At 51.0% G+C, this 136,978-nt stretch overlaps 9 protein-coding genes across 25 annotated transcripts in view; 5 read left to right on the plus strand and 4 right to left on the minus strand.

Annotated features, from left to right (window-relative positions):
• MRPL11 (mitochondrial ribosomal protein L11) overlaps positions 1 to 2,214 on the minus strand; it is a 3,048-nt gene extending 834 nt beyond the window's left edge. Inside the window, exons 1-4 of one of the 2 annotated variants that reach the window (XM_036859170.1) lie at positions 1,866 to 2,100; positions 1,395 to 1,490; positions 877 to 970; positions 633 to 792 (exon numbers count right to left, since the gene is read on the minus strand). In XM_036859170.1, coding sequence (XP_036715065.1) covers positions 633 to 792; positions 877 to 970; positions 1,395 to 1,490; positions 1,866 to 1,988 — 473 coding nt within the window. In that variant the 5' untranslated portion in view covers positions 1,989 to 2,100. Of the gene's footprint in view, positions 1 to 632; positions 793 to 876; positions 971 to 1,394; positions 1,491 to 1,865 lie in introns of both variants that reach the window. The other variant, XM_036859171.1, reaches the window with a different exon arrangement.
• A 17,059-nt stretch (positions 2,215 to 19,273) lies between these two features.
• PELI3 (pellino E3 ubiquitin protein ligase family member 3) lies at positions 19,274 to 28,881 on the plus strand. Of its 6 annotated transcripts, none has more exons than XM_036859310.1 (8): positions 19,274 to 19,415; positions 20,558 to 20,710; positions 21,252 to 21,323; positions 23,426 to 23,555; positions 24,151 to 24,252; positions 25,050 to 25,244; positions 25,562 to 25,750; positions 27,113 to 28,123. In XM_036859310.1, exons 2-8 carry the CDS (start codon positions 20,559 to 20,561, stop codon positions 27,680 to 27,682), a joined length of 1,410 nt encoding a protein of 469 aa, XP_036715205.1. In that variant the 5' UTR covers positions 19,274 to 19,415; position 20,558; the 3' UTR covers positions 27,683 to 28,123. The 6 variants fall into 6 exon arrangements, with proteins under 6 accessions (XP_036715205.1, XP_036715209.1, XP_036715208.1 ...); XM_036859311.1 differs by lacking the exon at positions 19,274 to 19,415 and adding an exon at positions 19,569 to 19,664 and having other exon boundaries at positions 27,113 to 28,877; XM_036859314.1 differs by lacking the exon at positions 25,562 to 25,750 and having other exon boundaries at positions 27,113 to 28,881.
• A 2,756-nt stretch (positions 28,882 to 31,637) lies between these two features.
• DPP3 (dipeptidyl peptidase 3) lies at positions 31,638 to 64,817 on the plus strand. 9 transcript variants are annotated; one of them, XM_036859298.1, is made up of 18 exons: positions 31,638 to 31,929; positions 33,118 to 33,395; positions 41,545 to 41,634; positions 42,214 to 42,376; positions 42,958 to 43,032; positions 43,658 to 43,751; positions 47,509 to 47,639; positions 47,749 to 47,879; positions 47,955 to 48,013; positions 50,505 to 50,699; positions 50,918 to 51,030; positions 51,395 to 51,487; positions 52,957 to 53,019; positions 53,119 to 53,243; positions 53,366 to 53,486; positions 54,960 to 55,139; positions 61,880 to 62,042; positions 64,269 to 64,809. In XM_036859298.1, exons 1-18 carry the CDS (start codon positions 31,768 to 31,770, stop codon positions 64,439 to 64,441), a joined length of 2,409 nt encoding a protein of 802 aa, XP_036715193.1. In that variant the 5' UTR covers positions 31,638 to 31,767; the 3' UTR covers positions 64,442 to 64,809. The 9 variants fall into 9 exon arrangements, with proteins under 9 accessions (XP_036715193.1, XP_036715194.1, XP_036715195.1 ...); XM_036859299.1 differs by having other exon boundaries at positions 33,121 to 33,395; XM_036859301.1 differs by having other exon boundaries at positions 31,798 to 31,929; positions 33,121 to 33,395; positions 42,239 to 42,376; positions 64,269 to 64,817.
• A 700-nt stretch (positions 64,818 to 65,517) lies between these two features.
• Positions 65,518 to 83,655, plus strand: BBS1 (Bardet-Biedl syndrome 1). Of its 2 annotated transcripts, none has more exons than XM_036859309.1 (17): positions 65,518 to 65,579; positions 65,930 to 66,003; positions 66,119 to 66,153; positions 68,831 to 69,103; positions 69,219 to 69,265; positions 69,407 to 69,445; positions 69,568 to 69,640; positions 71,603 to 71,734; positions 72,579 to 72,685; positions 74,072 to 74,192; positions 74,369 to 74,527; positions 75,631 to 75,700; positions 76,288 to 76,446; positions 78,928 to 79,061; positions 80,100 to 80,234; positions 81,048 to 81,134; positions 81,368 to 83,655. In XM_036859309.1, exons 1-17 carry the CDS (start codon positions 65,533 to 65,535, stop codon positions 81,452 to 81,454), a joined length of 1,779 nt encoding a protein of 592 aa, XP_036715204.1. In that variant the 5' UTR covers positions 65,518 to 65,532; the 3' UTR covers positions 81,455 to 83,655. The 2 variants fall into 2 exon arrangements, with proteins under 2 accessions (XP_036715204.1, XP_036715202.1); XM_036859307.1 differs by having other exon boundaries at positions 65,533 to 65,579; positions 65,927 to 66,003.
• A 5,008-nt stretch (positions 83,656 to 88,663) lies between these two features.
• Positions 88,664 to 94,378, minus strand: ZDHHC24 (zinc finger DHHC-type containing 24). The gene is made up of 3 exons (XM_036859316.1): positions 94,032 to 94,378; positions 92,570 to 92,847; positions 88,664 to 89,272 (listed from the first exon to the last, which is right to left on the minus strand). Exons 1-3 carry the CDS (start codon positions 94,310 to 94,312, stop codon positions 88,977 to 88,979), a joined length of 855 nt encoding a protein of 284 aa, XP_036715211.1. The 5' UTR covers positions 94,313 to 94,378; the 3' UTR covers positions 88,664 to 88,976.
• Positions 94,379 to 95,186: 808 nt separating this feature from the next.
• On the plus strand, positions 95,187 to 108,255 carry ACTN3 (actinin alpha 3). The gene is made up of 21 exons (XM_036860970.1): positions 95,187 to 95,393; positions 98,968 to 99,082; positions 99,261 to 99,380; positions 99,683 to 99,769; positions 99,851 to 99,938; positions 100,415 to 100,493; positions 100,582 to 100,663; positions 101,409 to 101,494; positions 101,814 to 101,906; positions 102,371 to 102,601; positions 102,727 to 102,874; positions 103,905 to 104,055; positions 104,619 to 104,727; positions 104,824 to 104,964; positions 105,224 to 105,406; positions 106,087 to 106,221; positions 106,317 to 106,496; positions 106,920 to 107,066; positions 107,162 to 107,227; positions 107,723 to 107,881; positions 107,964 to 108,255. Exons 1-21 carry the CDS (start codon positions 95,244 to 95,246, stop codon positions 108,120 to 108,122), a joined length of 2,709 nt encoding a protein of 902 aa, XP_036716865.1. The 5' UTR covers positions 95,187 to 95,243; the 3' UTR covers positions 108,123 to 108,255.
• A 139-nt stretch (positions 108,256 to 108,394) lies between these two features.
• On the minus strand, positions 108,395 to 113,483 carry CTSF (cathepsin F). 2 transcript variants are annotated; one of them, XM_036860971.1, is made up of 14 exons: positions 113,143 to 113,482; positions 112,780 to 112,878; positions 112,379 to 112,463; positions 112,226 to 112,287; positions 112,024 to 112,099; positions 111,337 to 111,450; positions 111,081 to 111,226; positions 110,902 to 110,998; positions 110,741 to 110,821; positions 109,819 to 109,938; positions 109,674 to 109,738; positions 109,490 to 109,580; positions 109,022 to 109,080; positions 108,395 to 108,942 (listed from the first exon to the last, which is right to left on the minus strand). In XM_036860971.1, exons 1-14 carry the CDS (start codon positions 113,353 to 113,355, stop codon positions 108,868 to 108,870), a joined length of 1,383 nt encoding a protein of 460 aa, XP_036716866.1. In that variant the 5' UTR covers positions 113,356 to 113,482; the 3' UTR covers positions 108,395 to 108,867. The 2 variants fall into 2 exon arrangements, with proteins under 2 accessions (XP_036716866.1, XP_036716868.1); XM_036860973.1 differs by having other exon boundaries at positions 108,400 to 108,942; positions 111,337 to 111,447; positions 113,143 to 113,483.
• A 9,725-nt stretch (positions 113,484 to 123,208) lies between these two features.
• CCDC87 (coiled-coil domain containing 87) lies at positions 123,209 to 134,394 on the minus strand. The gene is made up of 2 exons (XM_036861202.1): positions 131,157 to 134,394; positions 123,209 to 123,257 (listed from the first exon to the last, which is right to left on the minus strand). Exon 1 carries the CDS (start codon positions 134,373 to 134,375, stop codon positions 131,733 to 131,735), a length of 2,643 nt encoding a protein of 880 aa, XP_036717097.1. The 5' UTR covers positions 134,376 to 134,394; the 3' UTR covers positions 123,209 to 123,257; positions 131,157 to 131,732.
• Positions 134,395 to 134,549: 155 nt separating this feature from the next.
• The window catches only part of CCS (copper chaperone for superoxide dismutase), a 13,326-nt gene continuing 10,897 nt past the window's right edge, over positions 134,550 to 136,978 (plus strand). Inside the window, exons 1-2 of the mRNA XM_036861811.1 lie at positions 134,550 to 134,686; positions 135,009 to 135,081. Of these exons, the coding sequence (XP_036717706.1) occupies positions 134,648 to 134,686; positions 135,009 to 135,081 (112 nt within the window). The 5' untranslated portion in view covers positions 134,550 to 134,647. The remainder of the gene's footprint in view (positions 134,687 to 135,008; positions 135,082 to 136,978) is intronic.

The following is a 136,978-nucleotide window of genomic DNA, read 5'->3' on the forward strand; positions in this document are numbered from 1 at the left end:
CGAAGCCCCATGAGGGGGCCTGCTGTTGGCCTCAGGATCAAGTCTGAATTTGAGAATCAACTAGTCCCTGTTTGGCTCACGTCCTACTATGTCCCATTCTGCCTCTAGTATTATATACCCAGATCACACTGAACTTCTTTGCTCCATTCCTTCACCTTACATCCTTCACAGGGACTTTTCTACTTCTCGGAACGCTTGCCCCAGTCCTTGACCTCACTTCCCAGGGCTCTGCTTAGATGTCAACTGCTCTGCAAAGCCTTTATTGACACACCAGGCAACCTACTCCCTGTTCTGAAGATACCTGTAGTTCCTTTTATCAGCACTGACCACCTGGCAGTATACTGCTCCATTTACGGATCTGCCTCCATCTCTGGACTGTGAGTTCCTTAGAAAGCAAGGTCAAGCATGGCTACCTCCTTCCTAGCTGCATCCAGCGTCCAGAACAATGCCTAACACATGATAGGTACTTAACAAGTATATTCCAAATGAATGAATGAGGCTCCCCACTCCCAAGAATCTAAGATCCATTAACTCAGAAGCTGACTCTCCCACTCACTGGGCCCTCAGCTTTGTCCCAGAGTCAAGAACTTTCCAGGCCCTCCCCTCACACTGAGCTTCCCCCGGAAACTCACTCCTTCACCACACGAATGCCCAGGGAACGGGCAGAGCCAATGACAGAGCGGACAACAGAGGACAGGGGCACATCCTGCAGGGCGAAGGCGTCATCCTGAGCTTTGACACGGGCGATCTCATACACGTGCTTCAGTGTCACTAGGCCTGCCACCTCTTTCCCTGGGAGCAAGGAACAAATAGCCCTTCAGGTGTCACTGCTTCCTTCCAGAGCCCAGAAACCCGGATGCCCACCCTGCCCCTTACCTGTGTGCCGGGCCCCCTTCTCAATCCCAGCAGCTGCCTTCAGGAAGTAGGAAACAGTGGGTTGGCCAATTTTGATTTCAAATGTCCTGTCAGGCTGAACGGAAAAAAGAAACATGAGAATCTTTCTTCCCACCTCCCCCAACCCCTGCTGCCCCAGCCCAGGGAACTTCTAACTTCCTGTACCCCCATTCCCTCAGCTCACTTTCCTTCCCTTTAACTGACAACAAAACCACAGAAGAAACAAATCTGCAACAAACATCCCTGTCCCTTCTATTCCAGGTCCAACTCTGCTCTGGAAGCCCCAGCAAGTTGGAGGGACAAAGGAAAGATCTGCAATACGGCAGCGCGGGTTCAGGAAAGATATGACCTAGTCTCTACGGTATAAATGGGGAAAGTGGGGCCGGGTAACAGGAAAACACTTGCCCCAAGTTATGAGCAGAGTAGCAACCCCAGGTGACCAGCTCCAGGGCCTGGGGAGAATGAGAAGGAAACCGGGGATCAGAGTCCCGACTCCTCACCTTCACAAAAATCTTGGTAGGCAGAGGAATGCCTTCTTTGATGTCCTTGGTCTTCTCGTTGAACTCCTTACAGAACTGGTTGATGGAAACGCCTCGCTGTGAGGGAGGCATAGGGGTCAGCGTGAGGAGGAAGGGACGGCTTCCTTTCCCCCGGAGGCTCCATCCATTCTCTCCTCCGTCTTCACTTCCCTAAGCTCCCATTCTCTTTTCTCTATCCAGATCCAACTACCATTTTATGTGCCAGATGATTCGTATGTTTCATGCCTCTCTATCCTTACAACAGCTCGTTGACGAAGAACAGAGAAAGCTGAACTTCGAAGAGGCTGTGTAACTAACCCAAGCACATAAAACGTGTGGGCAGCAGAGCCGCGTTTTGAACCGAGGCCGCCCTGGCCCAGCCCGCACCCGCCACCCGCGTACTAGCTCCCACCCTCCAACGCCTCCCACGCCAGGTTCCCGCCGCGGCTGCACCTGACCCAGGACGGGGCCTAGTGGGGGCCCGGGCATGGCCTGGCCTGCCCGCACGATGGTCCGGATCACGCCGCCGGCCTCGGGCTTCCGGAGGGCCCGAGTGGCCCGGCTTAGCTTCGACATGAGGCGGAGTTCCCGGCCTTAGTTCATCTCAAGTCCACAGCAAGAGCTAAGGCTCCCGGCGCCGCCACCTTGGGTTAAAGGTCAAGGGTCCTCACGTTAGGGTAAGGCAGATGAAGCCAACAAATAGCGTTGATTCAGTGCTTCCGCTCTCCAACCAGTAAGACAAGGAGGTTGAGATGAAGCGGAAAAAACTTTTAACTTGCTGCCTTAAGATTGAGGAAGGACCCGAATGTCTCAGATACACAAGTTCCTCCTGGAGAGCACACAGGCAGTGCCTCAGACAGCTAAACTGGCAGGTGGCCCTTAATATCCGCACTGCATTGTGGGTATGGTAGTTTTGACCGCGTATGCGACTCCCACAGCTTGCTATGTCCTGGGGCGCCATCTGCTGGACATGGTGATAATCCCTGGGTTGGAAAATAGCTTAGAGCTCCTTTTTAGGAGTGGGGATCTCTTCACTTTCTGAGCCTGTTTCTTCACCTGTTGTTGAAAGGGAAGATGGTTAAGAGTACGGACCTTGGAAGTAAACTGCCTGGTTGCTTGTCTTGCTGGCTGTGAACTTGATCAACTTATTTAATTTATGCTCAGTTTCCCCCTCTGTACAAGGAGGATTACAATAGGTAGTACCTACCCCTGGGATTGTTGTGAGGATTGAGTCAGCAAAGTGCTTTAGAACAATACCTGACACCTAGTCAGCACGTGCTCTTCACTGTACAATAAGGACAAAACCTTGCAGAGCTCTGTGAGGCTTAAGAGGCCCAGAACGTAGTTGATACATCACCTGTGTCCAATAAAATAAGCCAGCATCTTATTATTATTGTTGTTATTATTATTTTTAGCATTTGCTACATGTCAGGCACTGTGCTAAGAGCATTATTATCTCATTTAATCCTCACAATGGCATGAGGTAAATTGTTTTATTATATACCCCCCTTTACAAATGAGAAATTGAGGCACAAAAAGAGGCCCTAAAACACCTACCCTGTATGTGGCAGGGCTGGGAAAGAAATATGAGATTATCTGATTCTAGACCTTGTTCTGTTTACCACAAGTCTGTACTGCTGTAATCCCTGGTTAAATGATATAATCCATGTAAAATGATATGATCCATGTAAAACCACACTGTAAACTGTGAGACACATAAACTTTTTATTCTGCCTTCGCATTGGACTCCCACTAAGTAAATGTGATTGCTCCTGTCTCTGAAGTCTATCAGGTTCTTATAACGCTCAGCCTCATTACCCTTCTCAAGACTCTGGAACCAAGAAGGCTCTTTGATTTACTAGCTGTAAAACCTGGGGCACAGTAATTAACCTCCCCGTGCTTCCATTTCCTCACTAGTAACATGGGGCTGAATATAGTACCTACCTCACAGGAAATTAGTTAATTCAGGTAAAGCACATAGAAGAGGGCTTGGCCCAGAGCAAGCCAAGCTGGGTAGGATGTATCTCTGGGTGCCCCACATCACCCACCCTATATTTACAAATTGATTTACAAATAAAGAAATAAATCCTTCCTGAATGAAGGAATCAGGAAGCAAATGGGCATGGCAGGTGCTCAGGGAGCCAAGAATGTGGCCTGGCACAAATTGGGCTTCATTGGGTGCAATTTCCACTTCCTGTCAATGAAAGGACAGTTTTGATTATTCCAGCTCTTACGGATTATAAGGAAGCAACTCCCTAGTCTGCGTTTGGATATGTGGGAGGCCAGAGTGTTCAGTGGCGAAGATGAGCCCGGACAGGTGAGTGAGGACCCGATCTCACAGGCCTTGCCAGCTTGCTAAGGAGTGCAGGCTGTGCAGTAGGAAGCCATTGAAGAATGTTAAGTATTTGCATCATATTTGCATTTTGAAAAGGTGACCCTGGCTTGGATGTGTAGAGGGATTGGAGGAGAGCAGGGATTGGATGCAGTGAGACCCATTAGGTCAGGGCAGTAAGATGGTGCAGAGATAATGGTAGCTTGGGACCAATCCAAGAGATACTTAGAATATAGAGTTTATTTTAGTCAACAAATGCTTGTGTAGTATGAAGTGTGTTCATCTTTATGAAGAGTATCTCATTTTAAAAAAAATAAATTTATTTATCTATTTATTTTTGGCTGCGTTGTGTCTTCGTTGCTGCACGCGGGCTTTCTCTAGTTGCGGTGAATGGGGGCTGCTCTTCATTGCGGTGTGCGGGCTTCTCATTGCAGTGGCTTCTCTTGTTGCGGAACATGGGCTCTAGGCGCATGGACTTCAGTAGTTGTGGCACAGGGCTCAGTAGTTGTGGCACACGGGCTTAGTTGCTCCGCGGCATGTGGGATCTTCCCGGACCAGGGCTCGAACCCTTGTCCCCTGCATTGGCAGGCAGATTCTTAACCACTGTGCCACCAGGGAAGTCCAAGAGTAACTCATTTAAATCTCATTGCAATCCTATGAGGTATAGGTGCTATTATTATGCCCACTTTATAATGAGGAAAATGAATCACAGAGAGGTTAAGTTACTTTTCCAAACTTACACTGCTAGAAAGTGGCAGTGTCAGGATTTGAACCCAGACTGTTTGGCTCTAAGGATTCGTGCACTTGACCATTCCCTAGGCTGCCACACAAATCAGCAGAAGTTAGTGCTTGATGGGTAATTTGTGGAAGGAGGGGGAGAGAAGCATCACAAGTGATGCCCGGAATTCTGGTCTGAATAATCATGCAAATGAATGATTAGGCCTTTCACTTTTAACGCTGGAGACACAGGAGTTGTAGGTTCAGGTAGAAGACAATGAGTTGAGTTTGGGTGTGTCTGTGTGACACCCATCTGAAGGGTATGATCTGGGAGAGAAGCAGACAGGAACACTGGCCTCTGTAACACAGAGACTGGTAGTCTTTGAGGCCAGGGCCAGGAGTGAGATTGCCTGGGGTGGAGAGAAGAGACGACAAGAGAACTCGCATTTAAAGAGTGAAAAGAAGAGTGACTTCCTCATCAGTCCAGCGGTTAAGACTCCTCACTTCCACTGCAGGGGGTACAGATTCGATCCCTGGTCGGGGAACTAAGTAAGATCCCATATGCTGCGTGGTGCGGCCAAAGATTTTTTAAAAATAAATACAACAAAATAAAGAGTGAAGGGACTTCCCTGGTGGCACAGTGGTTAAGATTCCGCCTGCCAATGCAGGGGACACGAGTTCGAGCCCTGGTCCGGGAAGATCCCACATGTCGCGGAGCCACTAAGCCTGTGCGCCACAACTACTGAGCCTGCGCTCTAGAGCCTGCGCTCTGCAACAAGAGAAGCCACCGCAATGAGAAGTCCACACACCACAACGAAGAGTAGCCCCCACTCATTGCAACTAGAGAAAAGCCTATACGCAGCAACGAAGACCCAACACAGCCAAAAAATAAATAAATTAATTAAAATAAATAAAAAAATAAAGAGTGAAAAGAAGAGAAGAAGTGAGCAAAGGAAACGGAGAAGGAGCAGTTACAGAGTTGGGAGGAAGAGCTGGAGACTGAGGCATCCCTGCAGCTGCAGGAGAAGAGTCAGAGAAAAAGGAAATGAGAAAGTGGAGATCAAGCTAAAACTGAGCCTGTATCCCACGGAAAATGGAAAAGCCTGGACAAAATATTTGTGGGTGGGGGCTTTGCAGACCCCCAAAGTACACAGTATCAAAGATTCACTGGGCTGCAAGAGGAAAGAGGAAAGAGGGATAGAGTGACAAGTAGAGGGATGTAGAAGGTCCCAGCTGGAAAAGCCCATAGCCTGCTTCTCAGGTGGGTTAATGAATCCCAGAAAAGCAGGTGAGGGCAGGAGTAGGGGGTGGCTACTCCCATTCCCTAGGGAAGCAGCAAGACCCGGGGAGGGAGCGGCTGTGCAGTGACCACGGAAGGCTTGGCAGAAATGCCTGTGTCCTTGTGTGGCAGAAAAGCTCCTATGCTTTGAAGCATGACAGGAAGAGAGCAGGAAGCCACCAGTCCTGCAGGCAAAGGCTGACAATGTAGAGGCCTTCTCAGGGTGCGGGTCCCGTCAGGCCATCTCAATGGGGACCTGTGTGAACAGACAGCATTGGGTGCCGAGTGCATCCTGCTGGGGGAAAGGGAAGGGATTCTGAATTTCCATCAATGGAAACAGAGATGTAGTTGAGTTAAAGAAAAGTAAAGTTCTGCATTTTACACGCAGGAAGTATGGACCGAGATCTGTACCTGTCACACACAAACAACGCTTGGCGCCATGCCTGGTACCCTGGGGGCGCCCAGGGGCATCGTGGAGGAGCAGCCAGGGAAGGGGGAAGGCAGAGAGAGAAGGAGTTGGCTGGGCTCCCTTCAACTTTTTTTTTTTTCCTTTTTTCTTTTATTTGGCCACACGGCGCAGCTTGAGGGATCTTAGTTCCCTGACCAGGGATCGAACCCGGTCCCCTGGCAGTGAGAGCACGAACTCCTAACCACTGGACTGTCAGGGAATTGCCAGGGCTCCCGTCAACTTTGATTGCAGACGTGGGGCGTTAGGGACCTAGAACTACCCGCACAGAGTCCACCCCCTCCCTAAGGCCCCACATTCAAATTGTCCGCAAGTCCCGCCCACTTATGTCCCTACAGCTTCCACCGATTCTGCCATCCCCTCTGTGGCTGCCCAGAGAGTAGGGCTGACAGCCAGGTTCTCACTCTCCCGACACACACACACACACTTCTCGCCAGCTATGTGAATTCAGGCAAGTCCCTTCACCTCTCTGGGCCTCAGTTTTCTCAACTGTGAAATAAGAATAATGAAGATACCTACCAGACAGGACCGTTGAGAGAATTCAGTGAGATTAGCCAGGTTGGGTGCTTAGCTCAGGCTGGCACAGGGCCTATGGTAAGCACTCTATGGAAGTTAACGATTATTATTGTCAGTTTCAGCCTTCATCTTTCCTGGGCTGGATGCTCTATGGGCCCCTCTATGGGCTCTCTGCCTCCATTCTTGCCCCTCCAATCTAGCCTCTCCAACTTGGCCCTTGTGTAAAGCTTGTCATTGGCACCTACAGCTTCTTTTCCCTACAGTGTAGCTCTCCGTCCATCTGAGACACTCATTAAAATGCATCTTCCTGGGATTCTCCATCCAGGGGTACCTGTACTTTTCACAGAGCCCAGGGGACCCTGCTGAGACTCCTTACCCTACAAGCTAAAGTCTACACTTGTTGGTGTAGATGGGATTCAAGGCCCCACTAACCTCTCTAACCTGCTGCTCCCTACCTCACACCTACCATCCAGTCACACCAGTGAGCACACTCTTCCCTGTCACCCTGTGCCCTCCTGTCTGTGCATATACCTACCTGGATACTCTTTCTCCCCTTTTCTTCTTGGCTCCCTCTGCCTGCCTCCACCTCAGGAAGGTGACTGTTATGGGATGAATTATCTCCCCCTGAAAGTAATATGTTCCAAGCCTAACCCCCACTACCTCAAAATGTGACTGTATATGGAAACAGGGCCTTTAAAGGGGTGATTAAGTCAAAATGAGGCCATAATCCAATCTGACTGGTGTCCTTTAAGAGGAAATTTGGACACGTAGAGAGACAGCAGGGATGCGTGTGCAGAGAAAAGACCATGTGAAGACGCAGGGAGAAGGGGGCCACCTGTAAGTCATGGGGGGAGGCCTCAGGAGAAACCAGACCTGCTGACCTCTTGCTCTTAAGCAGGGCTTATTTCAAACTAGGGTTGTGACCTACAGGTGGGTTATGAAATTGATTTTGTGAGTTCAACCAGCATTTTTAACAAAAAAGAACAAAACAGAAAATAGCAGAGTACATCACACGGAGTAAAGGTACGTACTATCTCATGGAACCTGTGTTTCCCTTGTGTGTGTGTTGGGCCACAATGAAAATGTATTTCTTTTCTTTTTTTTTTTTTTTAAAGTTAGTTGTAACTCATTTTCTTTTTCTTGGCCTCGCTGTTCCCCTACCAGGGATCACACCCAGGCCCCGGGCCAGTGGAAGCGCAGAGTCCTAACCACTGGACCGCCAGGGAATTCCTGAAAATGTATTTCTTACTTGCTCATGGCCAAAATATATAGAAAGTCATTGCAGTGGTCTGGATGACCCTCAAAAATAATGTCGCGCCTTGTTCATTTCTGTGTTTCTGCTGCAAAATAAACTAAGGCATATTAAAATTTTTAAGAGTTTATTTGAGCATAATATCATTCAAATTGGGCAGCATCCAATCTAGCAGATAGAAAGGAGCTCAGAGCAGCAGTACAAAATGAAGGACTTCTATAGGCAGAAGGGAGCAGGAACAAGGAGGTTATAGGAGGCAAAAAAGTGGGTTGGTTATTGCAAGGTCACCTTCCTTTAGGGGACGGCAGGGATCTATCAGGGGTCTCACTAGTGCTGATCAGGTGATTTCTGTTGACTGGTTTAAGATTCTGGGAGAGTGGATATTGTAATTAAGTCTGGTGATGTGAGACTTAGCATAAGTGACTCCACTTTGGGCCTGTTGTCTTGTTTTTCAAACAAGTCCAATGCCCGACCTAGCACCTGGCAGGTCTATGTGGTTAGGTCTTTGGGAAATACTTGTGGGGCAAATGCAACGATCCTTGCGTATATTACCTCCTCTACTTTGGTTACCAGAGAGTAGGTTCTTGTCTCGTCACAGAAAGAATTCAGAGATGAGACGCGGAGGCCAACAAAGCAAAGCGAGGATTTATTAAGCAATAGTACACTCTCAGGAGGGAGAGCAGGCAGGCTCAGGCCAGCAGCTGCCCTGAGTTTCTTTGGCAAGCTGGTTATACGGGGTGTGAAAATGACTGGGCAGAATATTCACTGAGTAGGGAGGGGTTTTGGTTCATATTGCCTGAATTTCATCCCAGTTCCACCTTCCCAAGGGGAGGAGGGATTTTTACCCTTATTTGGTCTTGATCGGAAGTGTCATGGTGTCTTCATGGGTACTTCTTGGTGCAACACAGGTGTCATGGTGTGTGATGGGTACTTCTTATTTGCAAGGCTAATTTTATTGTAATGAGGGGATAGTGAGCAAAAGGTTACATTCAGATGCCGGAGATTCTCTCTTTCTTTGTTGGCCTCTAGGACCCCTGTCATTCACAAGATACACGGTTTCTGGACCTGGCCTCTGCTCCCCTTTCTCTGTTCATATCTAGCTAACTGCCTGCTCAAATACTTCCACCTCTGTGACCCTAGTCTCAGCACCAAAATCTTTCACCTGGATGAGAACAGCCTCCAACAGGTGTCTGCTTCCACTTTGGCTCCTCGGCAGGCCCTCCTTCAGCAGCCAAAAGGGGTCTTAAAAGCTTGTTAGGTTTTGTCACCCCAAAGTCATCATGCCACTCACCTACTCCAGTGACTTCTCACTGGAACCCAACTGAAATCCTAATTCCTTATCTGCCCTATAAGGCCCTTCTCCTCCCTCCCTCCCTCATTCCACTCCAGCCACACTGACCTCCTTGTTCTTTGTGATACTGTGATTTATGATGAGGAATATATACAATCGCCCCTCAGCATCCACGGGGATTGGTTTCAGGCCCCCTCCACCCTACCTCACCCTCCCCTCCGCGGATACCAAAATCCAAGGATGTTCAAGTCTCTTATACAAAATGGCATAGTGTTTGCATATAGCGTACACACATCCTCCCATATACTTTAACTTACTTATAGTACCTAATACAATGTAAATGCTATGTAAGTAGTTGTAAATACAATGTAAATATTATATAAATAGTTGCTGGTGCAAGGCTAATTTAAGTTTTGCTTTTTGGAACTTTCTGGAATTTCTAAAAAAAAATACTTTCAGCTCCAGATTCGCTGAATCCGTGGATGTGGAATCCAGGTAGGTCTTTGTCCCTGTTCCTGGTACAGAGCTCCTAAAACCCTTGGAATTTCCTAAGTGATAAAAGCCATAAAGGTGAAAGGAGAGTCTTTTGTTATTCATAATAATCCCCTTTCAACAACTGGTGACTTTATGTTAATGAGGTGATTTTCTGAAAACCCCTAGGTAACCATAGGATAGGGACTGGTTGCCAGGGAGACCAACCATGTGACTAGAGGATTGGAACTTTCAGACCCATCCCCCAACCTCTGACCTCTGGGTAGGGGAAAAGGGATAAAGAGTTGACTTAATCACTGATAGCCAATGATTTAATCAATCATGCCTACTTAATGAAGCCTGCATAAAACTCCAAAAGGACAGGGTTCTGAGAACTTCCTGTTGGTGAACGTGTGAAGCTGCTGGGAGGGTCTTGTCCCTGGAAACTCCATGGCCCATCCCCATACCTTGCCCTGTGCAATCTCTTCCTTCTGGCTGTTCATTTGTACCCTTTGAAATATTCTTTGTAATAAACTGCAATCATATAAGTAAACTGTTTTCCTGAGTTATGTGAGCAGTTTTAGCAAATGATGGAACCCAAGGAGTAGGTTGTGGAAACTTTTTATTTTTTTAAGTTTTTTTTTTTGGAATTTTTGAATTTTATTTTATTTTTTTATACAGCAGGTTCTTATTAGTCATCAATTTTATACACATCAGTGTATACATGTCAATCCCAATCTCCCAATTCAACCCACCCCCTCCCACCCCCCCTTCCACTTTCCCCCCTTGGTGTCCATACATTTGTTCTCTACATCTGTGTCTCAATTTCTGCCCTGCAAACCGGTTCATCTGTACCATATTTCTAGGTTCCACATATATGTGTTAATATAAGATATTTGTTTTTCTCTTTCTGACTTACTTCACTCTGTATGACAGTCTCTAGATCCATCCACATCTCTACAAATGACCCAATTTCATTCCTTTTTATGGCTGAGTAATATTCCATTGTATATATGTATATGTATATATGTATATATGTATACATGTATATATGTATATACCACATCTTCTTTATCCATTTGTCTGTCAGTGGGCATTTAGGTTCCTTCCATGACCTGGCTATTGTAAATAGTGCTGCAATGAACATTGGGGTGCATGTATCTTTTTGAATTATGGTTTTCTCTGGGTATACGCCCAGCAGTGGGATTGCTGGGTCATATGGTAATTTTATTTTTAGTTTTTTAAGGAACCTCCATACTGTTCTCCATAGTGGCTGTATCAATTTACATTCCCACCAACAGTGCAAGAGGGTTCCCTTTTCTCCACACCCTCTCCAGCATTTGTTGTTTATAGATTTTCTGATGATGCCCATTCTGACTGGTGTGAGGTGATACCTCACTGTAGTTTTGATTTGCATTTCTCTAATAATTAGTGATGTTGAGCAGCTTTTCATGTGCTTCTTGGCCATCTGTATGTCTTCTCTGGAGAAATGTCTATTTAGGTCTTCCACCCATTTTTGGATTGGGTTGTTTGTTTTTTTAATATTGAGCTGTTTATATATTTTGGAGATTAATTCTTTGTCCATTGATTCATTAGCAAATATTTTCTCCCATTCTGAGGGTTGTCTTTTCGTCTTGTTTGTAGTTTATTTTGCTTTGCAAAAGCTTTTAAGTTTCATTAGGTCCCATTTGTTTATTTGTGTTTTTATTTTCATTACTCTAGGAGGTGGATCAAAGAAGATCTTGCTGTGATTTATGTCAAAGAGCGTTCTTCCTATGTTTTCCTCTAAGAGTTTTATAGTGTCCAGTCTTACATTTAGGTCTCTAATCTATTTTGAGTTTATTTTTGTGTGTGGTGTTAGGGAGTGTTCTAATTTCATTCTTTTACATGTAGTTGTCCAGTTTTCCCAGCACCACTTATTGAAGAGACTGTCTTTTCTCCATTGTATAGCCTTGCCTCGTTTGTCACAGATTAGTTGACCACAGGTGTGTGGGTTTATCTATGGGCTTTCTATCCTGTTCCATTGATCTATATTTCTGTTTTTGTGCCAGTACCATATTGTCTTGATTAGTGTAGCTTTGTACCACAGTCTGAAGCTAGGGAGTCTGATTCCTCCAGCTCCGTTTTCCTCCCTCAAGACTGCTTTGGCTATTAGGGGTCTTTTGTGTCTCCATACAAATTTTAAGATTTTTTTGTTCTAGTTCTGTAAAAAATGCCACTGGTAATTTGATAGGGATGGCATTGAATCTGTAGATTGCTTTGGGTAATATAGTCATTTTCACAATATTGATTCTTCCAATCCAAGAACATGGTATATCTCTCTGTCTGTTTGTGTCATCTTTGATTTCTTTCATCAGTGTCTTATAGTTTTCTGCATACAGGTCTTTTGTCTCCCTAGGTAGGTTTATTCCTAGGTATTTTATTCTTTTTGTTGCAATGGTGAATGGGATTGTTTCCTTAATTTCTCTTTCTGATCTTTCGTTGTTAGTGTATAGGAATGCAAGAGATTTCTGTACATTAATTTTGTATCCTGCAACTTTACCAAATTCATTGATTAGCTCTAGTAGTTTTCTGGTGGCATCTTTAGGATTCTCTATGTATAGTATCATGTCATCTGCAAACAGTGACAGTTTTACTTCTTCTTTTCCAATTTGTATTCCTTTTACTTCTTTTTCTTCTCTGATTGCCGTGGCTAGGACTTCCAAAACTATGTTGAATAATAGTGGTGAGAATGGACATCCTTGTCTTGTTCCTGATCTTAGAGGAAATGCTTTCAGTTTTTCACCATTGAGAATGATGTTTGCTGTGGGTTTGTCATATTTGGCCTTTATTATGTTGAGGTAGGTTCCCTCTATGCCCACTTTCTGGAGAGTTTTTATCATAAATGGGTGTTGAATTATGTCAAAAGTTTTTTCTGCATCTATTGAGATGATCATATGGTTTTTATTCTTCAAATTGTTAATATGGTGTATCACATTGATTGATTTGTGTATATTGAAGAATCCTTGCATCCCTGGGATAAATCCCACTTGATCATGGTGTATGATCCTTTTAATGTGTTGTTGGATTCCGTTTGCTAGTATTTTGTTGACGATTTTTGCATCTATATTCATCAGTGATGTTGGTCTGTAATTTTCTTTTTTTGTAGTATCTTTGTCTGGTTTTGGTATCAGGGTGATGGTGGCCTCATAGAATGAGTTTGGGAGTGTTCCTTCCTCTGCAATTTTTTGGAAGAGTTTGAGAAGGATGGGTGTTAGCTCTTCTCTAAATGTTTGGTAGAATTCACCTGTGAAGTCATCCAGTCCTGGACTTTTGTTTGTTGGAAGATTTTGAATCATACTTTCAATTTCATTACTTGTGATTGGTCTGTTCATATTTTCTATTTCTTCCTGGTTCAGTCTTGGAAGCTTATACCTTTCTAAGAATTTGTCCATTTCTTCCAGGTTGTCCATTTTATTGGCATAGAGTTGCTTGTAGTAGTCTCTTAGGATGTTCTGTATTTCTGTGGTGTCTGTTGTAACTTCTCCTTTTTCATTTTTAATTTTATTGATTTGAGTCCTCTCACTCCTTTTCTTAATGAGTCTGGCTAATGGTTTATCAATTTTGTTTATCTTCTCAAATAACCAGATTTTAGTTTTATTGATCTTTGTTATTGTTTTCTTTGTTTCTATTTCATTTATTTCTGTTCTGATCTTTATGATTTCTTGCCTTCTACTAACTTTGGGTTTCGTTTGTTCTTCTTTCTCTAGTTCCTTTAGGTGTAAAGTTAGATTGTTTATTTGAGATTTTTCTTGTTTCTTGAGGTAGGCTTGGATTGCTATAAACTTCCCTCTTAGAACTGCTTTTGCTGCATCCCATAGGTTTTGGATTGTCGTGTTTTCATTGTAATTTGTCTCTAGGTATTTTTTGATTTCCTCTTTGATTTCTTCAGTGATCTCTTGGTTATTTAGTAACGTATTGTTTAGCCTCCATGTGTTTGTGTTTTTTGCGATTTTTTCCCTGTAATTGATTTCTAATCTCATAGCATTGCGGTCGGAAAAGATGCTTGATATGATTTCAGTTTTCTTAAATTTACCGAAGCTTGATCTGTGACCCAAGATGTGATCTATCCTGGAGAATGTTCCGTGTGCACTTGAGAAGAAAGTGTAACCTGCTGTTTTTGGATGGAATGTCCTATAAATATCAATTAAATCTATCTGGTCTATTGTGCCATTTAAAGCTTGTGTTTCTTTATTAATTTTCTGCCTGGATGATCTGTCCATTGGTGTAAGTGAGGTGTTAAAGTCCCCCGCTATTATTGTGTTACTGTCGATTTCCTCTTTTATAGCTGTTAGCAGTTGCCTTATGTATTGAGGTGCTCCTATGTTGGGTGCATATATATTTATAATTGTTATATCTTCTTCTTGGATTGATCCCTTGATCATTGTGTAGTGTCCTTGTCTCTTGTAACATTCTTTATTTTAAAGTCTATTTTATCTGATATGAGTATTGCTACTCCAGCTTTCTTTTGATTTCCTTTTGCATGGAATATCTTTTTCCATCCCCTCACTTTCAGTCTGTATGTGTCCCTAGGTCTGAAGTGGGTCTCTTGTAGATAGCATATATATGGGTCTTGTTTTTGTATCCATTCAGCGAGACTGTGTCTTTTGGTTGGAGTATTTAATCCATTCACGTTTAAGGAAATTATCGATATGTATGTTCCTATTACCTTTTTCTGTTCATTGTGGTGCATGGGCCTCTCATTGTGGTAGCTTCTCTCATTGTGGAGCACAGGTTCTGGGTGCACGGGCTTCAGTAGTTGTGGCACGTGGGCTTCAGTAGTTGTGGCTCATGGGCTCTAGAGTGCAGGCTCAGTAGTTGTGGCGCACCAGCTCAGTTGCTCCGCGGCATGTGAGGTCTTCCCGGACCAGGACTCAAACCCATGTCCCCTGCACTGGCAGGTGGATTCTTAACCACTGCGCCACCAGGGACACCCCTGAACCAACTCATCTTATTTTTAACATTTTTATTATAAAATACAATAAACAAACCAAAAGCTCATACAACATAAATGTACAGCTTAACAAACATTAGACGAGCACTCAGGTGAGTGTCACTCTGTCAAGACACCAAACAGCAATTGGACAGCACCCCAGACAGCACCCCGGAGCGCCCGCTCTTCTCCTTCCAGCCTGATTTTCATGGTGTTAACTTCCTTGCCTTTCTAATTAGTTTTACCACCAAAGTAAGCATCTTGAACTGACATAGCTTAGTTTGGACTATTTTTGAGATTTATATCAATATAATTATAGAGTATGATTATATAATTAATATAATCAATATAATTATATAATTATAGAGTATGAATTCTGCTGTTTAGCTTCTTTTGCTCAATGTTATGTTGGGGTTTTTTTGCTTGTTTTGTTTTGTTCTATTTTGTTCTTTTTTAGTAAAAGCTGTATTGAGATATAATTCACATATCATACAATTCACCAATGTAAAGTGTACAGCTTAGTGGTTTTTGGTATGTTCATGGATACATGTAACCATCACCACAGTCAATTTTGGAACATTTTCATTACCTCAAAGAGAAACTCATACACTTTAGCTATCACCCCTCATTCCACCATCCCTCCCTGGCTAAATAAGCACTAATCCACTTTCTGTCTATAGATTTTCCTATTCTGATATTTCTTATAAATGAAACCATACAATATGCAGTGTTTTGTGACTGACTTCTTTCACTTAGCATAATGTTTTCAAGGTTGTAGCATATATCAGTACTTTGTTCCTTTTTATGGCTGAATAATATTCCATTGTATAGATATACTACATTTTGTTTATCCATTCAACAATTGATGAACACTTGGGTTGTCCACGTTTTGGCTATTATGAATAATGCTACCATAAACATGTGTGTAAAAGTTTTTGTGTGGACATATGTTTTCATTTCTCTTGGGCCTATCCCTAGGAGTGGAATTGCTGGGTCACATGGTAACTATGTTTAACTGTCGGAAGCAATGCTGGACTACTTTCCCAAGTGACTGCAGCATTTTACAATCCCACAATCAGTGTGTGAGGGTGCCGATTTCCCCACATCCTGACAACACCTGCCTGTTTTTTTTCCTAGTCTATGTGTCATTCTTTCCTGTAGGAAACTGAAGATTTTAGATAATATATTGTGGCACCTTGGCATTCGCCACCCCCCAAGGGCTTACTATTGTTATTTGCTTGTTTAGTGACTGGGTGGATTATTTTAGTGAAGTCCATCCCCCTTTCCCACAGCCTGAGTTTAAAGCCTCTGTCCTTGGTCCTCAGTTTGCATGCCCGCCCGCAGTCACCTGGGATGACAGTGAGTTGGGTAGAGCTCTCCTTGACTGACTCTTTCCCTGACCACAACCAGCTGTTAAACTCCACTCATTGCCAGCTGAGTTCTCTATTGTTTTCAACAATGTCCTAGAACATAAATTGTTCCACAAGCTGATCCAATCAAGTTTGGACTCTGAAGGAATAGGGTTTTGATCCCTAAATCTATCTGAGGGGTCTGTCTTTTCCCAGCCCCATGCTTCTATCTACAACAAGGCCTCAAAGGCACAGCTCAGCATCTTAGCTCTTCCTTATCCATTCCTCTGTAAATCTCTTAGCCCAGAAAGAGTCTGTTGTTGGTTTGTTTGTTCGTTTGTTTGTTTTCAACATCCTTTCTCCACTAGATGCACAAATATTCTTCCAAACTTTTTATGCCACCCCTATCTCTGGGCACTTGAACCCAAGAATTGAAGAAATACAGGCTGTATCTTGTTCCTTTCTTTGTCCCCTTTTTAAAAAGCAATAGGGTCGGGACTTCCCTGGTGGCACAGTGGTTAAGAATCCACCTGCCAATGCAGGGGACACAGGTTTGAGCCCTGGTCCGGGAAGATCCCACATGCCACGGAGCAACTAAGCCGGTGCGCCACAACTACTGAGCCTGCATGCTGCAACTACTGAAGCCCACATGCCTAGAGCCCGTGCTCTGCAACAAGAGAAGCCACCACAATGAGAAGCCCGCACACCGCAGCAAAGATTAGCCCCCGCTCGCCTAAGACCCAACGCAGCCAAAAAAAAGAAGCAATAGGGTCAAGATCTAGATTGAAGAGAGAAGGGAAGGGCTGAACAAAAAGGTTTTCAAAACAATACTGCACATTTTTATCCCACTTCAGGAAGGTACTATTATTATTCCCATTTTATAAATACAGGAAGTGACGCCTAGAGAGATTAAGAAGCTGGAGTTCTTTTTTTTTTTTTTAATATTTATTTATTTATTTGGCTGCACCGGGTCTTAGTTGCAGCACGCAGGATCTTTTAGTTGCGGCATGTGGGATCTGGTTCCCTGACCAGGGATCAAACCCAGGCCCCCCTGCATTGGGAGCACGGAGCCTTTGCCACTGGACCACAAGGGAAGTTCCGAAGCTGGAGTTCTTAGGACAGAGCATGGGCCTTAGAGCCAGAAGCCAAGGCTGGGACTTGAGAATCTGTGTCTGTTGGTGGTGTTCCAACTCACCCTTCCTCTCCCTGACCTGGACAATGCAATGCTTCAATCAGGCTCATCACATGCTCCCAGAGGTCCCTCCTGGTCTGACTGTACCCACCATGCAGCTCTAAGCCCAGTGCTCTACCACAGGAGAAATCTCTGCCTCCTGGGACAAAGACTTGCAACCTCTCTTAGCCCTTCCTGCAGTCTGGTGTCAGGTCGTAGCACGGGGGCTCTGGTCAAACGTCAGTTCCATACTTGCCTGGCTGTGTAACCTGGCTGCCCCCCACCTCCAGCCTCACTTTTCTCATCTGTAAACTGGGAATTCTAATAGTAATTCAGTACATGTTCACAGAGGGCCTGCTCTGGCAGAAAATGTGCTGGAAGCTGGGAGTGCAAAGGGGAGTAAGACTGTCCCAGTGTCCCTGTGTCCTATTATGGCTGTGCATACCTGGCATGCAGGTGGGCATACTGTAGGCAGTCAGGGATGGAAGCTACCCTGTGGTGCAGGATTTGTATGCCCTGCTGCCGGCAGCTCAGCAGTCCAGCCTGCCCTGTGGTGGCCTCTCAGGGAGTTTCTCTTTGATTAATGAGTGATTTTGTCCTCAAAGGGTGTGCTGTCAGCTGCTTTCTTGTTTCATCTGGCTGCTGGGGCCCCAGAACAGTTGGCAAAGCAGTTGGTATCTTGGACTATTTTTAGGTGGCAGAGTTAGTGGTGTGTGTGGATGTGGTGGGGCCCAGGAGGAGTCGTGGAGACTGGCAGCTTCATAAGCAACAAGTTGGGGAGACGGAGGGGAAGTGTGTCCCCTCTCAGGAATGTGTGGGCAAACTTTCACTTATCCTTCTTGATTGGGGCCAAAGGTGGCCTCCTCTGTGCAGCCTTCCTTGATTTCCTCAATAAAACATGCACTCCAAAGATGCAAATTAAAGGTCCACCCTCTGGGCTTCCCCCAGCTCTTGGTTGTAGTCCCAAACAGACCAAGAGATAATGAGCTCTAGGGATCTTATCTGATGCATCTCTGGGTCTCTCTGGCTCTGCACCTCTGAGTGCTGTCCAGCCTTCCCAAGTCATAACAAGAAGGTATAGAAGTTAGGAGTCCAGACTTTGGAGTCACATAGCTGAGATCCACTCTTGGGCCCTTTCTAGGAAAATAACCACGACCAAGTCAGGTTCCTAAATCTCTGTTTTCTCATCTGTAAAATGGGTGATTATAGTGCCTGTCTCCCAAGAATTAAAGGGCTTATTTTGTTCAAAGCACAGCACATAGCACCTGGCACAGACTGACAGACGAAATCTCTTGCAAGCCCAGGACCGGAGGGGACTGCAAACCCCAAAATGTTCCCATCCCCTTTGCGGCATCTCAGGTGGTGTGTGTAAGCTGGCGGGAGAGAGGGAGGTGTTCCTAGACACCTGGGGGGCCCAGAGTCAGCCGGAGGTTGCACAGCGAGAAAGCAACCGAGCTTGTGGGGGGAAGGCAGGTCTGCGACTGGAGTCAAACGCGGCGGCTTTCCTCTGCCTTCCTGCTGACGCACACCCCCTCCTCCGCCTCCTCTAGTATTTTCCTTCTATCTCCTTCCCGCCCCTGCCTCTCTCCTCTAATTCCGCGGCTTCCCCATCTGGGAGGCGAGTTCTCGGGCAGGAGGTGGAGAGTCCCTGGCCTAAGGTGGGGAAAGGGGCCTCCAGCCCAGTGGGAAAGTCCCAGACCGCGGTGGGGGAGGGGGCGCCAGGGTCTCAAGGAGAACCCGGGAGTCCCCAGAAATGAGGGCGGGGTCAGGGGAGCCCGAACTGGGGGAGGGGTCTCGTAGACTACCTGAGAGTCCCGGAGCTGGCGAAGTTGGGCGGGGGCGTTCCCAAAATAGAGTGGTGGGCGGGGCTTCCAAGGGCCTGAAGGCGGGGCCCTATAAGGGGCGTGGTCTCTTGAGAAAGGGCGGGGCTCCGCCGACTGGGGAAGAGCTTCGCCGCAAGAGGCGGGGTCTTGAGTGGGGGCGGGGGCTTCCACGGGGCGGGGCATAAGCACAGGGGGCGGAGCGTGGCTGTTGGCCCCCGTACCCCTCCCCCGGCTCCGGGTGTCTCCGTGACGAGGCAGCGCGGAGCCGCCGCGGGCCGGGCCCATCCCGCCGCAGCAGCCCCAGGGCCGAGCAGGAGCGAGGCGCCGAGGGAGCGGCGCCGAGCGGGGGCCGGAGCGCGGCCAGGTGAGGCCGCCGGGGCGGAGTGGGCGGGGGCTTCGCCGGGCGGGCCCCAGCGGACGCTGGGGGCGTGTTTGAGTGTCTGGGTGTCAGGGGTACTTGGTCTGAGGGCGGGCGCCTGTGGCTCTTTGCGCGATCGCGCCTGCTGTCGCGGGTCGAGGGTGGGCTCTGCGCCCGTCCGGGCACTGCCCGCGGGGCTCGGGTTGTGCTGGACTGTGTGTGTGAGCTCGCGTGTTTGTGTGGAGGGGCCGCCGGGTATGTATCTGCGTATGCGCTGGGCTGTCATTGTGCCTGCCCCGGGCGCGGGGCGCCGGCCTGCCCCGGCGCAGTACCTACTGCGCTGGGATGTTTTCCAAACAGGCTTCCTGCGGGGACTGGCTCTGCTGCAGCCCGAGCGGGAGGGGGGAGCGCCGCCCCCACAGGCCTCCAGAGACCCGGGCGGCCCGGGGACTGCAGACTGACACCTGAGGGAGGGAGGGGGGTGCGCCAGGGAGGGGTCCAGAGGCCTGCCCGCAGGGCGAGGACAAGATGGGGAGACTGGGGCAGGTGGATGGGGAGGTAGAGGTGGCCAGACAGGCGGAGACGGGGAGGAGCGTGGGTAGAGAGATGGCGAAAAGGACAGCGGCGGGGACAGAGAGTCACTGAGAAAACAGACAGACAGACAGAGGCCTAGACCAGCAAAGGGGAAGAAAGATTAAGATGGACAGGTAGATTCCAAAAACCTGACAGAAGTGTTACTCAGGGGTCCCGGCGCTGAGAGCCAAACCCAGGAACTGAGTGAAGGATGAGCAGTAAGGGCCCCCAACTCCTGGGGTGACTTTCTTCCAAGCACATCCCAGACTGAGGTCCTGGCCAAAAAGAAGCTTCTGGCCGCCCCAAGTTGGTCCATCCCTCTGCCCCTGCCAAATATTCTGACCCTCTGTGCAGCCCCACCCTCTTGGTTCCATCCCATCCATCTCCCTTCCCTGGTATCCCAGCAACCCTGTCAGTTTAGGGGAGGCAGAAGTGAAGTGGTTGCCATAGCAACAGAGTGGGTGAAAGGTCACTCTGTTGTTAGCCTAGGTGGCCTGCAGCAGGCTGGAGCTGGCATTGAGGGAGCTGGGGTGGGAGGCTGCAAAGCTCTTTTTCTCCTCTCCCACTCTGCCCAGAATGGTGTTGGAAGGAAACCCTGAAGTGGGCTCCCCCCGAACCTCAGACCTCCAGCACCTGGAGAACCAGGGCTCTTGTGTCCTCTCTTCTCCCGGTGAAGATGCACAGCCAGGGGAGGAGCCCATCAAGTATGGTGAACTCATCGTTCTGGGGTGAGCCTCCCTGGTCCAGGTGGGGTGGGGCACCAGGCACCCCACAGGACAGCCAGACCAAGGGCCCCGGCTCTCCCCACTTAGGGCCTTCTGCTGTTTGTCCCTCCTCACCTTCCCAGCTGAGAGACAAAGTTGACCAAGCCCACCTCAATTCATAATTGTTATTTTATCTTCCCATTTTTCATAAATTACTGAGACAACTCTAACTGCCCACCCACGTTTCTGAGCAGAAGAAAGTAACACCAGCTGCCTTTCATAAAGCACCTAGTGTGTGTAGTCTGAGGTGAAGAACTCTGCTTCTCCAGCAAAACTGCTTAGTTCAAATCCTGCCTCTGCAAGTTGCTTTACTTCCCTGTGCCTCTGTTTTCCCATTTCCCAATAGGAATGCTAATAATAATACCTCAGAGGGTTGTCGGAAGGAATGAATGAGGTGATTTCTGTAAAGCATGTAGGACAGTGCCTGGCACGCACCAAGTGTTCTGGGAGGCAGGCCTGTGCCGAGCCCTTTCATGGACGTTATTTCATTTCAATCTTCACAAAGATGCTGTGAGGAAGGAGGTGAGGAAACCGAGGCTCAGAGAGGGGAAGTGACTGGCCCAAGGGCACACAGCTGGTAAGTGGCAGGGCTGGGATTTGGACCCAGGGCTTTTTACTCTAGGTCTAGTGAACTTTTGCTAAGCTACAGCTGACCCTCACGCTACAGATGAGGAAACTGAGGCCAGGAGAGAGGAAGAGACATGAGTTGGTGGCTGAGTAGAGCTCATCCCTTCCTGGTCTTCACCTGACCAGGATCTCTGCACCACCCACCTAGCTCTTGCCCCAGGCACAGATTCCTCTCCTTCCTCCCTGGTCTGTACCTCCTTTTGGCCTCTCTCTCTACCCCGAAGAAAGTATCTGATAAGCTATGTTATCACTGTGATGATTATTTAGAAATAATAATGGCTACTGTTTGTTGACATGTATATGCCATGTACTTTTTTTTTCAGTAATAATAATAATAATAGCTAACATTACCAAGGGCTTGCTATATATATGCCAAACTCTGTGCCAAGCATTTTAAAATGCTTTATCTCCTTTAGTTCTCACAATGAACCTGTGAGGTAGGTCCTGATAAATTAGCCCCATTTTACAGAGGTCATATGATAAGCGGAAAAGCCAGAATTTAAGCCAGGCCCGTCTGAGGCCCCAGCCTGTGTCCTGAACTGTCCCACCCCCCATATGTGGGAAGAGCTTACGAGGGCAAAAGTGATGCCCCTCTCAGGGGTGCTTGCATTTGAAAAGCAGCTGCTTCGGAATTCCCTGGTGGTCCAGTGGTTTGGACTCCACACTTTCCAAAAAAAAAAAAAAAAAGTAGCTGCTCGATGTCCCAAAGGAAGAGCTGGCATTGCAGCTGAGGGTGAGGCCACTGATGAGGGAGAGCTCAGACCTAAGGGGACAGGCCCTCTTGACTGCCATTTGTTCTCTGCAGGGCAGTGAAGCCCCACACTGGCTGGACATCAGAGCCACCTGGCGAGCACATTGGAAAATACCCATTAACAGGCCCATCCCAAACCTACAGAATCAGAATCTCCATGTGTGGGGCCGGGGAAGATTCTGATTCAAGTGGTCCTCGGCTGTATTTGCCAGCTATTCATCCTTTTCACTCCTTGCCACCAAACCTTCCATGGCTCCCCACTGCTTATGGAATAAAGTCTGGAATCCTCAGCCTGGTGTTCAGGGCCCTCCCACCAAGTTCATTTTCCCCTGCTGCACTTTACCACCCAGGTCATCACTCTCTGATCTCACCAAACCCTTCCAGCCTCAGGACCTTTGCTCAGGGTGAGCCCTCCCTACAGAAAGTCTTCTGCAGAAGAGGCTGGAGTCAGACAGACCCGAGTTCAAATCTAGACTTTTCCCATTGACTAGCCTGGGACCTCAGGCAAGCCATTTTATCTCCCTGAGCCTGTTTTCCTCATTCGTAAAATGAGAAGAAAGATACTTGCCTGGCAGGACGCTGCACACGTTCCATTAGGTAATTAATAATGTGAAACACCAGGAACACGGGAGGCTCCGGTACATGGCAGCGATCAAGGTTATGACTCACTCCATCTTTGCCTTCCACAATCATTCCCTCTGGACAAGAGCTGGAAAGGAAGGTAGAAATTTGATGTGTGTGGCGATATGGAGGTAGTGGCATTGTGGGTCTGTTGTTTTCTTTCATTCTGGTTTCCGGTAGTACTTGTGATATAATTAATGACAGTTTGCTAAAGGTGAATCCTTTCTAGTTCTTCCAGGCCCAGTATGGGTGTCCCCTCTCTTAGAAACCTGATCCTGGGGCCAGAACTCCCTTCTCCTGTCTCTGGGCCTGGGGCATACTTGGCTTGTGCCTGGATCATGGCAGGTGGCACCCAGGTTCCTTGAAAAACTTAGGGCACAGAACTGACCGTGGTGTGTCGCTATACCATGCCAGCACCTGGCACCTGGCCAGGCATGGTTCAAGAGTCCAGAAGACCCTGGTTAATTGGATGCAAGGCCTTTTGAGGATATTCTGACCCCCCACCCCACTCCCCGAAGGCCCCAGTTTGATACAGCAGGGTCTTCTAGTTGTGCGTGGTTCTAGGGCTTGTCTATTAAGGTAGGATCTGCCCAGAAGTTGGCAGTTCCTCCTAGTCTCTCAGGGGCTCACTTTCTCTCTCTCTCCCTGCAACCCTTTCTTCTTAACCCTCACATCCACAGCTACAATGGGTGTCTGGCAAGTGGGGACAAGGGCCGCCGCCGAAGCCGCCTGGCACTGAGCCGCCGGCCACACGCCAACGGAGTGAAGCCGGACGTCATGCACCACATCTCCACACCGCTTGTGTCCAAGGCAAGCAGCTTGTCCTAGCAGTCCTGGGTGCTGGTCTTCCCAGTCCTACCTGCCCACAGCCCCGCTGGAGCAGGGGAGCCCACTGTGTCTTCACTCACTGCCCCAGAGAAATGGTGCTGGTGGGAGATCCCTTGCCATGTGTTACAGTCTGCAAAGTATTTCCTTGACCACCAGACCCCATCCATTGGATGGAAGTGGTCAGCATCATTTTAGAGGCGGCCAAGGCTCAGAGAGGGGATGTGACAGTCACACAGCAATGACAAAGGAAAGGCCTTTGGCTGCAGAGGGTTTGGGTTAGAATTCGGGCTCTGCTGTTTCCAGCTGTTAGACCTTAGGCCAGTTTCTTCTCCTCTGGGAGCTGCAGTTCCCTCAACTGTAAAACAGGAATGATAACCATGCCTCCCTCGGGTGGCTTTAGGGATCAAATAAGGTAACGTGTGTAAAGTGCCAGCTGCACAATACACCCTCTGCAGAGGGTGGAACTGCCCCTTCCCTAGGAGTGGCCACTGGGCCTTGGGCTCCAGCTTCTGGCTTAGAGGCTCACCCTTCTCCTGGCCACATGCCTGGGAAAGTGACTTCTCCTTTCTGTCACCAGGCACTGAGCAACCGTGGCCAGCACAGCATCTCGTACACACTGTCCCGGAGCCACTCGGTCATAGTCGAGTACACACATGACAGTGACACAGACATGTTCCAGGTATGCTCGGGCGCCTCCACAAGCCTTGGCCACTGGACCACCAGGCCTGGACGCTCAGCTCTGCAGGTGTTCCAGGGGGTGGCTCGTGGCCACGGGGCAGGTACTTTGTGTCCTCAGTGCAGTGGACCACTCTTCAGAGGAGGAAGCAGGATACCCCAGTGAGGGCTGTTGACTTCCAAGTCACACAGGAAGTCAGTGGCTGGATCAAGATTCAAACCCAAGCCTGGAGTCCCACCTGCGGGAGGCATACAGTTTAGGAGTTCAGAGTGTGTTGTGAGAGTCGTACTGCCTGGCTTCTGCTCCCAGCTCTGTCAGTTAGTAGCTGGATGACTTTGGGCAAGAGTCGCTTAACCTCTCTGGGCCTCGGTTTCCTCATCTGTAAAGTGGGGCCCATTATAGTCCCACCCCAGGGCATCGTTGGGAAGATTAACTGAGATATTGCACACGAAATGCTTAACATGATATATAGTAAATATTTATCAAAAATTCACTATTTTCTACTAACATTTGAACATTCCCAGACTATGGGTGTCAGTTACCCGTTCACTGTTCTCTCCGCAAATCAGCTAGTTTTTAATTGAGTGGGGTGCTTCCAGGAACTGGGGGGAAGACAGAGAAGGAGAAACACAGACACCAGTGATTGGATGTGGGGACCCCCAGGGAGCTGGGATGGTGCTGTCCCCTCCTTGTTTGGTGACCCTGCACACAGAGCAGCTGCTGGGAACCCTGGGATGGGAAGCCCGCAGGATTGACCTGTGCACACGGCATTCCTGTGCCTGCCCTCCCCTCCCTCACAGATTGGCCGCTCCACGGAGAACATGATCGACTTTGTGGTAACAGACACGTCCCCTGGAGGAGGGGCTGCCGAGGGCCCCTCTGCCCAGAGCACCATCTCCCGCTATGCCTGCCGCATCCTTTGTGACCGCCGGCCGCCCTATACCTCCCGCATCTATGCCGCTGGCTTCGATGCCTCCAGCAACATCTTCCTTGGAGTGAGTGAGCCCCCCGGGCAGGGACCAGCACTACATCTGACAGTGAGCCGAGGGGTAGGCTGGGGAGGGGCAGCATCCTGGGGTGATGGACCAGCCTGCAGTAATCATAACCATGACCTATGCAGGGATTAGCAACCCCACTTAACAAATGAGCAAAGCGAGGCTCAGAGAGGTCAGGTGACGCCCAAGGTCATGCAGCGCCAATTCTAGTCCTCTCCGGGCCACCTCTGAGCTCGAGGGTAGAGGGGCAGCACTCCTGGCTCGCAGCCTGCTGGGGGCCACTCGGGGATGTGATCTGATCCCACGTGTGGTCCCAGGAGCGGGCAGCCAAATGGCGGACCCCTGACGGCCTGATGGACGGCTTAACCACCAACGGGGTCCTGGTGATGCACCCAGCAGGCGGCTTCTCTGAGGACTCGGCCCCGGGTGTCTGGCGGGAGATCTCGGTCTGTGGGAATGTATATACTCTGAGGGACAGCCGCTCGGCACAGCAGCGGGGGAAGCTGGTAGGTGGCCTGTCCACCCTCCTCCCCACCCCCTCATCCTTCCTGGGTCCTCCCAATCTCCCCTTCCCCCTTCTCAAGCCAGGACAGATGATCTCCAGTCCTGCAGCACAAGGGATCCCCAACAGGGTCCATCTGGGGACACGTGCCACTTGCACCACAGAGGGAACCAGACCAGCATCTCCAAGTGTAGCCCACATACTGCCGGAGGTCCCTAGGGTGATGTGAAGTGGCACCCACACCAACACACCGTGCAGTACCAAGTGGCTTTGAGGATGCCAGCAGCTGAAAAATTCACACCCTCCTATGAGGGTGACACTTGGCCTGTGTGTGAGCAGTTTGTAGCCTGAAGTGTTGGCAGTTTGTAACATGTCTGTCACGTTCGCACGGGTTTAGCTTTATTCTCTCCCAGCAAGAAGGGGCCTTGGAGTAGTTCTGACACAGGTGACAGTGAACGCTCCATGTGGTACAGATCAGAGAACTAATGTTAGGAGCTGGGAGAGTCCTAGAGAGACATAGGGGCTTGCCCAATGTCATGTGGCGAAGATCCTCAAATGGGCCACGCAGAGCTTTTCCCAGGTATGAGCACCTCGGGCAAGGAGATTCCAAACCTCGAGGGAAAGCATGGCTTATCTTTCCAGAGCATCAATTCTATTGGGAGATCTGGGGAAACATTATTTTTTAAAATTATGCTTTTGAACGTTTCACTAGGACACACTTATTGAGCACCTACTATGTTCTGGGCACCATTCCAAGTGTTTACATTGATTCATGAGAACCACTTGCTATACAGGGAAGTAAAATCCATCTTGAGGGTAAGGAAATTAAGACACAGAGAGGATAAGTTACTTGACCAGGGACACAGAGTTAGTAAATGCTGAGGCCAGCATTCACACCCAGACGATCTAGTGCTAGAGTCCTTGCTTTTAACCTCAGCCCTTAGGACCCCTGCTTTGGGCTAAGTCCCCAGTGTTTTGGACAGAGGAGTTTCTGGCCTCTGCCATTAGGGGAGAGCCTGGGAAAATGTTTTAGAAAACTCCCATTTTGGTCCAGGCCTTCTGATTTGACAGATGAGGTGACCAAGCCCCACGTTCCACTGAGTATAAGGAATGGTGCCTGCCTGGGACCACTTGCCTCCCCTCCCACGCGGCTTCTCAGTCTTTTCTGCTCCTCTGCCCCAGCCCTCCCCCCTCCTCAGCCCCAGTCCAACCCCCTCCTCTGACCCAGCCAGCCCCACGGGTCCAGAGTGCTCTCTCTAGGGAGGTTCAGTGGGATGGATGGGTGGCTTGACTGGGGTCATGGAGGCCCAGGGGCAGGGGGTTCAGGAGCCTCTTGGGCAATAAGGCTCCTCTGCTGCCCTTGCAGGTGGAAAACGAGTCCAACGTGCTGCAGGACGGCTCCCTCATTGACCTGTGTGGAGCCACGCTGCTGTGGCGCACGCCGGCGGGGCTGCTGCGGGCGCCCACGCTGAAGCAGCTGGAGGCCCAGAGGCAGGAGGCGAATGCGGCGCGGCCCCAGTGTCCCGTGGGCCTCAGCACCCTCGCCTTCCCCAGCCCGGCCCGTGGCCGCACGGCACCCGACAAGCAGCAGCCCTGGGTCTATGTCCGCTGTGGCCATGTCCACGGCTACCACGGCTGGGGCTGCCGGCGTGAGCGGGGCCCCCAGGAGCGCGAGTGTCCTCTCTGCCGCCTCGTGGGGCCCTACGTGCCCCTGTGGCTCGGCCAGGAGGCCGGCCTCTGCCTGGACCCCGGGCCGCCCAGCCACGCCTTCGCACCCTGTGGCCACGTCTGCTCTGAGAAGACTGCCCGCTACTGGGCTCAGACGCCACTGCCCCATGGCACCCACGCTTTCCACGCTGCTTGTCCCTTTTGCGGGGCCTGGCTCACTGGCGAGCATGGCTGTGTCCGCCTCATTTTCCAGGGGCCGCTGGACTAGGCTCCCTGGGGGCCCCCTGCTGCCGCGCCCGCCTGCCCACCCAGGTCCCCCACCTCCTGCAGCCCAGAGGGAGCTCTGCATGTGGGACTCTACCTGCTGGCACATCGCCACACCAGATGGACGCGTTGGATGGGTGGTGCCCTTTCCCTCTTAACTCTGGCTCCAAAGGGGGGTCTCTGGGACCCCTACCTTGGTCAGAATGATGGGGCCTCAGCACCAGCTCTGTCCCAGGCTGATGGAGGGAGGCTCACCCCTATGCCCTGGCCCTTCCTGGGGCATCCCACATCATGCCGCCTACACTGTGCCCCTGGGGGAATGAAGGGGCCATGGGCCCCTGACCCCCAGCTTAGGCTGGCTGTGCCCTGAGCCTGCCAACCCAGTTCCAGATAATCACCCTGCTGCTGCCCTGGGTTCCTCTATAAACCTTGCTGCTCAGCTGCCCTCACAAATCCCTTGTGTCCTGCATGCGTGCAACGCCTCCAGCCCCTAAGGGAGTGCCAGGTGGGCGGCAGGCTGGGACCGACATCTGCGGATACCCACTGTGGGCTGGACTCCTTTGCCAAGTGGGATCTGGGGACACAGAGACAGTCAGACCTGGTTCCCTGCCTGGCAGAGTTCACAGTCTAGTGGATGACAGACCAATTACTGAAGGACAGCATGGCTTCCTGTGCGCTAGGATCAGAGAATCATCAGGGGCTGTGAAGCTGGTCTCACCGGAGGGTAGAAAAGTGAGGAGTGAGAGAGGCTTCACTGAGGAAGTGCATAAGGGCTCCGCCTCGTTGGACTGCTGGGAATCCCCGCAGGAAGGATCCACAGGAAGTCGGGGGGTACTTAAGGCAGAAGGGAGGCCGAGCACAGGCTCAGGTGCAAGTATGCAGGGAAATGAGTGAGACGTTCAGAGTGGCTGGAGCACGGGCTTCAGGGGGCAGAAAGGTGGCTGGAACGAGATGTTGGCGCCATGCTGACAGGGAAGGTGCTGGGTGAAAGCTCCGATCCTCATTTCTGGACAGTCAGGAGTTGAGCGGGGGCTGGGGGGTGGGGAGAGGACTCGTGGTTCCAGAGTGTTGGCTGTGACACAAGGGCTACCATCACCGAATGCCCACTATGTGCCCCGCACTGTGTGTGCCCCGCACTGTGCTAATGGTAATAATAACTATGTTCATTGAGCACTCACCAGGCACTAGGCTCTGCTTCTCAGAGGTTTTGTTATTTAATCCTCCCAGTAACCCAGGGAGGGAGGTGTTACCATTTCTGTTTACAGGGAGATTAAAACACATGCTCCAAGTCACACAGCTGGGAAGTGGCCAAGTCAGATTCGAATCCACAGCTGCCTGCCTGGCCTCAGAGCCTGCCCTCTCCTCCATCACACTGGGCTGCTTTCCTTGGACAGGGATGGGAGGGGTCTGGAGGGCAACCCAGGCAAGGGGAACAGCATGGGCAAAGGTGTGGCAGGGAAGATGCTTGACGACCAATGAGGTGGGTGTGGAGGAGGCAGAAAAGAGGAATGAGGGGTGGGAATGTTGGGCCAGGAAAGTGCTCTGGCTTGGGCTGCGGTCTGGTGGGCTTTGGTTGCCATAGAGGCCAAGTCTGAACTGGATCCCTATTCATCTTGGCTAAGTGTCACCTCTTCCTGAGAGCCAAGGCAAGCTCGGGGTGCTGCTGGGATTGCCCCAGAGCTTTTCTGGGGCAAACAAGCTGGAAAGACAGGTAGATGGAGGTTCTGGAAATAGAAAAATCTGAAGAAGAGGCTCTGAGTACCAGCCTGACCTGGGCATCATCCCCAGTGGAAAACAGAGCCTTAGGGAGTACAGATTCCAAGGGGAGGGACCTGCCCTAATCCACACGGCCGGCTGGAACCACAGAGACCAGACCTGGGACTGTTGAGAGGAGAGAGGGCACTTGCTGGTGGTGAGAGGAGGATGGGATCAGACTCTTGCTTCCAGAGCATCACACTGTCACAGAGGGGGAGCCCAGATGGGGATGCTGGGGTGGGCTTGGGAGCATTGCAACTCCTACGCGCACACACACACACACACACAGCCAGAGCAGTAAGAATCCAACTCTTTCCAGTTCTGTCTTCTCTTTTGAGAACCAAACGGGGGAACACTTCCATGCCATTTCTGTCAGGGAACCTCAGACTCTCTAGGAGGAGAGGCAAGCAAAAGGCACAGGTGCCACACGAGGGAGAACTCAGAGGTGTTGGTGGAGGGGGTCAGACAGCCCTGGTCTTGGTTCAGCTCTACCCCTTTCCAACTCTTGGAGCCTCAGTCTCCTTAGCTGTTAAATGGAATAACAGTCCCTGTGTTGCCAGGTGGTTGTGAATGTGTGGAGGACACCTGTAACATAGTATGTACTTAATATTACTTCCTCACCTACTCCTTCTTCATTCCTGTGGGCAAGAGCCAAGGCTGGGGATGGTCATGACTCCAGGGAGTGGACTGCTGCATGTGATACTGTGTGTATGTGTGTGTGTGTGTGTGTGTGTGTGTGTGTGTGTGTGTTGGGACAGGTGGAGGGGACACTGTGGTGGAAGGCTAGACCCCAGTTCAGGGACACCTGAGGACTTCCTGGGTGGCCTCAGGGAAGTCAATGAATCCATCAGCCTCCATTTCCCCATATGTGCAATAGGTAAAATGATATCCTATCTCAGGGTTTTTGCAAGAATTAAATGGGATCCTCCATGTCAAGCTGCTAGCACAGACCTTCAGGAAGTGCTCATATTAGCTGTGAAGATAAAAATGCAGCTTGGTTGGGGGTTTCCCAGGAGTACTGGGATCTTTCCTTGGCCTGAGCTGCCCACTGGTGTCCATGCACGGCACTTCCTTCTTTATCTGTGTACATTTCAACCTCTCCCAAGTCAAGGAAGACTTTACACGCATGTTAAAGACAATGAAAATCGAGGCACAGGGAAGAAGAGTGATTTTCTAAGGACATAGACCAATTTATTGAGTTCCTCCCTATAATGATAATCACCATCAGAGTCAACAGTTCGCACCGCTGTGCCAAGCAGGGCCTTGGGCACTTTTTGTGAATGAGAAACTGGTGCCAGTGGTGGGCAGCTGCTGCTCTGGGCCTAGACACAGGTGTGGCCAAGGCTGGCAAGGAGGGTATCCCCTCTCCTCCACCCCTCTCTGCACAACACTAGGGGGCAGCACTACCCTGTCAACACTTTACTGAAGCCTACAACATCCCTCTGAGTAAAGACGATTTTTAGCCTGGTTCTCTGGCTGAGGAAGCCAAGACTCAGAGAGGTAAAGTGTCCCACTCAAGGACACACAGCCAGTAGGCAGGGGAGGCCTGACTGGACCGTAGATGGCCTGGCTCTGCTCCACCTCTGACTTGGGACCCTCACCATGTTCCCCACTTCGCCCAGGCTGGGCGCTTGGCCCTTCCACATGCCATTCCCTGCCCAGGCCATCCTCCTGTGAGTCTCTCCAGACATCCAAGGCTCGGCTCTGCCCTGGACAGCCTTTTGGGGTCGCAGGCGGCTTTCTCATCCGTCAGGAACCGGCAAGCACTGGGGAACTGCCAGGACCCTCGCCCCTTTGTGCTGAGGAAACTGAGGCTCGAAGATACTCAGCTGCAGCCCCCCCATCAGGCCCACGGTGAGTCGGTAGCGGTGCAGGGAAGCACTTGGGGGCGTTTCTCCGCGCCCCCCACACGGTAGGACCATGTCAGCCCTGGCAGGAGCCCGCTCACCTGTAGCCTCGATTCCCTGCACGAAGGGTTTTGCAGTCTCGGAAGAGTCCGCCCCCTGGCCCTCGACTCCATCGAGGAAGGACGACATCACTCCCGCGGTGCAGGTTCCCCCATACAAAACTGAGGTCGGGGGACTGGGAAAAACCCCAAAGGAGAGCGGAGGTCAGGACTGTGTGGGTGGAATCCCTGGTGCTCTGGCCGTGACAGCCACGCCGCCCCGCCTGGACTCGGGGTCCCTTGTCAGCCCCGTCTGCCGGGACTAGGCCGCCACCGGCCAGGCCACTGAGGTTCCTGACCCCCGCGCGGGCGCCACCTGCCGACAAAAGACCAAGGCCGCAGGGGCAGTTCTGCTAACGACCCCGTGGTGCCTGGGGCCGGGAGCCGGCATGCCGGCGAAGCTCGCCTCGGCGCGCCTATTGGCTGGAGGCGATGCCCGTCCGGGCCCCGAGGCCCGGCAATTGGCTGGTGGGGGCGGAGTTCGCGGAGCCCCAATGAATGGGGGGAGCCGGAAGCAGGAAGTGAGTTTGCGATCGGAGCAGCTGCTGCAGGTGAGGTGAGGCGCGGCGCCCGGGTTTCGGGGTCACAGTGTGTCACCCTCGGGGGACAGGGCGAGTCTGGGCCGAGCGCAAGATCATTCTCTTTCTGCCCCCCCATCCCGTACCCCTGCCAAATTCATCGCGGCCCTGAGGCCAAGGAATGCTCCAGGCAGCAAAGGGTTAACACTCCTTTCAGAACCCAGGGGATTGTGCTGTTGGGGAGCAGCATCGGGAGGGGCGGGGGAGGTTGGAAACTCATTCCTAGTAAGAGAGGGCTTTGTGGAGTATACTCTGGGTTGGGAGACACCCGGATCCCAACCGGGCAGTGAGACCTTCGGTAAGTTGCTTGGCCTCAATCTCCCTAACTGTAAAATGAGTTTTCTCCCAACTCTGAACTTCTGTAGCTAGGGTAGCTCCCCTGGCCCAGTACAGGGAGAGGACAGGAGGACGGAGGACCGAAGAAAAGGCAGAGGGCTGAGGGTGGGACAGATCCTGGGATCAGTGCGAGGGGAAGAGTTCAGGGAAAATCATTTACTGCTGTAGGTACATTCCATTCGATTGGAGTGACCTTGTGACCTCGTGACCTCATCTAATTTGCATACCCACCCGGTGAGGTTGGGGATACTATCAATCTCATCTTACAGAGGCCATAATGGAGGGGCAGAAAAGTAAAACAATTGACTTGATATTAAGAGTCTGGGGCTGAGCCAGGATTGGAACCTGGGTCTTCCAACTGGGACTTTGTCCTTATGAACACAGTGGTGGGCAGAACTGAAGAACCTGCAGGGTAATTCTGAAGGAGGAGGCTAGGAGGTCAGAGAAGGAGGAGGGGAGGAGTGAGGCCTGGGGCTGGGAGTCCAGAGATGCAGATCTCTGCTTCTGACCTCTCCCTTGTGTTACTAGGCAAAGCTCTAGCCTCTCTGGACCTGTTTCCCCAACTGTAATACTAGGCAGTTGGATTCAATCTTTAAGTTTGAGAGGCCACGGGCCAAACATTGCCTACCAGAATATTTTGTAATCTCCTTGGGTGAGTCACCTAACCGTCTCTGAGCCTCAGTTAGCATATCTGGTGCATGGGTACAATGGTATTCCCTTCCTCATGGACTTTGGAGAGGATTAAATCAGACTGTGAGAGTACAGAGTCAGGTGTGCAGTTGGCGTGCGATAAATGATGGCTGTGATCATGGTGATGGTTCTCAGCAGGGCCCATGGCGGACACCCAGTACATCCTCCCCAATGACATCGGCGTGTCTAGCCTGGACTGCCGCGAGGCCTTCCGCCTGCTGTTACCCACAGAGCGCCTCTATGCCCACCACCTGTCACGGGCTGCCTGGTATGGAGGCCTGGCCGTGCTGCTGCAGACCTCCCCTGAGGCCCCCTACATCTATGCCTTGCTCAGCCGCCTCTTCCGTGCGCAGGACCCCGACCAGCTGCGCCAGCATGCCCTGGCTGAGGGCCTTACCGAGGAGGAATATCAGGTCAGTTCTCTCAGGCCAACCTGCATTTCCTGAGTGGCTTCTGGGTGTGAGGGGCCAGGAAGCAGGGGTACAAAGGACTTTCTGTCTCTTTGCATTAGATGAAAGGTTTCAAACACAGGGACATCACCTCCTGGAGCTTCAGTCTTCTCATCTGCAAGATATGCATGAGGGTAGTCTGTACCTCTTAGGGTTGTAGTGACCTGACGCCAGATAAGTGGTGGCTGCTGTGATTATAACAAGGGCTGTGGAGTAAAGGAAACAGCCGTGGAGATTCGGAGGCGGTAGAGGAATGAGTCCAGTGTAGGAATCAGGAGGTCTGCGTTCTAGACCATATCTTCCTCTACCGTGTTGTGTGTCCCTGGGCAGAATGTTCTACCTGTCCCCTTGTTTTTGTCTGTCTGTGGGTCTGTTGGCCAAGGAATACATTAATGCATTCTTAATGCATTACAGCAATGCAGAAAGACACAAAACAAAACAAAAAGATCATTTGTTCTCAGTGCCCTCCCCAGAGGTAACCACTGAAGATGGTGGGATATATAACCTTTTCAGTCCTCTGTCTGTATTGCATACCTGTACATGTACATATGCACATGTATTAGTTCCTTATTTTCTCTTTTACATATGAGATCACATTCTATGTATTCTTATGAGTTCTGCTTTTTTCACTGAACACCATGTCTTGGGGAACTTACATGGGGTACATATAAATCCACCTCATTCTTTTTTATTGGCTGTGAAGCATTCCACAGCAATGTACACTATAATCAATTTAATCTTTATTGATGGACATTTAGGTTTTTCTCTACTCTTCTTACAAACAATACCACGATGAGTATACTTATGCACATGTGTGAGTAGGATCTAGTTGTAGAAGTAGAATTGCTGGGTCAAAGGCTCTGTACATTGGCAATTGATTGGTGCTGTTAAATCATCATCTGAAAAAGCTTCACCAAGAATGTATGAGGATATGGTCTGTCTTTCTATATGTAAAATAAAGGGATTGGATTGCTTATCTCTGCGCTGAGGCCCAGGCTGTTTCTTCTACGTTTTTTTGAACTTTGAGTAATCACATCCCATCTCTAGGCCTTGATTTACTCATTAAAAGAGCTAATAGCTGGGGAAGTGCTTATTAAAGGAAAAGTGCTACCCAAGTATTCATTATTTTCAGTGGGATTCTTTTGTTTGTAAGTAACAGAAACCCACCTCAAGTTGGCTTAAATGAAGAAAAAGAAAAAGAACCTTGACTCCCAGTCTGGTCTGGCGTGTAAGGAACTTAGATGTTGCCCATCTGTTCTAACAACAAGTAAAAAGCTGAAGAAATTGAAAAATCAACAACTCTTCTTAGATCCTTAAGAGAAGTGAGGTCACAGGGCAAACTGCTGCCCCCAAAATTGGAGAGACAGACAGGCAGGTACAGAGAATCACAACATACCAGAGCAAAAATTCATGAGCAGAAACCTCCACAGAACCAGTGCTGGGGTAGGAAAACCTGAACTGTAACTGATGAATTGCTGGAGGCTCAGTGTGGACAATTCTAAGAGTTAAAAACTCCAAGGGGACCCAGTCATTAGGGGGGCCCACAGTTTGGGGGATTTTACCTCCAGGAGCTTGACCTGGTTCTCATAATGAATTTCCGAGAAAAAGTCCCTCATGCTCCTCACAGGAGGAGAGGAAAAGGAACCATTTTTGAAATATGCTAGAACATTCAGTTCTTCCTAACATGGTCTGCCCTCAGGAGAAACTGTTTAACCAGAACCAAACCTGCTAGGGTTTTATCAGAGCCTAACTGATCTGGAAGAAGGGAAATACCCAACTCCATAGCTCTGACCATCTATCCCACCTAAGAGGAGTGGTGGGAACATGGGACTGAGAAGCACATGTGAAGTTCATAGTCCAGCAGCAAAGGCTCACTAAAGGACTGAGACCTAATCATGGGACTCTAGAATGCTTCCCCTGCCCCCACACCTTACCATCACCTTAATAAAGGCCTATTTATGACAGTTTCTTTTACCTAGCACATCATGTCTGGCTATCAAGAAAAAAATTCCAAAACATTCTTAAAGGCAAAAAACACAGCTTGAAGAGACAGAGCAAGTATCAGAACCAGACTCAGATATGGCAGGGATGTTGGACTTATCAGACCAGGAATTAAAACAACTATGACTAATATTCTAAGGGTGCTAATGGATAAAGTAAACAGCATGCAAGAACAGATGGGCAGTTTGGGATTAACATATATACACTACTATATATAAAATAGGTAAACAACAAGGACCTATTGTATAGCACAGGGAACTATACTCAGTATCTTGTAATAACCTATAATAGAAAAGAATCTGAACAAGAATACATATATAGATATATACATATAGATATATACATATATATATCTGAATCACTTTGCTGTATACTTGAAACTAACACAATATTGTAAATTAACTATATTTCAATTAAAAAAAAAAAGAACAGATGGGCAATGTAGGCAGGGAGATGGAAATTCCAACAAAGATCCAAAAAGTGCTAGAGATCAAAAAAACACTAATAGAAGTGAAGGACACATTTGATGGGCTTATTAGTAGACTTGACATAGCAGAGGAAAGAATCTCTGAGCTTGAGGGTATCTCAATAGAAACTCCGAAACTGAAAAGCAAAGAGAAAAAAGACTGAAGAAAACAGAATAGGATATCTAAGAACTGGGACAACTATAAGCAGTGTAACATATATATAGTGATAAAGCCAGAAGAAGAAAGAAAGAAACAGAAGAAATATCTGAAATAATAATGACTGAGAATTTACCCAAATTGATGTCAGATACCAAACCACAGATCCAGGAAATTCAGAGAACACCAAGTAGGATAGTAAGTGCAAAACAAAAAAGAAAAACAAACAAAACCTACATGTAGGCATATCATGTTTAAACTACAGAAAATCAAAGAGAAAGAAAAAGTCCTGAAAGAACCCAGAAGGAAAAATTATCCACAGAGGCACAAAGATAAGAATTACATCTGACCTTTCAGAAATCACGCAAGCAAGACGAGTGGACTGAAATATTTACAGTGTTGAGATAAAAAGCCACCAACCTAGAATTCTGTACCCTGTGAAATTATCCTTCAAAAGTGAAGTGGAAATAAAGACTTTCTCAGACAAACAAAAATTGAGGGAATGTGTTGCCAGTAGACCTGCTTTGCAGGAAATGTTAAAAGAAGTTCTTTAGAGAGAAGGAAAGTGATATAGGTCAGAAACTCAGATATACAGTAAAAAAAGGAAAAGCATTGGAGAAGGAATAAGTGAAGGTAAAATAAAAACTTTTATTTTTCTTATTCTTAATTGATCTCAGAGATAACAGTTTGTCCAAAATAATAATAGCAGCAACATATCCAACTATGTGTGCTTATGTGTACATGTATGTATATGCTTATGTATGCTTATGTAGAAGTGAAATGAATGACAGAAGTGGTATGAGGGAGGGGAGGCAAGAATTAGGATTATTTTGTTATTATAAGGTACTCAAACTGCCCATGAAGTGGACTTGAATTAGTTGTAAATGTATATTGCAAACTCAACCACTGAAAAAAATAGAAAAAGAAGTACAACTGATATGCTAAGAAAGGAGAGAAAATGGAATCACATTAAAACGCTCAGTTAAAACCACGGAAGGCAGAAAAAGAATGGAAGACAGGTACCAGCATGGTCGGGTTCTGGTGAAAGCCCTCTTCTGGGTTGCAGACTGCTGACTTCTCATTGTGTTTTCACATGCTGGATCATTTGAGCTGGCTCTCTGGGATCTCTTTTGTAGGGGCACTAATGTCAATGAGGAGGGCTATGCCCTCATGATCTAATCTCCTCCCAAAGGCCCCGTCTCCTAATACCATGGCCTTGGAGGTTAGGTTTCAACATACTGATTTTGGAGGGACACAAACATTCAGATCATAGCAATCGATAAACCTCTACCAGGCTAACTAAGAAAAAAAAGTGAGAGGTCGCAAACTGCTAATATCAGAAATGAAAGAAGGGACATCACTACAGATCCATGGGCATTCAAATGATAATCAAGGAATACTATGAAAAATTTTATGCCCACAAATTTGATAACCTATATGAAATGGACCAATTCCTTGAAAGACATAATCTGCCAAAACTCACACAAGAAGAAATAGATAATCTACATAGGCCTATATCTATTAAAGAAATGGAATCAATAATTAATAAACAACCTTCCAAAACAGAAAACATCAAGCCAAAATAGGTTCACTACTAAACATTTAAGTTAGTGGTACTAACTTAATTGGTACTAAACATACCAATTCTCTACAATCTCTTTCAGAAGAGAAAAGCAGAGGGAATAATTTCTAAGCCATTCTGTGAGGCCAGTATTACCCTAAAACCAAAATCAGACAAAAATTACAATGAAAGAAAAGAAAACTACAGACCAATATATCTCATGAGCATAGATGCAAAAATCCTCAATAAAATGTTAGTAAATTGAATCCAACAACATATAAAAAGAATTATGTACCACGACCAAGTAGGATTTATCCTGCCAATCTGGTTCAACATTCAGAAATTAATAAATGTAAATCATCACATCAACAGGCTAGAGAAGAAAAATCACACGATCATATCAATAGATGCAGAAGAAGCATTTGGCAAAATCCAACACCCATTCATGATAAAAACTGTCAGAAAACCAGAAATCTTACAGCTAACATTATATTTAGTGGTGAAAAACTTTCCCACTAACATCAGGAATAAGACAAGGATGTCCCCTCTCACCACTACTTTTCAACATTGTACTGGAAGTCCTAGCTAATGCAACAAGACAAGAAAAAGAAATAACAGGTATACAGATTGTGAAGGAAGACATAATACTGTCTTTGTTCTCAGATGACATGATTGTCTATGTAGAAAATCTGAAAGAATCAACCAAAAACTCTTAGAACTCATTAGTAATTATAGCAAGTTTGCAGGGTGCAAAGTTAATATGCAAAAGCCAATTGCTTTCCTATATTCCAGCAATGAACAAGTAGAATTTGAAATTTAAAACAGAATTCCATTTACAATAGCACTCAAAAAAGTTGAAATACCTAGTCGTAAATCCAACAAAATGTGTGCAAGACTTATATGAGGAAAACTACAAAACTCTGATGAAAAATACAAAGAAGAACTAAATAAATGGAGAGATATTCCATGTTTGTGCATAGAAAGATTCAATATTGTCAAGATGTCACTCCTTCCCAACTTGATCTATAAATTCAATGCAATCCCAGTCAAAATCCCAGCAAGTTGTTTTGTGGATACCAGCAAACTGATTCTAAAGTTAATGTGGCGAGGCAAAAGACTCAGAATAGCCAACACAATAATGAAGCAGAAGAACAAAGTTGGAGGACTGATAGTACTCTAGTTCAAGACTTAACTATAAAGCTACAGTAATCAAGACAGTGTTCTGGGGCTTCCCTGGTGGCGCAGTGGTTAAGAATCCACCTGCCAACGCAGGGGACACGGGTTCAAGCCCTGGTCCCGGAAGATCCCACATGCTGCGGAGCAACTAAGCCCGTGCACCACAACTTCTGAGCCTGTGCTCTAGAGCCTGTGGGGCACAACTACTGAGCCTGCGTGCCACAACTACTGAAGCCCATGTGCCTATAGCCCGTGCTCTGCAACAAGAGAAGCCACTGCGGTGAGAAGTCCACGCACCGCACGCAATGAAGAGTAGCCCCCGCTCGCCGCAACTAGAGGAAGCCCGCGTGCAGCAACAAAGACCCAACGCAGCCAAAAATAAAAATTAATTAATTAATTTAAAAAGAAAAAGTGTTCTGTTGGCAAAATAATAGACTAATAGATTGGTGCAATTGAATAGAGAGCCCAGAAATAGACCCCCATAAATATAGTCAACAAATCTTTGACAAAGAGCAAAGGCAATACAATGAATCAAAAATAGTCTTTTCAATAGATGGTGCTAGAACAACTGGACATCCATATGTTAAAAAAAAAAAAAAGAAGAATCTAGACACAGACCTTACATCCTTCACAAAAATTAACTCAAAATGAATCACAGCCTTAAATGTTAAATACAAAACTATAAAACTCCCAGAAGATAACATAGGAGAAAATGTAGATGACCTTGGGTATGCAGGTGACTTTTTAGATACAACACCAAGTATGATCCATGAAAGAAATAATTGATAAGCTGAACTTATTAAAATTAAAGTTTTCTGCTCTGTGTAAGACACTGTCAAGAGAATGAAAAGATAAGTCACAGACTGGGAGAAAATATTTGCAAATATATGTCTAATAAAGGACTGTTATCCAAGATGTACAAAGAACTCTTAAAACTCAACAGTAAGAAAACGAGCAACCCGATTTAAAAATGGACCAAAGACCTTAACAGATATTTCACCAAAGAAGATATGCAGATGGGAAATAATCATATGAAAAGATGCTCCACATCGTATGTCATTAGGGAATTGCAAACTTAAAAAACAAGATGCCATTATATACTTATTAGATCGGCCAAAATCTAAAACACCGACAACACCAAATATTGGCAAGGATGTGGAACAATAGGAACTTTTGTTCATTGCTGGTGGGAATGCAAAATGGTACAACCACTTTGGAAGAGAGTTTGGCACTTCCTTATAAAATTAAACGTACTCTTGGCATACGATTCAGCAGTCATGCTCCTTGGTACTTACCAAGGTGAAAACTTGAAGTGAAACTTATGTCCACAAAAAAACCTGCACACGATTTTTATAGCAGCTGTATTCATAACTACCAAAACTTGGAAGTAACTGAGATGTCCTTCAGTAGCTGAATCAATAAACAAACTGTGGTACATCAGACAATGGAACATTATCTAGGGCTAAAAAGAAATGAGCTATCAAGCCATGAAAAGACATGGAGAAAGTTAAATGCATATTACTGGGTGAAAGAAACCAATCTGAAAAGGGTACATACTGTATGATTCCAACTCTATGATATTTTGGAAAAGGCAAAACTATGGAGATAGTAAAAAGATCAGTAGTTGCCAGGCGTTGGGAGGGAGGACGAGCACAGAGGATTTTTAGGACACTGAAACTACTCTGTATAATACAGAGTAACGTATCATACATAATGGTAGATATATGTCATTATACATCTGTCTAAACCCATAGAATGTACAATGCGAAGAGTGAACCCTAATGTAAACTATGACCTTTGGGTGATGACGTGTCAGTGTAGGTTCATCAGTTGTAAGAAATGCACCAGTCTAGTGCGGGCTATTAAAATGGGGGAGGCTGTGCCTGTGTGGGGATAGGGTACTTTGGAGTAATCTCTGTACCTGCCGCTCAGTTTTGCTGGGAACCTAAACCTACTCTATAGAATAAAGTCTATTTAAAAAAAGAGAGAATTACTGGCTCACATAATTGAAAAGTCCAGGGCTAGGGAGGCTTCAGGCACGACTAGATTCAGGGACTCGGTGATACCGTGGTGATGCAGTCTTCATCTCTCAGCTTTGCTTTCTTCCGTCACCCCAGTAGGGGAGCTCCAGGGGCTTCAGGCTTGATGATTCTTGGTATAAAACAGAGGCTCGTTGCCACTGGGAAATTTCCTGGTTGGGCTCTTATTGGCCAGCTTGGGCCTGTGCCCACCCCTGGAGTTGGGGAAGGGAGATTTCACCCTATCCCAAAAGGAAGATGTGAGGCCTTATTGCCAGAGGAAGGGAGACTAGATTTGGGGCCAGCAAAGGCCATAGAGTAGTTGACCAAGGCCCCTCCCGCCCTAACGTTTGGTGCTTCCGGTGCTGGCTGCCTGCCAGGTGAGGGCTGCGGACAGGTTTCCTGCAGAAGGAGGTGGTGTTTGCACCGGGCCTCGGGGGTCACATGAGAGGGCCGCAGGTGGCTGAGAGGGTGCTGATGTAAAGGGAACAAGGTGCATGAGGGCTTGGATGTATTTGGTAGCTGTTGAGAAGACCAGTTTGGCTGGACGATGGGTGTGTGAAGACTGGTCTGTGAAAGCATGTTGTGGCCAGACTGGGGCCTCCCAGGATGTGGGTCCTGCCCCGCCGATCTCCCGGCCTCACCCATACTGCTTCCTCTGGGGTGTTAATATCCCAGGAGGGAACCTCCGTGGGGTAGGGAGGCTGTGCTTCCTCTGACCCCCTTTCCCCCAGGCGTTCCTGGTCTACACTGCAGGTGTCTACTCCAACATGGGCAACTACAAGTCCTTTGGTGACACCAAGTTTGTTCCCAACCTGCCCAAGGTGAGCTGAAGAGCGCTGGGGAAGGTGGGCAGCTTGGGGCCGGTGGGATGGGGGGGCGGGGCATGCAGCACATGGAGCCCCAGTGGGCGTCGGGCCCTGAGAGTAGCCTTGACCTTGTCCCTACCACACTGCACGGCCTTGGGCGCTGCAGCGACCTGCTGACGACCCGAGGGACGACTGAGCGGAGGCTGTGAAGGGCTCTGCGCGCTGTTAGGTGCTGCAGAGATGCAGCCTGCCGCTCCCCACTGAGGACAGCGGAGGGGCCTGGGCACGAGGAGTCCCTCTCTGGGACCACGGGGCTCGGGCCCATCTGGGGCAGAGGCAGCTCTTACACCAGGGCTCTCAGCCCCTACTGAGTGCACGAATTGCCTGGCGAGCTTGTTGAAATGCGGCTTCTGACCCAGCAGGCCTGAGCAGGTGGGGCGTGAGGGTCTGCATTTCTCGGGCAATGTCAATGCTGCTGGTCCGTCAACTGCACTCAGAGCCAGAAGGTCTTAGACTGTGGGAGAAGAGCTTGGGGGTCGATGGGGGCGGGGAGGGGGGGGTGCTCCAGGAGGCAGGTTCGGGTGGTGTGGCCAGGCCACGGGCCTCCGTTCCCCTGCAGGAGAAACTGGAACGTGTGATCCTGGGCAGTAAGGCCGCGGAGCAGCACCCGGAGGAAGTCAGGGGCCTCTGGCAGACCTGCGGGGAGCTCATGTTCTCTCTGGAATCGAGGCTTCGACACCTCGGGCTGGGGAAGGAGGTGAGGCCCCCCCAGCCACACTGGGGAGTGGAGGGCATCCTTGGGGGCCGCCTGGTATGGAGGGAAGGGCACCCGATGGGGAGGCAGCGGGCTGTCCGTCACGCCTGAGGCCAAGCTGCCCTCCACCGCGGGCCTCAGCGTCATCGTTTGTAAGCAGGTTGGATGGAACGCTTTCTGAATGCCCTCCCAGTTCTGACATCCTGGGATGCCATGTGCAGGAGGAAGGAAGGAGAGAAGCTGAGAGCCGGAGGGAGCTGAGGAGGGGGCATGGGAAAGGAGGGGGCCAAAGCTTCCCACCTCTGGAGGCTGCTTGGGAGCTGCGTGGGGTGAGGGATGCAGCAAACCTCAGGGGCGGGCCCGCGAGAGGCTGGCACAGAGCTGCAGGAAGGCTGGACTTGGGCCTCTGTTTGTTGTTTGTGTTATAATTTTTTTCCCCTGGAAAGAGTCGGAGAGGGACAGTGGAGGCTGCTGAGAGGAAGTGGAGGAAGCCAGAGGCTGGAGAGGGTGGCTGGGAAGGAATTCACCAGCTTCCCCAACCCAACTCAGCAACTCCTATTTCCCATCTGCCCCTTCCCCGACAGGGAATCACCACCTATTTCTCTGGGAACTGTACCATGGAAGATGCCAAACTAGCCCAAGACTTTCTGGACTCACAGGTTTGGGGGTTGGGGAACTTGGGGTGGTGGTTTTTGGGGGTCCCCTTGGCACTGGCGCCCACTCCTGGGTCTCAGCTTGGGCCCAGAGGCATGGGCATCTTGGGTCCCTGAGGTGGAGAAGACTTGGGAATCCTCGTCTAAGGGTCAGCCTGGCTTGAATGAAGATGTCCCCGTGTGTGCCCTGATGGAGCCGCCCCTGCCCCACCGTGGGCTGAAGGGCCTTGTGACAGCCTCAGGGCAGGAGGACACAGAACGTCAGAGCTGCTTGGATTGGGCTCTGGCATCCATGTGTCTCTTTCACCTCCCAGCTCAGCCACACAGCGACATTTCCTTATCTGTGGAATGGGACCTGCCTCCTGTACCCCGGGTTAGCTGAGGTCACGAAGTGTCTTGCACAGCGCTTAGTAAAAGTTAGCGCTCAGTGTACTGAGCAGAGCGGGAGTCTGCCCTGGCCTGCCCACCCTGCTCTCTCCCCTCGCAGACAACTCAGGCAGGTCCACCGGAGGCCCTGGACTGCTTTACCTGTGTATCTTCTCTCCCTGGTGTGACCCACTTTCCCTCCCCCCCACCCCATAGCCCGCTCTGGACTTACTCTCCCCCAAACCCCTGCCCTGGTCTTTCCCAGAACCTCAGTGCCTACAACACACGGCTCTTCAAGGAGGTCGGCCAGGATGGGAAGCCCTGCTACGAGGTGCGGTTGGCTTCTGTGCTGAGCACAGGTGAGCTCACGCCCCTTCTCCTCCTTCCTGTGTTCCTGGACCAGCGTGGAGGGGACCAGAACCCAGGACAGGGGTTAGCCGACTACGGTAGCTGCAGGGAGTAACCACAGTTGTAATAGTTATGGCAGATGTTGATCGAAGGCTTGCTAGGTGCAAGCCCTAGTGCTCAGCAAATGGTGTTCCTGTGAGGTGAGCACCCCCAGCCCCGGTGCTGGTGGTGATGTAAAGCTAAGCGGAGGCACGAGGGCAGGGGAAGGGCCTTCGTTCCACTTGGCGAACATCACTGCTGCAAGCCTCTGACAGGGGCCACGTGTTGGCCATGGTCCCCATCCTCCAGGCAGTGGCGCAGAAGACAACAATCCATGTAAACAATGGAAGTAGAGGCTGGACCGTATGTCCCATGACAGCCTAGAGGAGAAATCCAAACTGCACCTCAGTGAAGGCTTAATGGAAAAGGTGACCACGTGTGTCTTGGAGGTTGAGGAGAATACAGAAAGGTGGGGGTGGTGAACTTACTAAAATCCACTTCCTAAATATCTCCCAAAGTACCTTCAAGGCAGAGCCCAGATGCACTTCTAAGGGCTCCATCATTTGGAATTTCTTGGTTATAAGTGAGGAAACCTATTTCAAATTTGCCTACAGCAAAGGGGACTTCATAGGCTTGAGTAATTAAGAAGCCCAGAATACAATAGCTTCAGGCACAGCTGGATCCAGCTGCTCAGACAGTATTCTCAGAAATTTCTCTCTCTGTCTCTTGGCTCAGCTCTCTTTGACTTCACCCACAGCAGGCTGCTCCCATCTACACGTCCAGTGGTAGATGTTAGCTGTTGGCTGGGACCTCGGCTGGGGCTGTCAACCAAAACACACAGCCTGATAGCCACCAGCTGGGCCATTCCAGCAAAGAGAGCCCTTTTCTCCCCGAAGTAGTGTCTTAACGTCTGGGAGTGGCTCACGTTTCTCTGTTTCGGGTCCCCTGTTTACCTGTGAACCAGTCCTTGTGGTTAAGGGACGCTGGTCCCAAGCCTACCTCACAGCCAGGTGGGCTCACAGCCAGGTGGACCCACCACCTGGACTCGGGGTGGTTGTGAGGGGGTGGTTCTCAAAAGAAAACTGGAGTCTGTTACCAGGTGAGGGGGATACAGATGCAGCATTAAGAGAAGCATCCAGGCCCCTGTGAGGACCTTTGTAACCCGGCCCTCCCTTCCCCACCCACCTCCCACCTCCCAGCCCCAGCCTCCCACTTAGACTCTGGGCTGCAGCCACGCTCAGCAGCTTCCAATTCCCTGAAAACCCCATGTTCTCACCTACCCCCTCCAGGCCTTTGCACCGTCTGTTCCCCATTCCCGCTTGGAATGTCCTCCCTCCCCTCTAGGTGTTCCACTGATGAACCCTAATCGTCCTGTAGGCCAAGCTTGGACCTCACCTTCCCAGGACCTTTCCCTGTCTTCCCACAGCCTCTTTGCTCATCAGCACGCCCAGTAATTTCCCAGTTATTTTTCTGTTGACTTCAAGCTCCTTGAGAGGAGGAACTCTGTGTTTCATTCACCGGTGCCTTCCCAGCAGCTGGGCCTTGGTTGATCCTCAGATACCAAGCAAAGGAGGACAGGTCGGGAACAGCACTCCTGGTGGAGGGAACAGCATGAGCCAAAGCAAGGTGATGGGAAAGTTTAGGGGTCAGCACGTACGTGGTTCGATTTGACTAGGGAAGAGGATAAGGGCTCAAGGGAATAGGAGGAGATCGCACGGGAATGTGAGCTGGGCCTATAGGATGCAGCAGAGGACAGCGGTTAAGAGTGTGGCTCTGGAGCCAGGCTGCCTGACGTAACAAACACCCCCACTTATTTAGTGATGTAAAAATTCATGCTTGGGCTTCCCTGGTGGCGCAGTGGTTGAGAGTCTGCCTACCAATGCAGGGGACGCGGGTTCGAGTCCTGGTCTGGGAAGATCCCACATGCCGCGGAGCAACTGGGCCCGTGGGCCACAATTACTGAGCCTGCGCTTCTGGAGCCTGTGCTCCGCAACAAGAGAGGCTGCGATAAAAGAGTGGCCCCCACTTGCCACAACTAGAGAAAGCCCTCTCACAGAAACGAAGACCCAACACAACCATAAATAAATAAATAAATAAAACCCGAAAGTTAAAAAAAAAAACACCCAATTTAAAAAAAAAAAAAAAATTCATGCTTTTTTCATGCTCCCGGGCTCTGTGGGTCAGGAGTTTGGATGGGGCCCGCTAGGAACAGCATGTCTCTGGCTGACAATGTCTGAGGCCTCAGCTGGGAAGACTGAGAGGTGGGGCGTGACTCAACAGCTAGGGGCTGCATCCTCTGCCTGCTCACCGACTCACACGTCCAGTGGTAGACGTTAGCTGTTGGCTGGGACCTCAGCTGGGGCTGTCAAGCAAAACACCTCACACAGCATCCCCATACTGCTCACGGTGGCTGGGCTCCAGAGCGAACACCCCAAGAGAGCCCGGCAGACGCTGTGTCGCCGTTTATGACCTAGCCTCGGCAGTCACGTGGCGTCACTTCTGCTGTAGCCACAAGCCTGCCTGCCCCGCTTCAAGAGGAGACGTCCTGATAGGAGAAATCACGTTGGGAGATGGGAGATACTGTGGCCATCTTTTTTTTTTTTAAATATAAGCTAGAAGTATGTTGTATGGATCAGAGACAATAGGCAAAATACAACAGTGTGAATATCCCATTGCGGACTTCCTGGTGGCGCAGCGGTTAAGAATCTGCCTGCCAATGCAGGGGACACAGGTTCGAGCCCTGGTCCGGGAAGATCCCACATGCCACGGAGCAACTAAGCCCATGCGCCACAGCTACTGAGCCCGCGCTCTAGAGCCTGCGAGCCACAGCTACTGAAGCCCGCGTGCCTAGAGCCCATGCTTTGCAACAAGAGAAGCCACTGCAATGAGAAGCCCGCGCACCGCAACGAAGGCTCGCCACAACTAGAGAAAGCCCACGTGCAGCAACAAAGACCCAACACAGCGAAAAAAATAAAATCCTTTAAAAAAAAAATATCCCATTGCTTCTGTAACAAATCACCACAAATTTGATGGCATAAAACAACACAAATTTATTCTGTTACAGTTCTGGAGGTCCAAAGTCTAAAAGAAGACTCCAGTTCCTTCTGGAGCCTTCAGGGGAGATCTGTTTCCTTGCCTCTTTCTGCTTCTAGGAGCTGCCTGCATTCCTCGGCTTGTGGCCCTTTCCTCACATCTCTCCCCCTTCTTTCTTCTCTCATCACATCTCCTACCTCCCTTCACCCTCCTGTCTCCTCCTTATAAGGACTCTTGTGATTACATCTAGGGTATGGCTAGCTTTTTAAATACAATCTGCCACACTGGGTTTGAATCTGACTCTGCTACTTGCTGCTGTGTGACCTTCAGAAAATGACTTAACCTGTCGGTGCCTTAGCTTCCCCATCTGTAGAATAGAGATAATAATTTCCCTCTCCCCACAGAGCTGATGCAAGACTCAAATGAGTTAACATGTAAATCACTTAGAACATTTCATGTAACATAACATTGGGTTGGCCAAACAGTTCGTTTGGGTTTTTCTGTAAGGTGGTACGGAAAAAGCCAAACGACTTTTTGGCCAACCCAATATCTATATTTTTGAAGATGAAAGTTTATACTAATTTCTGTGGGCAGTGGGGAGCCATTGAAGATCTTAGAGTAAAGGAGTGTCACAGCGAGAAGCCTGCTGGGGTGTCTTATGTTAGCCTTTTCCCTGAGCCATCCTTTTTCCCTCAGAGCCTATTCTGGACTCCGAAATGAATTCCAAGCTGAAGAGCTATGAATTCCAGGGAAGCAATTTCCGGGTGACCCGGGGAGACTATGCACCCATCCTCCAGAAGGTGGTGGAGCACCTGGAGAAAGCCAAGGTAGGGCTGGCTAGGGGCTGAGGTGCTTCTCCAGGCCCCTCTGGGCAGCAAAGGCGGGTATGGGGACGGGTGGGTGGCCTGAGGCTGACCAACCCTTGCTCACCCCCAGGCCTATGCAGCCACAAGCCACCAGGAGCAGATGCTGGCCCAGTACATAGAAAGCTTCACCCACGGCTCTATCGAGGCCCACAAGAAGGGCTCTCGCTTCTGGATCCAGGACAAAGGCCCCATCGTGGAGAGGTGAGGCGCCAGCCTTCACCCTGCCCTGCCCCCTCCCCCCCGCCCCGCCTCCATCTCAGCCCTTCTCTCCCCCAGTTACATCGGGTTCATCGAGAGCTACCGAGACCCCTTTGGCTCCCGCGGAGAGTTTGAAGGTAACTTCTGGGAGGTGGGCGGTCAGATGGAAACCCTTACCCTTGTCCCCTGAGGACTCTCCCCTCCCCGCCCCTCCCTCAGCAGTAATAATAACAATGACAACAGCCATTGATGATTTGTCATGTACTGGACACCTAGCTCATTTTGACACCATCATCCTATGAGAACGTCTCTCCTCACTTCACAGATGTGGGAACTGAGGCACAGGTGGTGGGTGGCCTAGCCCAGGCACCTTGGCTCTGAGCCACTTTGCTGTGCTGCCTCTCGTGTCTGGTCCAGGCATAGGCTCCAGCTTTGTCACTTAATGGCTGTGTGACCTTGAGCCACTTAACCCCACCTCTGCGCATCCGTCACTGCTTTTCGGGTGTCGTGGGAAGTGAGGTATTATATGCAGACGGCTCAGCACAATGCCAGGCACGGAAACGGGGCTGGGTTGATGGGAGCAGAATTAACCCTGAGACTGTGAACTTGACTCGGCTGCTGTCATCTCAGGGCAGGTGGCAGGCTGCCTCGGCCCTTGTGCCCAAGCCCCCATGGGACCCACTAGTGCAGGGCAGGGCGTCCAGCCTGAGGATTTGGACTTGTTTCTGCCAAGCTTTATCCTCCCCAGCCCCTGGATGTAGAGTCCGGAGCATCCAGCTGCCAAAAGCCCGCGAGATTAGCCTTGGAGGAGAGAGGAAAGCCCCGACAGCCCGTGAGGGCTTGGATCTGAGCCCAGAGATCCAGGCCCAGGGACAAGGCGTAAGGGGCAGGCAGTGCAGGGGCCGGAGGGTGAGACAGGTGTGCACACTCACAGCTTTCCTGCCCGGGTCCTGATTTGCCAGGCCTGCTCTGAGGGCCAAGACCCCAGGGCCTCCTCAGTAGCCTCAGTCTCAGAGGTCCCCCCCTTTTACATAACTCATTGTGATTATTAGAAAAGTAGTCTCTGTTCATGGTCAAAAATTATGAAAATACAGACCAAAATAAATCAACTGTGATTGTACCCACCCCAAGGTTAAAATTTGGAATGTACTTTTTGTCTTCTGTTTTTATATAGTGCTATGCTTAAAAACGTGTGTGTGTGATTTAAAATCTGCGTTTGTTGCAAGTAATTGGAACAGTACAGACGTATGTAGGATAAAATGTGAAATCCCTCCTTTACTACCCTCTCCTATGTCACACCCCTCCTGAGATCACCACAGTTCGCAGTTGAGTACAGGTCCTTCCAGGCCTTTGTCGAAGCATTCACACACACACACACACACACACACACACATTCTTTTTTTTTTTATAAATTTATTTATTTTTGGCTGCGTTGGGTCTTCGTTGTGGCACGCAGGCTTTTCATTGCGGTGGCTTCTCTTGTTGCGGAGCACGGGCTCTAGGCGCGTAGGTAAATGAGATTATATTCTATGTATTATTCTGCCACTTGCTTTTTTCACTTAATCATGTATCGTGGATATTTTTCCTATCGGTACATATAGACCTACCACATTCTTTTTAATAGGTGTATAGTATTCACAATATATCATAAATAATTTCCCACAACATTTGATATTGTACTACATATCTAACAGCTGCATGGCATGCCATCACATAGCTGCCCCCTGATTTATTTAATAATCCCCAATCATTGGACATTTATTTAGGTCGCTTTTCCTTCTTTGCTATTTTAATCATCCTCTCTTCCTGCCCTGGTGTGATGATTTCATCAGACAGAAAGAATCCAGATGGGGAGGCATTGCCAAGCCCATCCCTTGGCCAGGTTAAGGTTGACCCCTTCCTCAGTCTAGGTCAGGCCTTCCCAGGGCGTGGTCCCTGCAGGGTTAGCAGGAATTACATCAAGAAGGATTTGTTGCTGAGCAGCAGGGAGTCTCTGCTTGCAGGACTCTTCAGTACCTTTAACGTGCAGATGTGCATTGGGAACCTTTAAGAAGATGGAGGTAGAGTGTATAGTGTTGCCCAAACTTATCTGACCAGGGAGCTCTTTCTTTATGAAGGCTCTCATAGAAAATGTGTTCTATGGAGTACAATTTTGGAAACACTGCTTTGAGCCAGGAACTCTACTGCACCGAATCTGAACGGATCAGCCCCAGCCGCCTGTGCAGCAGCCTCACTCACCACCGCGTAAGCCAGGTGCGCTAGCCACGCAGGACAGCTCACAGTTCCCCCAAAAACGAGAGCATCTTTTTTTGTTCACGCCGTCCCTTCCACTGGGCATCTGATCCTTTCCCCATCATCCCCTGTGTACTCCCCACGATCTCCTTTAAGATCCACCTCAGGCGTTACTCAGCAAAGCCTTCTCTCTGTACCCCACCCATCCCAAAACAGTGACCTCGTGGAGGCAGGGCCCGGGCCTGGGTCACTGTTCTCCCGAGTGGCCAGCACAGGGTCACTGTGCACAGCAGGCGTTCAATACCTGCGTGACGGCTGGAGGGTTAGAGGGGTTGAGGAGGGTGTGGGATCCCTTCCAAACCCTGCCAACCCACAGCCCACTCTCTGCCCCCACAGGCTTCGTGGCCATGGTGAACAAGGCCATGAGTGCCAAGTTTGAGTGGCTGGTGGCAAGTGCGGAGCAGCTGTTGAAGGAGCTTCCCTGGCCCCCAGCCTTCGAGAAGGACAAGTTCCTCACCCCCGACTTCACCTCCCTGGATGTTCTCACCTTCGCCGGCTCCGGCATCCCTGCCGGCATCAACATCCCCAACTGTGAGCTTCCGCGGGCCCTGCCCCTCGAACACAACAGGATGGCCCAAACCCCCAGGAGACCCCACTGAGAGTCGCACCCTCCGCCTCCACACACTCACCCTGGCCACAAATCACCCTGCTCCGCTCACCACCCCGGCCTGCCCCTCTTGTCCAGACTCCTCGTCTGTGACCCTTGACCTTTGCCCCTTCTCCCTGGTCCCCGCCCCCGCCTTCTCCAGATGACGACCTAAGGCAGACGGAAGGCTTTAAGAACGTGTCGCTGGGGAACGTGCTGGCCGTGGCCTACGCCACGCAGCGGGAGAAGCTCACCTTCCTGGAGGAGGAGGACAAGGTGGGCACCGGCAGCCCGAGGGCCGGCGCTGGGCCTGGCCTGACCTCGGCTGATGCAGGAAGGCGGACAGGCCAGTGCAGAGGAGAGGAAAGAACACGGCTTCGGGCCTGGCTCTGCTGCTTCCCCGCTTGTGACCTTTGACCTTGTGTCTTTGGAGCCTGTTTCCCCAGCTGGCAAACAGTGGAGGCAGCCCCTTCTTCGCGGGTTGCTGCAAGGATGGGATGGGCTTTGCGGTGCCCAGTGTAGTAGGCCTTTAGCAAATGTGTGCATCACAATGGGCCCTCGGCCTGGCACGGGGGGTGTGGGCAGGCTGTGTGGCCGTGGTGGGACAGTGGCCAGCGTGGGTCTCCGCTTGTCTCGGCAGGACCTGTACATCCGCTGGAAGGGACCCTCCTTTGACGTGCAGGTGGGGCTGCATGAGCTGCTGGGCCATGGCAGCGGCAAGCTCTTCGTGCAGGTAAGAACACGGGGCTGGCCCTGGTGCCCGCAGGAGCCTCCGCAGAGCCAGGCCTACGGCTCCCCTCCTCCACAGTCAGCCCCTCAGGGGCTCCAGTCTTGGCCCTCAGTGTCTCAGCCTCCCCCAAGGTGTCCCAGGATTGAGTGGGACCTGCAGGACCGTCCAGCTAAGGTCCCCCCACAGGAAGAATTGCTTGGCTCAGGCCAGGGAAGCCTGCCCTGAGGGTGTGACCCAGGCAGCCCCAGGGCTAGAGAGGCTGGGAGGGGGCAGTGTCTGGAGCCCCTAGTCCTGAGGCTGCAGTACTGTCTCTTTGCACTGCTGTTCCCTGGAGCCTGTACCTTTCCAGGTATTGTAGGGGGCCCCTTCTCCCCAGAGCTGCCCCTTCCTCCTGGCCAGCCAGAGTGGCTGGAACCCCCTCAACACCCACTCAGGGAATATGAGAAGACAGACAGCCTTTCTGGCAGGCCGGGGAGAGCCCATTGTGGACCCCCAGCCCGGAGCTGCATGGATGACGTGACTGGGGGTGGGTGGGGCAGGGCTGTCAGAGAGTGCAGGGTTGGGCCTGCTCCTTGTGGGGTGGGGCTGCCTCCCCGAATGGGGACGGGCTGGGCCTGCAAGTCAGGAGGATCCGGAGAGCAGCTGATGGGGGAGCAGCTTGGCATTAGGCTTTGTCCAGGCTTTGAAGTCCCAGGGAAGCGGGGACACATGTGGCCCCTCGGTGGCCTTGCACAAGACAGTTCCCCTCCCTGAGCCTCAGTTGGCCCATCTGTAAAATGGGGTTCCTGACTCCTACTGTATGGCTTTTGTGAGGAATAAAGGCAAAGCCCTGGGATTTGCTTGGCACTCGATAGGCCCTCTGAAAATGGGTGTTATTGTTAAGAGACAGTGTGCACAGACATTATGTGCTCTGATTCCGCTTTGGGGTTCTTAGTCTCTGAGCCTTAGTTTCCTCCTCTGTGAAGTGGGGTAGTAATAGAATGTTCCTTGGAGGGTGGTTGCAAGGGTGAAATGGGTGGTGCACGGAAGACACTTGGCACATGGAGAGGCCGGTGAGGGTGATGCTTCTGAGGCAGAGTCACATGCTGTGACCTCCTCTGCCAGCAGAGGGGCCAGGAAGGTGAGGAGCGGCCAGGCCTTCTGGTCCACCCACTGGGACATCTCCAGCTGGGCTCTGGAGATACTGAGTCCAAGTCTTCATGTGACTTTGGGCATGTCCCTCCCCATCTGGCCTGCAGTGTCACTCTCCGTGCAGGGGTAGGTGCCTCACGTTCTTCTACCTCCGGGGCCTCCGAGATGTGTCCCAGGACAGGTCTGGAGGCAGCAGTGTGTCGGTGGACCTGCTGCTCCTGCCAGCCACTCACTGCTCCCGGTCACCTTTCTGAGCCACTTGGATCCAGGGCTGAAGGCCTGGCCCGGGGCAGGGGCACCTTGCCCTCACCTGCCCCACCTTCATGACCCTTCTCCTGCAGGATGAGAAAGGAGCATTCAACTTTGACCAGGAGACAGTGATCAACCCAGAGACGGGGGAGCAGGTGAGGGTGGCCTCGGCGGAGCCTTGGGGTGCTGGGAGTGGGGCGGCCCAGGGGAGTGGCAGGCACCCCTAAGCTTGCTTCCTGGCCCTCCCCTCCCAGATTCAGAGCTGGTACCGGAGCGGGGAGACCTGGGACAGCAAGTTCAGCACTATCGCCTCCAGCTATGAAGAGTGCCGGGCAGAGAGCGTGGGCCTCTACCTCTGCCTCAACCCCCAAGTGCTGGGGTACGAGCAGCAGGCCTGGGGGGTGGGCCTCCTCTGTGGATGGAGCGGGTGCTGGCGGGGAGGGCAGGGCCCGGGTAGCCTCTGACCCCCCTCCCCCCCGCCACTTCCCCTCCCGCCCCCAGGATCTTTGGCTTTGAGGGGGCTGATGCAGAAGATGTGGTCTACGTGAACTGGCTCAACATGGTTCGGGCCGGGCTGCTTGCTCTGGAGTTCTACACCCCCGAGGCCTCCAGCTGGAGACAGGTGGGGGCCAGGGGACCCCTCAGGAGGGAGGAGCCTGAGGTGGGGACCAAGATCAGGATTCTGGGTGTAGGGAAGGGACAGCCGTACCTACGAGGCGCATAAACTAGGTTGATCCCAGAGTCCACTGCATATGAGGGCAATCACGTCACTGTTGTGAGTCTCGGTGTCCCTGTCTGTGAAATGGGAGTAATAATCTCCTTGCCCACCTTTGAGGGTGAATCAGATGAGATGATTTTACTGTGACCACTAACAGATGACTTGCATAGGACTTACTCTGTGACACTTAGTTCTAAGCGCTTTATGTGAATTAACCCATTTGTCCCCACTGTCAACCCAGGAGGTAGGTACTGTTATCACCCTCATTTTAGAGATGAGGAAATTGAAGCACAAAGCGATTAAGTAACTTGCTGATAAGTAACAGAACCAGAAGTCAAATCCAAGCAGCCTGCCTCCAGAGCCATTAGGCTACACTGTTCGGTGATGAGATGTACTTTAGAGACAGGGTAAGCAATTGAAATCTTCTAAGAAGTCAAGTAACTCTGTTTTGAGGAGGCAATATTGTGTCATCAAAGAACACACGGGGACTTCCTTGGTGGCGCAGTGGTTAAGAATCCGCCTGCCAATGCAGGAGACACAGGTTCGAGCCCTGGTCCAGAAAGATCCCACATGCCGTGGAGCAACTAAGCCCGTGTGCCACAACTACCAAGCCTGCGCTCTGGAGCCCGCAAGCCACAACTACTGAGCCCACGTGCCACAACTCCTGAAGCCCACACGCCTAGAGCCCATGCTCCGCAACAAGAGAAGCCACCGCAATGAGAAGCCTGCGCACCGCAACGAAGCGTAGCCCCCACTCACTGCAACTAAAGAAAGCCCGTGCGCAGCAACGAAGACCCAACACAGCCAAAAATAAATTTAAAATAAATAAATTTATTTAAAAAAAAAAAAAAGAACACACGTTTTAGAGTCAGGAAACTTGGGTTAGTCCTTGCTCTCTCCTACGAGCTGTGTGACCCTGAGCAAGTCACTTCACCTCTCTGGGCCTCTGTTTTGTCATCTGTAAACTGGGGATAACGGTGCCCTCTTGATCCCACTGTTGAATGCAAACAGGATTGTGGAGAAGAAAGTGCTCGGGGTCCTGGTGGCGAGGGGCCCTCTGGGGGTAACTGTTGTCATGAGGGTGGGCTGTGGAGCAGCAGAGGGGATGGTGGGTGACAAGGGGGAACATGGGGCTCTGGGTCCTGCCTGGAAATGGCCTTCCTGTCTACCAGGGCAGCCTGCCCTCCCTTGTGAGAGGAGAAGGGAAGCATTTGAGGGGAGAGGAATAGACACAAAAGGACCCACAGGCTGGGGAAGAATAAAACGACAATAATAATTGACTATTAGTGCGCACTTATGATATATCAGGCCTTGGAATGAGCTCTTGATACTTCTTGCCTCGGGGTTGCAAATGATTCCTTTCTCTGGCCCCGGCAGGCCCACATGCAGGCCCGGTTTGTGATCCTGAGGGTCTTGCTGGAGGCTGGCGAGGGACTTGTTACCGTCACTCCCACCACAGGCTCCGATGGGCGCCCAGATGCCCAGGTCCACCTTGACCGCAACAAGATCCGGACCGTGGGCAAGCCCGCCCTGGAGAGGTTCCTGCGGAGACTCCAGGTAAACAGGGGCCTCTCACCTTGGAGGCCCCCTCCAGCCTCACCCTGTCTCCCCACCCTGTAACAGGGAAGGCTTCTTGGAGGAGGTGGTATTTAAGCTGGAATTTGAGTGCCAAGGAGGAACCAGCTATTAGAAGATCTGATAGCAGAAGAAACAAAGCGTAAAGCCTGGTCTTGGGACTGAAGGAGCTTGGTGGGTTGAGAGACAGAAGGAGGAAGCCTGGAGCTTGGTGAGTGAAGGAGGGAGGGACAGTGGTCACTGCAGCCCTGACATCCCTCCCATGTAGGGATGTTTAGAGTCAGGAGACCTTTTGGGGTTCTGGTGCCAGTACTAACCAGCTGTGTAATTGGGGTAACATACTTTGCCTTGCTGGCCTCCACTTTTCTCATCTGTTAAATGAGGTACATCACCTGCCTCACCTGATAGGAATTAAATGAAACAACGTATATGTGGAACTGAGCAATAGAATGTCGTGTTATCCAAGCCAGTGTGACACAAAGTGTGGTCCAGGGACCAGCAGCAGCGTCGCCCAGGACATACAGACTCAAAGGCCCCACCCCAGACCTCCTGATTCAGAAATTCTGAGTGCGGGGCCCCGGAACCTGCATGTTTACTAGCCTGCCAGGTGATTTTGACACTCAACAAAGCTGGAGGACCACTGATGGTGACCCACTCCTTACTGGGCAGTGCCTTCCATCAGAACAGGGTCCTGCTGGCTTTTTCAACCTGAAGAAGGCCCAGCCTTCAATTCAGCAAATACCTCTTTATGATTGTACTCCCACCTATTTCCAGAAGGGATGTAAGGCATTTTTCCTAAAAAGATACGTGTTTGGCCATTAAAGTAGAATAAAATTAGAAATTAAAAATCATTAGATGCAAAACACAGTGCAGTGTCTTGGGTTAGATTCCGGAATAGAAAAAGGACATTAGTGGGAAAACTAGTGAAATCTAAATAACGTCTAGAGTTTAGTTAATACAAATGTACCAATTTTGTAAGATGTTGACAACAGGCAAAACTGGGCCAGGGGCACACGGGAACTCTCTGTACTATCTTTGCAACTTTTCTGTAAATCTAAAATTATTCCAAAACAGTCTATTAATAATAATAATAAGTCACTAGATAAAGGAGTCAAATCTGCCAAATCTTCGGCCAGTATTGAACTGTGACTTAGTAGTGAGTGAACACAGAGCATTCCGTTCCTAGAGATTGAAGCAGGTGGGTCTCTGTACGAGAGGAGTCATTCAGCAGAATGGACAGTGTCTGCAGCAGTAGTTTTACGGAAGATATGGAATAGGGAAGCATTTTTGGTGTTGCTGTTTCTTTTATTAGCCCCCCAGGAAAAGCCAAGAGCACAGCAAGGAGCCAGCTGCAGGGAAGATGAAGGCTTTTCCACAGGGAAAGTCTTCAGCCATGGGTCACAAACACAGTTATAGCTTTGGCCCACCCGTATGGTAGAAGTTGGTGAGGTGAGATACAAATGTGTATTTCTGACTTCTTGGAAGGTCTGACATCAATAGACGTAATTCCCACGTGAATGATGGGCTGGAACTGAGCAGCAGCCACTGCATTTGCACACTTGGACATTTGGACATGGCATGACTCTCCAGTTTGCTGGGTTCACTGCCTGCCTGCCTTACTCACTTGTTCATGATGTGAACACCTGGGTCCCGTCAGCACCCCTGTTGCCAATTCTTTGGTTTATTAAGCTCCTGGGGTCTAACCTGTCGACCTGATGAATGTGTGTTCACATTCTGGGTGTTAAGTATCATGCAGAAGAGAGAAAGGTGAGGTATTCTCTCTAACCTTCCCCCAGGAGTTCCCAGTCGGTTTTAATTACTCCAAAGCTAGGGAAAATCATTCTAACCCATCTAATGGGTCTAAGAGGGGGAGGCTTACCTGGAGGGTGCCCTAGTAGGAATCCTACTTTGCCACCTGCAAATTGGCAAAATAAGTAAGGATCAGAGCCACAAAATGTCAGATATTTGGAAGAGAGCCACATAGACCTCCTAGCAATAATCTTTATAATCACTGAAACTAAAAATAGGCAGCTGAAACAGGTTTTAAATCCAGCTGAAGATAAGGGAAGTTATACAGCATGTAGCACAGAGACACAAAGCTAGGAAATTTAAAAGAGAGATTAAGAGACATGGAGGATAGTGTGAAAAGGTCTAATGTACATAAACTGAAGTTCTAAGAGGAAAGGAGAGAGAAAATGTAAGAGAGGGAATATTAGAAGAGATAATGGCTGAGAATTTTATAGAACTGATTAAAGACCCAGTTCATAAATCCAGGAAGCTCTAAAAATACCAAGAATGACAAGTGGAACCCCTGTCTAGAAACATCATAGAATGGGAATTCCCTGGTGGTCCAGTGGTTAGGATTCTGTGCTTCTATCTCAGGGGGCCCGGCTGGGTTCAGTCCCTGGTCGGGGAACTAAGATCCCGCATGCTGCATGGCCAAAAAAAAAGTGAAGGCAAAATAAGAGTAGAAATTTAAAGGGGGACATAACTGTAAATATAGCAGGAATTTATGGTAATAAATTTTTAACTTGGATGAATGGACAAATTCCTCGAAAAATAATAACATTAAAATTGACTCATGAATAGATAACTTGAATAATCCTATAGCCATTACAGAAATTAAATCAGTGGTCTAAAACCTTCATACAAAAAATGCTAAGCCGGGACTTCCCTGGTGGCGCAGTGGTTAAGTATCCACCTGCCAATGCAGGGGACACAGGTTCGAGCCCTGGTCCGGGAAGATCCCACATGCTGCGGAGCAACTAAGCCCGTGGGCCACAACTACTGAGCCTGCGCTCTAGAGCCCGCAAGCCACAACTACTGAACCCCGTGCGCCTAGAGCCCATGCTCTGCAACAGAAGCCACCACAATGAGAAGCCTGCAGCACCACAACAAAGAGTAGCCCCCGCTCGCCGCAACTAGAGAAAGCCCACGCACAGCAATAAAGACCCAACGCAACCAAAAATAATTAATTAATTAATTAATTTTTTTTAAAAAGCTAAGCCCACAGAGTTTTACAGATGAATCCTACGAAATATTCAAGTAACAGATGGTATCAATTTTATATAAACTCTTCCATACAATAGAAAAAGAGAGAATGTTCTCTACCTCATTGTAAGATGCCAGTTTAATCTTTTTTTTTTTAATTTATTTATTTTTATTTATTTATTTATTTATTTTTGGCTGTGTTGGGTCTTCGTTTCTGTGCGAGGACTTTCTCTAGTTGTGGCAAGCGGGGGCCCCTCTTCATCGCGGTGCGCGGGCCTCTCACTATCGCGGCCTCTCTTGTTGCGGAGCACAGACTCCAGACGCGCAGGCTCAGTAATTGTGGTTCACAGGCCCAGTTGCTCCGCGGCATGTGGGATCTTCCCAGACCAGGGCTCGAACCCGTGTCCCCTGCATTGGCAGGCAGACTCTCAACCACTGCGCCACCAGGGAAGCCCTGCCAGTTTAATCTTGATACCAAAATCTAAGATAGTTCAGGAAAGGAAAATGTAAATGCCAAAATTCTAAAACAAAATCTTAGTAGATCAAATCCAGAAAATATCAGTTTGGGTTTAATCCCAGAAATGAAAGAAATCCCAGAAATGTTTATTTAACATTATAAAATATATTTATGAAAATCACCATATTAAAGGAGAAAAACCATGATCATCTCAATAGATTTAGAAAAAGCTCTTGAAAGTCAATATGTATTTATGATAAAAAACGCTTAAGAAACTCAGAGTCAAAAAGAATTTCTTTAACCGATAAGAGTGTCTCAAAAAAAGAAAGTACAGTAAATGTCATTTGTTGAAACACTAGAACATTCCTTTTAATCAGGAAGAAGACAAATATACTTTCTATTTCCACTTCTGATCAACAGTGTACTGAAGGTCCTAGCTTTTAGAAGGAAACAAGAAAAACAAGTAAAATGTTTAGGCATTAGAAAGGAAGAAACAAAACTCATCGTTTTGGGAATTCCCTGGCGTTCCAGTGGTTAGGACTCTGTGCTTCCACTGCAGGGGACACGGGTTCTATCCCTGGTCGGGGAACTAAGATCCCGTATGCCATGTGGGCTGCCAAAAAATTTAAAAAACAAAAACAAAAACAAAAACATCGTTTTGCAGATGATATGACTGTCTACATAGGCAAGCCAAAAGAATCTATAAATTATTGAAAGTAAGAAAAGAGTTCAGCAAGGTTGAATAAAGGCCCAAGAGGGTTTTTCATGGAACTCTACAAGCTGATGGTAAAATTTAGATGGAAGCATAAAGGACCATGAATCAGAGCCAAAACACTCTAGAAGCAAAACAGGTTGGGGACTTGTTCCACCAGATATCAAATTTTATTCTGAGACTTCTAAATTCAGTGTGGCACTGGGGCAGGAATAAACAAATTGACCAGTGGAACAGAACCAAGAGCTTGATTGTTTGGTATATGACAGAAGTGGCGTTGCAGACCACTGGGGAAGGAGGGACCATTTAATAGCGGCCCTGGGACAATAGATTATCCTTATGGAGAGACACTTTGGATTTCTACGTTATACCACACACAGAATTCAATCCCAGAGAGATTAAAGGCTTACACGTGAATGGCAAAGTTTTAAACTGAGAAAAGAATATCTTTATGACCTCAGGGTGGAGGAGAATTTCTCCTCATACAAGAAGCACAAGCCATCAGGGAAGAGATCGATCCCTTTAACTACATTAAAAATGACTTTTAGGGACGTCTCTGGTGGTCCAGTGGTTACGACTTTGCGCTTCCACTGCTGTGGGCCTGGGTTTGATCCCTGGTCGGAGAACTAAGATCCCGCAAGCCATGCGGCGCAGCCAAAATAATAACAATAATAATAACTTTCATTCATCAAAACTTACCATAAAGAAGGTGAGAAGATGAGTCTTAAACTAGGATAGGGTATTTACCACATATGTGTTAACAGAAGGTTAGCATCTAAACATATAAAGAACTTTAAAAAAAAAAAAAAAAAAGGGAGGAAAATACAACCTAACAGAAAAATAGGCAAAACTCATGAACAGAAGAGGAAAATAAGTAGCCCACAAACTTGTGGGATGTTATTCCATCTCATTAGTCATCAGGAAAGCGCAACTTAAACAACATGAGATTTCCACCCACCAGCTTGGCAAAATGAAAAACTGTCAACGCCACCCTGGTGTGCCGAGCAGGACGGACTGCCAGCCCCTGCTTCTGGGAATGTAAACAGGTGCAACAACTCTGGAAAACAATGTGGGCATCGTCCTTTAAGGATGAGCATTCACTTGACCTCCAGACCTTGATTCTCTGGGGAAGCCTGCCTCTGAGCATCAGGAGACGTACAGGATGTCCACAGCAGCCTCAAAGGGCAAAAAGCACAGGTCACACAGCAACAGTGGAAGAGATGAAACTGTGGCGTGTTTGTAAGTGGAATATGTACAGCCGTGAGAAGGGTGAACTAAACTACACACACAAACACAGATGAATCTCAGATGTAACTCGAGCAGAAAAAGCAAATCACAGGATGAGGGCAAAAATTTATGGTTGAGAGTAAAACTCAGGGAAAACAAGGGACTAATGAGCACCAAGTCGAGTGCTGATTCCTCAGATGGGGGAGGCCACAGGGTGCAGTCAAGGAGGGGGCGATTGGACTGACTCTTAAGCTGGGTGGTGGTTGTACAGGTGTCTTATTCTTTATAACATACATACTATATATTTTGGGTGTGTGAAATGTTTTACTAAAAAAAGAGGGTGGGGACTTCCTTGGTGGTCCAGTGGTTAAGCCTCTGAGCTCCCACTGTAGGGTCAGTACCTGGTTGGGGAACTGAGATCCCGCGTGCCATGCAGCCGAGGAAAAGTATTTGTTGAACACTGAGAATAATTGCTTGAACGTTTGTCATGGTGAAAATAAAAATGTTTTTATTTTTTAAGTTCATTATTAGTTTTTAATATTTATTTATTTATTTATATTTTTAATAAATTTATTTATTTATTTATTGGCTGCGTTGGGTCTTCGTTGCTGTGCACGGGCTTTCTCTAGTTGCAGTGAGCGGGCTTCTCATTGTCGTGGTTTCTCTTGTTGCGGAGCATGGGCTCTAGGCGCTCAGGCTTCAGTAGTTGTGGCACGTGGGCTCAGTAGTTGTGGCTCGCGGGCTCTAGAGCACAGGCTCAGTAGTTGTGGCACACGGGATTAGTTGCTCCGCGGCATGTGGGATCTTCCCAGGCCAGGGCTCGAACCTGTGTCCCTTGCATTGGCAGGCAGATTCTTAACCACCGCGCCACCAGGGAAGCCCAATATTTATTTATTTATTTGGCTGCACCGGGTCTTAGTTGCGGCACGTGGGACCTTTAGTTGCAGCATGCGAAGTCTTAGTTGCAGCATGTGGGATCTAGTTCCCTGACCAGGGATCAAACCTGGGCCCCCTGCATTGGGAACACAGAGTCTTAGCCACTCGACCACCAGGGAAGTCCCTAAAAACGTTCAAAAAAAAAAAGAGGGTGATGATAATACCTTCCTCGTCTACAGCTCAAGTGAGACAAGCAGAGGAGAACCATTAGCTTCACTTTAGTACGGGCACTTACTCTGTGCTAACATGTGATCCGCATTCCTCGCGTATTCAGCACAGGAAAGCTGCCAGAGAGCAGATGTAGTCCAGGGCTGGGCACCGTTGGCTGTAGCCCCTGGCAAAGCCCCGTGGATGCCGGGAGGGCGCCCATGATAGGCACTAACTCCTGTCTTCCCACAGGTGCTGAAGTCCACGGGGGATGTGGCCGGAGGCCGGGCCCTGTATGAGGGGTATGCGGCGGTCACCGATGCGCCCCCCGAGTGCTTCCTCTCCCTCAGGGACACGGTGCTGCTCCGTAAGGAAGCCCGGAAGCTCATCGTTCAGCCCAACACTCGCCTCAAAGGTAATGGGCTCCTGAGCCCCCACTGATGGGGGCCGTGCAGGGCCCTCTGGGAGCACAGAGAAGGCCTGGAACCAACCCGGGGCTCAGGAAAGGCTACCTGGGGTGGCCCTCCTCCCCATGCCAAACCTCAGGCCCACACCTTGGCATCTACCGCCACTCCCCCACACACACGGGGTCATGCTGCTTCTCAGACGGCAACAGAAGGTTTGAGGCAGGCCAGCAGAGCAGGGGCTAGTAGAACAGGCAGACCCTGGGCCTGTGAGGAGGCCAGGCATCACACCGGAGAATCAGGCCTGGCGGGGGCCCAGGAGTGAGGTCAGCTCAGGCAGAGAGGTGGCACCCCGCAGGCTGAGTTGAGCCCAGGGGACAACAGGACTCGGCAGAGCCCGGGGGGAGATCAGCATCCCCGTGGTCCTTCTCCCTCCTCAAGCAATGATGCCGTTTCCAGAATCCCTGGCCCTGTCTGCCTTGCGCTTGTACCTCTTGTATTAAAGGCCCTTTTGTATTAAGAGCGTTTGCTCCTCACTACCATAGTCATGGGCAGTTGTGAGGGTTAAATGAAATAATTACCTCCTCCAGGTGAGGAAAAAGCATTTGAAAGGTTTACTCTAAGCTCTACTCTGGGGAATTCCCTGGTGGCCCAGTGGTTAAGACCCGGCGCTTTCACTGCCAGGGCACGGGTTCAGTCCCTGGTCAGGGAACTAAGATCCCCGCAAGATGTGTGGTGTGGCCAAAAGAAAAAATTAATAACAATGAAAATATACCTCATTTAAAAAATAAAATAGAGGAGTTCGGCCCCCACCCCTTGGCAACCCTCTCCCCGGCTCCCCGCCCTCCGGGCACACCCCCTGAGCTATCACCCAGCTTCCTCTTCCTCATACGGCTGTCACTCTGCCATTTTCCTGTCTGCTCGTCTGCTCATCTCCGTGGCAGCAGGAGCAGCACATCCCTGACACCTGGCACAGGGCCTGGCCCACAGGAGCCTCTCAGTGCCTGTCAAACGAGTGAGGGAATGGATCACGCCGGGCACATAGTCAGTGCTCACTACATGGACAATGTCGTCATTGCTCTGACCGTCCAGCCCTGGGCAGGCACTGGGGTCGGACTACTCACCTCAAGTAGTTCACAGCCCATTAGGAATAAGCCAGAGAGAGAAATGATCTTATAAGGGAAGTGTTCATGGGTGCCCAAGAGACACAAACAGTGGTCTGAACACTTAGAGAAGGGAAGATCACCTCTACTTTTGAGGGACTCAGGGAAGGGTCTGGGGAGGAAGTGGGGAGTAAAACTTTAAGGCCTGAAGAACAGGTTGAATTTTCAAAGGTAGTGGTGGTGACGAGGATGAGGATGCTGATGATGATGGTAGCTAACTTTTGAGGACGTCCATGTGCCAGAGTCTGGGTGAAAACTTTCCGTGGATCAACTCCCAACAACTCAATGAGGAAGTTATTATCCCCATTTTTCAGCTGGAAACTAAGACACAGAAGGGAATGTATTTTCTTGAGGTCACACAGTTAGTGGGTGGCAGGACCAGGATTTGAACTTGGGCCATCTGAACTCAGAGCCTGTGCTCTTAGCTGCGTCCATCCCATGATGCCACAGAGCACAACAAGGTGCTGTGAGCGGGTAGAGCAGTGGAAGGATGTTAGAGGGAAGTGCTTCCCACGAGTATTCAGGAACACCCCATAAGTTAGATGGGTACCCTGGGAACAGCCCCATTTAAGAGATGAGTAATAGGTTCAGAGGTCGTGGTGCTCGTGGTAGCTAGCGCTTGGTGAGCATTCCCTCAATGCATTATTGTATTTAATCACCACAGCTTCTTGAGAGAACAAGTACTGTGCTTGCCCACACTTTACAGATGAGGAAACTGAGGCTTAGAGAGGTTGAGAAACTTGCCCAGGGTCCAACAGTAGACAGAGATAAGGCAATTCCTGGAGGCCAAGGACTGTGTCTGTTTTACCTAACATGGCACTAGTGTAAATGTTTATTAAGTGAATGAATGAATGAATGAATGAATGCAGCAATTCACTGAATACTCCCCCTTTAATATTTCCTATCTCATAGGATTATTTTAAGGATTCAGTTAGATAAAGAAATATTGAGCACAGTTTTTGGCACATGGTAAGAGCTCAGGAAGAACTAGCTGCTCCTATGATTATGATTATGATTCTGTTTCCCTATTAAGACCTTTTCCTGCTGCTGTTTTTTTCTCCATCTCCTCCCCAGGCTCAGAAGTACAGCTTCTTGAGTATGAGGCCTCAGCTGCTGGCCTCATCCGATCCTTTTCTGAGCGCTTCCCAGAGGATGGGCCCGAGTTGGAGGAGATCCTCACCCAGCTGGCCACAGCTGATGCCCGGTTCTGGAAGTGCCCCAGTGAAACCCCATCTGGCCAGGCTTGAGGCAGATTTGCGCGGCCTTTCCCCCACCCCATTAAACCAAGGCTGCAAGTGGCCCCCTTTTTGTGTGTGTCTTAAGGGCCAGGGGAGGGGCAGGAGCTCGGACCTTGGTGCTACCTCAGCCGAGGGTGGTGACACTAAGCCCTTCCATTTGACAGCACTTTCCAGCTTACCAAGTGCTTCCCCTGTGTTATCTCATTTGATCTGCACTGCCCTCTGTGGGGTGGGCAAGGCAGGGCTCCGTATCCGGCTTCCCAGATGAGGCAATGCAGGTTCTGAGAAAGTGACCTGTCACCCTGCAGGACTCAAAACCTCTCGCAATCCAGTGCTCTTCATGTATTACTTTTATAACCAGAAAAATAAATATTAGAAACCACCACCATCTTTGCAATTTGTGTGGTTCTTCCTTGCCTTTGCCTCACTTCTCATTTGCTCCCAGCAGGGTGCTGGGATCAAGGCCTGCGGAGGGAGGAGGGTCATTTTTAGGCTCCCATCCACAACGGGACTTTGACATCACCTCTAAATGTGGATGTACAGAGAGTCAAGAGATGAACATAGCACAATTTTTGCTGTCCTCCTTCGTGGCTTTTCTTCTATTTTAAAATATTCCAGGAACCTAAAAACTGGAAAGCCTCAACTTCAGTCACAATCCTAGGATTTAATGTCTTACCCTTTGTGTTTTTTCTCTGAGCCTGGACCTCTAGAGTAAGGAGGGAGAAAAGGAGTGGCCTCTTTTCCACCCGGTTAACCATGAGGATGAAGAGGGGAGGAGTTAGTTTTGCTGCTCATAAACACTAGAAGGGCTCCTCTCCAGGGCTCAAAGCCAGAAGGCCCTGCCGCTGACCCTGAGCTGCAGGGCCCAGAAGCTCCTACTGGAAGGATCAAGGATAAATGATATGAGCTGGAATGAAGGATTGCATCTCAGTAGCTAGAAACCCGGCAGAAGCCAGAGCATCCTGCTCGCTGGCCTCTCCGTCCCGGGCCGGAAAGCTGAGCGCCCGGAACCTTTATACGCGAGCTTTGCAGAACCCGGGCTCTATTAGGCGCTGCGCGGCGGCTTGCCGGAGCTGGTTGCCAAGGTGACGCCTGAGAAGATGGCTGCTGCGTCTTCGTCGGATTCCGACAGCGGCAGAGCTGAGAGGTGAAGGCTGGGGTCCTGGAGGCCTCTTTTCCTACCTATGTAAAGAGGGTGCCCTGGTCCCCGGGATCTGGGCTCCTGCGGTTCTCAGCAGCGCTGGCGGTCCTTGAAGGGCTCTTAGAGATCAAGTGGGGAAACTGAGGCCCAAGGAGTGAATGGGTGCGTGTGGGTGATGCGAGGTCATTCTGTGCGCCTGTGGTGGAGCCTGGACTTGGACCCAGATGTTCTATACCCCTAGTTCAGAGCTCCCTACACACCTCATTCTCAGAAACCAGCTCCGGCAAGTTTTCTTCCCCTCCCTTGGGATTCATCTTCCGCGCCCCCCCGCAACTCTTTCCCTCTTCTCCCAGCAGTGAAGCCAGTTCGAAATGGCTGGATGCACACTACGACCCCATGGCCAACATCCACACCTTTTCCGCCTGCCTGGGTGAGTCTCTGGGACCAGGAACCCCGGTTCTTGGGGGACGGAGGAGTCAGATGGTTCTGTAGTGAAGCCTCTAGAATTCTGAGACCCTGGCTTATGGCTGTTTTATGTTTTCCAGAGCTGGCAGATTTGCATGGGGACGGGGAGTACAAGGTAAGCATATCACCCCAGAGGTGAGACTTCCCGATGGCTCCAAAGAAGCTCAGCATAATCTGGGATTAACGTGTACTTTGAAAAAGCACATTTAGGGTTAAATTTTATTTTTAATGTGGAAAGTGAAGAGAACCTGTTGATTTCACAGTACAGACTGCGGAAAGTAAAGCAAAGCAAAATGCTGCTGGAAATTATACTAAGATAAAGCCTCTTAATTTTGTTAACTTGAGGTAATTCTTTGCTGGAACGGCACATCCCTTGGTTGGGGGTGGGCGTTACTCTGGAGGGAAAGTAGAAGGGAGGAGAGTGAGAGTTTTATGTTTATCAAAAGGGCATAGGGACTTCCCTAGTGGTCCAGTAGTTAAGACTCCATGCTCCCAATGCAGGGGGCCCGGGTGCAATCCCTGGTCAGGGAACTAGATCCCGCATGCCGCAACTAAAGATCCCACGTGCCGCAACTAAGACCCCAGTGCAGCCAAATAAATAAATAAAATTTTTAAAAAAAAAAAAAGGCATAGATTTTAAGATTAGCCATGAGCTAATCATTGTTGAAGCTGGATGATGAGTATTTGGGGGTTCATTATATGAGTCTCTCTACTTTTGTATATGACTGAAAATTTTCCATAATAAAAAGGTTAAATTTTAAATTTAATTTAAAGTATAAAGGTAAGTAAATAAAATGTAAATAAAGAAATAAAAAATTGGGGGACTTTCCTGGCGGTCCAGTGGTTAAGAGTCCACACTTCCAATGCAAGGGGTGTGGGTTCGACCCCTGGTTGGGGAACTAAGATCCCACATGCCGCATGGTGCAGTCAAGAAAATATTAAAAAAAAAAAAAAAAAAAAAAAAGATAAAAAATTTTGAAGGCACAGGTTTTTAAAAGGTTGAGATATATATTGGGCTAAAGAAAGGAAGTTAACATGTCTGGACTAGACTCTCTTTGAGGCAGTTTCACATACATAAATATTATTTATTAGTGGGAAAATAGATTCTGAGAGGCCGAGTTTACCGAGTTTGTAAAAGGTGGCAGACCTGGGTCTGTCAGCTCAGCCCTCAGCAAGGGCAGTGAACCCACAATGGGTGTGTTATGTGGGCAGCTTGAAGGGAATCATACCCTACATGGACTGTGCAGTAGGATTTGGTGACTTTGGCCCCCAAATTCCTATCCATAAATCATTCAACAATTCGGCAAGCATACAGTGAACCCCTTCTGTGTGTCAGGTGTTGTGCACGCACTAAACTCAGAAATGAGTCAGTCCATAGTCAGAAGGAGATATAGACAATGTCTTTAATTCATCCATAATGTTGACTGAACACCTAGTGTATGCTTGGCGCTGGGCTGACAGCAGTGAAGGGTAGAGAAATCACAGACCCAATAACTAATGTGAAATGGTAATGCGTTTGTGTAATAACTTTTTCAATGGCTAGTTTGCTTACTGTCGATTCCCAGCATCTAACCCAGTGCCTGGCACAAATTAGATACTTGATAAATATTTTTGGGGTAGATGAGTGGATGCTAAAATAGAATATATGGAAAGTATTACGGGAGCACCAATGAAAGAACAGTGAATCTATCAGGAGGCACTAGAGGGCAGTAACATGAACTGGTGCTGAAGGATGAATGAAGTGTACCAAGAAGGCATGGGAGAGAGGAGGGCATTCCAGGCAGAGGGAACAGCACAAGCAGAGGCAGAGAGGCTTGGAAGTTCACAGCATATTTGGAAAGAGTAAATTTGAAATTAGAAAGTTGAGGCCGATATGAAATAATAGTTAAGACCACTGGCTTTGGATCCAGACAGACCTAGGTTCAGGTCCTAACTCTACCACTTACTAGCCGTGTGACTTTTACCTAACATCTCTAAGCTACAGCTTCCTCATGTGTGAAATGAGGCTAATAATCGTACCTACCTCACAGGCTGTTGCTAGGATTAAATGAAAGGATGCATGAAGTTACTGGTGTGGCTCCTAGCACACTGTACATGCTCAGAATCCGGGCGTTCTGTGGCAGCCCCCATTCTGGCTGGAGCATAGCATGGATAGGGAGGTGTTAGAAAACAAGTTGGGAACCAGATCAGAGGGGCCTTGAAGGCCTCACTCAGGAGAATGGGCTTGCATGACAGCTACAGTGGCTTGGAGGGTGGAAAAGACAGGCTGAGGAGCTTGGTTCTCCTCTCTGGGTCCATAGAGCACATCCTGCTCTGCGTGATTGGTTCTGCATCTTTAGCTCTGTTCTCGTTTGGAAGCCAGGCCTCAGAGCCCAGATATGAGTTTCAGGCCCCCCACTGACCTCAGCAACTGTTCCAGTGTCTAGAACAGTGCCTGGCATGGAGCAGGCCCTGAAGAAATGTTTACTGAACAAACGATGAAAACATCGGCTGCCACCTATTCCTCGCTAGGTTCTCTAGTTAACTATCTCATTTGATTTTCACTACAAGTGTCATATGGTAGGTATTCCCCTTTTGCACGTCGGAAAACTGTGGCTCAGGAAGTTGCATCAGTTTTCCCAAGATCACACGGCTTGCAAGCCTTATTGTAAAGCCTTTGCCCTTCCCCCACCCACCCATGGTGCATTGTGAGCATATATGAATGTGTACCAGCAAAAAGCTAAGCCCAAGAAGAGGGGCAGTAGGGGGGTCTTTAGACCCTGAGCCTGGAATCAACCAGCCTCTCTCTACAGCTGGTGGTGGGGGACCTTGGCCCAGGTGGGCAGCAGCCCCGCCTGAAGGTGCTTAAAGGACCCACAGTGCTGAGCGAAAGCCCGCTACCTGCCCTGCCAGCCGCTGCTGCCACCTTCCTCATGGAGCAACACGAACCCCGGACACCAGCGCTGGCACTCGCGTCAGGCCCTTGTGTGTATGTGTATAAGAATCTCAGGCCCTACTTCAAGTTCACCCTGCCCCAGTTGCCTCCAAACCCCCTGGAACAAGACCTTTGGAACCAGGCCAAAGAGGTGAGTGATGGGCGGGATGAGAACAAGGAGGCGAAGGGGGCAGCCTCGGGGTTGTCCTCGTTCCCTGCCTGGCTCTGGTGCTCACACGCTGTACCTTCTTCCCATGCTGGCCCAGGACCGCATTGACCCCCTGACCCTGAAGGAGATGCTGGAGGGCATCCGGTGAGATCCCACTTCCCCCTTCGTATGCCTCCTACCCCTCCCTCACTCCCCCACCCCTACGCCTTCATCCCAGAGCCCGCAGTCTGACCCCCAGGCCCTGTTCCTTAACGAAACCTGCCATGATGGTCCCTCTCCTTACAGGGAGAAGGCAGAGGTGCCTTTGTCTGTGCAGTCACTCAGGTAAGGGCCCTCTGGAGGGCCAGAGCTCCAGAAGCTCCCAGGGGGGAGGGAGCGGCTGTGGAGTGGCCTGGGGAGGGCAGCCAGGCCCAAGGCATGCAGGTGTCAGTGCTCTGTGTGTCCAGGTTTCTGCAGCTGGAGCTGAGTGAAATGGAGGCATTTGTGAACCAGCACAAGTCCAAGTCCATCAGGCGGCAGGTACTGCCCCCTCTCTTATTTCCCTAGAAAAAACATGGACAGTTTTTTAAAAAGACCATGTAACATTAGTGGTAAATTCTACAGACAAACGCGACTAGTTTTACTGTGCAGTTACCCTTCCACATATATAGTCACAAAGCTGCAGGGCTTCTACTTTCCAGTTAACAGTGACAGCTTTTTTTTAAAAAAATAAATTTATTTATTTATTTTCATTTTTAAAATTTTTTGCTGCATTGGGTTTTTGTTGCTGCACATGGGCTTTCTCTAGTTGCAGTGATCGGGGGCTACTCTTGTTGCGGTGTGCAGGCTTCTCATTGCAGTGGCTTCTCTTGTTGTGGAGCACGGGGTCTAGGCACGTGGGCTCAGTAGTTGTGGCACATGGGCTCAGTAGTTGTGGTGCATGGGCTTAGTTGCTCCACGGCATGTGGGATCTTCCCGAACCAGGGCTTGAACCCGTGTCGCCTGCACTGGCAGGCGGATTCCTAACCACTGCGCCACCAGGGAAGCCCCACAGTGACAGCTCTGAATTGATATATAGTTATGTAGCTTTATATAACTTTTATCATCTTGGGGGTAAAGGTAATATATTTTCATTAGAGAAAACTTTGAAAATAAAGAGAAATATAAAGGAGAAATATAAGTGACTACACTCACTACTCAGAGGTACTCTTACCATTTTGGTACATTTCCTTTATAAATATGCTTTTATACCCTGCTTCCCGTGAGTACATAACATTATATCTTAAGCATTAGTCTTGAAGAACTCCATTTTTAATCAAGTGGCCCCCTGATTATTTCATTGATTATTCATTATTTCATTCATAGTTTATGTAACTATTCACATGCAGGTCAGTGGAGAAGAAATGTCTCCTTTTTATGCACTTCATATTTTTCTTAGTTATGCTTTTAATGGCTTTATTGATGATCCTATTCGTTGATGAACTCCAGTGGTTCCTGACCTAGGGGTTCCTGACCCTAGGCCAGGGATGGGCTCCCATAGCTGTCCCTGCATTTCAGAAAGCCGCAGGGGAACCGGCTACTTCCGGTAGAGGCCACGTGAGCCGAACACACTGACCAACACATACCGCAGCACCTGGCTAGCCCTAGACAGTTCTGCAAGAGACATTGTTCTCTCCTGCTGATCAGCAGCTCAGGTCCACAGTTGTCACTATCTTTGAGTACTTTTAAAATCAGTAAGTGAATTAAGTAAGTATTTCTTAAGAGATGCAGTTTTGGGGAGGCCATCATTCCAAGTATGTGCCATGGTTACATGATTGGGAGCCACTAACATCCAGATTTCTATAACTTTTCTCCTTCCACTAGGCATTGAGGATCATTCCTTTTTTTTTATCTTAAAGATAGTCACATAATGAACAGCTTTATCCAAAGAAACATTTTAGTCCCACTAAATTATTTCCATAGGAGAAATTCCTAAAAAAGGGATCATCCCCTTCTCTTGTTTTCTCTCCAATCACAATTAGAAAAAGAACATATGCCCACTGTAGAAACTGTAGGAAATCACAATGAAGAAATTAAACATCACCTATGATCTCATTGTCCAGAGATAACCAGTGTTTGTATTTAAGGGTTTAGCTTTCCAGCATGTTTTTTTATTCATATATTTTTTTAAAACTGGGATAATACTAACATAACTTTTTACCTGTGTTTTCTCTTAATACGTTAGAAGCATCCTCCCTGTCATTGCGTCTTCTTGTAAAATGTGATTTTTGTAAATGACTGCATGGGTTTTTTATCATACAGATAGTTTATAATTGACTTAGACAATCCTCTTTTGTTAGAAAGTTAGGTTTGTTGCAGTAAACACCTTTGTACATAAATCTTCTGTCGCATCTCTGATACTCTTCCTCCTCCTTTGCCCTCTTTCTTCCTGGGGCGTCCTGGGAGCATCTGGGGGGACGGTGTGAGGGGAGCTACTGGGTGACCCCTGGAGTCCCTCTGCAGACAGTCATCACCTCCATGACCACCTTAAAGAAGAACCTGGCTGACGAGGACGCTGTGTCCTGCCTGGTGCTGGGCACTGAGAACAAGGAGCTCCTGGTGCTGGACCCAGAGGCCTTCACTGTTTTGGCCAAGGTCAGTGTGGGGCCTGGCTGTGGGCACACCCATGGCCCAGGCTCCATTCCCTCCCCCGTTCCCCAATATCTCCTGCCCCCCAGTTAGTTCTTGGTAATATGTGTTCATTGTAGAAAATTATAAAATGTAGATAAGCGTAAAGAAAGAGATATAGGGACTTGCCTGGCAATCCAGTGGTTAAGACTCTGTGCTTCCACTGCAGGAGGCACGGGTTCAAGCCCTGGTCGGGGAACTAAGATCCCACATGCCATGTGATGGGGCCAAAAAATAAAAAAAGAAGAAGAAAAGAAAAAGATATATATGCCCAAATCCCACCACCCACAGATAAGTCTTTGGCATAAGTCTTTCCAGACATTTTCATATTTAGACACAGATATATAACTTTACATAATTTTTTTTTTTTTTACAAATATGGCCTCGTGGTATAGGATCATGTAAGCTACTGTTTTCATGTAGCAGAAGCTTATCAATATCTTTCCATATCTATATAAAACCACACCAGCCTTTTCAAAGGCCACACAACATTGATTATATAGATGTACCCTGTCACCTATTGTACATTTGTTTGCAGTTTTTTGCTATTATTAACACCACCGCAGTGGGCTTCCTTGCCCAGACATCTTTGCGTGCTTATCTAAATGCTTCCTTACGATGCATTCCTAGAAGTGGCCTACTTTAGTCAAAGGGCTACATGTTGCCGAGTTTCCTTCCAGAAAAATTGTACAAGTTTAAACTGTGACCAGCAGGGTGTGAGTGAGGAGATTGGGACTTGGAGGAATTACTTCAGGTCAGGGAAGGGCTGGGGCTCCAAGGAAATCCGGATGTTTGAGTCTCTTCTTTGCAGATGAGCCTACCCAGCGTCCCCGTCTTCCTGGAGGTTTCTGGCCAGTTCGATGTGGAGTACCGTCTTGCTGCTGCCTGCCGCAACGGGAACATCTATATGCTGAGAAGGTAGCCGCATCCGTGGTCTCTGGGGCCAGAAGAACATCTCAGAAACCTGGTGGTTTTGAGGGCTTGTAGGATGAGCAGGGGGCTTTGGGGCTGGAATGTGGGAACGGAAAGAGCTGAGAACTTCATATAGGAGGCAGAGCCCTTGAGCACAGGGGACGTGTGGAGGCTTGTCCGATGGGGCCTGGCAAAGTGAGAGACTGGGCTGGGTGGCCGTAACACGAGTGATGCAATCAGATATTAGAAGAAATAAAAATAGTCTCTCATATTTGTTCTGTTGCTTTTATAGGTATGTGAAATTTCCTTATGCATTAGTTTGATATTTCTCAACAGTCATTTTTTTAATTCAAGAAATGTTTTTGAACACCTACTATGTATTAAGCATTGTATAAGGTATTGGGGATATATTGATGAGCAAAACATAAACAAAGTCCCTGCTCTTGTGGGAAGATAGATATTAAAGTCAACAAACTAAGATAATATTGCAAACTGGATGCATGCTATGGAGGAAAAATCTAGGCTCAATGGGAAAAAATAATGGGGTCAGGGTGATCAGCGAATGCCTGTCTGGGGAGATGACTTGAAGGTTAAGAAGGAGCCAGTTGTTCAAAAAGTGAAGCAAGAGTGTTACAGGCAGAGGAAATTTAAGCGAACTCTAGGTGGGAAAGACATTGTCATGTGCCACTCAAGCTTGGTGGCAAGACATGACGTAGAGACCAGGGTCGGGTCATGCAGGACCTGGTGGGACATGGTAAAGATTTTGGATTTTATCCGAAGTGCAGTAGAAAACTGTTATGGGGTTTTACTCAGAAGAATGACATGACCCGTTTACATTTTTTAAAGATTACCGTGCTGGGTGGAGGGTAGTTTGGAAGGAGCCCCGGAGACCAGTGGGGAAGCTCTCAGACGAGTCAGCAGGTGGGAGATGACTCTGGCTCAGACTTAAGAAAGGTGGGCTAGAGCCTGTGATGGACAGACAGGAATTATCTCTACTTTCTGGATAAGAGAAATTAAGACTCAGAGGCCAGGAAACTGAGAACAGTGCATTTACACAGAGTAAACTCCTCATGCTTTTCTGATAAATTACTAAACTGCGTCGGTCCATTACTTTGTCTAACCTGCGGTACTCTCACTGTAAACTGGTAAATGCCAGGTTATCACACAAATTACTGTGGTGAAGTTGAGAGGAAGGCTAGGAGGAAAGACACACTTCCTGTTATCCAAGGTCATGCAGCTACTAAGTCATAGAGGTGGAACAAATACCGCAGTCATCTGCTTGTGGGCCAAGGTTCCTGCCAGGATAGTCTGTGGGGCTTGGAAAGAGGAAGGTCAGCCGGGGAAGGAGAGAGGGTTTCTCTGGGGCTAGGAGAGTGTGTCTTTATTCCACAGAGACTCCAAGCGCCCCAAGTACTGCATCGAGCTGAGCGCCCAGCCTGTGGGGCTTGTCCGGGTTCACAAGGTCCTGGTGGTGGGCAGCAACCAAGACAGCCTGCACGGCTTCACCCACAAGGTGTGGCCTCCGGGCAAGAAGCAGCCCCAGCCCTTCCGCCCGTGCCTCCTCAGCACCCCCCGCAGCAGGCGAGCCCTTCTGGCCTTCCCTTCCCAGCAACTCCAGCCACCCCTTCTTTCCGCTCTTAAGCCCTGAGCCCCCTGCAGACACTTAGCCGTCCCCCGTCCCCCCTGCAGGGTAAGAGGCTGTGGACAGTGCAGATGCCCGCGGCCATCCTGACCATGAACCTCCTGGAGCAGCGCTCCCGGGGCCTGCAGGCCGTCATGGCCGGACTGGCCAACGGAGAGGTCCGCATCTACCGCGACAAGGCCCTGCTCAGCGTCATCCGCACGCCAGTGAGCTGCTGACTCCTCCTTGCCCCGCTCCCGCCGGTGGGACCCTTAGCTGCCTCTCCTGACCCAACTCCACCTGCCACCCTTAACTTCTGATGCATTTTGAAAACATTCGCTGAGCATCTCATATGCACAACTCACTGTATTAGAAGGATAAATCAGTGACTGAATCCTTACTGTCAGGGAACTTACAGTCTGAAGTGATAGCCAGCTAGAGACACAGCTGATTCAAATACAAGGCAGACTAAAGCAGAGCAAAGCACTGAAAAAGCACAGAGGCAGCCTAGTGACTGGGGGCGGTGGTGAAGGATAAATGGGGACGGAACTCAGGAGCCATTTCACAGGGCAAATCACAATTCAGCTGGGCCTTGAAGCAGTCTGCTTCGATAAATGGAGTGGATAAATGGAGACAGAATATTCCAGACTGGAAATAACATGAACAAAGGCTGAGAGGCATGAGTGTTCTTTAAAGGAATCCAGGTAGTTTGATGAACCTGGACCAGAGTTTTTCAAACAAAATCAATTTAATAGGCCAGCAACAGAACCAGAAAAAAGAAGTTCAGAATATATCACATGTGAAACTTTGTGTACCTGTATGTATAAAGTGTCGTATGTCACAATGTAAAATTGGAAAGCAGCTGGTTTGGACCACAGGCTGCTGGGAGGGCAGGCGGTGTGGTGTGCAGGTTGGGGAAAGGGCAGGGAGAGAACTGATAGAAAAGGCAGTTTGGCGTCAGATGCGGAAGGCCTTGAATGTCCTAACAAGGAGGGCAAAAGCCACTGGAGGTTTTTCAGCAGGGAATAGGCGTGGTCGTGTTTGTATTTTTGAAAGGCAGCAGAGGCAGCAGTGTGAAAGACACTGGGGAGGAAGACTAGGCTGGGAGACCTCTTAGAAAGCTGACCCCAAAGCCAGTGACGTTCAGTCTGGAACTGTGGCCGCGGCAGTGAGAAGGGGGCTGGGATTAGAGGCGGCGTGGCTCCAGGCCTCGCTTCACATCTCACCTCTTACGTCATACCTGGGGTCTCCCAGCCTTATCCCCCTCCCCCCAGTCTTGCTCTCCTCACTGAGTCATTATCCCAGCTAAACTCTGACATCTCCACCGTAGGATGCAGTGACCAGCCTTTGCTTTGGCCGCTACGGGCGGGAAGATCACACCCTCATCATGACTACACGAGGTGAGGAGAGTCAGGCCTGGCAAGGGTTTTAAAGTTGGGAGTCAGTGAGATAGGCCAGATCCTGGGAAAGAAGAGGAGGCGGATGTGGAACATGGGTGGGCCTGGGTTTGGAAAGCAGGGCTTGCAGACACACGTCCTGTCTGGGCTGGGCCTTCACTGGGGACAGCTCACTAGCAGTCTGATGTCGCTACCTGGGGGCCAGGCCCTGGCTGTGTCTCCAGTTCACCCCAGTATCAGCCACAATGCCAGGAACATCACAGTGGTCAATAAATAACTGCTAGGGAATTCCCTGGCGGTCCAGTGGTTAGGGCTCTGCTCTTCCACTACAGGGGGCCCGGGTTCGATCCCTGGTCAGGGAAGTAAGATCCTGCAAGCAGAGTAGCGCAGCCAAAAATAAACAAGTAAATCAACTGCTAAATGAATGAATTAATTAATGGTAGGACACACTTCATTCCTTCCAGAACCTCAGAGTCTCAGCAGGAAGACTGAAATGGGTCGATATGAGACAGATTGTTTGGGAAGAAAGAATGGGAATGTAGGGTAGAACTGGGGAGGACAAATCTGCTTCTGTCTGTCCTCCTCCCTAGGTGGTGGCCTGATTATCAAGATCCTGAAGCGCACAGCAGTGTTTGTGGAGGGGGGAGGTGAAGCAGGTCCCCCACCAGCCCAGGCCATGAAACTTAACATGCCCCGAAAGACCCGGCTTTATGTGGATCAGACACTGCGAGAGCGGGAAGCCGGCACCGGTGAGATTCAGGCCGGCTCCTTCCTCTTCCTCCTCCCTTGCGCCAAAGCAGCAGGAACTGGGTGAATGCCACCTGGGTGCCCTGAGCAGTGGGAGGAGACCTGGGTGAACCGGGTGGGTCTCATGCCTCTGGAAGCCCGGAGACAGCCTAGGAGGTACACCCTGCCAACAAAGAGCTAGACCTCAAGGTGGAAGGTGCTGTGGGTGAGGGCGAGAGCCCCTAGAATTCGAGGAAGGAGCAGCCACTTCTAGATGCAGGAATTCTCATGAGAGAAGTAGAATTTGATCAAGGTTCTTCCTTATCCTATTTGATTTTCCTGCTCTTTTTCATTCATTCATTCATTCATTCACTTAATACCTATGATTATGTCAGGCCTTGTGCCAGGTGCCTAGAATTAGGCCAGTCCCTACCTAAAGAGCTCAGTAGACCTTGCTAACTTCACGTTGCATGACAGGTGTAGAATAAGTCTCTGCAGAGGGCTGTTGAGACACACAAGGGAGTGTGTTTGCCTGGGAGCCTGGGAAAGGCTTCAGAGACAGGTGATATTGGATTTGACCCTAAAAGATGATTATAAGCCTACCAGCCAGAGAGGGAGAGGGGAGGGCGATTTAGGCAGAGGCTTGGGAAAAGGCACAGGGCTGGCCCTACCTGGATATAAGCAGCATCTGCCATGTAGCTGCGGGTGCATTGCAGGAAGGTTCAGTGTCCAGAGGGGAGGCTGGAAAAGCAGGTCAGCTGGCTCCAAAAGGGCCTGGAATGCAAAGTTAAGATGTTTTGGTTTATTCCGTGTAGTGGAGAGATGGGAAAGATGTTAAGCAGAAAAATACAGTAACTCAACCCCCTCTGTCTTTGAAAGGAATCTGGCTTACAGTTTAAAGGATAAATTACAGGATAAAGAAAATAGCTAGCAGGCTGTTGTAGCCTAGAGAACCCAAGAGAAGCAATTGATATATTAGAGAAATAATTAGGAAGTTCTCTAAGGTATAATGAAAATAGCAAAAATCAATAGCTTTTGTATATACCAACAGTATCCAGTTAGAAAAGAGAAAGTCTCCATTCACAACAGCAAAGAAATCCTTAGACGTAAACTTAACAAGAAAACATACAAAGTCTAATAAAGAAAATTATAAAACTGCTTTAAAGAACAGGAAAGACCACCTGAATATTTAAATGATGAGACTTACGAAGTCTCAGGGTAGTAAGACCTAAAGTTGTAAAGCTGTTGATTAGTTAACAGCTTCTGAAATTAATCTAGAAACATAGCAAAGTTACAGTTAACATCCCAATGGGGTTTATTTTGAGGACTTGACCAGTTGATTCTAAGAGTACATCTAAGAAGTTTGGGGAAAATAAGAATGAGGAGACTCAGCCTGTCAGATAGCAGAATGAACTATGAAGCTGTAGGAATTAGCAGCTGTGGCATCAGTATGGGAATTGATACAGCTCAGTGGCATGTTTAGGAAGTCCAGAAGCAGACCCTTGTACACGTGGAAAGTCAGTATATGATAGAGGTGTCATTTCAAATTAGTGGGGGAAGGAGAGACTGTCCAAAAAACATAATTAGGACAACTTGTTTCTAGAAAAAAAGTTAGGACTCTACCTCATACCAAACACAAAAGTTAATTCTGGGTAAATTAAAAATAAACTGTGAAAGTATTAGAGGAAAAAGGAAAGATGAAAGGATGGGATAACATAAAGATGAAAGCTTCTGAATGGCAGAAGGCTCCTCGCAGGCACAAGGAGCAAGGACAGACTGGCTGACCAAGGTGCTCAGTCTGGAAAGTAGGGACAGTGGGATGGAGGGGAGGGAGCGGGCTCTGGAGAGGCCTTGAGGAAGAGTCATCCGACCTTGGCAAATGATTAGCTGTGAGGGGTGAACCTTGGTGACTTGATGCATGGGGATCCAGTGACGGAGTTAGGGAAGTGAGGTTGGTTTCCACAGCGTTGAGCTCCAGGGGTTGATGGGACGTCCAGGTGGAGGTGCCCATCAGGCAGTTAGAAGCAGCAGGCAGGCTGGGCGCCGAGCTGCCAAAAATGAGCGCACAGTACCAGGTGCAGACGTGGGCCGGGCCCTGATGCGCCCCTGCCCTCAGGAGCTCGCGGTTGTTCCTCTTTGGGGTGGTCACAGCCGGGGCAGGACATGGATGGTGCAGCGAGGAAGACAGGATGAGAAGAGGACCAAGGACAAAACTCAAGGGAACCCCAGCCCTTACTAGAAGGAGCCAGCAAAGGAGGCTGAGGTTGTGTGGGCAGCCAGGTGGTGGGAGAACCAGGAAGGAGGAGCAGGGAGTGGTCCGCAGCGTCCCGTGTCACCAGAGGCCGGCCGTGGGCCCTTGGTGCTCCTGTTCCCCGCGTTCCCAGCCTCTGCCCGCTGTGCCTTCCTCTTGCACTCTCCCCACGGCCGCCTGAGCACGCTCTCCCCCAGCCCTGCCCCCTCCTCCCGCCTCATGTCCAGCATCGGCCCTTTGTGTGCCTCCTCAGCCATGCACCGGACCTTCCAGGCAGACCTCTACCTGCTGCGCCTCCGGGCCGCCCGTGCCTACGTGCAGGCCCTCGAGTCCAGCCTGAGCCCCGTGTCTGCGACGGCGCGGGAGCCGCTCAAGCTGCACGCTGTGGTGAGCACCCACGTGGCCGGGGGCATCAGGCCACCTCAGGGCCAGAGGGGCAGAGGTCAGGGCTGGACGGGCCCCCCTCAGCCCCGGAGCGGATCCCAAGGCAACTAGGCCCCGTGCCCCTTCTCGCCTTCCCAGAGGCCCAGGGCCCAAGTCTCATGTCTTCCTCTGTGAGAGCGCTCTCACCTTCTGTTCCCTGTGCCGCCTCTTCCCCTTGGCTGGCCGCAGAGTGGAGCACGATCTCCAGCCCCCTCATTCCATGCGGTGCCTCAGACGAGCCCCCAGACTTGGGGCAGGGCACACAGGTGGTCACCTTGGGATGCTTCTTCCCAGGAGCCTGGAGGGACTCTTACAGCTGTGGTACAGGGAAGAAACCTGTTCATTTTGGTAACTGCCGGCAGCCCAAGGAGTTCAGACTGCCCGGTACTGGGAAGGGGCCATCCTGAGACTTACGCTGGCACAAGGAGGATGCGGGGCCCTTGTACTCAGACACAAGTGACCTCAAGGTCGTCAGGGCTCCAGCCGGCTCTGAATGGGTCTCTGAGGTGTGCTGTCTGATCCAGTTGGGCTTCTGATGTCTCTTTCCCTAAAGAAAGTGGATAGATACAGAGAGGAAGCGGCTGCAGAGCAGTCGAGGGGAAGAGGGAGGAAAGTGAAATCCTTGCAGCCACCAGAGGACGAGAGGAGGAGGTGGGCCAGGCCCTGAGAAGAGCGGGGCGGGGCGGGGCGGGGCGGGGCGGGGCCGCAGGTGGGAGCCAGGGCCGGCTTCCCCAGGCCAGCTGTGCCTCCCACCAACTTGCTGCGTGGCCTCGGTCGAGCCCCTTCTCCGCTCTGGGCTTTTGCTCATCCCTTGCACATGGAGCCAAGCTTCTGAGCTCCGTGCCTTTTGAGGGGCGGATGGACAGTGCGTTAGAGCAGTTCGAGGAAGGTGACTTGAGGGTGCTGATGGGGGAGCAGGCGGGCAGGGCTGGGGTAGGCTGTATTCGGCCCCTAAGGCCACTAGGTCCTACGGGCTTTCTCCCCACCCCACTCTCTGCACAGGTTCAGGGCCTGGGCCCCACCTTTAAGCTCACCCTTCACCTGCAGAACACCTCAACAGCCCGACCCATCCTGGGGCTGCTGGTCTGCTTCCTGTACAACGAGGGGCTCTATGCTCTGCCCCGGGCCTTCTTCAAGGTACTGGACCCACCTTACTGAGACCTGGAGTGAGAAAGGGTGGGGCGGGGCCGGATTAGATGTCCACAGGTCAGAGGTGAGGGAGCTGGCAAGTGGCTACAGCCACAGACCAGACTAGGGTGCAGCAGGGGCCCTGGGGGAGCCCCCGAGACCTGCCTCAGCTGCTTTTCTCCCAGCCTGTGCGAGGTCTCAGGGAGGCACACCGCAGGTTCTGGGAGAACAGTGAGAGTTCAGGCCTCACCGGTGCTGCTCTCAGAAGCCTGTTGGTGCTCTGGGGTCCCAGAGCCCACCCTGTTTTCCAGCCACTCCTGCAGCAGGAATGGGAGCCCCAAGGGGACTCTTCCAGAGTGAAGAGGCTGGTTTCCCCCCGGGTCCAGGTTTGACCCTAAGTTGGAAGGACCGGAAACTGAGAAAGACTTTGGGATATGAAAGAAATAGCCCTGGACTTGATTGGAGGTTTAGGTTTAGGGACTTCTCTGGCGGCCCAGTGGTTAAGACTCCACGTTTCCCCTACAGGGGGCACGGGTTCGATCCCTGGTCGGGGAACTAAGATCCCGCCTGCTGTGCGGTGTGGCCAAAAGAAAAAAAAAAAAAAAAAGGTTTAGCTTTAATTAGGGACATGCATGCAGCCCTGCGGCATTCACTCCCACCACTGAGCCCACATCCTCCTCAAACGGGCTTGTCATCCCTGCCCACCCTGCCAGGGCACACTGAAGTTCAGCGGGGACAACAGGTATGAGAGTGCTTTGGAATCTACCAAACACCGTCTAGGCGTGAGGGCTGACTTCCTTACCTCTTTGTCCCCAAACTTAGGTCCCCTTGCTGGTGCCAGGGCTCAACTACCCCCTGGAGACCTTTGTGGAGAGTCTTAGTGACAAGGGCATCTCAGACATTATCAAGGTAGGTTGCCCGTTGGTACTAGTTGGGGAGGTCAGTGTGAGTGAGTGCGGACAAGGCCCCCGGGTGGCTGCCAGGACGGGGTGGGTGTCTGCCCAGTAGAGGCCTCCCAGCCTCCTCCTCCCCTTTGACAGAGCCCTGCACTAGGGCCAGTGCAGACCAGGCCGTGCTTGGCCTTTGCAGGAGCAGGGGTAGAGGGGGAATGCCCCCTACTACCTTGGGCACCTTCTCCATAGGTGCTGGTGCTCCGAGAAGGCCAGAGCGCACCCCTGCTGAGCGCCCACATCAGCATGCCTGTGAGTGAGGGGCTGGCAGCTGCCTGACCCCTGAGCCCGTGTTAAAGCCCCTGTGGAATCAGGACCAGGGAGATCCAGCCCCTTCCACTGAGCCGGGCAGAGTCCACGGCCCCAGGCCCACTCCGGTGCAGCAGTGTGCTGGGCGACGGCCTCCCTCTCCTCTCCTAGTGCCCCTTTCTCACCACCCTGACCACTGGGTGACCTGCAGCAGCAGGTCGGTGAGTCCCCAGGAGGTTGGGCTCCGTCCTCCTCAGGGAAACCCAGGCATTGGCCCTTTGGGCTCTCTCTTCCCCCCACTTTTCCCCAGAAACCACTCCCAGGTCTGAAGGCAGAGTTCTGAAGTGCTCAAGGTGAGATGAGGGCATAGGCCCAGCCTCCTCGTCTGCCGCTTCCCTTAGGCATGTCACTCTGCTGCTGCTGCAGAATTGGCTGGGGCCTTGCCTGAGACAGTCAGAGGCTTTTCTTGGGTGAGACTGAGCCCCCTGTCGCTCCCTGGGGTTCCAGAGGCTTGGCTCCTGCCAGCTCAGCTTGCAGGCAAAACACATGCTCTGATCTCCCCTCGTGAGCTCAGCAGGGGGCCCCTCTTTCTAGTCAGGGGGCCCAGGGAATAGCTGCCTTCCCACAGGAAGTCTTGGGCTCAGCCAAGGTCTCAGGCCTGTGATCCTCCATGAAGATCACCAAGGGAGAAGCTGCTGCAGGGGGGCAGAGAGTGCCGTGCAGGAGCTAGTGGCCACAGCCCCCCACCAGGCTTCTGAAGACCACACAGCTGCTGCTCCTGACTTGGATGCTCGTGCCCAGAAAGCATCCCAGGAGAGGAAGGCTCAGCTAGGCAGAGCAGAGGTGGGGCCGCGGCACACAGGAGGGGCGTCTCTGGGGTCCTGGGGAGGGGGTTCGGGAGGCAGAAGCCTAGAACTGCCAGTCGAGATGCTCTTCTATGCCCCGGAGCCCAGATCGGTCAGGTGAGTGGCAAGTTCACTGGGCAGTGGCCATAGTGTGAGAGATTCACTGGAAAGGCATGGACCGTAGGTGTTGAGTCAGGTTGAAGATTGAACGAAGGTACGTGCTTAGACCATAAGCATCAGACCCACAGTCTGGGCCCTTGGTGCTTCCTGGAGCCCCCTGGCTAGTCTGCCTGGCCCACCTCACAGCCTTCTTTTGGGTTAGCGCTGCCAGGGCCGCCCTGAGCCATTTGTGAGCCAGGAACCCTACTGCCTGAGGAAGGACCGGTATCTTCTGTCTGACCAGGTACAGCCTAGCATGTGGCAGACAGCTCAGGCTTGTGGGAAGTACCCAAATCCCTGTGTGTTTCAGTTTCCCCAAGCGTAAAATGAGGCAGTTTGACCAGATTCAGCTCTAACATCCCAGAGTTGGCAGCCCCTCTAGAGGAAACAAGGAGTCAACTCCAGAAAGGGGGTACTTGACAGGAGTAAGTGCAGAGCTTTTGCTCTTGAGACCAAGGGCCCCAAGCTGATCGATTCTGCCGGGCGACAGCCTCTGTGCCGAAGACAGTGAGGGACAGCCCACAGTCACCCCCTGTTCTCCCCAGGGAATGCATTCTGGGGCCAGGTTAAGAGAAGCAGGGGGACTGGACCAGAGAAAGAGCCCCATCCCCATCCTCTCTGCACAGTCCAGCCACTCGCAAACATAGACCAATTGGATCAGGGTGGTCTGGACTTTCTAGATCGAGCCGACTGAGGCACAGTTGGAATAAGCAGGAGGTTTCGTCTGGAAATGGAAAGACAGGAAGAGCGAGTGTCGCTGTCAGTCAGAGAGATGTCAGCTTAACCTGAAGAGTTTTCTGAGAGAGCTTATCAGAGATGGAAGGGCCTGCCCTAGCAGGTATTGGGCCCCTTGTCACTGGAGCTGTGTCACTGGGGCTGGGCCAGATGACCTCACAATCCCTTTCACCCCAGTGAAGTGATGAACTGTGTGAACTCGGAACAAAGGAGTCTGATCTGGGTTCTACTCATAGTTATTCATGATGATGAAAGTGGAGAAACTATTCCTAAGCCCAACACCTAACGTGAATTTATATGATGTAATACAATGTACCTATTATTAAAAAATATGTGAATTGTACTGGTCTGGACAGTGTAAATAAAGCATTACAAAGCAAGAAACTGTGCATGATACCCAATGCCCTCACCAGTTAGAGCTCCAAGAAACTGTACATTAAGGATGAGGAGAGGGCTTCCCTGGTGGCACAGTGGTTGAGAATCTGCCTGCTAATGCAGGGGACACGGGTTCGAGCCTTGGTCTGGGAAGATCCCACATGCCACGGAGCAGCTAGGCCCGTGAGCCGCAACTACTGAGCCTGCGCGTCTGGAGCCTGTGCTCCGCAGCAAGAGAGGCCGCGACAGTGAGAGGCCCACGCACCGCGATGAAGAGTAGCCCCCGCTTGCCACAACTAGAGAAAGCCCTCGCACAGAAATGAAGACCCAACACAGCCAAAAATAAATAATTAATTAATTAATTTAAAAAAAAAAAGATGAGGAGAGTGGTGCCGCCTTCTTTTTTTTTTTTTTTTTTTAAGTATCTAAAAACATGTACCTACTTAGTACTATGGAATTAGGCAGTTTATAACAAGAAAACAGCCTCTCAGGAATTTCCTGGCGGTCTAGCAGTTAGGACTCACACTTTCACTGCAGCGGCGCGTGTTCAATCCTTGGTCAGGGAACTAAGATCCTGCAAGCCTCTCCCCATTCCCCAGTACTTCTCCCATGCTACAGTTCTCTTAGCTATTCTTTAAGTATGTTTATGCTTAGACATTATTTCTTGGCTCCCTATCGTAATAGATGAGGCTTATAGCTCTCTTGTGGGAGCACCCTGCCCTCTCCTTTTCTCCCCAGTTTTTAGGTAAATCCATACTCACTGTTTGGATTACTGTGTGAAAGTTATCTACTTACTACAGAGCCAAGAATTGGGCTATAATTAAATTACCTTTTTTGTGTACTTATTTTTCATGGAGTTAATAATTGCCCTGTTTTTTTCATTTGCTTAGTTTTCTATATTATACCGATTGCTAATTCTTCCTCAACCCAGTCTGACAGTTCCTCTTTTTTCTGTACACTTCTGTTCATCCCCCGCCTAAGTGAATGCTGTTGGCTCTCTAGAACCGCAGTGAGCACTTCTCCTGGGAATTCTGTTTGCCATGTTCTGGGCTAGATTCCCTAATTCCTGGACCCCATGTCTTTTTTCATAATTCTTCAATTTTTGGTCAGGGAACTGAGATCCCACATGCTTCATGGCATGGCCAAATAATAATAATAATTTGAAAAAAAAACTTGGGCTTCCCTGGTGGCATAGTGGTTAGGAATCTGCCTGCCAATGCAGGGGTAATGGGTTCGAGACCTGGTCCGGGAAGATCCCACATGCCGCGGAGCAACTAAGCCCATGTGCCACAACTACTGAGCCTGCACTCTAGAACCCACGAGCCACAACTACCGAAGCCCGCACACCTAGAGCCCATGCTCCGCAACAAGAGAAGCCACAGCAATGAGAAGCCCGCGCACTGCAATGAAGAGTAGCCCCCACTCGCCGCAGCTAGAGAAAGCCCGCGCGCAGCAACAAAGATCCAACACAACCAAAAATAAATAAGAAAAAGATTATTTAAAAAAAAACTTAAAATGTAAGACAGCAAGAGTATATAAAATGATCAGGCAAACTTGAAAAAGAACCAAACAGAACCTCTAGAAATGAAAAAACATTTGACACATAAAACTCGATGAGTTGGTACAACCACTAAAAACAAAAAAAAAACAAAAATACTTCAATAGATTGGTTTAGCAGTTGATGAAAGACTTAATTGGAAGATAGATTTGTGGAAATTATTCAGAATGCCAGAAACAGAGAAAATAGGAGCTATTAAGAGACAAGGAGGGGGACTTCCCTGGTGGTCCAGTGGCTAAGACTCTGTGCTCCCAATGCAGGGGGCCTGGGTTCGATCCCTGGTCAGGGAACTGGATCCCACATGCCACAACTGAGACTTTGCATGCTGCAACTAAAGATCCCGTGTGCTGCAACTAAGACCCGACACAGCCAAATAAATATTTTTTTTTAAAAAGACAAGGAGGATGGAGTACGAAGGTCTAATCAGAGTTCCAGTAGAGGCAGAGAAAACATCTGAAGATATGACTGAGAACTTTCTAGAACTGATGAAAGACATCAATTCATAGAATCAAGAAACCTAAGGAATCCCATTTAGATAAATATAAAGAAAACCACACTTGGACACATCACAGTAAAATGTAGAATACCAAAGACAAAAAAATCTTAAAAGCAATTGGAGACAGAAAGTATCTTCAAAGGAACAGTAACAACAAAACAATGAAATAGATGACAGATGACTTACAGCAACAATAGACACCAGAAGACAGAATAATATTTTCAATATATTGACAGGAAATAACTAGAATTTATTCTAGAATTCTACACCCAGCAAAAAATAACTTAAAAGGGTAAAAAACTAGACAAGATAGGACAATAGCACAAAATAAAGGAGTAGAAATATATCCAAGAACATTAATTACAACAGATAAAATGACTAAATACTGGGACTTCCCTGGCCGGCAGTCCAGTGGTTAAGACTCTGTGCTTCCACTGCAAGGGGCACAGGTTTGATCCCTGGTCAGGGAACTAAGATCCCACATGCTGTGTGGCGTGGCCCAAAAAAATTGACTATACTTCAGTTATTAGAAGACAAAGATTTAAACAATCCATCTACAGGCCATTCTTAAGAGGCAGAGAATGAAAGTAAAAGAATCAAAACTCAACATACTTGGAATAGAAGGGAACTTTCTCAGCCTAATAAAAGTCATCTATTAAATAAATAAACACAGCAAACATATTTTATGGTGAAATATTGAAATCATTCCGTCTAATGTGAGAAACAAGTCAAGGGTAGCCACCCTTTCTTCCACCCAGAGAGGCAAGAAAAATAAGAGGTAGTTCCCCGGTGGTCTAGTGGTTAGGATGCTGGGCTTTCACTGCCGTGGCCTGGGTTCAATCCCTGGTTGGGGAACTGAGATCCTGTAGGCCGTGTGGCACAGCCAAAAAAATTAAAAGTAAGAGATATAAAAATTAAAAAGGAAGAACAAAACTATCTTTTCATAGATATGATTATAAATACAGAAAACCCAGAAGAATTTTCAAGTAAATAATAAGTTTTAGATTTGCTGGACATAAGAAAATTATTTTCATAAACTATGAATGATAGCATCACAATATCAAATACATAAGAATAAATCTCACCAAAAAAGGCATGATCTTTATGAGAAAACATACATAACTTTATTGAAAACATTAAATGGAGAGATACACCATGTTCACGAACTGGAAAATTCAATTTCATGTGGATGTTGATTTTCCCCAAACTGATCTATATAGAGAAAGTTAGGTTCCATTCACAATTTCAAGGGGGGTTTTTATTGGTAGAACTTGACAAGCTGATTCTAAAATTTATATGGAAGAGCAAGGGCCAAGTATAGATCTTAGGAGATCATACACAGGGGTAGATAAAATGATCAGTGGGACAAGAGAGAAAAATAAATTGTGGTATATTCAATGGATCACTATACAGCAAGGAAAAGGAATGCTCTACAGCCACACACATTAATTTGGATAAATCTTAGAAACACATTATTGAAGGAAAAAGCAAATCACAGAAGAATAAACATGGTGTGGCTCCGTTTATATAAAATTCAAAAACATGCAAAACCAGTACAAACATATGTAATAAAATCACAGAGCAAAGCAAGGGGATGGTTAAGACAGCACAGTGTTTTCCTCTACCAGGGAGGGGCACAGCAGGGGCCTCAAAGGAAATAGTATCCATTTCTTAAATGGGGGGGGGGTAGGGTGTTGTTTCTATTTTATAAATATTTCCTTGTATATTTTCACTATAAAAAAAAACAAGAAAAGATATTCTGGAGGGTGAGGGGTAAAGCAGTAGAGGAAACAGAAGTCTGCCAATGCTTATGTACAGCACAAAGTGACAAGTACACCAAGTTCCTAACAGAGTTAAAAACTAGTAACAGAGCATGCTGTTCAGAAAAACAAAGAAGTCTTAGCAGCTCAAACCTTTGTGGGCATGGGCGGGGCCTGTCAGAAGGGTGGGCTTCTCTGAGGGTTCTTGGAAGGCAAGCCTGCCATGTCACTGAAGGACTACCCCCCTCCCCCAGCAGCACTTGCAGGTTTTCACTTAACTCCATTTTTGGTCCAGTCCCTCACCCCCACCCTCCCCAGGGCCCCCGAGATGCAAAGCTTCTTCGAAAAGCCCCCGCCTCCACCCCAGCAGGGTAGCAAGGGGTCAGGTGGGTCCTGGGGGGCGGGGCAACCTAGCTGCTTCTCATAGAGACCTTGAATCAGTCCCGTCCCTACTGTCAGCCCCAAACCTTGCCTTCCACAGTGAACATCTCCAGGGCTCCTGGGGGCAATCGGGCTGCCTCTCGGCCCCTCCAAGAGGGGAACACTTAATTTCAAGTTCTAATTCTCTAAGAGAGTAAATTAGCCTCTATCCACTTTCCATCTTTCAGAATGTTGTCAGGCTCTTTGGTCTAGTGCTGTCTCCCTCCTATTTTCTTTGTCTTTGTAAATTTACATCATTTTTAATTTCTTTACTATCATTTTAGATTTTAAGAGGAAACAAACTCACATGTTTACACCTGCCACATTTAACTGGAAATGTCTATTTACTATATTTAAATAAAAGTGTTTAACAAGTAGCTCCTGAAGAGTCCAGAGAGGAGGAGCTTACCAGTCTCAGCACCATCCAGCCAGCACAGATGCTTGAACATCCCCACCTGATTTCTCTGCCTTGATTTTTTTCAGCTGTTCAAGGGTGAAGGAGAAAGCACAAAGATCTGGGTTCAAATCCGGACTCCTCCATTTACTACCACGTGATCTTATCACATCAACCCTCAGGGCTTTATCACCCACATAATTGCTGCCCAGTGCACCTGGTTAGCTGGAGAGAAGTTCATTGAAACTGTTGCTGTGAAATGTTCCTAACTATAAAGCACTGAACCTGGGAAAGAATTCTGGACTCTCATACCCTGGATCACTACATTCTGCCTTAAGCTGCTGGCCACCCCCCCGCCCCAAGGCCGCAGGAGGCAGAGCCCTGGCTCCTCACACCCTCAGGCATTCTGTGGTTCCCAGGCCTGACAATCAGAGGAACCAAAAACAGCAGCCCGGGAAACAGTGAAGGTCCAGAAACCCACAAAGATGGAGGGAGTCCAAGAACCAAGTGGGCACTTTATTAACCTGGCAAAGGGGCAGCTGGGCAGGCCGAGCAGCCCCCTGCCAGACCCTTCGCTGTACTCAGGGGCCACTGATAGAGGCAGAGCCGCAGGGCCCAAGCCCTGGACACTAGGAGTCCAAGCTGGGCAAGGGCAAGGCTAAGGGCAGGGCTCGAGTTGCTGAAAGCAGGCATCAAGTACCAGCGTACCAGCCTGCCTCCCCTTCTGAGGCTGGGGGTGGGCCTGAAATGAGTTATTTGAGTGCCCTCTCCTGTTCCCCACTCCTCGTACAGCTCAGGCTCTTCCTGGAGTCAGGAGGCCATGAGTCCCACATCAGCTGTGGTCTGGAAGGTGATGCCGTCTCCCGGCAATGGGGAGGCCAGGAAGGGCCAGAGCCAGACAAGGACCCAGCGGGGCCCCAGGGCCGCCTGCAGGTTGTGGGAGAGGCCCAGGTCGTAAGCGTGCTGGCCCCGAGCCCACTCCCACGTGGTCTGGCCCCTCAGCAGCAACATCCCATGGAAGAGCAGTCCAGCCCCGCATAACAGTGCACCCGCCACACACGTGTCAGTCACGAAGGCCAGTGCGAACTGCGCCAGAGACACTCTGCCTGCAAGGAGAGAGCAGAGAGGGTCAAGGAGAAGCAGCAGGCCCAGCCGTCCCAGAGCCCAGCTCCTGCCCTCCTCCCGTCCCCTACTCCACCATGAAGCAGGGCGCATTGCTCCGCTCAGCAAACACCGAGTTGTTGCTCCCTGGCCAACCCATGCCGGCTGATGGGAACACACTGGTGAAACGGGCAGACACAGCCCCCTGCCCTAGATGTGACTTTCACTCATGCATCACAAACTTGTGAGCACCCCCAATGAATACCAGGATGAATGGCAGGTAGCATCTCCGACCTCAGGGAGCTCACAGACAGACATTCCAGAGATCATGTCTCAGTTACTTAATTACAGCTGTGATGTGTGTGACAATGGAAAAGTACAGCATCTTGCATCATTTTGACCCACAGTAGGTAATAAGTATCAGGTGAACTAATGAACTACAAGATGCCGTGAAATGTTATGTCGAGCGAGAGAAGCCAGACACAAAAGGTTATGTATCGTATGGTGCCATTTATATGAAATGTCCCAAACAGACAAATCCATAGAGACAGAAGATTAGTGGTTGCCAGGGGCTGGGGGCACTAGGGGGAAATAGGGAGTGACTGCTTAATGGGTACAGGGTTTCTTTTGGGGGCGATGAAAATGGTCTGGAATTAGACAGTGGTGATGGCTGCACAACACTGCGAATATACTAAATGCAACTGAATTGTGCACTTGAAAATGGTTAAAATTATGAGTTTCATGTTATGTGAATGTTTTTTCAATAAAAAAAGAGAGCCTACTGGCGGGGAGATGACATGGAAACGTATTAAGAGGCTCAGGGAAATAAACTTCATCTATTTTGACAGTGATATTTTGGGTGATGCCTGAAGGTTAAGGAGGTATTTGCTTAGTGAAGAGGGGAGAACACATTCTGTTTGAAGGTCCTGAGGCAGGATGGAGAGGTGCCTGCGAGACAAGTGAGTGGACAGTTCTGGAAGCTCAGGAGAGAAGCCCAGGCTGGATGCGCAGATTTGTGAGTGGTTGGTACCCGGGCGGTTCCGAGACCCGGCAGAGTGTGTAGGGAGATGGGAACGGCGTCTCGACCTCAGCCAGGAAACCAGGTCCTTAGGGATCAGATATAGGGAAACCAGGAAGGAAGGAGGAAACCCCAAAGTACAAGCTGTCGGGGACGTCAAGCGTAGAGCCCTTTAAGGAGGCTGAAGGCCAGCAGTTTTATGAGGCTGAAAGGTCTCATAAGCAAGAAAAGAACACAGAAGGGTTCTCTGGGTTTTGTGGAGACAGAGGCCTGGGGACTGTGGCAGTCTCGGAGGACGGGTGGGGGCAGAAGTCAGTTTGGAGCAGGTGCAGGAATGGGTGGGAGGCAAGGAAAAGCAGCCTATGAGCCCAGGCAAGTCCTTTGACTTGGCTGCTGATGGAAGAGCCAGAAGGCATGAGCTGGAAGAGGAGGACGTGGGGTGAAGAGAGGCTTTGTACCAGGTGGGAAAACCCGAAGGAAGCCAGTGGAGGGAGCCTGGAGTGGCAGGAGGAGAAGCGACACACGGTGTGAGGTCTCCAAGAGGGGAGGAGGGGTCGGGCACCAGGAGGAGCTGGGGCAGTCAGCTTCTGCCCCCAGGACGGGACAGCCGATTCTGGACGTGCCATCTGATGTCTAATTTCCTCTGTGATGTATTTTCAAGAGAGGTTGGGGCTTGGAGGACAGGAAAGTGGGAAGAATTGAGCTGCAGCCATTAGGGGGAGGAAGCTTATGAGAAAGCAGGGCAGCCAGGCACCGCTGAGGGCCTGTTGAGGTCAGCAGCCATGAACGTGGCATGATAGCAACTGCCACATAGTCCCAGGCATCTCTGGCAGCTCTCCGCAGCCAAGGGCAGACACAGAGAAACCAGGAAGGCACAGCGGAAGGAGGACGGAGCAAAAAGGCTTGAGATGAAATGTTGCAGAAGGCCGGTGGAATGAGGGCGCTACGCTGGACCTAGGGCAGTGAGCGGGGAAGGTGCTGATGGACAGAAAGGTGAGGGCCAGGAGCTCCGGAGCAGGTGTCGCGGAGCACAGAGTGAGAGATGGATAGGAGAGGCGGTGGGGGCAGAGAGAGGGGTGACATGGGGTGCTCTGGGAGGTGACACACTTTGGATTCTGACCCGACTCGGGGCGGGGGGATGTGGGAGTAGGGGAAAGGAGGAGGGGAGGAGAAGGTCAAGAGGCTGAATGACTGGGGCCATTCACTCACGCTTTCAGATACCTATGCCTTCAGCAAGGCCCAGGGCTGAGAGGGAGACGAGGGGCCGGAGCGCAAGTCTTCAGTGACTGCGGGGAGCGAGTGGGAGACCGTGGATGACCGGGGGTTGGGGGTGTGCAGACAGGAGCAGCTGCAGGGCTTGAGTCTCAGTGGAGGCAGGGGGTCATGAGGAGGGCAGGGGAGGGCTGCTCAGGAAGCCAGTGTGGGCACAGGAAGACCCTGACAGCCCCAGTGGGCCTCCCAAGACCCCCTCTGGGCTGCAGGGAGGGGGGTCCTGGGGACAGAGCTGGGCTTGGATAGGATGAGGAGACAGAGCCACTATTCAGAGTGGTCAGGGAGTTTAGTAATTGCAGGACAAGGTTACAGAGAGGACCGTGGACAGGTCAGGAGGAAGGAGTCAGGGAAAAGAAAGCCCAAAGCATTTTGGGGGGCAGAGAACAAAGTATAAAAAACCAGTGGGGTTTCTATCTTGGGTGGTGTCAGAGGAAAGTGTCAACCAGAACACAGCCTCTCAATCAGTCTCCTGATTCAAAACGTCCCCTCCCCACTTCCAAGACTGGACCTTCCCCTGCCTGTAACTTTCACTGGCTCCCCACTGCCTAGTCAAGTAAGGACCATCTCCTCACACTCCATTCAAGGCCCTCCACCATCCAGTCCTCACTTACTGCCCTAGCCTTAATTCTCATAATTCCCATCAAATGCCTTCACTACTCCGTGCCCAACCTCCAAGCCTTTGTTCACGCTGCTCCCCTAGCTCCGAATGCCCCCCACTTAGAATGCTCTCTCACCGTCCCATACCCCTCTAGGTGAAATCCCACTAGTCTTTCCTCCCCTGCCACCACCTTCTGGAACCCTCCCCTGATTCGCTCAGCCAGAACTCTGTACCTACGTTGAGGTCCTGTATTTTACCAGACCGCACACCCAAGTGAATACCAGGCCCCCCTCACCTCCCGTAATTGACATTGGGACTAGGTCCCCAGGGCGCTGCCTGGAGAACCAGCCGGAAATCCCATCGCCCACCAGAATGGGCCTCTGCCTCCCTGTGCAGGCCTCCCCGGCCCCCCACCTGTGAGCAGCATGAGCCAGGGCAGCAGGAGGAGGGCGGCGGTGTGGAGGGGTGTCTGCGCTCGCAGCAGGGCTGACAGGGCAGGGCCCAGCAGCACAGAGATGTGCAGCAGGACACCTGCGGCGTGAAGCAGCAGACACAGGAAGGGCCGGTAGTTGTGGAAGCCCACGCAGCGGCCCAGCAGGCGGCAGTGGTGGTCCCGGCGAAGGATGCAGATGCGGCAGGCAGAGCAATGCCCGCTGCGCGGTGGCACCTGGCTTTGGCACTGGTAGCAGTAACTGCAGGGAAGGAACCACAGGGTCAGTTCCCTCAGCAGCTCTGAGTGCCCCATTTCATGCCCGGTCAGCCCCTGAGCCCATCCTGGGGAAGCAGGCACAGCCCCTGCCCTCTCTAAGCTTCAGGTTCTTCACAGGTAAATGCAGGCTAAACACCACTTCCCAGGCCCTTCCATTCCTGGCACAGCAGGTCTGAGGGCTCTTCCAGCTCTGAGAGCCCCAGTCCTGAGGCCTTTCTCTGGTCTCTAACATCCGGAAGCAAACTTCTCCTGTCCTCCACTGTTACCACCTCCGTCCAAGTCACCATGAGCTCCCCCCTGGATTATTGCAACAGCCTCTTGCCTGGCTTCCCTGACTCCACCTTTGTCCCAGCTGGTGTAGTCTCACCCCAGCAGCCAGACTGATCCTTTTAAAATCTAAGTCAGGGGAACTCCCTGGAGGTCCAGTGCTTAGGACTCCGTGCTTTCACTGCCGAGGGCCCGGGTTCGATCCCTGGCACGGCCAAGAAAAAAATAAATCAAATAAATAAAATCTAAGTCATGTCCCTCCTCTGCTCAAAACCCTCCAATGGCTCTCCATTTCACTTCTAGTGAAAAGCAAAGTCTTCGAGGTCTTACAAGGTCTTTACATCTCTGACTTCTCTTCTCCCCCCTCACTCCACCTTGGCCACACTTGCTGTCTTGCTGTTCCTGGGACATGCTGGGCACACAAATGCCTCAGAGTCTTTGCATTATCTGTTCCCTCTGCCTGGAACATTCTTCCCCCAGATGACTGTGGCTAACTCTCCCCCCTCCTTCAAGTCTTTGCTCAAATGCCACCTTCTCAATGAGGCCTACCTTGACCATCCTATTTCAAACTGCAATTTGAGTCTCCTTTATCCTGCTCTGTTTCCTTACCACCAACACCTTCTAACATACTACATTATTTGCTGACTTATTACGCCTAAAGTTTATCATCTGCCCCCTCCCTGAAATCAGGAATATGTTTTATTGTACCTCCAGTGCCTGGAATAGTACCTTGCACGTAGTAGGTACTCGAATATTTGTAAGTGGATGAATGATACTCCTTCTGCCGTCTGGTTCAAGCGGATCTTACTGTAAACTGGTTCTAACATCTTCAGGTCCTGAGGCCCTCCCCCTGCCCAAAGCTCCCGCTTCTCCCCCCGCCAGATCCCGTGCCCCACTCACGCCCAGCCCTGGCCCAGACCACGGCCGGCCAGCATCACACCCCGGATGCTGGGGTCCGAGCGCAGGAAGAGCCCCACGTTGCCCAGTAGGTTGAGCAGCTGAAAGGTTGCCAGCGCAAGCTGCAAGGTCCGGGCCAAGGGTCCCAGTGGGGGCGGTCCGGGACCCAGTACCAGCACGTAGGCCAGCTCCAGGCCCACGGCCGCGGCCCACAGCGCGGTGAGCACAAGAGGAAGCCGCGCGGACGCCGCCTCCGCGTCCCCCACAGCCCAGGGTTGCCCCATGGCCTGGACCCACTAGCGGTCGGATCCCGGGTACCCCGCCGCTTCCGTATTGGGGCGGGGAGAGTGGCAAACGGACGTCTGCTACGACCAATAGAAGCTCTGAAGGGGTGAGTGAGCGTTCAGGTTCACGGGGAGGGCCCGCAGATACGGAGATGTGATTGAACGGCCGAACGAGCCAAAGAGATGCTTGGAATCTCGTTGGCGCTAAAGCCGGTAGGGCAGCGCGGTTACAGCCCACCCGCGCAGGCCCCGCCCCTCCCGCAGAAGTCCCGAACACTGGTGCCGCTGGCCGGCACTCCGGGAGGATTGAGTTGCAGCCTCGGTGGCGTCGGGGATTCGCGGCTCAGCATATTACCCCTCTCACCCTAGTCGCCCCGATATTACCCCTGCCTTGGCCCATCCAGCTGGCTTGGAGCCCCTCCCCATGCTCTAGTGTCTCCCTTCATCACCCCAGAAAACATTCAAAACAGCTCGGCGCCTCGGTGTTTCTGACTGTGAAATGGGAATAGTGCTCCCTGTTCCCCACCAGCGCGGCGCAGGAAAAGGGTCATGAGGAGGCCCACAAGGTAGCTTCTAGAGCAGTCTGCAGCCACTATTATTATCGTCATCTTCATTGTACACGTGAGGAAACAGACTCAAAGAGGGCCCGTGGCTTTCCCAAGAGTCACACAGCGCCCAAGCTGCAGAGCCGGAACGCGAACCCCGGATCTCCGCCACGGGGTACACCCCAGTGCCCCCAAATTCTGCAGTCTCCTAGCCTCAGGACAACGTGCTGCCTGGTCCCGACCCGTGTGGCCTCGCCCCCATCCGGCCCCTCCCTCCTCCCCCATATTTAGCGGGAATCCGATCCGGGGCTGGGCCGGGCGCTACTTAACGCGGCCCCCATGTTCTGGAGCCCGCCGAGCGGAGCGGAGCCAGGAGCCCGAGCGAGATGATGATGGTTATGCAGCCCGAGGGTCTGGGGACCGCGGAGGGGCCCTTCGCGGGCGGCGGCGGCAGGGGCGGCGAGTACATGGAACAGGAGGAGGACTGGGACCGCGACCTGCTGCTGGACCCGGCCTGGGAGAAGCAGCAGCGGAAAGTGAGTGCTACCCCATTTCCTGATGGCAAAACTGAGGCCTGAGAAGCCAGGCGGTTTGTCCTTGGCATCTCAGCAGGTCAAGGGCAGAGCCTGTCTTAACCCTCAGTGCCACTTCCTCGCCCAGGCTCTGCCCATCTGTCCTCTGCTGTCCCCTAGGGCCCGAATAGAGGGCTGGAGACCCTCACGAGGGGTTTAGGAGGACAAGAAGAGTTTCTGGGGTCCCCACCCCACAGGGTTCATTCCCCTGGGCCCACTGCTCCACTTCTGCTAAGGAATATGGTTTGGGCAAAGCCCGGGAGATCCAAGTTCGGGGTGTGGGTGGGGTCGGGAAGAATGATCTTTGTCTCCACAACCCCACTCTCTAGTGAAATATTCCCAGACCCCACCTGCGGACTTGCAGCCAGGCAGCTAGAGGACTTGGGAGTGTGGGGAAGGGGTAACCGTCCCAGACCCCTTCCCCACCCTCTCTATGTTCTCTCCAGCGTGGTGTCCGTGGTCACTCTATCCCAACTGTCAAATGAGGAAACTGGGGCTGAGATAGGACCCAAATCATATGCTGTCAGAAAACAGGACGCCCCTCAACCTGAGGGTCTTTGCCCATTGCTTGCCCCACCCCCATTCTTTCCCAAGATACCCCTCCTCACCCCAGCGGCCCTGAATCTGCTGAAAAGGCCATGAGGTCGGGGAGGAGGGGAGCCCTGGGTTCCCTTTCGTGGTAGGTAACCTGACTCTCTGGCCAGATAGACATTTCGTGCTGAGGCAGCACCTTGGAGGACCTGAGAGGGGCACATGGGCAGCTGCTGCCCAGGCCCAGCCTTGTAAGGCACTCGGGCCTCCCCTCCCCGATCTATTTTCACTCCCAGACTTTCCCAAGTGGAGGGGGCAGGACACCTGGGGACCCAAAAGAGAAAATGATCCAGGCTGGAGTGAGGAAACTTTGGGGAGTGTGGCAGGACAGCGGTAGGAGTGTACCACAAGGTCATTAGACCCTGCTCAGCACTTGCCAACAGTGTATGAGTCCAGGAAAGGGCAGGGGAACAGGGGTGTTTGGTGGAATTTGCAGGATCTGAGAATCCCAGAATTTAGAATCAGAGCATTTCCACTGGGTTAGTTGACAGGAGATGACCCCAGGGGCTGGGAGGCTCAGCTGACTCAGCTAGGGTGCCCGGGGTGACACGCCTCCCCCCAGGCTCCTCCTGCACCTGTCTCCAAGCAGGGCTGTGGTCCTTGGGTCCAGCAATCTCCCGGTGATGTCATCCCTGCCCCTGGCTCCAGCTGCCATCTGCTCTGCAACAACTCCTATCCCCCCACCCACCCACCCACCCACCCAGGCCTCTCCCAGATCCAGGTCCACATGCCCCTCATAAGATACAGGCTAGTCTGTAACTTGCTTTCATCACTTAAAATATCAGGAACATCCTTCCAGCCCAACTTACAGCCACCCACCTCATCGACTCATTCAATGATTGCATAGAGTAGACGCTCTGTAAATTCATCAGCACCCCCTGGAGTTGGACATTCTGGTTGTTTCTCATCTAACATTGTTTATTACAATGTAATGAACATCTCTGTGTTCAGCTTTAGTCCCACTCCCATGCCTGCTTCTCCTCCATGTCTTGAAGCCCTCCTGCCTCCTCCCACCTGATAACCAAGTCCTCTTTATTCAACCTCATTGCAAACATTCATTCATTGTTTCTTAGGGAGGTCCTAGTATGTGCCAGGCACTGTTTTAGGTGCCAGCAATTCAGCAGGGGACAAAAGTAAAGACCCCGCCTCAGGGAGCTTATATTCTAGCAAGGACAAATGTTTCCATCTCATCCACTTGATCCTGCCCTGTCCCACTCACTGACACCCTTCCTCCCTCACCCTGGTCTCAGTCGGCACCTCCTCACTTCTCCCTTCTGCTCTGCCAAGCCCTTTGCCTCCCCTCTGCGACCAGAATGAGCTTTCTAAAACACAGTGCTGCCCCTCCCCCTCCTGTGCCTGAAAGCTTCCCCTGTTGCCCTCAAGATCAAGTTCAGACTCCCTGGCTTAGCACTCAAGATCGTGCATGACCTGGCCTCTGCCGCCCCTCCGGCCTGCCTCTCACCACGTATACCCCAGCACCCCCAGAGCAGTGCCCAGATAGCTGTAGCCCCGCAGACCTAGTAACTGTTTCTCATCGCCAAGCACTTGCCCGTGTGGCTGCCCCTGCCTGGAATGCCCTTGCCTGCCCTTCCCTGCCTGAGTAACTCCTGCTCTTCCATCACAGTTCTGATCAATTATTAACCTTCCCCAAGAGGTCCCCCACTTGATATGAAGAACTCCTCCCCTAGTCTCCCCAATACTAGTCTCTCCCAGCACTTCTCAGACCAACAGGACTCTTTGACTGACTGTGAGTTCCTTTAGGGCAAGGAGCAAATCTCATTAAAAGTCATGTTTGTCAAATGAAAGAATGCCCTTTCCTCCACCACGGAGGCCTCACCCAGTCCTGCCTTTCCTCCTGCCCTATCTCGACCCAGAGCATCTGAGACTCCAGCGTTGGAAGGAAGTCCAGAGAATCCAACTGCCCTCTCTTGTGCTCGGGGCCCTGTCAATTTAGTGCTCAGCACCCACTTACACAGCGGAGGGAAAGAATTCCAAATGATTTCCAGGGCCACCTCCCTGGAGTATCTGCTTGGCGGTGGCAGGGGGATGCTCTCAATTCCAGAATCCTGCAAGGTCAGGGGAAGAAGGACCTGAGACATCACTGAGTCTGAACCCTTAATTGTGCAAATGGAGAGACTGAGCCCAAGAGAGGTCAAGGGGCACATCCCAGGTCACAGAGAGTGAGTAGCTCAGCTGGGATTGGAGCCCAAGTATGGATTCCACCAAGGAGTGCTGATGGCAGAATCCAGGGCCTCGAGGCTTGGTAGGTTGGTAGAAACTTGTGCACCAAGCTCTAGGTCACTGCCATCCCCCAAAGACACACAGCCATATACCACCCCGCCCATCTCAGACAGAGGCTGAGGCGGAAGCACACTGGCCGGAGAGGGAGGGCAGTCTCCTCCAGAAACTAGGTCAGGCTGGGCCTGTGTGTCCAGCTGATCCTCTACAGCCTGCAGAAAGCTCTTGCAGCCTCACGGTCTGCTTGAAGGCCAGTTCACAACAGCCTTAAGAGGTCGGTGAGGCTGAGATAATAAAAACACAGGTGCACAGTCCCTCAGAGCTATCTGTGCTTCGACCCAGAATTTTTCAGATTTGAGGCAGTATCACCCTGCACTGACCCTTGTGCCTCAGAGAGCCCCACACTTTGGAGTGTCTGCTTTACAGGTGTCTAATTCCCCCTTCAGTGCTTGAGACTGGCACAAGCTGTTGTGCCGGCAGTGAGGCACCCCAAGTCCACACTGGGACCTGAATGGGCCCCAGACCCCATTTCTCCTTTTCCAGGAGAATTAAATCTCAGAGAGGGAAAGGGGCTGACCCCAGATGCACAGCAAGTCAGTGGCTGAGCCGGTACTTGAATCCAGGGCCTTGGGCTCTGAGATCTGCGCTGACAGAGGAGCCAGGGCGCTGTCCTCAGCACTAGGGTCTGAGCACTGTCCTCTGCCCCCAGACCTTCACTGCCTGGTGCAACTCGCACCTGCGCAAGGCTGGCACCCAGATCGAGAACATCGAGGAGGATTTCCGCAATGGCCTCAAACTCATGTTGCTCCTGGAGGTCATTTCAGGTGAGGGGTGCAAATCAGTGCACAGGGACCCCAGGACCCAGGGGAAAACCCAGAGAGCTGGGGGAGTAGTGGCATCAGAGTGCTGGAGGGGGATTGCTGAGGGAGGGGGAAGTTTGAGGACCATGTCTTCAGCTTCCTCTCATGACCTTTGACCCTTGACCTCTCCCCTCACACCCAGGAGAGAGGCTGTCCAGGCCAGACAAAGGCAAGATGCGCTTCCACAAGATCGCCAATGTCAACAAGGCCCTGGACTTCATTGCCAGCAAGGGGGTGAAGCTGGTGTCCATCGGTGCCGAAGGTGAGGCGATGGCAGGAGGAGGCCTGGGCAGGGGCCGGGGGTGCGGTCCCTCATCGCAACAATGGGGACAACCGTCCATGCCTCACAGGTGGGACTGTCAGGAGCCAAGGTACCCAAAGTGCCAGCGCAGGACCTGGCACCCAGTAGGTGTTCAATGAATCATTTTGAAGGACAATGATTGAGCACCTACCTACTAGGTGCCGGCCCTGGGATGGGGACAAGGGCCAGAGGGCGGAGCAGGGGGAGGGCAGCCAAGGCCTCGAGTGCCAGGCGGAGTGTGTCTCCACCCCCCCACTCTGCAGAGGTTGTCGACGGGAACCTGAAGATGACCCTGGGCATGATCTGGACCATCATCCTTCGCTTCGCCATCCAGGACATCTCCGTGGAAGGTGAGCGGCAAGGAAGCAGGTAGGGTGAGAGGGCTGGCCCAAAGCCCTCCCCAACCAACACTCACCCCCGTCCCCGCCCAGAAACCTCGGCCAAGGAGGGCTTGCTCCTGTGGTGTCAGCGGAAGACGGCGCCGTACCGCAACGTCAATGTGCAGAACTTCCACACCAGGTCCGTCTGCCCATCAGCGTGTGGGGCCTCAGCCGGGCTCTGGGCCCTGGCATAAGCCACGAGGCAGAAGAGGTCACAGCCAAGTTCCTGCAACAGTGTCTGAAAATAGGAGGACTCGGTCAATGTTGAATCGAATCCAGGAGGGCAAGGGGGAAATTCCTGGAGGAGGGAGCACGGGAGACATCCCGGGAAGGGTGTTCCAGCCAGAGGGAACCTTGTGAGCAAAGACCTGGAGACCAAAAACATCTAGAAACTGGTGTAGCTTAAGCACAAGGATGTGAAGGAACCATGATGAGCTTGGAGGAAATGGTCCCAGGTTGGCAATCAAGGGCCTTAAATGCCAAGCCAAGGAGTTTGAACTTTACTCCATTTTACAGATGAGGCCATCCTGATAGGGGTGCTCCTGGGACGAGGGTAGGACAGGGCCGCAGCTTGAACCCAGGCTTGACGCCCACACTCCCCTTCTCTCTGTCCAGCTGGAAGGATGGCCTGGCCCTCTGTGCTCTCATCCACCGGCACCGCCCCGACCTCATTGACTACACCAAACTGCGCAAGGTAGGCCTCCGCCACCTCCAGCCCCGACTCCCCAGTCTCTGCCCTCAGCTGACCTTTCACCTCTCCCCCCCTCCCGCACACCATCTAGGATGACCCCATCGGCAACCTGAACACTGCCTTCGAGGTGGCAGAGAAGTACCTGGACATCCCCAAGATGTTGGATGCAGAAGGTGAGAGTAAGCCTCGCCCGGGCGAGGACTCCGCTTACGCACCAGTCGGCACGGTCCTACCTCCACACCTTTGCCCCTGCTCCTCCCTCCTCCTGGAATGCTCTGCCCCTCATCCTGCTCCCTGGGCGGAATCCTCCTTGCCAACAGGCCCCCTTCTCCAGGAGCCCTTATCCGGTCCCCTGTCCCTCTCCACCCAGTGGAACCAGGCTCTGCCGCCTCTGCCTTATGTAATGGCTCCACCTTCTACCTCATAGCCCAGTTACCTGGGTCACCTGGCGGCATGACGGTCACCCATCCTGGGAGCTGCTCTCGGGTGGGTCCTGCCTCTTGTCCCTGTGCCCATAAAGGCTTTAGTCAGTTGAACCAGCAAACATTTTCTGGGCACCTACTGTGCCTGGTACCCTGGATGTGAACTTAGGAGAAAGAGACAGACAGACAGACCAAGGTATGGGATGGTTAGAGACACCAGGCAGTGCGGACTGGGGCCTCATCAGGGCTACAGTGTCTGCTCACTCACCCACGCCCTCATGCTCCCCTCACCCCACAGAGGGGGAGGTTGCTAGGCCCTGGGGTGATCCGAGAGGGCTCCAGGGAAGAGCTGAGTTTGGGGCATCTGGCAGCTAGTGGCCATGACTAGATGTCTCTGCACCCTACCGTCCCGAGGGAACTCTCTGCCTGGGTGGGGACAGGAGACCACTCCCCATCCCTGGCTTCGGCCAGTCGACACCTCGCTGCCATCCCGCAGACATCGTGAACACCCCAAAGCCCGATGAGAAGGCCGTCATGACCTACGTTTCCTGCTTCTACCACGCCTTCGCGGGGGCGGAGCAGGTAGGGGCTCGGCCGCTGCTGCCTGGGCTGGGCGTGTGGGCCCAGGGGCCCAGGCTTGGCAGCACCTCCACATTTGGAGGTGCCAGGCCCCACGTGGGTGGGAGTGCCACCGTCCCAGCCGCACATACTCGATCCTTGGGGGAGCTCAGGCGCAGAGGCCTCTGGCCTGGAAGCCCATCCTTACCCTACAAGATGTGCCCCCTCATCCTCTCCTCTGTTGCATGGGCCCAGGTTTGAAGGGTTTACAGAGGGAGGCTGGGTCGGGGGTGTCTGTGGCAGCTTGTTCTAACGCCAGCCCTTCTGCCCACTCCCACCACAGGCAGAGACAGCCGCCAACAGGATCTGCAAGGTGCTGGCCGTGAACCAGGAGAACGAGAAGCTGATGGAGGAGTACGAGAAGCTGGCCAGTGAGGTGAGGCTGGGGCTGAGAGGACCGCCCCCTCTCCCCTACCTGTGCTCTCCCAACCCGGCCCTGCCGCTCCTCCCAACCCAGCTGAGCCCTGGCCTGGACCTGCAGAGCCTCCCTCTCCTCAGAGTAGCCGTGGCCTCTCCCAGCCTCCTCCTGCCATCTTTACCCACCCCCTGCCCCCTTCCGCCCACCCAGGCTCCTGTCATTCACTCATCATCCATCCAGCTACTCGTTCATTTCTCCATTCACTCATCTTTAGCCAGTCTCCTGGCCCTTTGTGCTTTGCCGACCTACACTGGTCCCTGGACTCAGAAGTTAACCATCCTGCTCCTGCCCTGACGAGCGGGGACCCCCACCCTGCTTGAGGCCCGGCCTTCTGGCCACAGCTTGGGTGTGGGTGGAGAGGGGTGGGCGAGGTGAGCAGGCCCACTCAGCGCTCTCTGCTCTGCCCCTGCCTGGCCCCGCAGCTGCTGGAATGGATCCGCCGCACCGTGCCGTGGCTGGAGAACCGCATCGGCGAGCCCAGCATGAACGCCATGCAGCGCAGGCTGGAGGACTTCCGGGACTACCGGCGCCTGCACAAGCCGCCCCGCGTGCAGGAGAAGTGCCAGCTGGAGATCAACTTCAACACATTGCAAACCAAGCTGCGGCTGAGCCAACGGCCCGCCTTCATGCCATCTGAGGGAAAGCTGGTCTCGGTGAGCCAGGCCAGGGGAGGTGGTGACCCCAGCCCTGCCCACATCCTCCGGGTGACCTTGGACTCTCTGTCCCCATCTGTACAATGGGTGAACTGTGATGACGGACACCTCTGCCTGCCCCACAGGACATCGCCAACGCATGGGGGGCGCTGCAGCAAGCGGAGAAGGGCTATGAGGACTGGCTGCTCTCGGAGATCCGGCGCCTGCAGCGGCTGCAGCACCTGGCAGAGAAGTTCCAGCAGAAGGCCTCCCTGCACGAAGCCTGGACCCAGAGTAGGTACCTCTGGGGCCTGATTCTGTCCTGGGGTGGAGACTGGTCGGGGGTAGGTGTTCTGCAAGGAAGCTGGAGATCTGTTTTCTAGTCCCACCCTGAGTTGCTGTGCAGTCAAGTCACTGCCCCTTTTGGGGCCACAGTTTCTTTATCTGTAGACTCAGGCCCCTTTCTCCTGGCTCTGGTCTTCTGTAGGTCTGCTCTGATTAATTTGTCATTTAGCACTTTGTGTATGTGGCAGGTGTCCAAAGGTGAGTCCCCACGCTAACATCATTTACATTATACCCAAAGTATACTGATGCCAAAATATTGCATGAATCAAATATATCACTGGGTGAAAACATTCGCTCTGTATTCTATCAAGGATTTTAATCCTATAACTGAATGAGTCCTGCTTAAAAAAATAATGAACGCTAATAATGGATTATGGACATATTGAATAGCAGTGGTTTGACAGAATAATTCCTTAAATATACGGCCACTTATGTGATCCTGACAGGTCTTTGAACCTCTAAACCTCAGTTACCTTCTCTGCAAAATGCAGAGGCACTCAATAAATCGTTGCTGCTGCAATTACTGTGACTGTGGTCTTATTTGCATAATTATGGTAACTGTCATTCTCAAAGCACTTTTACATTCATTATTCATTCATCCAACAAATATTCATAGAGGGTCTACCAAGTGCCAGGCACTGGGTAAGCAAAGGAAAAATGGATCAAGGGCTCACTGGGTTCACAGAGTCATTGGAAAGCACTTTGCGATCGAATAATACCAAAAGTGTACCAAGGGCCACCCCAAATCGTGCAGGGTCAAGGGACCCTGACATCACTCACGGGCCATGCCCTGGAACAGGAGCTTCACTTAACTTTATCACACTAGTGTCTCAGAGCAAACCCCGAGGGTAGGCTGGGCAGGTGTGGTCACCTACATTTCACAGATGAGGGCCCTCCATGGTCACACAGCCCGGCTTGGACCCCCTGCTCCTGTCGCGGCTGCTGCTCGGTGACCTGAGCCGGGCCTCTCTCCGAGCAGGGAAGGAGGAGATGCTGAGCCAGCGGGACTACGAGTCGGCTTCGCTGCAGGAGGTGCGGGCGCTGCTGCGGCGCCACGAGGCCTCTGAGAGCGACCTGGCGGCGCACCAGGACCGCGTGGAGCACATCGCTGCGCTGGCCCAGGAGCTCAAGTAGGCGCAGATTGCCACCGGGCAGCCCGGGGTGACCGCGCCCCTACCTGGCTCCACCCCTTCTCCCTGCTCCCATAGCCCTCCAGACCTTTTGCTTTCCCTGGTTTGGTAACCCTGCCTTGGTACTCATGTCCTTCCCCGTCACCACTTACTCTGCCCTCCTCCTGTAACCCTCTCCCCATCTCCAGACCCCGCTCTGCTACCCACGTTCTTCCCACACTGGCGCTCGACCTGCCCCCAAACCTGGCAGCTCCCTTCAGCTTCAGGCAGGCCCAATCCTCACCAGCAGCCCGGGCCTTGTGCCACCTCTTGGAAACCGGCCCCCGAAACTCCAGGCCCTGCCCCTCCACCCAAGCTCCTCCAGGGACTGGAGCTGAGGACCCCCTTCTCCCAGGAATGCGCTGGGAAGCCCCTGCTCTAGGAAAGCCCCGCTTCGCCCCCACCTCCCCTGGCTCCCTTATGCCTTCACCACCACTGTGCCCAGGTTCCAGCCCCTGGAGGGCAGTCAGGAAGAAATCTGGGCTGGAGTCTGGCCCCAAAGTTGCCCCCCTTCCTGCCCCCAGTGATCTAGACTACCACGAGGTGGCCTCGGTGAACAGCCGCTGCCAGGCCATCTGCGACCAGTGGGACAACCTGGGCACGTTGACCCAGAAGAGGCGGGATGCGCTGGAGGTGAGGTTGGGGGCCAGGGAGGTGGAGGCTGGACACTGGAGGAGGTGAGAGGGCCTGCTGGGCAGGCTGCTGACTGGCCGTCCCTGTGGCCCCTAGCGGATGGAGAAGCTCCTAGAGACCATCGACCAGCTGCAGCTGGAGTTTGCCCGGCGGGTAGCGCCCTTCAACAACTGGCTGGACAGCGCCGTGGAGGACCTGCAGGACGTGTGGCTGGTGCACTCGGTGGAGGAGACCCAGGTGGGCACAGGGGTTCCAGGTGTGGGGCGGTGGGATGAGATGACAGGGAAGCGGCCTGTTTCTGTCAGCCACCCCTTTGGGCTCCTGGGGAATGGGGGGCCAGAGAAAAACCCCAGTTCCCGAGTGCTGGGAGACGGAAGGCCTGGGTTCTCCTGCCACCGCTGCCCTGGCCCCACTGGATGGCCCAGAGCACGCTGCTGCCCTTCGTTGCTGCGGGAAGTAGGGGCGCTGGTTGATGCTTCCTGCCTGCCCTCCCCAGAGCCTGGTGACAGCACACGAGCAGTTCAAGGCAACGTTGCCCGAGGCCGACCGAGAGAGGGGAGCCATCCTGAACATCCAGGGTGAGATCCAGAAGATCTGCCAAACATACGGGCTGCGGCCCAGCTCCACCAACCCCTACATCGCCCTCAGCCCGCAGGACATCAACACCAAGTGGGACACGGTCAGTGCCACCTGTGGCCTTTCCCTGCCTCCCCCCACTCAGATGCATTCTAACCACCCTGATCTGTAAAATGGCCGTAACAGCAGCATTTTCCTGTGAGGCGTGATTTTTTCTTTCTTTTTTTTTGGCTGCGTTGGGTCTTCGTTGCTACGCGCGGGCTTTCTCTAGTTGCGGCGAGTGGGGACTGCTCTTCATTGTGGTGCGCGGGCGTCTCATTGAGGCGGCTTCTCTTGTTGTGGAGCACGGGCTCTAGGCACGCGGGCTTCAGTAGTTGTGGCTCGCGGGCTCTAGAGCGCAGGCTCAGTAGTGGTGGCGCACATGGGCTTAGTTGCTCCGCGGCATGTGGGATCTTCCCGGACCAGGGCTCGAACCCATGTCCCTTGCATCGGCAGGCGGATTCTTAACCACTGTGCCACCAGGGAAGCCCCTGTCAGGCCTGACTGAAGCAGAATTAGATCCGGTGTGTGGACATCCTTTATAAAACAATCTAAGTTCATTAAGAATGATGTCATGGGCCCCATTTTGCAGACGAGGAAACGAGCCTAGAGAGGCTGAGTGCTCAGAGCTTGCCCCCCACAGAGCCCTGAGGCCTTGGTTCAGAGCGGCAGGAGCAGTGTGAGGGGCTGGAGCCCATCTCCCACTCCCAGAGCTGCCCCTGGCACAACCAGCCTCCCTCCCAGGTCCTAAAGCTGGTACCCAGCCGTGACCAGACGCTGCACGAGGAGCTGACAAGGCAACAGGTGAACGAGAGGCTCCGGCGGCAGTTTGCAGCCCAGGCCAATACCGTCGGGCCCTGGATCCAGGGGAAGGTGGAGGTAAGGCTGGGATCATGAAGCCAGCCCGGGGGAGTAGGGCCAGGGCTGGGCCACCGGCAGCTGGGAGCCCTCATTCTGCCCGGCTCCCCCTGCAGGAAGTGGGGCGCCTGGCAGCGGGAATGGCCGGCTCTCTGGAGGAGCAGATAGCGGGGCTGCGGCAGCAGGAGCAGAACATCATCAACTACAAGAGCAACATCGACCGGCTGGAGGGTGACCACCAGCTGCTGCAGGAGGGCTCGGTGTTCGACAATAAGCACACCGTCTACAGCATGGAGGTGGGATCACACCCGCTCAGGACAGAGGAGAGGCGGCAGTGGCTGGGGAAGCCTGGGGCAGCCACAGCTGGACACAGCACATCTGCCCCAGGGGTTCCCCAGTTCAGCATGGCCAGGTCCCCCAATGTACTTGTGGGGATACTGAGACCCAGCGAGTGAAAGTGACCTGGCCAGTCACAGAGCAGTCTAAACCCAGGCCTGGATTGGCCATGGCTGGTTGATCAATACATAATACATAATAAATCACCAAACTTTAAGGCAGGAAGGGCCACTGGACGTCACTCTGTGGAAACTCCAGATGGGGACAGAGGCCCAGCAAGGGGGAGGACTTGTCCAGGGTCATACAGTGAATTGGGGGTGGAGCCAGACCTAGTGGCCAGGCACTGGCCACCCACTGACCCAGCCTGTTTTCTGCTTTCCCAGCACATCCGTGTGGGCTGGGAGCAGCTGCTCACCTCCATTGCCCGCACCATCAACGAGGTGGAGAACCAGATACTGACCCGAGACGCCAAGGGCCTGAGCCAGGAGCAGCTCAACGAGTTCCGGGCATCCTTCAACCACTTTGACCGGGTCAGCAGGGGCTTAGCCCTGTGCGGTGGTGGACTTAGGGGCAGCGGGGGGGCGGGTGTTGGGGACTGAGCCTGACACGTGCTCCCTCACTACAGAAGCGGAATGGCATGATGGAGCCCGACGACTTCCGGGCCTGCCTCATCTCCATGGGCTACGACCTGGTGAGCGTCCCCCAGCCGCGTCCCAGCCATCCCACCTGTGCCGTGTCCCTTCCACATCACACATGACCTCATTTCCTCCTCACCCACCCCCTGGGGCTGGGGAGAATTATCCCATTTCACACAGGGGCTACCAAAGGCTCAGAGAGGTAAATTAACTTGCCCAAAGACACTAGATTTGGACCTTGTTCTGTGTGACTCCAAAGCCTGAGCTTGCAACGTTTCTACATCACAGAAACAGCACTACAGAGAGGCCCAGGAAAAGGTCAGGACCGACGGGCAGCAGGGGGCACTGCCATGGGCAGGAAGCACTGCCGCGGGCAGGAAGCAGAGCACAGCCTAGCAGAAAGGATTTCCCAGACCTAGAGCTAAGGCTGCAGCGGACGGTCTATGGAGAAAGGGGGCACCTTGTCACTGGAGCTGTCAGGCCAGGGGGACACCAGGAGCCCTCCTGGCTTAAGCACCCCCGGGCACGGTGCCCGGCCTCTAACCCTGCAGGGGGAAGTGGAGTTTGCTCGAATCATGACCATGGTGGACCCCAACGCAGCTGGGGTCGTGATCTTCCAGGCCTTCATCGACTTCATGACCCGAGAGACAGCCGAGACTGACACGGCTGAGCAGGTTGTGGCCTCGTTCAAGATCCTGGCGGGAGACAAGGTGAGTCCCTGGCGGTGCAGGGGGCTGGCGGGCGGGGGCAGGGAACAGGACCTGTGGGCCCTCAATCCCTCTTCTTCCCCAGAACTACATCACGCCTGAGGAGCTGCGGCGGGAACTCCCAGCTGAGCAGGCCGAGTACTGCATCCACCGCATGGTGCCCTACAAGGGGGCCGGGGCTCCAGCTGGAGCCCTGGACTATGTGGCCTTCTCCAGTGCCCTCTACGGGGAGAGCGACCTCTGACCTCGACCCCTGAGGTTCTCTATGCAAGTCCGGAGAGAGGGTGCTTCCTCTGGCTGATCCCATCCATCCCTCGGAGCAAGGGCCCTAGAGAATGACCGGCCAAGTGTTTCTCAATAAAAAGCCATAGTGGGCCTCTCTCCATCTCCTTTTGCTTCCTGAAGCAGAAGCTGGGCCCTCAGGCTTCTGGGCAGGACCAGATGCCTGACCTTGACCCTCCTCCAGGGGTCCCCACCACCCCTCCTTGCCCTCAGGGTCTGACATTCACACCACACTGGGGTCCAGGACACCTCTTTATTGTGTTAGAAAAGGTTGGTTACAACAGTTTCTCTAGACATGGAAGGCAACACTGTCCCCAGATCCAGGGGGGACCAGAAAATTTACAGCATCAGAGGAAAGCCGGGGCAGGAAGCCAGAGCCTACAGAGGACAAAGCTGGCTTTAAGACCAGAATATTTTCTTCCCCCTGCTCCTTACCCGAGCCCAGGGTTCTTGCCCCAGCTTTGGCTGCCAAGACATCATCCTTCACCCCAAGATCCTCCTAGCTACCACAATTCAACAAAGGTGCAGTTGGGGAACTTCAGGGTGGGAGTAGGGGCTGTGCCCCTAGCCCAGTGGCCTTTGCTCACCCTGAGGTACCTGGTGCCCATCCCTCAGCCAGCTGTGCCTCCTGGGGAGGGGCCTGGTCATGCAGGTCAGGCAGGGGAAGGGGCTGCTCTGGTCAGCACCAGGCCCTGAGCTGGTGCGCCTCAGTCCACCACTGCTGAGCTGGCCATGATGTTCACACCACAGGCCCCGGAGCCACGGTGCAAGTAGTAGTAACCCTGGGAGAGAGGGGGCGTGGGTGAGGGCACTGGGGCAGGATGGGGGCTGGAGGGCTGGGGCCAAGCAGGCGACACTCACCTCCTCACCCCAGTCAGTGCCCCAGCTGTTCTTGATGGCCCAGAAGGGAGTGGCAGAGCCTGGGAGCAGTGCGGAGAGCAGGGGGTCAGGGCCCCAAGCACTTTGCACTCTTCAAACATCTGCTGTGGGCCTACTGTGTGCCAGGTACTAGGAAAAGAGCGGAAGGCAAGACAGGCCCACCTACCACGCTCCTGGAGACCTGGTGCGGCTCTGGGGTTTGGGGAGGACACCCCCACCCGCCTCTAGCAGGGTATCCATTCATAACACCTCAACCTCCCAGTGCCTTGGCTTTCCCATTCATAGAGAGGACGGATGATCCTGCCTGGCCCATAGCCCGAGGCAGAGGTAAGGACAAGGTTCCTCGGCGTTCCCCTGATGCCCCCTCCAGAGGTCCTGAGATGCTGTGGTCCAGCCTCTGCCTGTGACCTGGGGTGGATGGATGGGCAGAGCAGGGTCAGCGGAACTCACGGTTGCCGTAGCCCACGAGCAGCACAGCGTGGTCGATGAGCCAGGGGCTGCAGAGGGGCCGCAGTGGGTGGGAGATCCCGTGGCGGTAGAACTGAGGGGGAGAATACAAGTAGGGGGCCAGCTCTGAGAAGTGGGGGAGGAGTCAGCAAGAACTGGAGCAGGAGCAGTGAGGCTGGGGTCCTACCTGCATGCCAAAGGCGTTGATGGCGACGGAGATGGGGCCCTTCTTGGCCAGCCAGGCCGCCAGCTCTAAGACAGAGGAGGGGCAGTGTCAGGGGCACCCAGGCCCCAGCCCCACCTGGCCTGTCCTCACCCCCTCCCTCACTCACTTTGCTCATTCTGGCTCAGCTCCACTGAGTCGTTGATGTAGACCTTGGCCTTCTCTGCAGAGAAGCTGCAGGTCTGCAAGTGGCCGCGGTAGCTGTAGTCGTCCTCTGTCTCCAGCCCTCCTGGGGAATGGCGGGGGGCAGATCGGGGGTTAGAGAAAACGGCCCCAGTTCACAATACTCACCTGCTCCCAGCCAGGGGCTGTGCTAAGCCCCTCCTACACAAGGCCTCACATTCTCTATCCACCCCCAGCGACAGGCCATCCTCTCTGAGGGAGGCCTCGTTCTAGAGGTGACACAACTGAGGCCCAGAGGGATGGGGGAGCCACCAGTGAGAAATGTGGCAGAGATGGAATCCAGCTCCCAGCTTCTGACTCCTCACTCGTCCCAGCGTTCCTGGGCCTCCTGACCTTGGCTTGCTTGTCCGGCCCTGACAGTTTGCTCCCAATCTGGCCCAGACCCCCGCCAGATTCCCTCACCAATCTTGGTACAGCCACCTCAATCCCTCAGCCCTCATTTTCCTGCCACTGCGACCCACTGCTCAACTGAATCGCCAATTTAGGACAATGCCTCCTCTCAGGGGTGAGGTGTGCTGCTCCCCGCTTTAGCAGCATTATAGAAATACAGACTGCCAAGCAGTGAAAATACCGAGACCCCCTGCTGTGCACCAGGGACTTTACAGACATTTCCTCACTTGACACTTAAGATCCTACAAAGTGGGCATGAGGAGCCCCATTTCCCAGGTGAGACAACTGAGGCTCTGAAAGAGCTGACCTGCCCAAGGTCTTCAGCCAGTAAGGGTCAGCATTGAGACCTGAACCCAGTTCACGTGACTGCCACGCTCCTGTCTCTCCCCTCCCAAAGTGACTTCTTGTGGAGGGAGCCGGGGCTCCCGCTGCCCCTCCTGAAGCCCATGACTGCGTACCCAGCGTCCTTATGGCCGAGTAGGCGCTGGAGGGCAAGCCACCCAGGCAGGCCTTGTCCACCTTGTCACAGTCCACGAGCTCTAGGAGACACAAGGCTGGTCCCGAGGAGCCCTCCGGAGGGGCTGGGCTGGGGGCGGGGCGGGCAGAGCAGGGTGCTCACCCTGCTCAGAGAGGGAGAGCAGGGCCCCTCGTTTCAGGAACCACTGGCCCTCCACGTTGCCCGTGACTGAGAAGGCCCAGCAGGAGCCGCACATGCCCTGCGAGAGACAGGGAGAGTCAGGGCTGGGTCCCTTCCAAACGCAGTCCTCATGTCCCACCCTCACCTCTTGGGGGTCCAACCTGGTCCTTGACTTTGGTGACAGCCCCCTTACTCCTCCAGTCCCACTCAGGTGGAGGAAGGTAAGGGATGGACTGGGCCAGGCGCATCTTCTTGCCAGGCTCCTCTTTTAGGAGGGGATTCAGGTAGATGGTGCGGAACTCCTCCTCTGTGGGCAGGGGATGGGAAAAGAGTATTCTAAGCCAGTCCTGACCAGGGGCCTTGGGAGCAGGCCCTGTCTCTTCCAGGTACCATGATGGCTCTGGCCACCACCCCTACCTGTAAGGTCACTGAACTTGGTGACCCCATACCGAGCTGTGCCACGGTCCAGGGCCTGGATCTTCTGCGCTCGCACCATGTTACTGGCAAAGACGGACATGCGCCACCTGGCTTCTGAGGAACAAGGTGTAGAAGAGAGGCTTGGGCCCCAGGCAGATCATAAAAGGAGAGGTGCTTGGGGATAAGAGGCAGAGGTTTCCCTGGGGAATGGTAAGCTCTGGATCAGGCCGGAAGCTTATTTCAAGAAGGGCAGAACCCTGGGGTGGGTGAGGGTAGGGGGCCAGACCTGCAAGTGATAATAATGGGGCCAAACCGGGGTGATGACTTCCCAGGTATGAAGGCAGAACCGAAATGGGCTCCAGAGGACATCCTGAGACAGGAGGTTGTGGGAAAAGGCCACCATGCCAGGGGTCCTCCAGCAGAGAAAATCTGGCCTTTGCCCCATCCCACTCTAGCCAGGATGATGGAGACCTATGGTTTCTGACCAGGAAAATCAGATGGGAGAAGGGGCCAGGTGCCTGAGACGGCTGCCAAGTCCTGGGAGGCTGAGCAAGAAGTTGGGGATTTAGGGGCCCTTGAAAGGAGGCACTGCCCCTTGTGCCCTTCCCCTCTCCCACACCAAGGTGCCAAGTTGGGGGGAAGGTCCTGATCTGATCGGGACAGGTACAGCCAAGGCTAGGTCCTCACCCTCCTTCGTATCATATGTCCGGTTATAGGTGGTGACAAAGTCCTTGAAGATTGAAGCCATCTTCACAGAAAAGTCCTGGAAAGGCAGAGGGGTCTTTACAAGGCGTCCTTCTCAGAATGACCCGGGAGCCCCAGGCCAGGGTGAGGGGAAGAGAGGGAATATAAGGCAGCAGCCAGTTCCCCAGACAAACAGGTTCCTCACCTGGGGCAGGGGATCCTTGTTCAACAGTGGAAGGAATGAACTGAAAGTCTCATTTTTGTCATCTGGAGAGGGTTGGAACAGAGAAGCATCAGGACTGACCCCTGAGCGAAGTCTGACCTGAGCTATCCCAGCATCCCTGGGCTAACCCAGCACCTGTAATCTTGGTATCCACTGGGCCACAGTCCCGCCTCAGCAGCATGTGTTTCCCCAGCTCATTCAGGACTTCAAAGCTGCAAAGCTGGAGGAAGAGGAGTAAGCCCGTCGCGGGGCTGGGACAGGAGCAAGGCCTTGGCAAGACGGAGCCGGAGGGTCCCCCAATGAGGACCACCTCCAAGGCAACCATCCCCATAGGGGATAGCGAGGCACAGTACGGGAGTGAGCACCCAGACACCCTCCCTTTTACAGCATCTTGGTCTCTGCCCTTCCAGGCCTGGGGAGTGACTCACGGTGGGGTAGCTGCGGCCTCAGATCCCTCCCTCTAGACTTGACCGATCATCCCAACTACTGCCAGACTCAGTCTGGGGGCAGGGTATCGCAGGAACCCCATCACTCACCAGGGTTTTCTTGGACACAGGGAGCTGGCACACCGTGGGGTCGTTGCAGGGCGGCTCCACCAGGGTCGCCTTCAGGGAGTACAGCGACCCCTGGCCCGCCTGGATGGGGGGGGAGGGGGGCGCCGTGAGGCGGGCACAGCCACTCTCTCCTCAGTCCGGCCTTCGTGGGGCTCACAGCCCCACCGTGCCGTTCCCCTTCCCAATCCCTAGAGGTCCAACGCCCCCATCCCAAGTCAGGCGTCCAACGTCCCAGCCCCAAGTCTACCCCAAAGCTCCCAGCCCTCGGACGAGAGCCCCGCTCACCCCGCACCAGCCCCCCACCCGCCGCCGCCGCCGCCGCCGCCGCCCCCAGCGCGTCCTCACCCGGCGGACGCGACCGCGCACGACCCTCAGCGCGGCCCGCGTCCTGGCAGCCCGGCCGCGGTTGTACATCTCTAGGGCGAAGCGGGCGGGCTCCAGCAGCTCCGGGGACGCCAGCTCCCAGGCCTGCGCGCCGGCCGCTCGGGGCTCGTTGGGGGCCGGAGTGGCGCCCGGGAGCAGCCCCAAAAGCAACAGCAGCTGCAGCCAGGGCGCCATGGCGAGGGCGAAGCCGGCGTCCCGTCCTCACGCTCTGACAGACGCGCCGCCCAACCGACCGGGCGGAGCAGCCCGCGGCCGGGGGGATCGGGGGTGTTGGGGGGCGCCCTGGGGGACCCTCCCTCCGCCCCTCCCTCCGCCCCTCCCTCCGCCCCTCCCTCAGCTCCAGGGCGGCGGGGTGCCGGCCAATGGGCGCCGGCTGGGGGCGCCTGCGCGCTCGCTTATTCACGTGAGGCTCATAGGGCGCGCTGGCTGTGCGGGCAGCCTGGCGTCAGTCCCGCGCTGACTAACGCGTCCTTGCACCAGCCGGGTCTGGGGAGGGGTGGCCCCAGCCGCAGCCTTGAAGTAATCTTCTTACGTCTTGGAGCTGCTGTTTGTGTAGCAGGGAAGAGCCAGTTCTGACTCCCTGTTGGATCTGTTTCTTTTACTTTAACCTTTGCTTTTCGTTGCTTTTGTTATTATAATCACTGTCTATAGCTGTGAGCATCCTGCCACAGGGAACCCTGCCCCTCTGCCTGCTAAACTAAAGTGCCTTTGTTCAGCTCACAGAGAGACATTCTGACACTGTCCATCTGTGAGTGGCTGCACAAAAGAAGAGATTAACACATCCCCTCCTATTTTGCAAGATAAGTGGCGTTTTTACTTTACTTCCTCACCTCCTCCCCATCTCTGTTCTATAAAAGAAACTGGCATCCAGACCCCGATAAGATGGTTTTTTGGGGACCCTAGTCCACCATCTTCTCAGTCTGCCGGCTTTCTGAATAAAGTCGTTTTCCTTGCCTCAACACCTCGTCTCCCGATTTATTGGCCTGTCGTGCGGCGAGCAGGGCAAGCTTGGACTCGGTAACATTTGGGGAGGAGAAAGGATGCTGGCCTGAGAATAAAAATAACTAGCATTACAAAAAACTAGAATATACAAATCAATTTTCACTGCAAAGTAAAGGAGCTGTTACAGTGGAGGATTACTGGACTGAATGTCAATATTATGACATAGTATGAGTGTGTTTCATGTTTGGTAATTGCAATCATTGTTGCTTTTGTTGTGGTCATCCATGTACAATGCTTGGTGTCAGTCTATTTATGTCTTGTAAAAATAAAATACAGTGTGTGTGTGTGTGAATTAAAAAAAAAATAAAAAAAAATAACTAGCATTTATTGCATGCTTATTATACATGTTATATGCCATCTCCCTTTAATCTTTGTAGCAATCCTGTGAAGCAGATGTTATTATCCCCGACTTATAACTGAGAAAATACAGGTTTAGGGAGATTAAGTGGCTTGCCAAACATCTGCTCTAAGTGAAAGAGCTGGACTTGAACCCAGAGAGCTGGCTTCAGAGCTTGAGTTCACAGCTCCACCAGCTCTTCGAGGCCCCTCTTCTCATCAGCAAAATGGCAGCTAAAATTCCCTGCACTGGTGCTGCCTCAGGCTGTCATGGGGATCAAACACAAACTTGCGAAAGTGCACAGGGTTGGGACCGTTCTTTTGTTCCACCAAGCACTCACCACTGTGTTCAAGGCCTAGCAAGAGGAAGCATGAACAGATACACTAGGCATAGTGCTGCCTATTCGGAGCTCCCAGTCTAGTGGAGAGAGATGAGAAAAAGGAATTTTCCTCCCAGATGTTACCAGCTGGGGGACAGGAAACAGGGAAGAGAGTTTTTAAGGGAGTTGGGGAAGCCCCAGAAGTGGGTAGAGGGTTAGTTTGGGCATGGAGAGTGGGGAGAGCAGGTCCTAAAGATCATCCGGTCCACACCTGACTTCTTTTGGTAGCAGAGGGCTATAGAGACGAAGTGACTTTCAGCTACTCAAAACTGAGTGCTGGAGCCAGACCAGAGTCAGCTCCAAGCTCCCAGCTGATGTCTGAGAGGGGAGGGCCTGAGGGAGCCCAGCAGTGGCTGATCTCTGCTTGTGCCCTCCCCAGTTGCAGCTCTTCGGGACTCCCTTTGTCTCTCTTACAGGAGACAGTCCCAGGTCCTTAATCTGGCTCCTAAGGCCCCCTCCAGGCCCAGAAGCACCTTGGCCGTCACCTTGTGCTGTGCACTTGACACTCCAGTCTCATTCTGTTTGCAGAAGTTCAAGCTCTTGCGCACCCTGGAAGCTTCACATTGCTCTTCCCTTGGCCAAACTCCCAGAAACCTTTCAGCTTTCGGTTTAGAGGACAATTCCTCAGGAAGGCACCCCTGACCCACCCCTGAAACAGGAGGGAAGGGGGCAGGGCACAACCTTTGAAAGAATGACACAGCCCGAGGACATGACATAAACTGATCAGAACCAAATGGGTCCAAGATGGCAGACAAGTCGACTTCCACTAGACCTTGAGCCTCAGTATACACTCACTGTAACACGTCAGCAAGCTAAATGACACACCTACAGGCGCCGTGACACTTCCAAGCCCAACCGTAAGGATCAAAAAGTGGGCGGTGGCCCAATTCCTGGAAATCACCACCCCTTCCTGAAATAGCTAGAATACTCCTCCCACTCATTAGCCTAAGAAATTACCCACCCTTATAAAAACTGACAATGCCATACCCTGGTGCCTTTCTCACCTTCTGAGGTGGCCCACACTCTGTCTGTGGAGAGTGTTTCTCTCTTAATAAATCCACTTCTTACCTGTCACTTTGTCTCTCACTGAATTCTTTCTGCAATGAGACATCAAGAACCTGAGCTGCATTAAGTTCTGAAAGCAGGTGTGTGCTCTCAGTTGGAAGACCAAGGCTTTTGGTCGGTTTTGAGTCCCGGCTGCGTGGGTTCGAGTCCCAATCTGAGGTGCATGGTTTCACCCCCACTGACCCTGGCTGAGCTCAATGCCACTGCCTCTGTACTCCTAGACTCTTAGCCCCCTGAACTTCCTCCTCCTGAAAGGTCTAGCAATTTCTAAGGCCCAGCAGAGGCAGTGAGACTTTTCTTAGATCTGGGTTTCCAGAGATCCACATTGCTGTCATATTTCACCTTCGTGGGAAACAGTCATCTTCCCCAAAGTCTGTTCCTTGGACACTGGAGCCACCTGACAAGTGTCTGGGGGAAAGGGTGCCTCATTTTCTCATCAGAGCGAGGGAAGAGCGCATACTTGTAATTCACAAACGAAAGGGAGGAATTTTTTTTAAGTCACACATATGTTATCTCAGGCAATTCTCACAAAAATCTTCAAGAGAGAAATTGTACAATTACACATGAGGAAAGTGAAGCCAGGGGCATGGCAACATTCAGGAGCTGAGCTGAAAAGAGGGAGGCAGCAGAGGAGACTGGGAAGAAATGGACATTGAGAGAGAAGGAAGTCTGAGAGGATGAGGTCAAGAAAGTAGAAGAAGAGAGTGGATTTCAAGAAAGAGGAAGTGGCTGGCTGTGTCAAATGCCACAGAGAGGGCAAGTAAGATGAGGAGACAGAAGTGACCTTGGGATTGGGCAACATGTAGGTCATGGGGGACCTCATTAAGAGTGGTGAGTTGGGGGCTTCCCTGGTGGTGCAGTGGTTGAGAATCTGCCTGCCAATGCAGGGGACACGGGTTCGAGCCCCGGTCTGGGAAGATCCCACATGCCGCGGAGCAACTAGGCCCGTGAGCCACAACTACTGAGTCTGCGCGTCTGGAGCCTGTGCTCCGCAACAAGAGAGGCCGCGATAGTGAGAGGCCCGCGCACCGCAATGAAGAGTGGCCCTCACTTGTCACAACTAGAGAAAGCCCTCGCACAGAAACAAAGACCCAATACAGCCATAAATAAATAAATAAATAAATAAATAAAACCCAAAGGTAAAAAAAAAAAAAAAAAAAAAAAAAAAAAAAACCTGTAAAAAAAAAGAGTGGTGAGTTGGGAATTCCCTGGTGGTCCAGTAGTTGGGACTCCATGCTTCCACTGCCAGGAGTCCAGGGTTCGATCCCTGGTGGGGGAACCAAGGTCCTGCATGCCTTGGGGCACAGCCAAAAAGCGTGTTTTTAAGATGAGAGACACTAGAGTATGCTTATGAGTTGATGGAATAGAAAGGGAGATATTGATGATTCAGGAGAGTGAGGGGAGAATTGTAGGAACCAAGAGTTTGAAAGGAGAGGGGTGGTGTATCAGTTCTCTATCGCTGTGTGGAGCATTATCACAAAACGAATGGCTAGGGCTGCAGTCTCATTGGAGGCTGGACTGAGGAAGGATCTGCTTCCAAGCTCACGGGGCTGTTGGCAGCACTCAGCTCCCTGTGGGGCCTCAGACCTGGGGCCTCAGTTGTTTGCCGGCTGATGGCTGTCTGCCACCCTCAGCTCCTTGCCATGTGGACCTTCCCAACACGGCTGCTTGCTTCCTCAAAGCGGGTAAGGGAAAGCGAGGATATTAAAGTCTTGTCTAATATAATCACACACGTAACCACTTGTATCAATCACCTCTGCTGTTTTCCTTTCCTTTTTTTTTTTTTTTTTTTTACTATTTATTTATTTATTTATTTTTGGCTGCATCGGGTCTTAGCTGCGGCACCCGGGATCTCTTGTTGCGGAGTGTGGGCCCCTCTCTAGTTGTGGCACACAGGCTCTCTAGTTGTAGTGCTCAGGCACCAGACCATGTGGGCTCAGTAGTAGTGGTGCGCAGGCTTAGTTGCCCCATGGCATGTGGGATCTTAGTACCCTGACCAGGGATTGAACCCGTGTCCCCTGCATTGGCAGGCGGATTCTTAACCACTGCGCCACCAGGGAAGTCTCAGACTTCTGCTGTTTTCTGCTGGCTAGAAGCAAGTCACAGGTCTCTCCCATACTCAAGGGGAGGGGAGAGGGTTACACAAAGATGTGAACACCAGGAGGTGGGGATCATGGGGCCCACCTTAGAGGTCTGTCTTCATGCGTGTTCCCCAGAAGAGAGCCCAGTACACAAAAATATTAACAACAGTAAAAATAATGTCTAACATTTAATGAGCACTAACTACACGCTAGGCACTCAGCATTCTCAGTACATGCATATGTATTAGCCCACTAAACCCCACAACAACCCCACAAAACAGCTGTGATGCAGATAAGGAAACTAAGGCAACAAGAGATTCAGTTACTTGCCCAAGTTGTAGAAAGGGTGAAGATGGAAACAGCAGGGTTTGAATCCAGTTCTAATACAGATAGAGATTCTGCTTCTCAAACTGGCCTCTGCAGACCCCGGGGTACAGGAGGGGTGCCATTTAAAGCCAGAGGATAAACAGAGCATTGTTCCCCCAAGTAAGCTCAATGAACTAAATAGATCAGCCACCGGAGTTCCCTGGCCGTCCGGTGGTTAGGACTCTGCGCTTCCACAGCAGGGGGCACGGGTTCGATCCTTGGTCTGGGAACTAAGATCCCGTAAGCCATGCGGTCAAAAAAAAGAAGAGAAAAAAAAAAAATAGATCAGTCACCCAGTGGCCAGGGGGTGTGGAGTGAGGAATGGGGGAGTAGTTGACAATGCAATGCATGGTCCCGGCTTCTGCTTCAGTAGGTCTAGGTAAGGAACTTGGAATATGTGGGTGAATCTTAGAAATATTTATGTTTGAAAAGTATGCCCTTATATGTCAATTTCTACACTGAGATGAAGTTTATTTTAAATTTATTTTCTATTGGAACGTCCCCCAAATATTAGGGATGGTGTGCAAAATTTACAGTATTTTTTTTTTTTTTTGGCCGTGCCAAGTGGCTTAAGGGATCTCATTTCCCTGACCAGGGATTGAACCCAGGCCATGGCAGTGAAAGCGCCAAATGAATCCTGACCATCGGACTGCCAGGGAATTCCAGCAGCACTTCTTTAAAGACCTGAATTTTCAATGAAATGGTAGTTGCTTGCAGCTCATCCCTAGGTCCCAGGATAAGGGGTTGATTTCACCCTCTTCTGCCACTAAGGTTTGAGAAGGTCTGCATTTACACTGAAGCAAACGCTACCCAGAAATGAAAATGTCTAGGGGATGGCCCAACACCCTGGACCTGGCCAAATGGAACTTCCCTTTCTAGGACAAGGTAGGGCAAACAGCAGGGTTTCCTTCCGGGAATTTCACCTGATTTATGAAAATGGTAGTTAACAGCTGTATGGTCTGAATCCATTCCAGATCCCTCCAGCTCACCTCCTGACCTTTGGAAATGGTGGACAACTTCTAAAAATTTTACCCAGTAAGTGAAATACTTCAGTTTCCTAAGACTTGTTTCCCCAAGACTGAGAGGTAGGAGACAGTGAGGAGGGATTAGAAAAGAGGGCAAAATCACAGGCTTTAGAGTCAGACTGACTGACTAACTTTTAATTCTGGTTTAGCCACTTCAAATTGGCTGTGTGGCTATGAGCAAGTTACTTTACTTCTCTGAGGCTATTTGCAGAAATAAGATAGAAATGTAGCTCATTCATTACCTCAGTTCTAGTCTTCTAGCAACAAACAAACAAACACTTGCAGAGAGAGTCCTAAAGGGTGGGATGAGAAGTGAGAGTGTGAAAGCCCAGGTCTTTGCGGTGGGGGGGGCGGGGGGAGGGGTGGGCTCGGAAAGAGGAGAAGGCCAGTTAAGCAAAGCTTAGGTGGCTAGGCTTTCACATACACCAGAGGTTTCAAGGGAGCTCTACTGTCCCTGGAAATTTGAATTTGGAAATATGTAGGGGCATTTTTGTCTTCACATTGATAGGGGCTCTTCTGGTCCTTAGTAGACAGGCGCCAGAGATGTTAGACATCCTTCAATGTTCAGGACAGTCCCACATAAAAGAATTGTTCCGTGTCCTGCACAGCTTTCTGATGTCCCACTGGTCATTTATGTAAGAGGAAAAACCTGTTTATAATTATCTGTGCCAAGAACCCTAACTCTGTTATATATGTAAACATGTAATATTATGTGCACAGTTATAGCGTACACTGAATTTTCCAGGAAGTCTACTAAAATGAAAATCCAGGGAAGAATTTTCCTTGTATGAGTTCAGATCTTTACAAAGGGCATTCACCATTTCAGAAGATCATGTCTCAGACTTCCCTGGCGGCGCAGTGGTTAAGAATCCGCCTGCCAAGGCAGGGGACACGGGTTTACGCCCTGGTCTGGGAAGATCCCACGTGCCACGGAGCAACTAAGCCCACGTGCCACAACTACTGAAGCCCGCACGCCTAGAGCCCGTGCTCTGCAACGAGAAGCCACAGCAGTAAGAAGCCCACGCACCGCAAGGAAGAGTAGCCCCCGCTCGCCACAACTAGAGAAAGCTCACATGCAGCAACGAAGACCCAACGCAGCTAAAAATTAATTAATTAATTAATTAATTTAAAAAAAGAAAAGAAAAAGATCATGCCTAGATCAGTATTTGGGGTGATCCCAGTTCACAATAATCACCTTGTTACGTCTTCCGATGTGATCCTGACTGAGCATGTACATGTGGAAATGCAGATTTCTTTAGCATAAATTGCTTTCATTTTCTTTTTACTTGATTTAAAAAATTATGTCGTTAGGTAGGATACTATCCATGAATTTTATTTAATTCATTTAACAAATATTGACCGAGTGCACAATAATGCATCAGGCACAATCCAGATGTTGGGATGTAAAGAGGGCATTGTAAAATATTTACTGTTAAAATGGCATGTTGGATCTGACAGAGTTGAGATCCATTGGTAGGCTGACCTGGGTTTTAATCCTAACTCCACCACCATCTACTATTATATAACCTGGGACACATCTTTTCACCTCTCTGAGCCTCCTTGTATTGATGCGTGTAGATTACAAGGGCTCATGCAGCTCCTCCTATCTGCTCATTGAATGGTAGCTGTCAACATTATTATTATGTTGATTGATTCCTTTATGGCACAGGTACAATAACACCATTTTATCATTCTCAAATAATTCCTCAAACTCCGTTGCCTAGCTATCTCTTTCTTTTGAGGCTCCTCATCTCCGTCCCACTCTGAGTTGTCCAAAATCCGCAGTGATTTACTTAGTCCGAAAGAGGCGCCGTGGGGCTGGTTTCTGAGGGTACTTCCTGCGGTCTGACCTCTTTCCCCACCTTGCAGGCAACTGAGGTCTGGAGTCCACTGCTCTTATGACTTATTACCACCACACGATGGCGCTGTTGAGGTTTGGTCCTGGACACTCCCAGGGTCTCGAGCCTGTAAAGAAGTTGAGGGGCGCTCTCTCCCTGCTCTCTCACCTCCCACCCAGCCACTTCCCTCAGGAATCCCACATCGCAGCATATGGCATCACTGTTCCCTCGGTTGTTCAGTCCACAGACCTGAAGCGTCCTTGTTTCTTCCCTTCCCTGCATGCTTCACATCTAATCCATCTTCAAGTGCTCTGGTTCCACCTCCCAATGTCTCCAAGAATCATCCACTTATCTGTATTCCCACAGCCATCGCTCATGGCCAAACCACCATCACTGCTGGCCTGGCTGGACCCACTCTTCCCTCCAATAATTCTCTCCACGCAGCAGCTAGAGGGACCTCATTAAACATAAACTGGATCAGGTTGTGGGCTGTGACGCACAGACCAGATTCTCCTTCAGGGATGGACTTGATGTCCAGCTACTGGCTCACTGCCCTCCGCTGTCAGCCCCTCAGGGCCTCGGCTGAAGAGTCATGCCCACTCCCCCAGGCAGCTGCATCTAATGACAAATCTGAAGGGTCATCCCAGCTTCAGAACTCCCTGCTGCGTCAGGGGAGGTGTCCATTGAGACTGCACGGCAGCTCAAATTCTCCCTCTGCTCAGTCTTGCCTCCCTCCCCTCTCTTCCCCTGGTGTTGATCCTGAGAGCACTCCTTAATGGACCTCCTGCCCACCAATCACCCTCTCTGAATCTGCTCCCCAGGGAGCCCAACCTAACTGGCGCTCTCCACTTAGAACAAAATCTCAACTCCGTACCATGGTCTGTACAGCTGGGCATCACCTGGCCCCTGCCCTCCTGTCTGAACTAATCTCGTGCTCTCTCACTGCCCCTCACTCAGCCCCTGCCACAGTGACCCTCTTCCTGTCCACAAGCTAAGTGCTTTCCAGGTTCAGGGCCTTTGCACTGGCTGTTCCCTCTGCCTGGAGAGACTCCCCCTGCTCTGTAGGGGGCAGGTTCCTTCCCAGCTGTCCTGTCTCAGCCTAAATGCTATTTCTTCAGAGTAAGGACCACCTCGTCTAAAGGAGCCCCCTCCCTCTCTCTCAGAACACTACATCTTTCAGCATCCATCATACCCTGTCCTTATTTTGCTTATTCCCACTGGACTGTTTTATTTTTGTTTGTTTCTTTTTTCTTTTTTTTTACATTTTTCTACAAATCATAATTTAAACAAGTTACATGAAGTCAGATAATTTCAAAAGCAAAACTATAAAATTTCTTTCAAAGAAATTTACAGCAAAATATTATTTGATGTGGGACATAGGTGCATTTGATCAGATGTGAGAAGATGTGGGGTGGGGACCCCAAAAGTCTGACAGACTAAGACCAACAAGGGTCAAAAAATGACATTGCCTTGGCCCTTAGTGGATTTACTGTAATATTTCTTCGATGATTTGATGGATGGATGGATGGAGATTCTGGGCCCCAAGTCTTGAGCCCAGACTCCCTTCCTAGAGGTGAATATATCTCAGAGACCATCTCTCAGCCTTGAGTGAGCAGCTCTGGTCCACTTCCAGGTCTCCCTGGCTGAATCATTAGGCCTAGGGTTAGGGTACTGACCTTCCCCACCTCCACCCCCAAGGGCTCTAGAGCTCCATGCATAAATTGATCCATATCCTCACTGCTTTGTGGCTAAGATCTCAGGCTGCAGCAGCTTCCGAGAGCCCCTGAAGATTCTTGTTACACCCTAATCCCAGAATGACCTCACCTCACTGTTGCATAACTCCTAGGAGTCATCTGATAACAGCAACAACAATAATAGTAACGCATAGCTAGTGCTTACTCCGTGCCCCGTGTTACACCCTTCATAGGAATTACCTTTTAATTTAGAAAGGTCATCTCCAAGTGATCTGAGGCCTTCAAGGTCCTGAAGGAGGAGAGGATGACATTTTAATAACTCCCTCAGTGGAACCCACTTAAATCTCTGCCTTAGCCAGCCAACAAGTTGTTATTTTGGGGAGTTTGGTCAGATGAGGTGTCGCGATTTAAAACCTGAAAATAGGGGTTTCCCTGGTGGCGCAGTGGTTAAGAATCCACCTGCCAATGCAGGGGACACGGGTTCGAGCCCTGGTCCGGGAAGATCCCACATGCCGCGGAGCAATTAAGCCCGTGCGCCACAACTACTGAGCCTGCGCTCTAGAGCCCGCGAGCCACAACTACTGAAGCCCGTGTGCCTAGAGCCCATGTTCTGCAACAAGAGAAGCCACCGCAGTGAGAAGCCCACGCACTGCAATGAAGAGTAGCCCGTGCTCGCCGCAACTAGAGAAAGCCCACGTGCAGCAACGAAGACCCAACGCAGCCAAAAATAAATAAATAAATAAATAATTTTTTAAAAAAGAATAAATTGGGTTACTTGTCTTTATTATTGAGCTGTAAGAGTTTTTTATATAGTCTAGATACAATTCCCTTATCGGATATGTGATTTGCAAATCTCTTTTCCCATCCTGTGGGGTGTCTTCCACTCTCTCGATGGTGTCCAGGGAAGCACAAGTTCTAAATTTTTATCTATCACTTATTAATTATAAGACCTTCAGTGAATAGCTCTGCTTCTCTGAGCATTTCTTCATCTGTAGGGTAAGCATATAGATGTCTTGCAGGGATGAGATGAGAGTACAATAAAACGAGGCACATAAAGCCCAGGTCCCAGGTCCCAGGGCTTGGTTGGGCTTGGACATAACCTACCTCCTCCTGAGCCTCTCAAGGCAGGAAGGAAGGCTCCAGGTCACGGGTGATCCACAGGCCTCTCCATTATTTCTACTCTCTCTTGAGGGCAGAAACCCTGTCAGCTTTGCTCATTCACTGCTTTCTCCTCAGTGCCTAAGCACAGCCATAGCTCATTGAATATGCGATAAATGAATGGGTGAAAAGGAGATGGAATTCCTTCCCCAAGGTCACAGGCAATGAACGGGAAATCTGGGACTTCTTTGTTTTGTTCTTTCTTCAAGTATTTTCTCTTCTTCTTTTTTTTAAAAAAATTTTTATTGGAGTATAGTTGATTAACAATGTTGTGTTAGTTTCAGGTGTACAGCAAAGTGGATCAGTTATACATATGCATATATCCACTCTTTTTTAGATTCTTTTCCCATATTGGTCATTACAGAGCATTGAGTAGAAGTTCCCTGTGCTATACAGTAGGATTTTATTTTATTTTATTTTATATTTTTCATTTCATTTTATTTTCTGGCCACACAGTAGGCAGGATCTTACTTCCCTGACCAGGGATGGAACCTGTGCTCCCTGCAGTGGAAGCACCAAGTCCCAACCACTAGACTGCCAGGGAATTCGTTATTTTATATATAGTAGTGTGTATATGTCAATCCCAGTCTCCAAATTTATCTCTCCCCCCCTTTCCCTCCAGTAACCATAAGTTTGTTTTCTACATCTGTGACTCTATTTCTGTTTTGTAAATAAGTTCATTTGTACCATTTATTTTAGATCCACATATAAACGATATCATATGATATTTGTCTTTCTCTGTCTGACTTACTTCACTCAGTATGACAATCTCTAGGTCCATCCATGTTGCTGTAAATGGCATTATTTTGTTCTTTTTTATGGCTGAGTAATATTCCATTGTACAATATGTATGTACTACATCTTCTTTATCCACTCCTGTTTTTTTTTTTTTTTAAATAAATTTATTTATTTTATTTTTTCATTTTTGGCTGTGTTGGGTCTTCGTTGCTGTGTGCGGGCTTTCTCTAGTTGCGGCGAGCGGGGGCTACTCTTCATTGCAGTGCGCAGGCCTCTCATTGCAGGGGCTTCTCTTGTTGTGGAGCACGGGCTCTAGGCGCATGGGCTTCAGTAGTTGTGGCACTTGGGCTCAGTAGTTGCGGCTCACGGGCTCTAGAGCGCAGGCTCAGTAGCTGTGGCGCACGAGCTTAGTTGCTCTGCGGCACGTGGGATCTTCCCGGACCAGGGCTCGAACCCGTGTCCCCTGCATTGGCAGGCGGATTCTTAACCACTGCGCCACCAGGGAAGCCCCACTCCTCTGTTGATGGGGGAAAGCTGGGACTTCTGACTCCCTAGCTGGGATACACCTGATGATGCCTGTCTCTGTCTGCTCAGGCTGCTGTAACAAAATACCACAGACTGGAGGCTTAAACAAACATTTATTCCTCAGTTCTGGAGGCTGGGAAGTCCTAAGTGAAGGTGCCAGCAGATCCAGTGCCTAGTGAAGGCCTTCTTCCTGGTTTGCCATTTGCTGATTCCTTGCTGTATCCTCACACGGTGGAAAGAGAGGGGGCTCTGGTCTCTTCTGCTTCTTATAAGGGCTGGGACCCCACTCTCATGATCTCATCTAACCCGAAATACCTCCCAAACTACCACTGAACACCATCACATATGAGTTTTGGGGGGGACACAAACATTTAGTCCATAGCAATGCCTAACTCAGTGGTATTAGGTGAACTTTGTATTTAGTGAATAATAGCTTTTATTTTAAAAAGTTTAGCTTTGGTAAAATTGTAAACAAATAATTCTTTTACATATTTTAGGTCCCAGATTGACCTAGAAAATTACAGTTTGTGATATTTGAGCAGTGACATAAGACATATGTATATAAGTATGCTGTTTAAAGATTTCCATCTTTAGCAAAATTTTTGTCCATCTAAGAAAAAACATTTGCCTCTGGATCTCCACTTGGATGCCCTGCAGGCGCATCAAACTTAACTTTTTCTTTCTTTCTTTTTTTTTTTTGGCCATGAAGTTTGTGGGATCTTAGTTCCCAGACCAGGGATTGAACCCGACCAGCCTGCAGTGGAAGCGTGGAGTCCTAACCACTGGACCACCAGGGAATTTGCAAACTTAACCTTTTCAGGGCTGAACTCATCATCTCCCCCCACTGCACTCCCACCAAACCCTCCATCCTCTCATTTCATGAAGGGCTCCACCAGAGGCCCAAGCCAGACACACAGGAGGACACAGAGGAGGTGTCCTTGACTCTCTACCCTCATTCCCCACAGTCAATCTTCACCAAACGCTGCCAACTTTGCCTCCTAAACACTCCATTCTGGCTCATCTTCCCACTGTGGCAGCCTCCACCCTTGTCTGCTAGCCTCCAACCCGCAGCCTCCTAACCCTCACCCGTGGGGCAGCCAAATGTCACTCCTCTGACTAAAGCCTGATAAAACCCCCTTATTTCTCTGACCTGATTCCCAAGCATTCCCCACCTGGTCCGTGCCACTCCAGCCACACTGGCCTCCTCAGACTCACCAGGCACACACCCATCTCAGGGCTTTTGAACTTACATTAGCTCCAGCCTAGAATGTTCTTTCCCAGGTATCACACAGCTCTCTTTCCACTCCTTCCAGTCTTTGCTCAAATATTCCCTCCTCTGATCCCCTATTTTCTTTTTTTTTTTTTTTGCCGTGCCCCGGCTTGACCAGGAATTGAATCCGTGCCCCCTGCAGTAGAAGCGCAGATTCCTAACCACTGGACAGCCAGGGAATTCCATGATCCCCTATTTTATAAATTTATTTATTTTTAGCTGCTTTGGGTCTTTGTTGCTGCGCACAGGCTTTCTCTAGTTGCAGCGAGCGGGGGCTACTCTTCGTTGCGGTGCGCGGGCTTCTCATGGCGGTGCCTTCTCTTGTTGTGGACCACCAGCTCTAGGCGCGCGGGCTTCAGTAGTTGTGGCTCACGGGCTGTAGAGCGCAGGCTCAGTAGTTGTGGCGCATGGGCTTAGTTGCTCCGCGGCCCGCGGCATGTGGGATCTTCCCGGACCAGGGCTCAAACCCGTGTCCCCTGCATTGGCAGGTGGATTCTTAACCACTGTGCAACCAGGGAAGTCCCGATCCCCTATTTTAAATTGCTTTTCTCTGAATTTTCTGTTGCCATTTTGGCTTTTTTCCCCTGTATCATTTGTTTTACCTGCCTGGCTGTTGGGTCCTCCCCCAGAACATGAAGCGTCCTTGTGTGTATTGTGCAGTGTGGCGTCCTCAGCACCTGCAGCAGCCCCAGGCACCGAGCAGGTGCTCGGTAGGTATCTGCTGGTGAATACATGGCTTTCCAACACCTACAGAACAAGGCCCACACTGGACCTGGCCCTGCCTCCCCCTCCAGTCTCACTCCCTTCCAGGCCTTTTCAAGGCTGATTAATGCCAAAGTGCTCGTAGTTCTCCCCCACACACTATGCTCCTCTCCTGTACTTTTGCGCACGCTGGGCTTGGAAAGCTCTCCTCTTCTCCTCTGCCACCATGTGCCTGCTGACTCCCACTCAACCTTCTAGAATTTAGACTCCAATTGAGTGTGGCCTCCTCCAGGAAGCTCTCCCCGATCACACTTCCCCTATGCCCCGGCTCTGTTGCATGTCCGTTTTGTGGGCTCCCACCGTACCCTTCACTTGCCATATTACTGAAATTATCTTCCCTACTAAACTTTAAACTCCTCGGCGACAGCGACTGGTTCTTTCTGGTTTCCTCTGGCTCTGCTTCCCACACCCCCCCACCAAGCAGTGTCTGCCACTTGGGAGGAGTTCAGTGCTCTGGGCCTGAAAGAAGAATGATGTGGGCCTCAGAGTCACCGCTGGGAATCAAGTGGGCTGTCCAAAAGCCTGATTTCCTCCGAGGACAGGTAACGACGAAAGCTGAAAATTTGATCATATTCAGCTTCTCCCCATGGACTTCAACTGGGCAGACTTGTTTTTTTATATTTTATGATAAGAAAGAATACAGTGGTTAAGAGAATGTACTTGGAGTCAGACCTCTGGGTCTGAATCCAGACTCTGCCATGTTCCTAGTTGTGTGACCTTGGGCAAGTTACATAACCACTCTGTGCCTCAGTTTCCTCATCTGGGCCTTGAAATAACAGTAGTGCCTACCTCACTGCATTGCCATGAGGACTCAATGAATTACTGCATGAAAAGTGTTTAGAATGGAGTCTGGCACTTAATAATCACTATATAGTATTAGCTAGTGTGATTAAAATTGCCTTTTTTTTTTGTTTTTTTTGGGTTTTTTTGCCTTTTAAAATAAGTTTTAAGACAGAGTCAGTATACTCAAAGACGTAGAGGACAGACTTGTGGTTGCCAAGGTCGGGGAGGGAAGGACTGGGGGTTTGGGGTTAGCAGATGCAAACTAGTATATCTAGGATGGGTAAACAACAAGGTCCTACTGTAGAGCACGGGGAACTATATTCAATATCCTGTGATAAACCATATGGAAAAGAATATAAAAAAGGATGTATATATGTGTGTAACTGAGTCACTTTGCTGTACAGCAGAAATTAACACAACATGGTAAATCAACTATACTTCAATACAATTTTCTTAAAAAGGGAGTCAATATAAAGAAAAGTGTTTGATAAACAACAGTACAAGGAAGAGGCGGGCCAGACACAGAAACCCCGAGACCCAGGGGGTGGGGCTGTAGGCTTAGTGAAGTCAGAAGCACCTGGGCCCAGATCCCGTCCCGCCAGCACTTGTGAGCCGTCAGGACTGGGCTTCAGCTCTGTGGGTCTCAGCTTCCCAGAGTGGCCAGATCACCAAAAGCCAATCTGCTTGTCCAGCAGCTAAATGACCAATTTGCAGAATTACTGATTGTTTTTTTCAAGTTGTATTTTACCTCTGGCTTGACATTTTATAAGCAAACAAGCTGGTCAACCAACCCTTCCCCCACTTTTACTGCCCCTGCCCCAGCAACTGCCCACTCCCCCGCATCATGTCTCACAGTCCTTAACACCACCCTCACTACTGCCTTTGCCCCCACCTGTGCCCCTTCCTCTATTTCAAAAAAAATACAAATAGGGCACCCCCAGACCCTTTCTGGGGTTTCATGATATCAAAACCATTTTCATAATACTGCTGCCACGTTATTTGCCTTTTCTACCCTCCCTGTTTCTGAGTACAGTGTTTTCCAGAGGCTGCATGACGTGCAATATTGCAACAGATGCAGCAGAAACATAAATGAGAATCCAGTTGTCTCCTATTAAGCCAGACATTCAGGAGATTTGCAAAAGAGTAAAATAGCCACTCTTCACTACTTTAAAAAAAAAAAAGTTGTTTTTCATAACATATATTATCTCTGTAAACACATAATGGGATTAGTGTTAATTTAAATAAATAGTAAGGGACTTTCCTGGTGGTGCAGTGGTTAAGAATCCGCCTGCCAATGCAGGGGACACGGGTTTGAGCCCTGGTCTGGGAAGATCCCACATGCTGCGGAACAACTAAGCCTGTGCACCACAACTACTGAGCCCGCGAGCCACAACTACTGAAGCCCACGCGCCTATGGCCCAGGCTTGGCAACAAGAGAAGCCACCTAAATGAGAAGCCCACGCACCACAACAAAAAGTAGCCCCCGCTCGCCACAACTAGAGAAAGCCCGCGCACAGCAACAAAGACCCAATGTAGCCAAAAATAAATTTAAAAAAAAGCAAAATAGTCAAAACCAATTGAAAAGTGGGCAAAGGGCATGAGAATTTTACAGAAAATAACCCAGTTTTTAAACATCTAAGAGATGCAACTTCACTCATAAGAGAGATGAGAACACGACTCAAATGAGATACAATTTTTTCACCTATTAGATGGTAAAGATTAAAAATTTTGATAACACTATTGGTGAGAGTGGGGAATTATTATTATCATCATGCAGTCCTGACAGTAATGCAAATGGTTACAGCCTTTGTGGAGGGTAATCAGTAATATCCATCAAAATTACAAGTGCTTATGCTTGGATATAATTCCACTTCCAGGAACTTAAACCATAGAAATAGCTGCACATACTAAAGAGATGAACAAGGATTTTTTTAGAGCATTGTTTTTGTTTGTAAATGTCCAACAATAAGAGACTGGTTAAACAAAATAAAAATACACTCAAGAGAACTCCCTGGCAGTCCAGTGGTTAGGCCTCCACGGTTTCACTGCCGGGACCCAGGTTCAGTCCCTGGTTGGGTGACTAAGATCCTGCAAGCTGCGTGGCACAGCAAAAAAAAAAAAAAACCAAAACCAAAAACACCCAGTGGGATACTAGATAGCAATCAAAAAGAATAAGGCAGATCTATGTGTATCGATGTGGAATGAACTTGAGGCAAGCTCATTGGGGAAAAAAGAAAGGGGCAAAACAGGGGACAGCATGCTACTGCTGGTGTAGTTAAAGACATGTGTATAGACAACATATTCATGTGTATTCATATATGCATAGGCTATCTCTGAAATCATTTTTACAATGGCCTACAGGCCTTACATAATCTAACCTGTCCCCTGGCACCTTGTCACGACCCCTCTGACTCATCCCTCTTTCCCCTTAGCTCCACTCCACCTGCATTGGCCACCTTGCTTTTCTGGAACACCCCAGGCACCCGCCTGCCTTACGCTTCCCAATAGCTGGCAGGAACGCTGTTGTCCCAGAGGTCCATGGGGCTCACTTCCTCCCCTCCTTCAAGCCTCTGTTCAAATCTCCCCTTCCCAGTGAGGCCTACACAGACTACCCTAATAAAGCTACAACCTTCACACTCTATTTCCTCTTGCCCTTCTCTGTTTTTTCTTTTTCCCACAGTACCTATCACCCTCTAACTTTCTATTACCCAATGTGTTTCGGTACTATGTTTATGGTCTACGGTCTGTTTCCCCCCAGTAGAATGCAAACTCTACAAAGGGTAAGGGTCTTTGTTTTGTTCAGTGATAGAGACCAAGCATGAACACCTAGTAGGTGCTCAATAAATATTTGCTGAATAAGGGAATGAAAAGATACACAAGAAACTGGTAACAGTTGTTACCCACAAGGAGGAGAACTGAGGTATTGGAGGGAAGGATGGGAAGGAGACTTACTTTTCAGTGCATACACTTGTGTACTTTGTACCACGTGCTTGTATTAACTGGTGAAAATTTAATGAAAAATTTTGGCTCTGCCAACAGTATGCCAGAACTGGAAGAAGTGACAACCTGGATCCAACTCCTTCACCTGACACAGGAAGGTCCAGATGCAGAGAAGTTAGGTAGTGTGCCCAAGGTTACACAGTCAGGATGTGGATTTAAACCCACATCTACTAACTCCAGAGCACTAGCTCTTAGCCATTATGCCATAGAGTCTCTTGGCTTAGGGTTCTAATCAGCCAATCTAGTGTATCGTGATAGAAATGCTAAGCTGAGGTGTTCCATAGGGGATGGTTTCCATCTGTCTAACATTTCCCATTACAATGAACTCCAAGGGATGGTCTCAGTTCTTCTGATACATGAGCTTTTGGCTGTGCTGTGCATGGCTTGACAGAAATGGGACTACCGGGCTTGTGGATTCTTTTATGAGAACTTCATGGTCAAAATAAAGTGCTAATTTCAGTCCCCTGGTAGTTGGAAGTACAGTTTTCCTGAACCCCGCACTTCCAGATATTTCTTCTTTCAAAGCAGTCAAGAGGTCTGGGTGAGCTGCTGGGTGTATGGGGGTGAGGGAGGGATCTGAGGGCACTTGGTCTGGTCAAAGAGTAATGGGGTATTCCCAGGGGCTACTAAAGGCTGGCTGCTGAGCTTCCTGGACAGGGCTGACTGATGGGAGGCCCTCTTGGCCTGGACCAGGTGGCGGACCCGCCGCCGCTGCTGCAGCCAGTAGAGCATCTCCACTTTGTCATGCTTCATCTTGTCCAGGTAGCGCCGCCCCTTGAAGGTCACTGGCTCACCAGAGACTAACTCGATCTCCTCCAGGAGGGGAACCAAAGGAGCCTCCACTAGACTGAGCCTCTTATGGAGATGGCTGCGGATCTGATTCTCCTCCAGGAAGCGACTCAGGCCCATGTCGGTCTTGTGGAAGAAGCGGTTAGGGTCGGAGGCTTGTCGCTCAAAGCACTCCAGTCTCCCCAGCAATATCTCCCGCAGCTGAATGGGCTGCAAGGCCCGCTCCCAGGCACTCACCAGTGACGGCAGCTGCCTCAGGCGGGCACTGGAGCTGTACTTAATGGCCATGTCCAGCTGGTCTTTGTCAGGGACCTCAAGCATGGACCACAGCCGCTCCAGACGCTTCTGCAGGCTCAGGATTTTGTGAGAGTCTTCCAGGAGGCTGTTGTTCTTAGTTCCCAGCCTGCACTCCAGCACCGTGTCCCAATCCCACTCTCCTGGCACAAAGTCTGGCTCGTCGTTTTCCAGCAAGGGAGGTGGGTGCTGAATCTTCAGGGACTCTCTGACAGGGGCCACGATCTCCACAGGGACCTCCTCTTCATAGATTTGGAAGATGACATGGAGGAAATCTGTCTGCTGGGTGGTGAGGTACTTGAAGTAGTCACCCACAGACAAAGTCGTTTTCCACCAGTTCAGCCATGAGGCCTTGTTTGACCACTTCTCCCAGCTTTTACTTGCTTGGAGTGATGTGAGGGAGGACATCTTATCAGGGTTGGACTGTAAAGTGTTAGCTCTCTGGGAATAAAGTCCAGCCAGCTTGGTGTTGATGATACGACGCTGTTTTTCTTGACGTAGAAAGGCTGAGGATAGGAAGGCCGACCAGTCTTCATTGGCTGCAGGCTCAACCAGGGGCCCCTGGTCAAAAGAGAAGTGGTCATTAGAGACACAGCTCATCAGCTCCTTGTAGACCTCCCCGATGCTACTGCCAAAAGTGCGATCAGTATCCATTTCCTCGATAAGTTTGGGTTCCAGTTCACCAGCCAGGTGGTTGTATAGGACTCCGGCCCCCTCAACGTGGAAGGAATCCAAAAAGTTTCTTGCTGAGACCTGTACAGCAGCTGCCTGGACCACCTGATTTCTTAGCTTCAAAGTAACAGTCACTGGCTGTGGTTCAAGGGGAGGGGATCTGGGGGACTGGAGGCTCCACTGCTCTGAGGCTTCCTTCTCCTCGAGGCCCTTCAACATTCTCTGCAGCTCTTCCATGTGATGTTTTGCAGCTGGGCGGTAGGTCAGGGCCCCCAAGAGTGGGGGCAGGCCCGAGTCCAGCGGTGAGTAGTGAGACCACCCCAAGTGCATGTTCTTCATCCTCTGCTTCAGGTCCTCAGCCACAGTGTCCCCTTCCAGCTCTGGTTTGCTCTCTGCAACCAGGACCAGTGGGGTTAAGGGGCGAGGAGAGAATGGAGGAAGGCCCAACTCATCGGCTAGTTTCCAGCCCTCACGCAGAGAGGGCATGGACTGGCCCCTCTGGAGATGGGAGGAGAGGGGCAAGTGGGAGGTGGGGGGAGCCTGGCTGGGGGGAGCCACAGAGGACCCAGGCAGTGAGGCAATCTGTGAATTGAAGTTGCTTTCTCTCCTCTTTTGCATGGTGGACAGCCAGCGGAGAGGCTTCTTCTTCAGCTGGGGAATGGACTTCAACTCCTTCACTGGATCCGGTTCAGGCTCACTGACAAACTCCCGCGGGCGGCTGAGCTGGATGAGGTAGTTCAGGCTGAGGTTGAAATACGGCACTTGGGCAAAGCCAGTGCTGTGATGCCATGGGATAGGGCAGAGCCTGAAAGCCCCAGTGGGGCCGAGGGGGCGCACTCTGGGCACGCAGACTTGGACCTGCCCTTCCTTCAGCAGGGCGCGGAAGTCAGCGAGCAGGCCACGGTAGACCTCGGGGCCGGTGAGGAAGACTGTGCAGTCCCTGGCGAGGCTGGCGGCCAACCGGGTGAGCGTGGCTGATTCGGTGAAGACAGCTGCGGGGGTCGACATGATCTTCTGAAGGTGCAGGTAGCGTACAAAGAGCTGCTCGCTGCTGAGCAGCACGTAGACCAGGAGCCGCTTCCGCAGCCTCTGATTGTTCAAGTGGCTCAGACCAGGTTCGGTGGGGGGCTCCTGCCAGCTGCACTTCAGCTCGTCCAAGATGACCTCGGTGAAACGGAGTCGTACCTTGCGAGGCGCGCGCGCCTCCAGCCCGCTGTTGGCCAGCCGCTCGGCTACCTGGCGGCAGAGCGACGCCACCGTCAGCCCTGAGACCGGTAAGGGCAGCAGCATCGGGACCTCCTGCGGGAGGCGCTTCTGAGACTCTGTGCGCGTCGTCGTGCGGGGGAAGAGAGACAGCGGACGCAGCAACCGGTGGTAAAACTGCTGGAACTCGGGCTCGGGCTTATATGGCTCCATCTTACACCAGGCGGCGCAGGCGGCGCAGGCGGCGCCGGCGGCGCTGGCGGTTACTAAGGCAACGAGGGGGCCTGATGGCCCAAGTGCGCCTGCGCAGCACTTGCCCGCCACAGCGTGGACGTGGGTGGGGGGGGATGCAGAGCCTTGCGTGCGCTCGCAGCGGGAGGCGGGGCAAGGAGTGGCTTCCGGGGCTCCGCCTCCGCCGACGCATCTCAGGGTTGGCGCCACAGGACCTGGACAGTTCGGGTCCTACGGTGGTGACTGCGTCCGGGATGGCATCGGACTCGGGGGACCGCGGGACTGCCTGCACGGTGAGGGTCGAGGCCTCGTGTGGGAGCCTCGCAGGGCAGAGAGCCTCAGCCCCTGGGGTGATCGTTAACTTGAGAATGGGGGAAGGAGCGGACACCTGGATTGGGGCCTGGGGTCCAGGCTGGAATGTGAGAGTAGCCGGGCCCTTGGCGTTAATGTTGAGGGGTGTTGCTCCTGGAATGATCGTGAGTGATAATGAAGAAGGCGCTTGAGGAGGGGTCACGTGGGGCGTTACTCCAGGCCTTTTGGGGTGGTCACAGGGGAGATAGTGAAACAGGGTCACGCAAGAAGGTTTCGCCAGCTCTCATCGGCCCGTCCTTGCAGCTGGAGTTCGCGGTGCAGATGACCTGTCAGAGCTGCGTGGACGCGGTGTGCACGTCCCTGCAAGGGATAGCAGGTAAGAACCAGATTAACTTTTCTGCGCGCAGTCAGGAGGCCTCTGGGAGGGGCAGGCAAATCTCTTAGACCAACCCTACTCCCATTTACAGATGCAGAAATTGAGACCTGGAGAGAGGAAGGAATGTTCTCAGTCACACAGAGACCCAGAGGCGGAGTCTAGAGTGCAGGTCTCAGGCCTGCCCTGCCAGATTCTTCTACTGGCTCTAACTGCCTGCCCTTCTGGTTGTCTTAAACCTCCGGTGCCTGGGGGGTGAGGAGGTAGGCAGAGCATAGTCCCCCCCTACAGGGGGTTTTCCCTGGAACACAGGCAGTTCTTGCTTGAGAAACAAAATAATCTTGACAAAGCAAACAGCAGCCCTAGCCATGTTCCATCCTAGGCGGCCCTGATTCTTTTTTTTTTTTTTTTAATTTTATTTATTTATTTATTTATTTATGGCTGTGTTGGGTCTTCGTTTCTGTGCGAGGGCTTTCTCCAGTTGCGGCAAGCGGGGGCCACTCTTCATCGCGGTGCGCGGGCCTCTCACTGTCGCGGCCTCTCTTGTTGAGAGAGCACAGGCTCCAGACACGCAGGCTCAGTAATTGTGGCTCACGGGCTTAGTTGCTCCGCGGCATGTGGGATCTTCCCAGACCAGGACTCGAACCCGTGTCCCCTGCATTGGCAGGCAGATTTTTAACTACTGCGCCATCTGGGAAGTCCGGCCCTGATTCTTAAAAGCCAGCTAGCTGGTCTGGAGGTGACCAGGCACAATTGGAAAGATCTGAGAAGGCAGAGCCACCAACATGGCTGTGGGAACTGCCTGCCTTTGATTCTGTCAAACGTTTATCCAGTCATTCAGGTATAGACCAGACACTGGGGGCTTTTTAGGGAAAAGTGTTCACAAGTGTTTCAGGCACAGCCTCTGCCCTCAGGTAACATGAGCACACAAGCATTGCGCTGGGAAGAGCAGTTCTTGGAGGAGCTGCCATGTGATGGCTTCTGAAACTGGGACATTGGTGGCACTTGGCTCTGTATAAGGCAGCAGTGTGTCCTAGGTCTTCGGGGATATGTGCTCTAGAGTCATACTGTTTGGGTTCAAATCCTCCCTTTGCCACGTAATGGCACTAAGACCTCGTGCATGTTACTTTTTGTGTCTGTTTCTTCAGTGTTTAAATGGGCAAGGTAATAGAAGCTACCCCAGAGGTTCATTGTGAAGAGTAAATTAGTTAATACATGCAAAAGCACTTTAGAAAGGTCTTTGGCATGTAGTGAGAGCCCACTCAATCTTAGGAATTATGAGGGGAAGGGCTTATAGGTGGTAAGCTGGTTGGGCAGAGGCATGAGGGGACAAATCTTTTTTTTTTGTATTTTGGCCGCGCCGTGCAGCATGTGGGATCTTAGTTCCCCCACCAGGTATCGAACCTGTGCCCCCTGCAGTGGAAGCGCAGAGTCTTAACCACTGGACCGCCAGGGAAGTCCCTGATCTTTTTTAAGTTGTTCAGACTGGCTTATTTAGGGGTTCCATTTTCACTTCTCAATAGATTTTATGTATTTCTCATATGCTTCTTGATCAGCCAACCATCTTCATAACAACATTTGTGGACGAGTCCTGGATTTTCTGCAAGAGCTTCATTTATTTCAGTTACTTCTCCTGATAGAGGAGACTAGAGTTCACTAGCAGCTCTCACACTTTCCAAAGCACCAAACTCCTCTTGCTGGTTCAATTTTGTCCCAACTTCAGGCAGACTACAGTAAACAACATCTCCCAAAGCTTCCTGTGCAAAACTGTTGATTCCCACTGTTCCAGCACCATTTCCTTTCGTTAGCCATTCGTCTTTGCCCGTGAATTTACGCATGGAGAGCAGAGCGGGGCTGGTGCGCAGCGGCCGGGCAGCGCCTGCCCTCAACCCCCAGGGTG

This window comes from Balaenoptera musculus, chromosome 8 (genome assembly GCF_009873245.2).
Source record: "Balaenoptera musculus isolate JJ_BM4_2016_0621 chromosome 8, mBalMus1.pri.v3, whole genome shotgun sequence".
In the NCBI taxonomy this organism is placed as follows: domain Eukaryota; kingdom Metazoa; phylum Chordata; class Mammalia; order Artiodactyla; family Balaenopteridae; genus Balaenoptera; species Balaenoptera musculus.

What these genes read in the sequence shown, in the direction of transcription:
- PELI3 (XM_036859310.1), top strand. Translation starts at nt 20,559, where the DNA reads ATGGTGTTGGAAGGAAACCCTGAAGTGGGCTCCCCCCGAACCTCAGAC. An exon ending in CCACACCGCTTGTGTCCAAG is followed by an intron (nt 23,556 to 24,150) that starts GCAAGCAGCTTG and finishes TTCTGTCACCAG; the next exon opens with GCACTGAGCAACCGTGGCCA. An exon ending in GTGACACAGACATGTTCCAG is followed by an intron (nt 24,253 to 25,049) that starts GTATGCTCGGGC and finishes CCTCCCTCACAG; the next exon opens with ATTGGCCGCTCCACGGAGAA.
- DPP3 (XM_036859298.1), top strand. Translation starts at nt 31,768, where the DNA reads ATGCCGGCGAAGCTCGCCTCGGCGCGCCTATTGGCTGGAGGCGATGCC. An exon ending in GGCTTCTGTGCTGAGCACAG is followed by an intron (nt 43,752 to 47,508) that starts GTGAGCTCACGC and finishes TTTTTCCCTCAG; the next exon opens with AGCCTATTCTGGACTCCGAA. An exon ending in TCCTGGAGGAGGAGGACAAG is followed by an intron (nt 51,031 to 51,394) that starts GTGGGCACCGGC and finishes TTGTCTCGGCAG; the next exon opens with GACCTGTACATCCGCTGGAA.
- BBS1 (XM_036859307.1), top strand. Translation starts at nt 65,533, where the DNA reads ATGGCTGCTGCGTCTTCGTCGGATTCCGACAGCGGCAGAGCTGAGAG. An exon ending in CCTCATCATGACTACACGAG is followed by an intron (nt 75,701 to 76,287) that starts GTGAGGAGAGTC and finishes CCTCCTCCCTAG; the next exon opens with GTGGTGGCCTGATTATCAAG. An exon ending in TGCCCCGGGCCTTCTTCAAG is followed by an intron (nt 80,235 to 81,047) that starts GTACTGGACCCA and finishes CCCCAAACTTAG; the next exon opens with GTCCCCTTGCTGGTGCCAGG.
- ZDHHC24 (XM_036859316.1), bottom strand. Translation starts at nt 94,312, where the DNA reads ATGGGGCAACCCTGGGCTGTGGGGGACGCGGAGGCGGCGTCCGCGCGG. An exon ending in GGTCTGGGCCAGGGCTGGGC is followed by an intron (nt 92,848 to 94,031) that starts GTGAGTGGGGCA and finishes CCTTCCCTGCAG; the next exon opens with TTACTGCTACCAGTGCCAAA. An exon ending in CTGGCTCATGCTGCTCACAG is followed by an intron (nt 89,273 to 92,569) that starts GTGGGGGGCCGG and finishes CTCTCCTTGCAG; the next exon opens with GCAGAGTGTCTCTGGCGCAG.
- ACTN3 (XM_036860970.1), top strand. Translation starts at nt 95,244, where the DNA reads ATGATGATGGTTATGCAGCCCGAGGGTCTGGGGACCGCGGAGGGGCCC. An exon ending in GCTCCTGGAGGTCATTTCAG is followed by an intron (nt 99,083 to 99,260) that starts GTGAGGGGTGCA and finishes CCTCACACCCAG; the next exon opens with GAGAGAGGCTGTCCAGGCCA. An exon ending in ACTCGGTGGAGGAGACCCAG is followed by an intron (nt 104,965 to 105,223) that starts GTGGGCACAGGG and finishes TGCCCTCCCCAG; the next exon opens with AGCCTGGTGACAGCACACGA.
- CTSF (XM_036860971.1), bottom strand. Translation starts at nt 113,355, where the DNA reads ATGGCGCCCTGGCTGCAGCTGCTGTTGCTTTTGGGGCTGCTCCCGGGC. An exon ending in TCACCAAAGTCAAGGACCAG is followed by an intron (nt 110,999 to 111,080) that starts GTTGGACCCCCA and finishes TGTCTCTCGCAG; the next exon opens with GGCATGTGCGGCTCCTGCTG. An exon ending in GCTGAGCCAGAATGAGCAAA is followed by an intron (nt 109,739 to 109,818) that starts GTGAGTGAGGGA and finishes CCTCTGTCTTAG; the next exon opens with AGCTGGCGGCCTGGCTGGCC.
- CCDC87 (XM_036861202.1), bottom strand. Translation starts at nt 134,375, where the DNA reads ATGGAGCCATATAAGCCCGAGCCCGAGTTCCAGCAGTTTTACCACCGG.